A 144,179-nucleotide genomic window follows, 5' to 3' on the forward strand; every position below is an offset into this window, starting at 1 on the left:
ACAATGATACATTTCAGAGTTAATAAAAAAAAATATGAATAGTGGATTTTTACTAAACATGATATAGATAATGCCAGATAATTAATACAGCACAGCCAAATTCGCACATAAAAAATTGCCAGCATTGTATTGCTGTTCATGGCCCTCCGCCCTACTATGATGAAATGTTTGTAGGCTATATTGTGGAAGTAATCCAAGAAAACAAAAAGTTGTTAAATGCAAATAAATTTAATGTTCCCATAAAATCAACTTACAGAAACCAAACTGTAATCATAAGCTCGATCTGGAAATGCACTTTGATAATGTCTTATACGGTACCCAACATAAGGAATTGTAACTAACACCCAAGAATATAAAAAATATCAACTGAGCTAAAGAAATATGAGAAATATGATTTCTTTAGACTAATAATAACCTCAGGTGACTCACACAGTATAAAACTACCATGTTTTGTTGTACTGTAATCATCATGTTTGGCTCTCTTCTATTTCATTTGCTATCATAGAAAAGCATCACTAAAATGCTGAATTGCACAATAATAAAAACTTGCCAAAGATAGAAAACACAAACTATAGTTGGATGAATGTGGGGGGTGTGCATTTCTTGGGAGAATTGCATTAATGAAAACAAAAACTGCTCTCAGCCACCGACTGGTTCTCAATGTCGGCTCCGGGGATCACTAGCAAATTGACCTGTATGGTTCTGTAACTGAGAGTATACAAAAGGCTCCATTTGGATCCATTTGCACAGAGTTAAATAAACACTGAGGATTTTACAGTTGTAGTATAGATTGGGGTCCCAGAGATGAAGAATTTTGTCAAATGGGTGTCCGTGAGGTGATGTAGGCCTATATCAAACTGGAGGTCCTTGAAATAAAGACGGATGAGAATCACTGCTGTACTGTTCATTAGGAATGCTGTAGTGTGCATTAATGCTGTATGATACCCTACATTGTGAATGCAGTTCTTATCATGATAGCTTGCATATGTTTCAGTTTACAGGAAGCCACGGGTTAGTTTTAACCTGCCACACGTCAGGAGCCATGGGTTAGTTTTAACCTGCCACAGGTTGGTTTTAGTTGTAACCGGCCACTCATGTCGGGAGCGATGGTGTTGTCGGACTAATGCCTGTTAGTATGTCTAACAAACGCATACACCCCCTTGTGGTGCAGTGGTGAGTCTAGGTTCGATTCCCACAAGGGAATACATGTCATTAGGCTTTATGTTACAGAGAGCTAACTTATGCTTTGTGAAAAGGGTTGTTTAGGCTTTGCATTATGGGTTGTGAGTTACTACAAGGTTCAAATGTGTTTAGGCAGTAGCGTAGATATAGTTAAAGCAGCACTCTGTAAATTTCATTTTCTACCCCAGATGTAAACCAAGGTCCCCTACACTGCTGAAACTTTACCACTGAGCTAATAGAACCCGTCTGCTTGCTCTGGGGAGAAATATAATTTAGACCTTCAGGCAGTACTACTTGTCAGCCAATCGTGTCAAACCAAACACAGGATATAAATGTCTCAATTGAAGAGCGGGGATACCAAATTGGTAATATTGTATTAACATACTACCATACAGCTTGGTCAGAATAACATTGTATTCACATTTCTTTTTACATAGTACAGTTTAAGTTTAAGGTTCTGGGACGTACGTTCACCATGCAGTGTTCTGAAATCAGTTTGGGTTCTACTAATGCCATCACACATATTTCTTGTTCTAGTATGTCTGTGTGACAGCGTGTAGGAACAGTAAATATGTGTGTTCACAACAGCACCTGTTTAAACATAATTATTGCAGGAGCGTTATGGATAGATCTATCTGTCTCTCTGTCTGTCTATCTATCCATAACTCTCCTTTATGAGCTATCTGCAAAATGTTGGGCTCAACAGTGACATTAAAACAATGACGTACAGAATGTATACAATAAAAGTGTTAAAATATATTTGTGCCATCCACACCAAACATAATATAGCCATAAGTATATTGTTTAACTATGTATTCTTCTAACAGAAGTGGATGGCAGGGACCACACCACAACTGTGATGATGAGTGTGTGGATGCTATACCATAATTATCATTATAGGATAATTGTTATCATGCTTGGGGTGGATGGCCCCACTCCTTAAGGGTCCTTTTGGTTACATTTGTAGTTGTACACATTCAGAGTTAACTTAACCCTGAGGATTGTGAGACGCAGTCCCCCTTTTGAACCAGGAGTTCTAGGCTATATTTAAAAGTTTTCTCATGATGTATACTTTAAGTGCAACCCCCCCCCCCCCTCCCAAAATAAAAGAAAATAAAACAACAACAACAACAACCTCAGATCAGCAGTGTAAACACAAAAGTACAAAAAAAACAAAAAAAACATCTGTACTGAAATCCCTTCTTTTACTGTCCTTTGTTTAGTAGTCGTAGTGCTGCTGGGGTTCACAGAGAATTCTATTCAGGTCAAGGAAATTCAAAAGAATCTATTGCTTAATTTATACTCAGTTGAATGATGGTGTAGATTAGAATCTACACCATGACGTGACAAAGTTTAGGCAATCTACACTGTAGATTGCCTAAACTTTGTCACGTCGCAACATGTTGTTATCTTGTAGAACTGTCCTTTTAAGCAAGTGCCACCATTGTGCGATGAAGTATACATTAGGTTTACGATAACATTCTCAAGATACTGTTGAGCCATTTTAATGATTCTATCTGTGGTTTTTGACAACAGAAAGAACAAATAAAGAAGACAGGAGCGTTTAACCACTTAAACCCTATATACTTAGTTGACTGGAGTCCCCCTGGGCTCTATGGTAGGTGCCCCTTATGCATTTGCTCTACACTAAATATCTTTGCCGAAAATAGCTGATTGATAAGCTATTTTTGCTGAATGTTTGCAGCAGAATAAGGACGCTAGGGTTTAAGTGGTTACAGTCAATTCTCTTCTGAATTCTTCTACATTATCTCTCTGTCAGGTGTCCTGTTTGTTCCTCTGCGGTAAGCAGCTGCGTTAAGAAATGGCACAGTTTTTATCTTTGTCCTTGGCCCCGAGGCTGTGGGCCCTCCGCCGTCTCCTGATGCTGCCTCTCAAGCCCCAGTCTCTCTCAGCCTCCGTCTCTCCATCTTCTTCTCTCTCTGTCTCCTTGCGGTCCGGCGAGTCCTGGGGGTCCTGTCGTCTCAGCTGCGGGGGCAGTGGGATGGGCTGACCCAGGAAGAAGCCTTCCTCCTCAGAGTCCGACGAGGAGGAGCAGGTGGAGCAGCACTCGTCGTGTTTGTGGCGGGTCGGCTGCAGGGTGAGAGAGTCCCTGTCTCTAACTCTGTCCCTGTCTTTGTCTCTGTCCCCCCTCCAGCCCAGGGTATCCAGTCGGGGGCGTTCAGGGCGGTCAGATCGGTCAGGGCGGTCGGGGCGAGAGTGTTGGAAGCGCCTCTCGGTTCCCAGTTGGAGAGGGGAGTCCAACGACGCCATTCGACAGTGACTCCATGCTCGGTTCAAGTTACGCTGGTGGTAACACGATCCGTCTGTTGGTTTTTTTAAACATAAAATTGATTTTAATAGAAGATCAAAGACAAACAGACTTTAACACACAAGAATCACAAGTTTAATGTCCGTCTGTGAAACATCCATTTTAGTAGTCTTTTTGCTCTGTTGTCTGTTGGAACTGTGACGCAGAGAAAACACGGGCATAGAATACAGCTCCTAGCACAGAGGATATTTTGGAACGCAACAACATCATTTTCAGATTGGTCAGAATTAACTTTAGAATACATAAATTAATACGTGTCCGGCACACATTTCTGATGCTTGTATCATTTTGGCTTAAGTATCAGAGGCAGTCACTTGTATTGTTATTAAAATAAATAATAAATAATAATAATAAATATACAAAAATGAAAAAACGCTTACCCAGTAGATCCATCTGAGGTGGAATGCCTTTCTGAAGATGCAACCTGCGTCCAAAACCTTCCTCCGTCTCATCCTCATCAGCACCATCTTCCTCCCTGTCCTCACGCTCTTCCTCCTCCTCCTCTTCCTCCCCCTCTTCCTCATCCTCCTCGACAGAGTAGCTACAGCTGATTGGCTCTCTGAAACTGACCCTGGCCGTGCCGCTGCGGACCAGCGGGGGCGAGGGGCTCTGGGGTTCTGGCAGAGGAGGAGGAGGCTCGGGTGCGGGAGGCGAATCTCTGGGGATCAAGTCACGGATCTTGCAAGGCAGAGGAGGGGGTAGGTTGGGCGGGATGGCAGGGGGGAGGGGAGGGGAGTCGGACGGGACGGGACGGATGACCGGAGACACAGAGATCTTCTGGGGGGGAAACACTGGAGAGACAGAGAGAGAGAGGCAGACAGACAGAGAGACAAATCAACTTAGTTAACTGAAATAAAGATACATAAAAGGTAACAGTATTAGAAGGAACATAATATGTAGTTAGCCTCAATGTAAACAAACAAACCATGTGAATATGAATTAAGGGTGCAACTACTGATACATTTTTTGATTAATCAAATCATCATTTATTAATATCAACGAATCCATTATCAACGTGTTATTTTATACTTCATCAATAGTGAACAAATACATTGTGAGCTTGTACATCAGCCATGTTTCAAATTTTTGTAATTCTTTGAAAAGTTTCGCCTATAATGACATACCCAAAATAGATAGATTATTAATCCATTTTGGGCGGGAACCCATTTTGGTGTTAGCATTATGTTATGCTTTAGCTATTGAAAAATAGCAGATCTACAAGCTCATAGCGCGCCACCAAGTGGCGCGCTACGAGCTTGTAGTTCTGCTATTTTAGAAAAATCGAAGAAAGACTTGACATAGAAACATAGCTTTTTCAGAAAAGAAATTTTTAGAATCTGATCTCAGGTCAAAATGGGTTAATCAATTATTAAATGAACGATTATAGAATATTATTTCATAATTGATTAAATCGATTAGTTCCATTAACTGTGTTGTGTTTCTTGGGAGGATCTGTATTCTGTGGTACCTTGCATGACCTGACTGCTCCTCTCCACCCAGTTCCAACAGTCCCGGGCCGTGGAGGTCCCTCTGGAGTTCAGGCCGCTCAGAGGGTCTGCCATGTACTCCAGACTGCTGACCGGAGGCGGGACACCGCTGTCCCCTGGCACCGAGCTGTCACCGGGCCACGACGGCCCCAGGCCGTTCCCGCGGTGAATGTGGGGAAGGGGCTCGTACGAGCCTCTGGGGTACGGGTGAACGCTGAGCGAAGGGACGCCGTTTTGTACGCCGAGCGAAGAAGGGAGGTCATTCTGTACGCTGAGCGAAGGCAGGCCATTCTGTACACTGAGCGAAGAAGGGAGGCCATTTTGTACGCTGAGCGAAGAGCTGCCATTTTGAACTTGAGTGGAGCAGAGGACGCCTGGGAGATGAAATGCAATGTTGAATTGAAACCATGCTGTACATCATGAGCATGTTTTTACATGCATAATTGAGTAGAATACATGTTTATTCATCTAAATGTCCAAATCCTACTCAAACTCAGTGACAGAGTACTCAACTACAAGTAAATGTTGCTCAACTTCGTACTTGAGTTAAAGTACTCAAATACTTCTTTTTAATACTCAAGTATTCAAAATTCTGTATTTAAATTTTAAAAAACTTTCAGAAAGGCTCAAGTCTTCAGAATTTGTGAAAATAGCTGATCTAAAAGCTCACAACGAATCGTGATGCGTTGAGCTTGCAGCTTGTCACTATTTTTTAAATGGGCTTTCATCATTCATTTATAAATATATTTTTGTACGTGTGGGTCCTAGAGGTCGGTTCCTAGTAATGTATGAGTCAAAAGCACAATATTTGTCTTTGAAATGTAATGGAGTGAAAGTAAAAATAAATAAATTAACATTAATATAGTGTACTTTTTTTTACTGTCCACCACTGCACCTGAGAACCACAAGTATTTACCTCTACTCTCCATAGTCTGAATGCAGTCTTTGGCAGAATGTAATGGGAGGTTGGTGCCCTCCAGTGGCTGCTGTGGTGAACAGCGCTGTGCCTGCTGGGACTTCTCTGCTGTCTCACAGCGTCTGTGTTGAGGCGGTCGACTCTGGAGGGCGGAGTCACAGGAGTCCGAGTTATCGGGGTCCTCCCCCAGAGAACAGGCCCTGGAGCAGAAGATGAGACCCCCGCGAGGCAGGAAGGGTCTCCCCAGCAGGGGCAGTCGACAACGAGCGCAGCAGAAACACGACTCAGCGGCGTGCCAGTGTTGGCCCTCGTACGTCATCTGACCCTGGTCAATGCCTTAACAATAAAAACACACGCGTGTTCATTCACTGCACAAGTTGAAAAACGTGTATAATCTGTATATTAATACGTTATAACTGGTACATCTGGAGTGGTTGGAGGTGCTCTCCCTACTTTTCCATTCAGACCCTGATGCCAGGTAGGACACTAAGGACACTGTTTGACAACAAGCAGACATATTGGACACTAGATGCTAGATGCAAATATTTATTGTAGTTTGGACATTGTTGCAATTACCTCCCCCCATTGAGAGAGGGAGAAAACATAAAAAAAAGTTACAGATTGCATTTTAAAGTTGAATCACTTAAAGTTTCTTAAACCCTAGCCTAGAAACCAGACATGCCAGGCTACTTATATAATTAATAGCGCTGCATGCTTGTAGAGCTGCTATTCTCCCCTAACGCCTCTGAATAGGGACTCGGGGCTAAGTGGTTAGTTGATTAGACAATTTGATGTCCTACTTATGTGTTCCCCACAGGTGTCGCAGTATTCGGCGTAGAGCGACTCGTAGCAAGAGCAGCAGTACGGTCGACTCTCTCTCATGATGTAGCGCTGACCGCCCAGCGCTGCCTCGCACTCGAAGCAACAGAAGTGCTTCATGTGCCAGTGTCTGCCCTCTGCCTCTGTGCACTCGTCTGCAAGAATGATCTGCAACCAACACACAAGGGATGTCACTGCACAGTGCACACACATTCTCACACACACACAGCGGGAAGGTTTCAAGGGTTCACGCACACACAAACAGACATAAATACGCATCCATCAGATGCACACACACACACGCGCGCGCGCACGCACACGCACACACACAGACACACACACATGCTGGAAGGCTGTGTGTGAGTAAAAGGTCAGAGGTCCACAGCAAGATGCCGTAATGGACTGCAAGGTTACAAAGTTACAACAGGTAGAGACTAGAGGGAAATGACTGTGGCAGTGGCAACAGAACAAAGAACTGATCTGCCACAATGTATTAAAAAATCTTATACTATCTTATAATCAAAGACGTGCACGCGTCCCGAGCAAATAAATCAATATTTAACACCATATGACTTTTGCTAAAAATGTCTCTGGCCCCTTTTCCACCAAAAGAACTTCGGTTCAGAACCAGTGCCGTTCCGAACCTTGGTGCTTTTTGCGAACCGGCTGCATTTCCACCAGATTGAACCCCGGTTCATTTGGTAGCGCTATTATACCTAAACACGAAATGTTGAAAAGGAGAAGGATCCGTCATGCCCGCAGACGTGAGGGCGTTGCACAACACAAACCGATGTAAACAGTATCCACGAGGTTGTGATGTCAGGGTTACAAGTTATTATAACGCCCCGCAAGTCTCAGCTGGATTCTGGATCGCGATGCATCCGTATACGTTTGGATCGTTTCATGTTTGCGTTGGCAATTAATGTAAACGTATTTTTGTTCAAAGATGGTTGATCGCATCGAATATCTGTTGTGTCTGCGTCCTCCCAAGTTCCAACCCACTGACAAGTTCCAACCTACTGAAACACCCACTTAAATCGTCTAGGTTCACAAAGCGCTGCGTGCAATTACAAAGCTGAACCACCGTTTTGTGGTTCACATTGGGAACGAACGTTTATGGTTCGGAACCAACTCATTTTCAGTGGAAACACTCTGAACTGGTTCAATATTTGAAATAAGAAATAACCGAACCGGTTTAACCCCGGTGGAAAAGGGGCCTCTGTGTAACCGGACTTTGATGTGACTCTGTTGGACAGTCTGGGAGCTCCTCACCTCGTCACAGGCCTGGCAGCGAGGCTTCAGTCTCTCGGCGTGGTGACGGCCGCAGTAGATCTGTCCACTCTGGTAGAAGTAGATGAGGTCCACCAGCAGCTCGCTGCATGTGGCACACTGGAAACACTGCGGGTGCCAGCAGCTGCCGTGCCCCGCCCGACTGGCGAACACCGCAATGTCCCCACCGCATATCTGCCTGCCACACTGGAAAACATAGATGACATGTCACACCCTGCTTACTAAAGCTGGAAGATATAATGACCCTGTTTTGCTCAGTAGTTAAATTGTTTTATATAATGTATGTAATCTCGTCAGCATTGAAAATGAGGGAGAACCTCAATTGCTCTTTCGAGAATAAATAAAGGTTTCAATCAATCAATCAAAAGTTTCACTCATAATGTTCCATAATAATAAAAATATCTACAGTAGTTCCCCGACTCCCTGTGTTCCTTGGGAGCCCCTGAGCGATACCTGCACCTACTTGTATCATATCTGGCTTCTATCTCGTAAAAAGGAATTCCTCTTCTTGCTGGGTTTTTATCTAGTATTCTCTGTAGTATTTTCCATTGCAACTTGGCTCCACTGACTGTACCCTTTTTGTGTGAAAATGGGACATTTCACAATGGTACTTCTACTTTTGGTACTTTTATATGTTGATGCCAAGTTTCCATTAACTGTTAAAGTTTAAACTAACCATTGTAAATATGAATCAATATTGAACGACTCCATGGTCTATTTTTCACCTGAGAAATAGAGATCGTTTCCTAGAGTATTAGCTTTAACTTTAGCATTGTTTAGCACTTTCTTACACAGAGTTTTGGACAACCAGCTACATTTAGTGGTTCTCTGCAGTGGTAAAGCGAGTAGAGTACAGTGGAGTTGAGTCTGTCTATACCACACAGTCGAGTGTAAAAATGGTTTTAGACATGATTCTTCTAGGGACACGTTAATATCTGCTACAGTATGATGTCTTCATTCTGTAGTTTTGACTGCTGGCTACTTGTGTACACGACGTGGGTCCATTTGAGAACACATGGACGTCCCTATTCTGGGAGTGAACATTTGGTGAAAATAGCTGACAACATGACATAGGATGAGAGTCAGCTATGAGAATCATTTCATGTGGATGTGTTTTTGTCAGGGGTCATGGTAGTTTCGTGTATCCAGACTACTCAAAATTATTACAACGTTTTGCATATTACTGTATATTATTGTTTGACTTTAAATGTCTCAATGAATTGAATATACAGGACCTTAATGGAAAGTCCTGGGTTTATTTGGGATATCCTTTTAGCATTCTTTTGTATAAATCTGTTGCCTTTTTTTGGTTAATAATCAATAACAAAATCTATTCCACAATCTCTGAATGCTATAGAGTGGAACTACACCTCCCAAAAGCTGAGAAAAGATCCTGTCATCTGTTTGCCATTTCCGTTCATGAAAATATGTCAATAAAAAATATTTAATATTATATTCTGCTATGCAGCAAGCTATATATGCTTCGGACAATTACATTTACAGTTAGAAAAATGCGCATTTGTAGGGATTTCACCACTTGTATGACGGGAGATTTGAAAATTGCAGAAGGCAACAGTCTGGATCACAAGACTAGGTGTCAGGGGTCATGTGTTGATACCTGCTGGCAGATGGCTCCTGTCATGGTGACAGGAAACAGCCTGACAGTCCCTCTGCCCAGGTTCTCTCTCTTCCTCTGCTGGCTGAACACACGCAGCTCCTTCTTCTCCTCCTCGTCAAGGGAGTTACAGTACTGTGGCTGGAACACACACACACACACACACACACACACACACACACACACACGCAACACAGATGTGATACAATTGTTTTCTTGGTGATTCTATTGATTACCTTTTCAATTGATCGAATATTTGACTGTGTGTTTAAAAAAATGTTCAACTAACTGACGCAAAAACATTCTAATACATTATCTGTAATCGCCTAAATGGATTAACCCATTAATCCATTAGTCTGATTAAACCACACTTTTAGTGTATATTATATTATTATTTATAATATAATATAGTACAACAGTTCGATTAACTGTTGCACTCTTACTAGTTCATTATCAAGGTGCTGTCAAGTCATTATGCCAATTGGAGCCCCCGTGCTATTCCTCCAGCACAACACTCGCTGCTGACAGGTGTCGTCCCAGCCCATAGAATTATGTGCAGTGACAAATATCACCACCAGCTGCCAGGCTTCCCTCCCCCAAACATGTGCCAATTGTGTTCATATACTAGACGCTCAACAAAGCCAGATGCACCCGGCATCTATTTCTGACCACAGCAGCACACTTCTGTCTAACCTGGTTGGCTTGCCACTGTGTCTCGCCGCATTGCAGAAGTTGAACTTGTCTATACTTTGCCACGCTTTTTGCTGGATCCACCTCCTGCTGCTGTGGATAAGCGGTGGTTGCTCATCGCCCATTATGTTATGATATAGAGTATTTGGTTAAATTGAAAATGTGGGATTTTATACCAAAACACCTTATCTTGCTGTGCACAAATAGTAACAATTATGGTTATAAAAAGTTTTAGTCTGGCCCAGGCCGTAGCGTAACGGTCTGGGCACTGGACTGGTGATCCAGTCGCGGTGTGCCGCGGGTTCGACTCCCGGACCCGACACGGCCTTTACCGCATGTCATCCCCCCATCTCTCTCCCGTTTCCTGTCAGCCTACTTTCTATCCCTTAAAAAATCTATAAAAGGCGTAAGCCGCAAAAAAAATATCTTAAAAAAAAAAAAAGTTTTAGTCTCAGACAGGTACTTCTATACAGCTCACGCATAGAGTTCTTGCAATGGAGTTATGGCAAGTTGCGCCTGCCAATATGGCTGCAACCCTGACGTACAACCCAGTGGTCAATGCTGCTGCATAATTACATTTACATCTATCCTCGCTGTAGACACTGCATTGCACCTCGCAGATTTCTCAGAGTGCAGAAGTGTGGAATACTGCTGCCAGTGTGAATGATACGTAAGAGTTGCCTGTCCAGAGCAGTGCTGTTACCTCGCTGTCATGGGCTGGTAGCTGGTGCAGCAGCTGTTTGATGCGGTTCCTCTCTCCTGGACTGTTGACGTACGGAACCCTGTCCTCTGGAATACAACTGAAGTACTGATAAACCTGCAAGAAGACACAAGCACCTTCACAAAGAGATACCGAACCAGAGCCCGACCTATACCGTATACAGGTTCAGTTGATATATCAGATGTTTACGCCTAATACCTTTTTGATGACATCGGTCACAGCCAATGTGTCCCTGCAAGCTCACAATGTATTGCATTGCTTCACAGTGTGAGCTTGTAGATCTGCTATTATTCTTTTTTCCTTTTCAATGGAGCTTCTACGTCTTTCTGATTGATTTCAACGTTTTTCACTTTGTTTCTTTTACTTTTACTTACATCTCCACTACTACTCAAAGGTAAATATTGTACTTTTACTCCACTACAATTATTTGAAAACTTTTGAGTTACTAGTTACTTTGTAGATTTTGATTATTATTACAAAACATTTTGCCAATTTGAAAATAGCCGATCTACAAGCTCACAATGATTTTACTTAAGTAACAAAAATGGGAGTACTTTTTCCACCACTGTGACAGTAGCATGGAAACAAGACAATTCTGACACAGAAAAAAGAATCCCTGGAGAGATTGGTCTGGCACTCGTTTGAATTATATTTCACTGCCCCCAGAGTTGTGTCACTTCACTGACTGTACATATACTGTTTTTTTCTTACTGCTTTTTATTATTGGTACCTTACTGGGTGCTACTACTAACACATTATCATTGCTTTTGTACTGCATTGGAGTGATGCCAACAGATTAATTTCGTTGTACATGTGTGTAACAGTGTTCAATGACTAAAATGACTGAATAAAATCCATCCATCCATCCATCCATCCATGGATGACCAATCAGAGCCTATTATTCAAAGTGAGACTTTTTTGCTGTGATGTTGGAATGTGTTTGTGACCTCCCCTTAAAAATAAATTACAATACACCGAAGTTCCAGACTATGTGATATTAGTCTGGTCATGCCAGGCTACTGTGACAGTGCATGTGTGTTAAACTGTGTGTGTGTGTGTGTGTGTGTGTGTGTGTGTGTGTGTGTGTGTGTGTGTGTGCGTGCTGCATGCATGGTTGTTGTGACCTGTTCGGGTTTGAGGCCCGGCGGGACCCAGGCGTACTCCTCGGAGGCGCAGCCCGAGTCGTCGTCGGAGATGGAGTGTCTCTGGAAGTCAGAAACCAGCTTTGTCATCATCCTCTCCAGCTGGCCGGGCACCACCCGCACCGCATGCTCCTCGCGCACGCACTTACAGTGAACGCAGATCTTCCTGTCAAGACATGACAACACAGAGTTGAGGTTCACACAACAGGAGGGATGCAGGCGTCGCAGATGCAACATGGGAAGTATTCATAATGAATTTCATATCGATTCATCTGTCAGTTCTTTTCCAGATTATTTGATTAATGTATGTGATTAACCACTTATGGCCAATGTCAAAAATATCCTATCAGCAAGCTCACAATGAGCCGTGTCTTATCACGTTGTAGACCTTGTAGATCTGCTATGTTTTTAAATTTTACATTTCTTTTTGTTTAATTTTATTTGAGCCTATAATGCCTGAAGAAGGTCAGTAGACCGAAAGCTTGCAAATTAAATACTTTGATTGTGCGCAGATCTGAGTGTGCAGAGCTTCCCTTTATTTTTCTCATTATCCCTTTGTGACTCCAGCACCTCACTTAAGTTTTTTCAGCAGATGAGCGGTGGTTCTTTTTACATTTTTGTCTGATTTGAGCCTACAATGACAATACCCAAAATAGGCACACTAGGATTAATCTATTCTAGACCATAACATTTTGGTAAAATAAGGTCATAGTACAAAATGGTGGTAAATACTCTTCACTCCTTATCTGACTATAAACTAATTGGCCTTGTGGTTAAAAAAATATGACAGCTGGCTGAATCAGCGGGTGACAACCAAGCGCTCACACACATCAACTGGGTATGAAACCATAAACATCTGCTTTCCAATCCTTCTCTTTCTCTCAACTCCTAACTCTCTCCACTGTTTACTTTCTAACAAAGCAGGAACAGTACATCTACGACAAGATTATAAATACGGTTCGCTCATCCGTAAAGTTCAACCCTGAGAGGACTTACTTTAACAAAACACCATGGCAGTTAAAGTAAACCAGCTCGTTGAGTAAACACACACACACACACACACACACAATGACCGTGCATCAGAGACATGATGTCAGCCAAAAGACATTCTGGAGTTTGACTCAACTTGACTCTCCGAAGCCACAAATGACGAACACACAACAACCAGGTGTCTTTCAGAGAGAATAAACAACGCACGCGCGCGCGCACGCACGCACGCACGCACGCACGCACGCACGCACGCACGCACGCACGCACGCACGCACGCACGCACGCACGCACGCACGCACGCACGCACGCACACGCACACGCACACGCACACGCACACGCACACGCACACACACACGCACACACACACACACACACACACACACACACACACACACACACACACACACACACACACACACACACACACACACACACACACACACACACACACACACACACACACACACACACACACACACACATCACAAAAAGCTTGTTCCAGCCTACATTGTGATTTATAATCAGTTTCACACCTGGTGTCTTGTACCAAAAATAGAGAATCAACAAGCTCACAACGTGTTATAATGCAACATTTTGTGAGCTTGTAGATCTGCAATTTTTGGTATAAAAGCCGCTATTTATGTTATCTGTTGACCTTCATGGATATCGCCGTGGATTGCAGATTCCAGGTCCGTTTCCAGCCGATTTAAACAACCATGAGTGCCACTGCCATCGCTCTGTGACACCCGGCCAGCAGGAAATGAGGTCACAGACGTTAACTTAAGCCCTCGTCATCCGTTCAGTTAAAACAAGGCGAGGGGAACATTATAATCTTCCTCTGAGCTCTGAGAAAATTGTCCTCGCCACGTTCAACCTGGGAGGGGGTGTGTGAAGCTGACAGGGTCACAGAGAGGCTTCGCGTACAGAAGTGGTCCTCGATGTGGGATTCGGGGACCCCGAGGGATCCTTGAGTTGGTTCCAGGGGGTCCCCAGCCAAGGGATTGATCGGTTAGGAATATAATGGACACTTTAACTCTGACGGATTAACAAATTAACAATGAAGATTTTACATTGTAGATTGGGGTCCCAAAGAAAGATGGTATGAAATGTGGGTCAGTGGCCTGCCCTGCGCTAATGCATAATTATCAAACTGGGGGTCCTTGAAATGATAAATGGTGTGATCAATGTCACATCATTGGGAATGTGTGTACGTCTTTGGGGTCATGTGATGTAACAGCCTGCCAGCTGGGACTTCTGGCTCAAGTTCAGAGGACACATAAACCGCTCTGTGGCAGCGACAACCCTCCCCCTAAACCAACACACACACACACACACACACACACACACACACACACACACACACACACACACACACACACATTTTGCACATTTTGTGCACGTGAGAATTCGCGTTTGCAAGTATCTCTGTGCACGTGTCGACGTGCGAGTAATGCTCCTCTCCTGTCGGGAGGGGGGCATAACTTGCTACAAATGTGTGTGCGCGTACATGTGCCCTGCTCTTCTGGTGGCTCTCACAGCTGAGGCTCCTTAAATGGTCATGTAGGCTCTGAACAAATGTAAACAATAGTAAACACACTAAGTCAGCTCAGCGCAGAATCACTGTCCACAATCTGACCCCAGCGGCGTGTCGCGGCTGAGGCCCTGGATGACCCAGAGGTGTTAAGTCTCTCACATGCAGTCTGATGCAGACCAGATGATGTTACTGCACTGTTGGACAAAGTGCTTGAGTGAAATTATAGATATAATACTATAAATATAATACTTGAGTATGCAAAAGCACGTGACAAATTACAAAGTAAATTTTATTTTTAATATCAACACATTGCAAATTCCCCCAAAATTCAAAGATTATCCAGAAGATTTACAAAAATATCAATAATACACACAAGCTCACAACACGTTGTGAGTTTGTACTTTGTCAGGTGCAGTCTGGGTTGAAGCCTGGACATTTTAGGTATTGTGCTGCAGATCTTATATCTGGATTCATTAACGATAGTGACTAACACAAACTATCAGCAATTATCACCATGGTAACAAGGTGGAAGCTGTTTCTTTTTTCTTTTTCATCGGACCACTAATCCACATGATGCCTAGTCTGAACTCAGCAGCCAGTCAGTGCAGGCAGGCTGGTGTTGATATGTTTGGGTATAAACACAGGGACTATACTGTCTGTAGATAATCCTCATCATAAAGCAGTGACACCGGCCCCTTCCCTGCCAGCCAAAACTTTTAGTCAGTAATGGACAGTAACCAAGTACCTGGTACCTTTACTCAAATACCAAACTTGTTGAGTAAAATTGTGATGTGATTTGTTTTAAATTTGAGCACTTTTAATTTAATTTGCTACTGTGATTATTTCGACGCCAATACTTTTGTACTTTTACTCAAGTACCATTTTCAGTACAGTACAGTTACAAAACTACGAGTACTTCTTCCACCAGTGCACCATTGGTTTTAATCCTGAACAGTGCACACAGTTGGAGAAAATGAGGTCACTTGAGGACTAGTATAGCAGTTCTTATAGAAGACAGCCACAATTCATACAGGGCCCTATCATGTGACCTGATTCATATCAACATTCATAACAACATTATACATATATACATTAAAATATGTAATACAGTGAGTTGATTGAGTTTCGGTATAATGTATAATATGTACGATATATGGCCAAAGCTGTGTGAATACTGAATAGGCAATGATATTATGTACACTACAGTATCGATGCCGGTATGGTCCTTTCACAGTAGAATCCCACAGTGTTAATCTATTTGTAATTAATGGTTAGTACAGTGTTTACTGAGTATGTTCATTTTGGGCAGAGAGACCTCAGTATGTACGCAGCCATTCACATTGGTCTAAGAGTAATAAGATAGGCCCAGGCCGTAGCGTAACGGTCTGGGCACCGGACTGGTGATCCAGTCGCGGTGTGCCGCGGGTTCGACTCCCGGACCCGACACGGCCTTTACCGCATGTCATCCCCCCATCTCTCTCCCGTTTCCTGTCAGCCTACTTTCTATCCCTTAAAAAATCAATAAAGGCGTAAGCCGCAAAAGAATATCTTAAAAAAAAAAAAAAAAAGAGTAATAAGATAATCCTCTTGGTGAAACGTGTGATGAACTCTGACTTCAGATGATACTCCTCTCTGTTGAATGGATCTGGCTCTGTGAAACAGATGGACCAGAAACTAATTAGTTCCTGAGTGATCACTGCAGGGACACCGCACTAATAGGGACGCTGATATCGGCACACTTTTGAAGTGCGGCTGCCGAGGACCCTGGGGTCACAAGTAACTCAATTCTTTCTGGGCCGGGCGGTGGGAGAACCATCTGTCTCCCTCCTAAAGCTCCAACCCCGTCTGATAGGCAGCAGACTAAAGACGGATCACTTCCTTATCAGTGAACCACAACAGCTGATCTTCTTTTCTCCAGCAGCGGAGGTGTGTGATCTGATGGTTACCATATAAATATATATATTTTTGACCTGTTTTCATCAGGATGGGGGACAATTATTTTATCTATTAGCAGTAACCACACCTACTGACTGCTCCTTTCAACAGAGGAGAACAAAACAATATCTTCAAACGAGTCTTCATATATTAACTGTGATGAAAACCAGGACAATTTGGTGCTGAATGTTGAAAAACAGGACATTTTTGTGTTTTGTGGATATTTGTCAGGACTTGGGACACTTGAAACAAGTACAATCTTGGCCAAACCGTGACGTCAGCCATCTGGTATTTGTACTGGACTCTGGGCTGTGGAACAGTGACCTGGCTCCTGGACACTGGGCTGTGGAACAGTGACCTGGCTCCTGGACACTGGGCTGTGGAACAGTGACCTGGCTCCTGGACACTGGGCTGTGGAACAGTGACCTGGCTCCTGGACACTGGGCTGTGGAACAGTGACCTGGCTCGCATACATCTAGAATGCTAAGTCATGCAACCATATCACACCTATCTTAGCTGCTCAAGAAGTGACCTTAACCCATTCTGACCTGAGATCAGATTCTAAAAATGTCTATTACATCCTGACAGTTTAATTATTAACCCATTCTGACCTGAGATCAGATTCTAAAAGTGTCTTCGATTTTTCAAAAATAGCAGACCTACAAGCTCGTATCGCGCCACTCGGTGGCGCGATATGAGCTTGTAGATCTGCTATTTTTAAATAGCTAAAGCATAACATGATGCTGACACCAAAATGGGTGCCCGGTCAGAATGGGTTAAGATAGGACCAAACGGGCCCCATCATCATCCATTTGTACACTCTCGTCTCCAGAGGATTTTACTGTGCACTCATACTCTGGAATGTGGCTCAGTAGGACAGCATGTGTGTGTGAGGTAAAATGTGACTCACATGGTTTATATTACAAGCAAACCGAACCTCCAAGCTTTAGTATCATACTAAATCTTGACCAAAGACAGGATTAGGGTCCTTTGGTTGGATCAAAGAATGCCTGTTGTTTGATTCTCTCCATCATTCAACCACATCCATCATATATATATTGGTTTAAGTAGTGTACACAGAATTCTCAGCCCAAAGCAAGGCGCCTGACTATAAAAACGCCACCTTTAACTTAAACAATGTTCAGCTTTGGTGTGTGGGACAAGACTACAGTGTAGGAGTAATCACTTCATTCCTTACTCTGGGCATGGACTAATGGATCACTGGTGATAGTGCCTGGAATGCCTTGACATGGTAGATGACCTCAAGAGGCGCCCTGCTCATGGCTACAGTAGAATAGAATCAGTTCCCGGGAAGACATGGACGTCCGTCCCACATCAAAGCAGGAAAAGAACCTGGATGTCATCTAAGAATGCTAGTACAAATAGCACGTGAAAAGGGTTGGGTGACGATACGAATATATCGTCAATCGCGAATATACGAATCCAATCGCCGAATATTTTTATTAGGCGATTTCTCGGGACGATTAGCCCAATTAACCTGTAAAGTGTGAGCAACATGTGAATCAATTTGGCCCAGCAAAGTAGTAACAGCGGCCGGGTGGAAATCACCTCCTCCGTTATAATGTATGCTCCCACAGTCCCCGCACTCAGCAGCATCGGGCACCGGGGCACGGCACTTACGGCAGCCGCCAGCCAAAGTAAAGGCTGGGAGCCTGGGAGCTGAGGAAGGCTGTAGCCTACATGTTGTTTAAGCTCCGGAGTCCAGACCCATGCAGTTTAATAATATACAGTCACAACAGAATGCACACTGCTGTCTCGTGTCTCATCACAATCCCAATGCCTCACCCGTGAAGTCGGGGGGGGGGGGGGGGGGGAAATAAAAAAACTGTCTACTAGTGTTAGTGTATAGGCTCGGGGATCATAATAGCGCTTAGCTTAGCATTAGCTTAGCGTGTAGCCCCTACTGGTGCTGCAACCCAACCCACTGATTGAACTTCATATCCGCCTGTAATCTAAGTTATTTTTTATTGACAACGTGAACGAACACCGACACCAGCGCTGCAAAAATAGACAGATCTACAAGCTCTCAACGCGTAGCGAACGGCACTGCAAAAGCAGGCAGGACGCGATGCCTTGAGAGCTTGTAGATAAGCAGCAGCCAGGCCGCAGCAGCTTGTGGGCTCCGCTCCGACCCTCCGACTGACCGGTGCGGGGAGGCAAGGGAGCAAGTTACCCTGGCTGCGCAGCTGCGCTGCAGAAACAGACTGATCTACAAGCTCTCAACGCCTAGCGAACGGAGCTGCAAAAACAGGCAGGACGCGGCGCCCTGAGAGCTTGTAGATCTGGCTTTTTTGCGACCTGCAGTGAGCTGTTCTCACTTTACTTTTATGACACGAATACATCGTTAATCGGCGAATATTTGTCAGTAGATGGGCGGTTGAAAAAAATTGGCATATCGCCCAACCTATCACTCTACAGAGTTCTCCCACTGTTCACAGACGAGGTCAGGGAGAGAATGAGGCTGGTAGGGCACTGTGTCAGGCACCCAGAACTGGTGGCGACTGGCAAGCGAACTGACACTGTGGGAGCCAACCCAGGGCACAACTAGGAATGGAAAGAGGCAGACCACCTACGTAGACACACTGTGGCGCGACAGCGCCTCAGCGACACTAGCAACACTGCAGTGCTCCGGACTCTAACGTTGGATAGGAGGGAGTAAATGTCGGCTAGTCGGCACTCTCACGTCACACTGTGTGTTAATATTATTGTCTTCGGCTGGAATTAAAAACGAAATAAATGATTAAAGAATAATTACTGATATTAACATCAAATGTTACTGGTCTTTGCAAAGAAAATATTCGCACATCCACTTCAATGAATGTTTGCTCATGATTGCTTCATCAATCATCAAATGTGCAGCTGCAATCCTACAGTGCCTCTACAAATACAAAATAATCTACATTGTGGCCTTAATCTACGCAAGGGCAGAAAACACATAATGAAATGGAAATAACCAGCGGAGGGAGGCGGGGAAAGTGACAGAGGGGCGTGGCCTATTACTGCTATAAAGGCTAATCTTATTACAACAAAGGAGCGGATTACATGACCAAGAGACCCAGCTGGGTCCGAAAGAGAGAGAGGGGAGAAAGTTAAGGCTGATTAAAGCTCTTCAGAATGGAATCTACTGAAGAGCAGGCCTTTGAACAATGAACACAGGCCTTTTACTTGTATCGGAAGTATATTTATACATTGTGGTATGGAGCGGCCATAGCTGAATGGTTAGAGAGTCCGTTCCATTCCAGGCCTGAGCAATGTGTCCGAGTGTCAAGCTAATATAAGACACTTTAACAGCCTAACTGCTCACCGAGCACTACCACCAATGGTAGCTCACTGCTCCTGGGATGGGTAAAATGCAAAGGACAAAGTTCACGTGTGTGAAGATAATAAGATATACAGTGGCAAAACTTCATTCACCACTGCTGAAGAGGTATTTCAGCAAAACGGGCAGACGACGTACTATAACAGCACAGAGGGCAGGGGCTGCTACAAGATAACCCATAAATTATCTGAAACCCAATAGAGCGTCGCAGTCCCTCCCCTTTCAGAACAACGTGTGGCCCAGGAAATGAATCTCAATGCATTTTTCCCATAGACATTTCTAAATGTATTTATTTAAAGACCTTTTAAGCGTCGTACGAAGCCAACTCTTGTCGTGACAAATCATGACAACACACACAATATTTTGGACCAAACAAATAATTACAAAGAAGAAAAACAACAAAAAAGTGTTAAAACCTGCCGTTTTTTTCTACTTTCTAATTCTTTGTTTGGCCCGAAAATTTTAGTTTGTTGTCATGATTTGTCACGACAAGAGTTGGCTCTGTACGACGCTTAAAAGGTCTTTAAATAAATACGTTTTGAAAAGCCTATGGGAAAAACGCATTGAGATTCATTTCCTGGGCCACTCGTTGTTCTGAAAGGGGGAGGGACTGCGACACTCTATACACACAACGGCACACTGGAGACTCACACCTCTCTAGAGAACAGTGGAATTCCCCTCGTGTCCATAAGAGTGTGTTCCAGCTGACTGCTAAGACAGTGGTTCTCAAAGTGTGGTCTGGGGAGCGCCAAGGGTCCTTGAGGGGGTTCCAGTGGGTCTCCAGCAAAATGAGGAACAGTTTAATTTCCATGAAATTTCACAGTCTAAAAATAAGCAAGAATTAATTGTCAGGTTTCACCCTTCCCTCTCATGGAGGTCCCTGGAACACAATCTTTTCAAATGGGGGTCAGCTGCCTAACATGTACGTACCGTGTTGGAGGTCCTTGGGGAAGTGAGTGTAATACAAATACAAAATCAAGATTTGTGTCCCGGCAACAGCAGTAATGTGCAATGTCAGGAAATAACCTGCATGTCTGTCACCTCAAAAGGCCTACGCCGCCTACGCTATGTCATCCTTCATTCAGCATGGTATAGGACAGCGGTTCTTAAACATTATCATGTCAAAGACCCCCAAAGATTTCAGAAGATTTGTCAAGAATTGTCAGATGTAAAAAATAAAAAATAAACGTAAAAAAAAATCTACAGACTCATGAGCTTGTATTAGCTTACTATTTTTGAATAGCTGAAAAACACATTTAGCTGGAGACCCCCGGAAGCCCCTCAAGGAGGCCCTGTACAGGACTTTGAGGACTCTGTTCATCCATGTGTGTATGTGTGTGTGTGTGTGTGTGTGTGTGTGTGTGTGTGTGTGTGTGCGTGCGTGCGTGCGTGCGTGCGTGCTTGCAAGTGTGCAAGTGTGCAATGTGCATGTGCATCACTGCACACCGTCATTTAGACCGGGCCATACTATAAATCCCAGCATGGATAATGATAATCCGTCTGCTCTATAGTGCTCCTGTTTTCACTGCCCACATAAAGACAAGTAAAACAAAACGGCAGTGCTGTTATCAGGGTTTAATGTCATGCTGTGACCTTGTTCCTATTAACACACACAGTTGCTCAGCGTTAATACCATGTGCGTGCAGCGCACTGATTGTTTGTTTTGTGTCATTTGTAAAATTGTATATATATATATATATATATATATATGTTCAACATGAGCGCAGTCAGTACACAGTTAATATGATTTATAATGCACCAATGCACTGTCCTTTAAACTCCACACATGTACTGTATGTCTCCATACAGTACACTACTACAACACCACTGATGTTGACATAACAATGAAAAGATAAAAACAACCAACATTACACAGTCAAACTATCATAATTAACTCATAGAGTGTACAAATGAAACAAAATGGACCCAAACTCTATTTGGTTTCATTTGTACTGGAGGCGACATGCAAAATCCTAAACCGCTTGTGCTTATACGTTATATCTATGTCCTAAACTGTTACTTTTCAGGATTCCATCTCAAAAGCATTAAAAGTAGCAAATCTGGCCCAGGCCGTAGCGTAACGGTCTGGGCACCGGACTGGTAATCCAGTCGCAGTGTGCCGCGGGTTCGACTCCCGGACCCGACACGGCCTTTACTGCATGTCATCCCCCATCTCTCTCCCGTTTCCTGTCAGCCTACTGTCTGTCCCTTCAAAAATCAATAAAAGGCGTAAGCCGCAAAAAAATATCTTATAAAAAAAAAAAAAAAAGTAGCAAATCTACAAGCTCAAAACATGCCACTTCACACCAAGTTTCGAGCATGTAGATCTACTGCTTTTGATGCATTTGTGTGACACACACTGTATGTAGTATGATCGTGAGGCGTTAATTTAGGAAAAGATACACAAAACATTAGAATATGGAGAGGACAGCAACGAAATGCCATCTAAATTCGAAAGAGTATTCTGAAAAAATATATGTTGCTATATATAGCTCAAATCTAAAATGGCACATACACTTTGCCAGTTTTAATGGCTTAAAGTAAAACAAAGAAAATGCTTACTTGAGTACAGTTTTTGGCTACTCTACGCACCTGTGATTAGCTGTATTGTATGGTTTAGTGGTGATGACATCACATACCTCCAGCCGTGCATTCTGAATCCAGGACACTGCTCCCCACAGCGCATGCAGGGCTGCCCCCGGTCCGGGTCATCCTCCTCCTGCTGCCAAACAAAACACAACACGCCTTCAATGACACGACACAACCTGCAACACTTTACTACACATCGTGAATCATCATAACGATTCAGTCAGCATGAATCACAATAACGACAATACTGTAGATAGCGCTTTTACAGTGTTTACAGCACAGCGTCCGAGAAATTTCAGCAGCATCTTTCGGTAACTTGTCCCCGGTCAGTCAGAAGCAGAGTGGGCTTAGAGTGGAGTGAAGCTGTGCAGCCATGAATGCTTTCAGTCCATGTCCAAAGATTATTCTATTGTGAGTTGTGACACAATTTATGGATTTATGGATAATGTGCAGCATAAGAAAATCCCACCCACCCAACAGCCATATGTGCTTGAACTAGCAGACATAGCAAAGCATCACAGCTTGGCTGCATAGCATCTACATTCCTGTATAGACAAGTCTTTACATCTGAGACAACTTATGAATCATGATCTCAATTGTGTAACTCATTGATTAAGCACGGTGGGAGACCCTGACTCCACCTGTGGTCAGTTTTAATTCTTTAAAATTGGTTCCCCAATCTGGGAACCATTTTGGGAAAACATTTCTTTTTAGTGTATATATTTGGAAGAAATAGCTAAACTATGAGCTCACAGCGTCTCGTTCCGACGTGATGTGAGCTTATAGATCTGCTATTTCTGTTGAGGAGATGTGGTGTACAAGGAAACAAGAGCAGACCAAGAACAGAGCCAACTCAGGTCTACTTCACTAAGTATCGAGCTTGAGGAACCAAGCTCGATGGCGCCACTTCTCCACTGAACTTCAATGAACGCGGCACTTTAGGGCCCAAGTGTCTTAGGCTATCGATATTGCATGTTATATGGGACTGTACCATGACATTCTAGTGGAGATTATCATACAAATAATTGTGATTAAAGATTTGATTGGGTTTTTGCCATTGAAGATGAACATTGGAATATATACCAGGGTTTTTTGCCCCCATGTAAAAAATAGGAAAGTGGTTAAAAGAGCATGAACAGCCCAGGCCGTAGCGTAACGGTCTGGGCACCGGACTGGTGATCCAGTCGCGGTGTGCCGCGGGTTCGACTCCCGGACCCGACACGGCCTTTACCGCATGTCATCCCCCCATCTCTCTCCCGTTTCCTGTCAGCCTACTTTCTATCCCTTAAAAAATCAATAAAGGCGTAAGCCGCAAAAAAATATCTTAAAAAAAAAAAAAAAAAGAGCATGAACAACAGCTCGCAGTCACAATGCTAGAAACGTTATTAAACCAACGTTTCGGCAAGCAAGTTTCTAGACCAACAAAATGGTAATAATGATGACGATCAGGCGATTATTATTGTTTTTTGCACACAAATTAAGGATATCCCTATTCCACCCCTCTAATACAAAGTCCAGTTGTGTATTAGACCCAGTAAAGCCTACAGCAGGTGACCGGCTCTTTTCTCAGCCACAGGGCAGGATTTTGCTCTGTTATGCTGGTGTTTTTTCAAGCTGAACAATCAGACTGATGGTGAAGAAAGAAAAAATGTACAAATTGTGCTGAGCAGAATTCCTGACGTGGCCAACAGCTACTGAATGGATCAGTACTAAATCAACCCCTTCTGTCTCACTGTTGCTCCAGGTCCTGAAGCCTGTGTGTGTGTGTGTGTGTGTGTGTGTGCGCGCGCAGGTATGCACTATGCAGGCGAACATTGGGCCCAGAATGGTGCCGCTATAGGGTTGAAGTAGTTAAAGATGAGAGGAAGGAAACAGACACAGGAAGTGTACTGCTGCACCCTTTCCCTTCCCATGTAATCGCCCCGTCTCCACTTTCCTTTCCTCTGAAGTTGACATTCTGCCTGTGCGAGCCAAATGACTACAGTAGAACAGATTATGCTTCTGCAAATTGATTTTTTTAGGCAGACGTTTTTGTTTTGTTAAAACTTGGCAGCATCGTAAAGTATAATGTCTCACTCCCTCAACGTGATCGCAAGGTTTAAATAAAGGTTAATCGAATTGAAAGCTTTCTTTTTCAAACAAAGGGAAAAAAGGCTGATTTATGAAGAGTGAATACCACATAAATAAGGCTATTGTCCTTCTAGCAGCTGACTAGGGTTTGAATCAAATGCGGGAAGAAGTACACAATAATCACTTTGAATTAAGTAAAAGTAGAAATAGCACAGCGTAAAAATAATGTGTTACAAGTTAAAGGCCTGCATTCGTAAGCTTACTCAAGTACAAAAGCATCAAAATATACTTTTTGAAGTGGCAAAAGTAAAAGTATTATGCAGAATGTCCATTTCAAAATCACATATTAGTTATTGAACTAAAATTATTGATCATTTAATTCATACGGCTATTCAAAAATGAGAGTGTCCACCCTGAGATTGGAAGGTTGGGATTAAAATTCCCTGGCCCAGCTGGCCTGGTTATACCAAAGCATGCAAACAAGCAAAGACAAAAAAAATAGGTCCCAATGCCTCCCAGCATGAAGGGTTGGATTTGGGGGTAAGTCCTTGTAACATACTATAGCGCCATGTCCAGGCCGAGGGGATGTACTTATACATCAAGCCGGTTGAAGCCGCCTCAAGCTACAGAAACAGGAGATAGGCTTCCATGTGGCCTTTGAGCCACATGGTTCGGGAACTGTTGGTTCCCAAGGATACTTAGATTGGCTATTTTGGAGAATTTAGAACATGTTTTATTAATAATTTGATCATCTGAAAAGGAAGATAGTACTGAAAAATGTACACATACTCAAGTAAAGTAAAGGTACCTTGAAATTGTAAGTACAGTACTACAAGTAATTGTACTTTACACCACTGTTCAAATCTAACCGGAGGCACTTTTTGAATGTCAACCTCTCTCTCTATCTCTCTCTCACACCTTTCCTGTCTCTCTCAATAAAGCATGAAATACCAAAAGGGGGGAGCACTCATTATTGAAACAGAAGCAGTGCCTTTGGTTATGAAAACATCTCACTTGTGTGATAAAGGAAATGGTTGAACGACATAAAGCCATCTCAATGTCTATATATCCTGTGGCTGGGCCTTTATTGTGTCTCTAAGCCGACAGCAAACACGCACAGAGGCTACTGTCTCCTGTTACCACTGACAAGCTGTCAGTGGTGGGAGAAGTACTCCCATTTGTTGCTTAAAATCGCTATACCACATTGTAGAAATACTCTGTTACAAGTAGAAGTGCTGTATTAAGCATTTAACAGTTAAAGTACAAACGTCTTGGCATCAACTACGTATTTAATGTACAAAAAGTAAAAGTACTCATATGCCCATCGCACAACACATCGTATCAACACGTTGTGATTGTGAGCCTGTAGATTGGATATTTTATATAATATAATAGCTAAATAACAAGCAGAGTATTTGTAAAAAGTAAAAAAGTAATAGTAAAAGTACGTCAAAGTTATACTTAAGCACAGTACTTGAGTACTTTTCTGAATTCTAATTCAAAAATTGCAAAAGCAGCAGATCAAAATGTGTGAAAATGTGCATCTGCTACCTTTGATGCTTCTGTGTAACGCTGTAGTATGTATTACACAAGTAGGGCGTTAATTTACGAATAAACGTAAAAGTTTAAATATGTAGATAAGAGGTTTCTGCCTGACAGCGACAAAACGTACTTAATTACTTTGCAACTTAGCTGCTTTGTCTAGTGTATCTGATGTGGTCCTCTGGCAGGAACAAGGAGAGTGCAGACACACAGCCAAGAACAACATCAAGCTACACTTTCTGTGCCTAGCCAAGCACAACCTCTGCTTTCTCTCGGCCACATGCTGACAGAAACATACACACACACACACACACGCGCAAACCAATGATGAAGTGAGGAAGTGTGATATGATACCTGTACACACCTGCAGCGTTCTGTTTTGATCTGCTTTCAACCGCTTGTGTAGCAGCTCATAAAATCGTTGCATTTACGTCTGTGTTGCATTACAATTTTTCCGGACGTTTCCGGACCACTTAGACTCACAGCGTTGCTTCTACCTGAAACAATGTTTCTCAAACAATGGGTTGGGACCCATTTTTGGGTCGTGCAACCATTTGTATGGGTCGCAAAGATTTGTTTTCAATTAAAGTATTATTTCAAAAGGGAGGGACACCAAGACACCTTGCCAGGGCCAGGAATGGAACCTGGGACTTTCTGTTTCCCAAGTGGGCTCTCTTTCCATTCAGCTATGGCCTCCCCCAAATTGTGGTGTATTGGATTTTGGAATTTATATAATCTGCTATTTTCACTATTTCTGAAATATGGCTCACAAGGTTCATTCTTAAAACATACCAAAACTATCTTTCGGGTCTCAAGTGAAACATTTTGGGAACCCCTGATCTAAATTCACTCTTTAGAACTAGCCTACTTTCCCACCAGCTCAAAAGCCTTGCTGCAATTAGAGAATAGCTGTGTTTGTTTTGCTTATCAGTCTATTATTTGATATGCTGATGAAAGGGCTCAGGATGGATAAGTACTGGGACGATTGTGTTGACCTTTCTTGACGTGACACACATTATAAATGTTGATAAATGAAGGTCATTATTAATAATAATATGTACTGCAGTAGTAGACCTACAGTATAAACCAGGATGAGCATTCTACGATAATCTCTAGCTTAAACCATAAATGGACATTTCTAATCCAGTTGGTTTCAAATCACAATTTATTTCTAGTGCATGTAGGCAACATTTCAATTATGTCTCTAAGCTTTTTTGATGAAAGCATTAACTGGTTAGTCCAGAATAACAGTTTACATCATGCTCATTTTATTGCAGTAGCTGTTGCTGAGCCATTTTTGTAAAGAAAATGCCACATGCACTCACGTTTCGGCAAGCAGGTCGCCTTCTTCAAGGTATCATACCCTGAAGAAGGCGACCCGCTTGCCGAAACGTTGGTTTAATGAAGTTTCTAGCATCGTGACTACGAGCTGTGCAGCCTCTTTTCTTAAGTCAAGGGGATCCTTGATATGAAAAACTTTGAGCACCACTGATATAGCAACATACGTTAATCAGAAAACTGTCAGGATTTAGAACACATTTGTAGAATCAGCTTCAGGTCTTAATGGATTAGAGCAGCAATTCCCAGCGGCCAACCGGCCATGAACCTGTATGAATGGAAGCATCACCAAAATAAAGGTTTGATGTGAAATAATCGCAATGCATTTTCGCTTCCTTTATTCGCGTTGCTCCTGGTGTGTTTAGAGAGTCAAACAATAGTTTCTGGGTGACTGGACCGTTCTGTTTTTAATTACCTTCGGCTGTCAGAATGACATGAATACTAACTCTGGCAGACAGAGGGGAAACCTACAGTACCCACAATTAATTTATGTAACAACAGTCACTGTGTATATTCATTATTCACTAAAGTTAGTAACACTGAAAGTATTGGTTTTACCACTTAGCATCCATATTCTGAGGCAAACATTCAGTAAAAGTAGCCAATCTACAAGCTCACAACGTGTTGCCTTGTGAGATATTGTGAGCTTGCAGATATGCTATTTTCGGCAAAGAGATTTGGTGTGGAGGGAAAAAGGGAGCTGACCTAGTATACAGTAGCTGTAGACCGAGCCTTGGGTGACCTCGGTCAACTACTTTAGTGAAATAGCCAACCTACAAGCTCATAACATTCCGCATTTCCGCTATTTTTTAAAGAAATTCAAGAATTTAAAACAATTACAATTACGATTTAGCACAGTATTAAGATCAACACATGCAAACCTGTTTCACCCTCAACTTCAACTTCTACTAGACTGTCTATTTAACTTTTCATAGCATGTTATGTAGACAGCACTAGAATTGCATTGTTTGTAGTCATAGCCCTTTATAGTATATATGTATAGCATAGTATATTATGTATTCCACTGTTATGTTCTCAGCTTACGCATGTTTCATGATAACTACTTTTTATGTATGTGATGTATTGCCATGCTTCTTGTTCTTGCTTAATGTAAATCGCTCTGGATTAAGAGCATCTGCTAAATGCCTAAATTGTAAATTGTTTATTAGTCAACACAGGACCAAGAGTTCATGAAATATCAGTCACCTCTGGAAAATCCTGAGTACTACTACTAACTAACAAGATAAAGAGGAATTAGTAGGATTTTAATCTCTCTTTGCCGTCTATGTAAATGCAGATGCTGTGCACTGCGCACACATGCTATAGCCTCTGTAATGATCCCTGTGACAAGACTTGTGCAACATGGCGCACTGGATGCTAACGGAGCCTTGAAAAGACAGTGATTGATGCAGGGAAAGCCTTAGGTGCTTAGGCAGAGTAGACGCAGTCATGTTGTAAGTCATGTTGGAGGATTAGAGGGGCAGTCAGGTTACCTGAAACGTTTTGTCACAACAAGCTACAAAGACACAACAACCACTAATTTAATGACATAAGCACACTGGCAGAAAGTATATTTGCAATTTTTAGGTAACTTTACTCACTTACTAATACTTCTACTCCAATTCATCAGAGAAGCAAATATTTTACTTTTTACTCCACCACATTTATTTGACAGCTTTTGTTACAAGTTCCTTTGTAGTTCTGGATTATTACAATTTACAATTTAGGCATTTAGCAGACGCTCTTAAACCAGAGCGACTTACATTAAGCAGGAACAAAAAGCATGGGAATACATCACAAAAAAGCATTTATCATGAAACATGCGTAAGCTAAGAAAGTAACAGTGGAATATCTATATTATGAGACTATACATATAAACTATATATCTATACTACTATGCTATACATATGTACTATGGCGTGCTATGACTATATACAATGCAATTATAGTGCTGTCTACATAACATGCTATAAGTCTATCAAATGCTATCTAAGTCTACCGAAATGCTATCTAAGGGGGTAGGATAAGTGCTATGGGCCATGATGGAGTCTGAAAAGGTGGGTTTTCAGACTATGGCGGAAGATTGGGAGTGATGCTGCAGTTCTGACTGCAATGGGAAGTGCATTCCACAGTTTTGGAGCCAGAAGGGAGAAGAGTTTGGGACGTGTGGAGCGTTGTCCCGGCGTTTTTAGTGAGGGTACTTCCAGCTTCCCTGCGTTGGCTGATCTGAGTGCGCGGGAGGGTTTGTAGGGTTCAATCATACTTGCAAGATATGGGGGAGCCATACCTTTGGTTGCTTTGAATGCCAGCATCAGAGTTTTGTATTCTGTGCGGGCAGCGACCGGGAGCCAGTGGAGGGAGCGGAGCAGGGGGGAGACATGTGAGAATTTTGGCTGGTTGAAGACCAAGCGAGCTGCGGCATTTTGGATCAGCTGGAGAGGCTTAAGTGCACATGCTGGTAGGCCAGTAAGGAGGGAGTTACAATAGTCGAGTTTTGACAAGACTGTTGTCTGGATTAGGAGCTGGGCTGATTCCTGGGTGAGGAACGGTCTATTACAAAACATACATGAACCAATTAACGTTTGTTGTCTAATTGGAAATATCTTATCTACAAGCTCACAAAGCATTGCATTTCGAGCTTGTAGATGTGATGTTTTTTTAATAAGACCAATTTAAAATGTATTTGATGCCAGTACTTTTGTACTTTCATTCAAGTAAAATTTTGAATGCAGGACTTTTACTTTTATTTCTACTTTTCTACTGTTTATGCTACTTTTTACTGAAGTAAAATACACCTTCCTTCTTCCATAAGCAATATAATTATGTTAGGAGGTTTTATTACATGTGAATACACTGGCTAATCTGCATTGCATTCAATAAAAAGGCAAAATAAACTCGAAAACCTCAAAATTCATTTGGGGTAAAACAAGATTTGGAAGCATGGAGATGATTCAATCTGTGAACCTATCCAGAGAGACACAAAAACTTGTCAAGCTGGTTCTAATTAGCACTACATGATTACAGGGCAGAGAGAGATAGTTAGCTCCATGCCATCACTGTGGTACACAAGAACATTAAGACATGGAGACGTTTCACACGCATTCCTCAGCTTGTCTTCTACCCTGTCCTTTTTCTTAATATACAGAGGAGGTGATGGCGAAGCTGAGAGGATCTCAGGAAACAGACGACACTGTCAACGTTTAGAACCTGAACTTCATTTGGCACTTCCCCGAAAACGTTCTTCCTTGGCATCAAGGAGCTCTCCCATTCGTCAAGCGAGCCTGCATGAGAGCCTCGCAGGTTTCATGTGTTTTCCTTTCAGCTTTGACACAAAAGATAATGCGTCAGGTCTGTGGCCCAACAATGAGGTTACTCTATTGTGTTGTCAGTGAAGGATGCAGTTGGGAGGGGTGCTGGGAGTGGGAAGTGCTGGCTCTCAAAACTCTGCTCGGGGAAAGTAAACAGCTACTCTAGTTCACACTGGTGCACAGGAACGCTCTCATAGTGGAAACATACTTACAAGAAGATTCTGCTGTTTTCACAATGAGAGCATAAAGGTTGTAATCAGATCACAGATCCTTTCTTGGTAACTATGCCACCGTGTAAACAAGAGCCTGACAGGTATAGACAAACTAATACTAGTAAAATACCTTATTTTATCCTTTTTGTTTCTGGGATCATCCAGCGACTATACTTAAACTAATACTAGACGATATTATTATAATTAATAACTGTTTTGGGAAACGTCGAACACATTTGTGGTGGCTGGAACGGTGGAACCAGTTCCTTTGAGGCCTTTTTTGAGCAAAGTTCTTTGTCAACAAAATAAATCCTTTTTCACACTTGAACAACCACTTGAACCATAGTGTTCCTATTTTGGGCCGAACATTCTGCAAAAATATCAGTAGAGCTTGTAGAGCTGCCATTTGTAGAGAAAGGCCAATGGCTGGGGGAACCCAGCGAACTAAGCATATTAAGATTAAAAGCAATCATAAAATACCTCAACCCAATCAAGATGGGGTTGAGGTTACTTAGTAAGAACATAATTAGAGTTTTGCTCTAAAAGCACAATGACTTGTGGTGGTTACTGGTTACGGCTGACTTTTAAACGTTAAACATTAACAAGAAAGGTCAGGGGTTGGAGCCTGTGGCATGCTCGGTAGATTACACACACGCACAAACACATGCGCGCGCGCACACACACACACACACACACACACACACACACACACACACTAGACAAGATCGAACACAACCAGCAGGTCAACAAGCATCTCCAAGTTCTACTTCTTATTTGCTTTTTTTAGATTCTGCCTCTCTTCATTTAAACTCCATTGTACAATGGTGGTTGCAGACAAGAAAATGATCTTCAAGCGAACATTAGATTTGAAGATCAAGTCTCGTCTGCAAGTGACAGTAGAGAAACACTATGACTATGTATACTGTATAGTGTATGTATAGTATATCTAGATCATGGTCCAGACTGCCCTGTACTGCGCCACCCCAAGCAGCCATGCTGCTGGGTTGCTCTGACAATATAGGCTATAGCATCACAATTCTGAGCATGTCAAAATAGGTGATGATCATTCAACTTGTAGATCGATTAAATAGATTTGGTGTAGGGGGACTCTGGTCAACAAAGTGCAAAATGAAATATATTAATACAAAACACAAATTATACAGTATAAGGTTTAAGTTGTTAATTAAGTAATAATTATTTATAAGTAAATAATGATTCTGTGTAGCCCTATGACAAGTATTAGGGCTACACTAAGTATTAGTGTACTTACACATTATGAGATTGATTGCATGCATTTTATTGGAGGGGCTGCTTTGCTAGTTTGACACACGCGCACACACACACACAAGCACACACACACACACACACACACACACACACACACACACACACACACACACACACACACACACACACACACACACACACACTCTCTCTCTCTCTCTCTCTCTCTCTAAGAGACAGATGTTTCATGTTTACACATACACTACAGTACAGTCATATGAATTTGCACAGACAGCATATGGCCATTGCAAACTTTGAACTTTCCAGTGGGAGCATAGCCCGTCTCATTCAGACATACTGTACACTACAGTAATATGGTAGGCCTAAATATAAAACTGTAACTTGTTCATAATTATGGCAAGCCTTAGTTTGTCCTAAATTAATCCAAGTTCCAATACCTGCTCAGGTAAATTCCTGTGACGTAGTTAAGCACACCCCTCCTAACCCACGGCGCCCTAAATGAGTCAGGAAACAAAGAATGTAGGTCTTTTCTAAACGATATAAGAAACCACATAACAGCGTAAAGAAAACGAATAACAACGCTAGCCGTTCCACTATTGTAAAATATAACCCACCGCAGGTAAAGGTGAAACTTTAGTCCCACTTCGTTCTGTTTGTTCGACGTGAATAATAATATAATAAGTCGATCCACGGCCTCAACTTCGAACATTCGTGTTACAAATGATTTCTGCTATTCATATCATACATCACAATGTAGTCTCACACGGCGATTTATGAAGCCCCCCAAAATGTATAATCCTACTTACCGAGCGGTTCGACCGTCGCTTTTTAGATCCACGGGAGAACATGGTTGTCGGTCTCGGTTCGTGTTGTTGAGAAGAAACCCGATCCGTTTTGCAGGACATTCAAGAAGATCAACCTTTTTGATCTGAAGAGAAGTTTTCACGCCTACACGCAGACGCACTTCAGCTTCATGGTGTCTTCAGGTTGATAATGTAATGTCCCCCCAACAACAACTTCACGTCTCCATGGACCTCTTACGCAGAATACGCACCAGCACAGCACAGCAGACTATGTGAAAGTTTTATAGTGCGTAACGCATACGTAACCACACGTCACCTCCCCCAGGCCCCCTGGCTGTATACTGTACTAGTAGTGTGACTGACTTACATCAAGTGTTTTTTACTCTCTGAGAGAGTGCAGATGTAACTTTATTTAACTCCGAGTGTCCAAATATTAATGACCCCCATTACGGGTCCAATTTGGTTACATGTCATATTCTCTCAAAGTTACCATATGGATGAATTTATATTGTGTTCACTAAATGTCACTTTCCTAGTTTTCATGATCTAAGCTCAGTAGTGGAACGTAACTATAAAGTTAGGCTACATACTCAATACTCAAGTACAATTTTGAGGTAGTAGTTTTTTATATAACATTTTTGATAGCCTTAGCCTTTATACTAGCCTATACTGCATCTCAGACTGAGGTAATTATTGTACTTTTTATTCCACTACAATTATGTGACAGCTTTAGTGTATAATTAAAATATTTCGACTTAATATTAATAAGAAAACACGCATTAACTGATGAATGATGATGTAGCTGGCAATATTATGAACATATAAAGCATTAATACAATTCAATCATATGATTTTTAAATGGGCCATTCTCTTTACCATCCTCTTTACCTGACAACTGGGTAGAATGAACTACAAATAGTGATGATATGCTGCCATCTAGTGGCATTACTGCAGAAGGCAACTCAAGCCACTAAAAACCACAGTTCCCAGATCAGTTACAGTACCGTGTGCAAAACAAATGATTAGTTAACAGAAATATAAACTACACAGATTTTGTTCCTTATAGTAATAATGGATTTTTATTTTCCAAAACACTGTTGCTTCAAAACGTCAAAGGCACAAATCACAAACTCACGAAAAGCACGTTAGGAATACAACACTGAGGCCACATCTTTACTGAACATAAACAGTACTATGGGCGGAAGAAAAAACATGAATAATGTCTTACAATGGTGACATATGCACAAATCCAAAGTGTGGTGAATTAACTTCCCTTTTCTCATAAAAAAAAGAACAAAGAATGAAAGTGCAGAAACTGACTAAGCTTTTCTATTGAGCGATGCATGATGTTTTCTTTTTGCTGAAAATATTCTGTGCCTTGAACATTTAGCTACAAATTCAAATAATATACATGTAATGAACGCATGACCTGAGTAAAAACAAATGGAAACCTGTAGATGATAATTCAATAAGATCAATCAGTCTGGTAGTTAATGGATGCTATAGTCTGAACTCGGATGAGTCATGGCAATGAAATTTGATCCATAATGTTAGACCACTTCAAATGCTTATGTCTCTAGATGCAACATGGAAATGGAAATGCAAATGGACTAAGAATAAGATAACTATAAGTTATGGTTAGTTGTTTCATCAATTCATTGTATCATCAGATGACAAGACACTTTATCAGATGACATTACAGTACTTTGTAAAATACATTTATGGAATTGTATTAATCTATGGAAGTGTTGCAGCCTTGTACACAATACACATTATTGCTCTGTGAGCAGTTAACTAAAAAACATCCCTAATTCATAATGTTATTACAATATATAATGGAGGCGCACATTTCATTAAGTGTTACTGTGAACTGACTAGAACTTTCCATAGGTTAATGTACAAGTTATTGGACTGGACTGTGTGGGGGCATTCAGAGGAACAGTGCTGTTGCCTTGGATGGCAGTGAGTCAGAATGGCAGAAGCACTCAAAAACAAAAATGGGAAAAGTACAGTTACAAATAATTCATTAAGCAGTAAGCACCAGCTCATGTGTAAATTCATTGTTTCTTAAGATCTAAACTCAGACAACATATTCCCTCTATCAGCGGACGTGTTGAGTATGACACACAGCCAATGCATTTACTACAGGCCATTAGAACAGAACACACGTGTGTTGTGCACTTACGCAACACGACAAACTGCGTCAAAGTACTGAGCAAAGCTTATTTACAACTTTCCCTTTTTAACCACTTAAACCCCATAATGGGTTGACCGGAGTCCCCCAGTACTCTACTCTATACTCTATACTACGACTTTTTCTTGATCTACAGTAAATATCTTAACCCAAAATAGCCAAACTACAAGCTCTGAATTTGTGGCGACGCAACACGTTCTGAGCGTGTAGATCGGCTATTTTCCCCGAACGTTCGCCTCCAGAATATGGACGGCGACGCTAGGGTTCAAGTGGTTTTAATGGACCAAACATTTAGTGATCAGTGGTGCACTGAGGTTGGAGGAGAGGTTTATGAGAGCTTCTCTCTTCATCATCAGAGTCACGTAGTAGAACTGTCTCCTCCACATCTCAGCATTCTCTCTGTCTCTCTGACATGAACCTTACGACAAACCTCTCCTCTACTGGGAACCATATCATCGGTTAATTCATCATCTGTTCATTCTACTCTTTTCGCCTTCCACTCTACTTTGCCGTTGTCTCTGTTGACTCTCGCGTGAACTTCTTTCTTTCATTCTTTGTGTTTTCCTTACAAGGATACAAGTATCCCTGCTTGTTTAAACTCTGTCATCTGTAAAGAAACAAAACAAATATTGTTATATAGCACTGTATATGTATAGTACAAGAGCTATATAAGGCAAGGTTTTGGCATGGCACATTAAAAAACATCAATCTGAAAGATCCTTTACAATGCTGAAGAACAACATGGGGGAGACCATGGCAGACCCTGTTGCAATACATTAAGGCAGGGGTTCCCAAACTTTTTTGGACCAGGTACCCCTTTTGGGGTAGATATTTTTCCAGGTACCCCCTCATCCTCGCAACACAGATAACAATATATTTACAACCACAAGCAGTGTTTCCTGCAGGAAAAAGCTTTGGCATGGTACTGGGCGCAGGCCGCAGGGGGGCCTTCTTGCGTAGAACATTTTGATTAATTAATTAGATTCAATAATCAATTAATAAGATTAATAAATTAAGATTAATTTGTATTATTCCTCTTGTATTGCTATTGGAGACACTGGGGGGACACTGGGCAGGCACTGGGGAGGCACTGGGGAGACACTGGGGAGGCACTCGGGAGGCACTCGGGGGGCCACTGGGGAGGCACTGGGGAGGCACTGGGGAGGCACTCGGGAGGTACTCAGGGGGGCACTGGGGAGGCACTGGGGAGGCACTCAGGGGGACACTGGGGAGGCACTCAGGGGGACACTGGGGAGGCACTCAGGGGGACACTGGGGAGGCACTGGGGAGGCACTCAGGGGGACACTGGGGAGGCACTGGGGAGACACTGGGGAGCATGGGGAGGCACTCAGGGGGACACTGGGGAGGCACTGAGGGGACACTGGGGAGGCACTGGGGAGCATGGGGAGGCACTCAGGGGGACACTGGGGAGGCACTCAGGGGGACACTGGGGAGGCACTCGGCTGGGCACTGGGGAGGCACTCAGGGGGACACTGGGGAGGCACTGGGAAGGCACTGAGGGGACACTGGGGAGGCACTGGGAAGGCACTGAGGGGACACTGGGGAGGCACTGGGGAGACACTGGGCAGGCACTCAGGGGGACACTGGGGAGGTACTGGGGAGGCACTGGGGGGACACTGGGGAGGCACTGGGGAGGCACTCAGGGGGACACTGGGGAGGCACTGGGGAAGCACTGAGGGGACACTGGGCAGGCACTGGGAAGGCACTGGGGAGAAACTGCAGCCACTGGGGAGACATTGGGGAGGCACTGGGGAGACACTGGGGAGGCACTCAGGGGGACACTGGGGAGGCACTGGGCAGACACTGGGCAGACACTGCAGGGCAGACACTGGGGTGGCACTTGGGGAGGTACTGGACATTTCATATCACACACACACCATGATTCACTAGCCCCTCAAAAAAAAAAAAAAAAAAAAAAAAAAACGTTTTTTTTTTTTTTTTTTTTGAGGGGGCTTGGGGTACCCCCTGGCTATGCGTCGCGTACCCCTAGGGGTCCGCGGACCCCACTTTGGGAACCGCTGCATTAAGGAGTATTATGAAAGATTATACCGCTCTGAAACTAAGTTTATTTCTAAACCCAAACTACCGGTAATAGAGACAGAAAGTTGGGGGCAGGTTTGACCCTAGAGGAAATATCTGAGGCTATAATGAATATGAACTAAAGACAAGAGCTACAGTATGAAGTTGCTAGAGCATGTGTACATACATTAATGTTGAAATGGTTATCTTCAATATTGTATGTATTTCGGAGGTCAAAGATATAGTGGACAAAAACACATTTCCCTGTATTTGATTGGTTTTTAAGCCCAAACCAGACCAATTGCAACTCCTTGCAACAAAACAGTTTTAAGGTCAACCACACCAATCCAACTCTTTGCAACTGCCATTAGGGATGATGGTTGCAAGGAGTTGCATGGAGAATCATTGATGTAGTTTGGGCTTTAGATTATAGTTTTATTCTGTTTAGAAAAACGTCTAGTGGACAGCTGTCAAAAATGATCACATGTGCTGGAAGTTGGAACACTAAAGCAATGCATCTGGTCTGTCCAATGTGATTGTGATTGTGATATTTTATGATTATATTATGTTACTTTTGTTCAACTTCTGACCGAAGTCTGTTCACACTTCACGGACAGACAGAGAGCCTTAAAAGCAGACCTATTAGTCCACTGACACTGGGCAATCGACTGAAAAATACTGTATGTCGCCCAGCCCTAACTGAAACCAATAACCATCAATAAATCTATTTAATGAATATGTGGAGATCTTCTCACCAGTGGAAGCAGCAGTGTGCTGCCTGGTTGCTTTTACTGTCAGGAAGATGGTGTACGTATCATAGGCGAACAGGACACCAGCAATCAGACCAAACACCTGAAGGACAACAAGGTCAAACAGTTCAGAAGAGTGAGTTTAGTCTCTTTCAACCTTGTGTCCCTATTTTGTGGATGTCATTAGGTGAAAAGTTTCCCTTTTTTCTATTTTCTGGTGTGGAAAAACAGCCTGTAGATAGCCTGTAGATCTGCAATTTTTTATTATTTCTCAAAATGTTGAATCAGGGACCCCAGGGTGAGAGTGGTTAATGAAGAAGGAACAATGTCATGAATCATGATGACAGCTCAGTGTCTCTCAGTACTGGAGGGGTGTGTCTTACAGTATGTTATACATAACTCATAGTTATTGTGTAAACCTCAGTGATTGTGTACAAAACTCAAGTTAAAAAAATCCAGTGACATTGTTTTACACACACACACACACACACACACACACACACACACACACACACACACACACACACACACACACACACACACACACACACACACACACACACACACACACACACACACACACACACACACACACACACACACACACACACACACTGTGGCATGCGCCTGAACCGCTAGGCCAGCGGGCACCCCTGTTTTTAGATTTTTCTTTTGCAAGGCCGCTTGCAATACATGGCCCACATGTTGGGAAACGCTGTCTTGCAATATGTTATACATTACTTGTGGTCGTTGTGTAAACCTCAGTGATTGCGTAAAAGTAAATGAATAGTTAGCAGAAAGTCAAGAACTGGTATAACTGACAGATGGAAACCTTTATGCATTTCTGGGGGTTTCTCAGTCAAACTGAATTCAAACAGATGTTGTAACTGACCCCGCCTGCGATGCGGGCGCCATCCCCTGATCCACCAATCACACAGATGAGAGAGGTGATGAGGTACAGCGCACAGCCAATGGCAGCACGGATGAGATCCTGTCAGGAGAAGAAAACAAAAGTAATAATAAACGTTTGTGTCAACTCAATTGTGTGTGTGTGTGTGTGTGTGTGTGTGTGTGTGTGTGTGTGTGTGTGTGTGTGTGTGTGTGTGTGTGTGTGTGTGTGTGTGTGTGACTGTGTGTGTGTGTGTGTGTGTGTGTGTGTGTGTGTGTGTGTGTGGGGGGGGGGGGGGGTCATGCATTGGTGCACATACAGCACTTTCAGTTCTACTTTAGGCAAGGTTATGCTTAGTTGCATTTCCTTTTGACAACATTGTGGTGTTTTATAAAACAAAACTTAAGGCGGTTTCTATATTTGATAATAGAGAAACAGGAAACTAAAGGCAGAGAGAGAGAGGGCATGTGTGTGCCAGATGTGCCACCATCTCGTCATCCAACGGCGCGGCCAAAACAAATTAGTTCTTTCTAACAGGAAAGAGTTTAAATGAGACATTTTTTTGAAGCGTAGTTTAGCCTCAACTATTGATTTATTTTATTGATTTAAAAAAATAGCCAAGATCAGTTGATGTTTGCTATTTTAACATATCAAAAGAAAAAATCTGTTCATTATTGATTAGTATTACTTTTCATCATTGATTATATCGATTAATTGCTGCTTCATCTTCATACTCACACTCCACATCCAGTTGACCACCAGAAACGCCTTGTCCAACTCCATCATGAAGACGGCAAAAAAGATCATGGACCATCTCGCAGATGGCCACGGCGGTGTAGCCTCCTGAATGAGAGGCCCCATAACAGATGAGAATGATGAGACTCAGGATCTGAGAGAAGAGAAGAGAAGAGAAGAGAAGAGAAGAGAAGAGAAGAGAAGAGAAGAGAAGAGAAGAGAAGAGAAGAGAAGAGAAGAGAAGAGAAGAGAAGAGAAGAGAAGAGAAGAGAAGAGAAGAGAAGAGAAGAGAAGAGAAGAGAAGAGAAGAGAAGAGAAGAGAAGAGAAGAAGAGAAGAGAAGAGAAGAGAAGATATTACATTTGGACCTTGAGCTGTTATTGTCTCCACCAGGCCGAAGGCATGTGGGGAGAGTATGTTTTGCACTCCGTCCGTCCGTTTGTGTGTCCGTTTGTGTGTCCGTCCGTGTGTGTGTCCGTGAACAGCTAATCTCGGCCACCGTTAACCCGGTCGATGCCATATTTTGCACACACACTCCCTGGATGCCAACCATGAACCTCTGCCCCAAACTTTCCAGAACGGCCTGTTATAGCGCCACCAGGAGGCCGCTTTGTGCAAAACAAGTTTTTCCATGCCATATTTTGCACACACACTCCCTGGATGCCAACCATGAACCTCTGCCCCAAACTTTCCAGAACGGCCTGTTATAGCGCCACCAGGAGGCCGCTTTGTGCAAAACAAGTTTTTGCACAGTACACCTACAGATTTTGTCCAAACATCACGCAAATTGGTACACAGTCTCTCTAGAGCCATTCAACGAAACGGGTCTTTCAGATTTATCAGACTCCATCCTGATTGGTTAAGATTGGCTTCCAAAGTTCACAGGAGTGCTCAGTTTCAAACAAAATGCTGCAAATCATGAACACATCGCGTGATTTCCGTGAAATTGTGCACCCACATTCCCACTAGGCCGAGGACGAAATGCCACATGAACAATTTCAACTCAGCCTCAAGGTGGCGCTATAACTGGCCGAAAAGTGTTTTTACCTCTAACTGCACGGATCTGTGGATAACCTGGTGGAGACCTGTGCCCGGAAGGGCACTTTTTCTAGTTATTACTGCAGTCCCGCCCCGATGATGGCCCAGGAAATAATTCCCCGTTCATTTTCCCCATAGACCAGTGCTCTTGTCACGTGCTGGTGTGTGGCGAGAACCTGAACGCAGGACAGCCAAGCACATACGTACCTGGCTGGCTGTACGTGTGTTCAAAACCCATTATTGACACAATTCTCATCAAGGACTAACTGGGGAACAAAGAATGATATATACACATGAGGGGTTATTAGATACAGCTGGGGCAAATACAGACATAGGACCAGGACTACTAGACAGGGAACGACATGTAGAAATATAAGACCTAGAGTCCTAGACGCTACAAATAATGAGACAAAAGTCTAAGACTGTAACCACTAACTATGATTGTTTACGAGAGGGTGGGGAGTCATTGTAAACCTGAATTGCAATTGTTTGTCTCCAATGATCTTAATAGCCTGGTTGACTACCTGGGTGAGCTTGTTCCTGTCTCTAATTGAGAGGTTCCCATACCAGGAGACGATATTAAAAGTGAAACACTCTCAGTGAGTGACCTATAGACCATGGTAAGGGTGTGTTGTATACTAGCATTAAAACGTTTCAGTTTCCTGAGAAGATAGAGCCGCTGCCTTGTCTTTTTATACAGAAAATGCTATATGCATTGGTCTCTCATTTCGTCAAATCAAACTGTACATTGCAGCCAGGTCAGGTTAATGAAAACATCTGTAATGTGAAGGTCCCATGCAGATGTTTACATATGCAAATGAAGGTCTGGCAGGCAGCAGAAAATGAACCCTGACTTGATTCCCTGTACTACAGAGCACAGAAATTGACCCAGTGTTCACCTCATTACTATTCATTTTGTTGAAGCCTCCACAAACCGGCCCCACGCCAAACATTGTTTGGTTTACTCTGGCCAGTGACCAATTCAACATCTCGTCTCACAACAGCTCAACCATTTATGTCTTCTATTTAATTATTATTTGGATTGTGTTCTCTTGTGACAGGGTTCCACTGCAGCCATCGGGCGTCCGTCAGCGTCACGTCATCGTCAACACAGGGAATGTTCACTTTTTAAATGAAGGGTGCTACTGCAACACCCTCAGTGGAGCCCAGACTTTAGTGACTGCATTCCTTTAATCCTGCTTATTGAATATTTAGGATAGACGTTGACTATTGTAGGTATGTTGTTTACAAATGCTATGCTCAAGAGCATCTGTTAAATGTGGTTCTCAAGGTGAGGTATGGTACCCCCAGCAGGTCCTTGAGGGGGTTCCAGGGCGTGCAAACTAGTTAACTTAACCCTATTTCATATTTCAGATATTCCAAAGCCGATCTAAAGTCTCACAACGCGTCACAATCTGACCGCTGTGAGCTTGTATGCTATCTTGGAAATGGTTTTCCAACATTCCACATTTTTAACAACACAAATCTTCTATTTTGGGGGGCTCCCTGGCACAAAACCACTGTCATAAATGTCTGAATTGTTGTCATTGTAATGCCATAGGTACATACTTTCTGCACAAAACGTACACAGTAAACACATAAAATCACAATAGCTCCAGCCAAGCAGAGATGGAATGGAATTACAGTTCAGTCCATCAGCTGAACCCAACACATGATGCTTTCAACTTAGATTTACTGCGTTTTTTCCATCAAGACCACATTTTTTCCATAAGAGGTAAAGAGTAAGCGGGCATTCTCCTCGGTTCATTCCGCCAAAAAGCTGGCAGTGTGTAGGAATCATAAACTTAAACGGCCCTCGGCCAAAAGACCAGAATCAGCCGGACTACGTGACTTCAATCCTTCTATTGTTGCTGCAGACAAGCTCTGTGGGTAGAAGAACTCCAAATACTGTGTAGTACACACAGAATATTTTGTGGTACACACAGCTGTAGCTAGACAATACTGTCACACAGCCCCTCTGAACACAACCTCCATACAATTATTGTTACAACCATTTAATATGTGCAGCAATAATGTTTTTGTTAAAGTGAACAAACAAAACTGTTTTAAATGTGGGTATCACACTATACAATGATTTACTATGGCCATTATGTCTTTCTAATTTGGTTAAATTTTGTTATAAATATATAAATATAACACCTGAATTTCTCCTTGGAGGCTCAATAAAGATCTATGTATTTAAAAACAGTTGGTACGACTAGTTGTTACACAACACTATTAGTATAAAATGTATTAATGAGTGGAACATTAACCCTTTCAGCTGATTCAACTGCTGTGGTTTTCTCTTCCTTGTGCAACATATACAGGACTGGTATTGCATTACATCCTACAGACAATATCAGACTCTGATTCTGATATGCATCTAAAGACACAGGGCTCACAAATTTGGGTTTATTTATTATTAGATGTGTGAGACATGTTTGCTTTAAAACCCATTTTGGGCGGGAACCCCTTTTGGTGTTTTAAGCATTATGTTGTACTTTAGCTGTTGAAAAATAGCAGATCTACAAGCTCATAGCGCGGCACCGAGTGCCGCACTACGAGCTTGTAGGTCTTCTATTTTTGAAAAATCGTGAAAATGTGGCCCGTTTTTAACTCAAATCCTTGCTTCTGTCGGGTCCCTTGAACAACATATTTTCAGATGGGGCTCGGCGGGCAATTACATATCTTTTTGGGGGTCCTTGACATGAAAATGTTTGAGAACGACTGACATACATGGGTATTTCAGAAAACTGTCAAGATTTGGAAGGAATTTGTAGAATCGTCCTCAGGTCTAAATGGGTAAACATGGGAAGATGTAAAACCTAATTTATCCCTCGTCGTACGACGGTGTATAAATTAGGCACGAGTCACAGACACTGTGGTCCATTCTACATGAAGCATGCGTGAGGTAACAGCCGCCCACTACCCAACTATCTGTTTCTCCCCTTTCCCCCCCACGCCATGTCACAAACCACCTCACACACACACATGCGCACACGCACACACGCCTCAGTGTTTGGTGTGTTCCAGAGACTGGCACAGGCTGCCTCTGTGCAGAGAGGTGGGTGGGGGGCGGGGGTCTCGGCCAGGAGCCTACACAAAAGAGGCTCTATTCTGGCTTCAGTCTTCTGCTTGTGTGAGGGCAACGGTTCACACAGAGAAACACAGAACAGTCCTTCACAACAAGAAAAGGAGCGAGGCGTTCAACACGTTTATGTCACAACACAGACACAGCGACAGATCTGTATCGGCCAGTTCAGCCATCTATACACACAAGTATATAATCAGTTTCTCTTTTAAACCGACTACTATGGGGAAATAGTGAATAGCCAGCTAATTATAGACAAATATGAGAGCAGAGCCAGAGACTGCCAGAGAGAGAGCCTGTCTGTGGTACAGAGAAAGACCAAATACGAATGGAACTAGGGGAAGTCCCGTTATTTTTTTAAGTCTTGGGCTGGGCCTCCAACATCAGCCATATATGCTCAACATTTTCCATATTACTCATAGCCTTACCGCTTCTCCCACTGTAACACTGGAATACAGAAGAAAGTTAAAGGAAATATTGGCTTCCATACTACCACAACTATGGGACTTCAGCTCACTGTGTGTATGAGTCACCCAGGTCTATCATCCCTTTTGGGCAGAGCTTAATGTATAACAAAGGAGGATTTGCATTAACTGGGTGTGACTGGGCGCTGTACCGGTGAAAACACGGACAAGACGCTTCATACCGCTCTCAGGTCATTACAAGGAGGATCAAAAAGGAAGGAGAAAAAAAGCTCATACCGGTACCTGATTTGCAAACATATGGAAACTTTACAGTGTAAACATGCTGATGGTATAAAGTATAAACAGTAGCCCCCAGCTCTCAGCTGCTCGGTTTGTGTTCTGTGCGCTTTGATAAAGGCTCTTACAAAAGAGGTGACTAGTTATGGTCGTGAAATGTCCACTTGAACCCCAGCATGCCTATTCTGGGTAGCAATAGCAACGTGTGAGCTTGGGTATTTTTGGCAAAGAGATTTGGTGTAGACTGGAAAAAGCTGTCCAAGTACAGTTCCAACTCAGAGAAATCATATAAGGAACAAAAAGAAGAAAACAACAAAACAACATGGCTATTATATCAGCCATAGCAAGGAGAGATTAGGTTTCCCTTTTCCTGTCACACACACATGCACACACACACACACACACACACACACACACACACAGTCACTCACACACACACACACACACACACACACACACACACACACACACACACACACACACACACACACACACACACACACACACACACACACACACACACACACACACACACACACACACACACACACACGCGCGCACGCACGCACACACACCTCTACATGCAATTAGCAAGCTATTTGGGACATCCAGCACCAGATATGATGTTTTCCTTCATAGCTTTCACCAGACCCCACAGAGAGCCACATGTGAAAGTGTTCTGCATGTCCAAGAATGCAGAGACGCCACAGAGACAGCGGAGTGTGAAAGTGTTCTGTCCAAGAATGCAGAGACCTATGTGTGCTGACTGAGACATCCGTGCATTCTTTGTCTCAGGGACGGAATCGCACATGTTGTCTGGAACTTCCATCTCAGCTGAGCTGACTCAACACAGTGTTACAAGTTTTCAACAAGCAGAGTGCTTTTCTTAAATTCTTATTCTTAGAAATGAGAGCTTAATCAGGACTTTTTTTTATCAGGACTTTGATAACACTGTGGCGCAAAGAGATATTCCTACTCAGTGCAGTAGCATGTTGCTACAACTTACAGTGCAACTTTTATTTTGGAACTTCAGTTGGGAACATGAGGTCAGAACTCAGAACGACTGCTGTATTTAGACAACACTGTGAAGGGAAATGCAAACAAGGAGAACCACGTCAAAGCCAGGGTCAGAGAAAAGATAAATAGTGCTCTGCATGCAGGAAGTAGACACTAGACCTTACAAGGAAGTGGAAACTACTTAATAATAATAATAATAATAATAATATAGCACTTTGTCTTGATGACCAAGGCACTTTACATAGGGGGAAACTACCATCAGTGACGATTGAGATGGTGCTTACACAGTGATGTAAACAACAGGTTGTGGTCTCCCTACACATCAATGCTGTGATGCCACTACTGCTGGACTATAGTACTATACTGTAGCTGAGATATTCATTCATCTTAACAACAACCAGAACTGCAAACTGTAATGTGGAAAAATGCTTTATTTTATGGCATAGGGCAAGTGGTCCTCAAAGAGGGGTGCAGGGAGGGACCCCCAGGGTTCCGTGTGGAGGTTCCAATAGAGCCTTGCATAGGGTCAGTGGTCCTCAAAGAGGGGTGCGGGGACCCCCAGGGTTCCATGTGGAGGTTCCAATAGAGCCTTACAGGCTTGTAACTCTGAACGTTATGGTGGTCCTTCAAATGAAAAGGTTTGAGAACCACTTGCCGTAGGCTATATTTTGCTGCAAACAATGCATTTTCTTTGTCCTGGTATTAGTTTGGCTATAGGCTAACAAATCCTGTGTTTACTGCTAATATTTAGCCTAAGACAAAGATTAATAAAGCTTAAGTCGAAAAGGAGACAGCTGCCACTAGGTCAGATACTGCTCTCCCTGCAAGTTAAACCATGTGACCTTTCATCTGCCATTTTTAACAGCCGGCATCTGGCACTTTGGTGCCAAATGAGAAAACAGTGGAGTACAAGTGACAGGTGGAAGGGCCTTAGCCCCGCTGTCGTGACCCCAACCTAAAGTCACACATGTGGCCCTCATTCCAGTGCCCAGGAAAAGATCAATATTTGATTGGATTACCTTATTCGTCCCGCTGGTGGAAATGTTTTCAGCTTCATGGCTGCTAATCTTAGATGGTCATGATGAGCGCTCAGTGGAAGCAGTTAGGGGTTAAGTGCCTTGCTCAGTGCTGAGAGTTGAACCGGTGACCTTCTCATTACCAGACAGCCAAGTCTCTACCCACTAAGCTACAGCAGCAATAAACAAATTCTAGCAGTATATAGACTTCAAGTTCTTATCTACATTAGCCTTACGTAGCCAGCCTTCATCTACCTTTGCAATGCATATCCACGCAGTGAAATTTGTTTCGCTACGCAAGGTTATATCTATATCTATCTATATATATGAAAACATAAATGTTCCTGTTGCAGTGTTTACTTTGTGAATTTCAGTAGCCAGTAGACAGGAAATAAACTTGGACCTAATCTCTTCAATTGAGAAGGTCTATATAGCACAGGTTCACAAAGTGGGGTCTGGGGACCCCCATGGGTCATTGAGGAGGTTCCATGGGGTCCCCAGCAAGACGAGGAACTGTTTAAAGTTAAAAATTTAAGTCATATTTCAATAATATACTGTAGATCGCTGTTCAAAAATAGGTTTTGAGCTAGATCTATCTTGACATCTTGACAAATCTAGACACATTGTGGGTCTCTGGCACAAGATGTTTTCAGATGGCGATCCATGGCCAAAAACATAGTTTTACTTTTGTTTTCGATACGAAAGCTAAGTCAGACTTGATCAAATACATCTATGATAGTCTTGATCAAAGGCTAGTCTTGACTACCAAAATAGGCTATATAATAATACGAACACACCAGGCTATAGGCTATAGACTAGATTTCTATTCTACTTTAATATAATATACTATAATATAATATATCTACTTAATGCATAGTATTACATAACAGAATAGAACAGAACACCGTGCAATACACTATAATGGTCATTTATTACACATTTATTACACAAATTACAAAGGGACAAGAAACACACCTTTTTGTCAGCTGTATCAGGTTTAAATTATCTCTTCATACATTCAGTCAGTGTCCATCACAGTCAACACTAACAGATCGATAGCCACTGATTAGGCTAGTAGTAGCCTAACCTAGATTGAACCCACGTCACTGTAGCCTGTAGCCTACTGACCAAGGCTGTAGTCTATGCAATAGTGGAACACTAGTGTCTGCAACACACCCCTCATTGTTATGCTATTTACAGTGAGTTTTAAACCTCATATGATGCATGTGGATTGAACAGCTGCACCTCGATGTCGGTTGCTATAAGTGCAAGTGCGTAAAGTTTATACACTTACTATTTCTGACGCGAGGATAAACCCCTTTTGAGTTTTCACGTAAAGTTTCAGCTTTTCCAGGACGCTGGCACCGGTGCTGGCCGTCGTGTCAGCCATGATCCAAACGAGTTATTCCAAACGAATTTTGTATTAATTTGATGTAAATATGAAACTTAAAAATCTGCAGCGGTGGTGCGACTCCAGGCGCGCGTTACATAAAAACACCCGACGTGCCTTCTTCAGCAGAAATGACCGAAGAAGAAGTATAGCGGTTGTAAAAGTAAAGTTTCTTTGGGAAACAGTATGACTGGATGATCTGGATCTGGTCAGGTTGGTTGCAGTTCGGTAATAGTTCACTCGATCCGTCCCCCTCTGCTCTCCTTGGTAAAGAAACTAATGTGACACATGGGCGTTGGCTTGCACTTTTCTCCAGGGTGTTGCTTTGCTGCTACTGTTGGCAGTATAGTAGGCGAGCCTATACTGGCTGCCGTAGTACCACGGTGTCGCTCGCACATAGAACAGATCTACACAAAGGTTTTTGATTTCAAGGATCCCCATGCAAAGAACTTTGATATTATTATTTGTATTATCTATTTTAAATGTATAATAATAATAATAATAATAATAATAATAATAATAATAATAATAATAATAATAATAATAATTAGCCTATTATTATTATTATTATTGTGATTTAATCTCTGGATCTGGGACCCCCAATATGCATCATAAAATCATCAGTTTGTATACAAATAGAACCAAATGGACTTGGTTCATTTTATTTTTGATATTTTCCATAGCAACAGCAAAAACATTTCTCCTGACAACAAGCCCCGCCCAGCATGGCTGTCTGTAACCATGGCAACCACTTGCAAAAGAACATGCATAAATTCTCTGCAGCGCGTACTGTGGTAGAGGTAGCTAGCCTACCAATAGTCTACCCTGGAATTTAAGAATGAAAAAATTACTGTTCCACGTATACTACACTGTCTATGTTCTTTACAGTAATCAGACACTACATTATAACATTTAGTAGGCATATATATATAAAAAAAATTGTGACATTTTCAGATCCGCGGAGTGCAGCAAATCAGGCTGGAACCCAAAGCTAGGATAAATGGGCATTCTAAGCATTCCAGTTAAGGGCTCTATTCAAACAGTGTTTGCCGTTAATTATATTGACCTTTTCCACAATTCAAGCAACAACAAATGGCTTCAGGTTTATTTCCTGTTGAGTGTTTGTGAACCTAACCCTAAAAGAAGCTGTTCCCTAGCAACGCATTTCATTTTCCACGTGCCATGGTTAGATTTGTATTTGTGAATAACTTAAATGCTGTGGTTATCTTATTACTGAAACCAATCCGAATAGGTGCATATACTGGCAGTAAATAGATGATACTATTGAAATATTAGCTAACTACAACTCTGCTCTCTGTTTTTTGCCATACGTTTATCAGTTCAAAATGAAAACGTTACCTGCACAGATCATCATATTATTATTGTAGCGCCTATAATCCCTATATTAGGTGCTACATGGGTGCTGACGGTTGAGGATGAAGTTTAGACGTGTGCTGAAACAAAGAACTGAGGTCCAGAATGTTCGTTGAGTGGCTATTAAATTATATTTATTTACTGTCAAGAATCCTATACTTTGTCTCTGATATCATAGAGGTTGAAATACCACATGATCCAAGAATTTGGTTACTGGGTGACGTTACATATTGATCAACACAAATTTCAACAAAGCATACTTTGTGTTACTCGCCAGTACAGCTGCGAAGAAAATCATCTTGGTTAATTGGAAATCTGAAAAATCACCTTCTCAGAGACACTGGCTGAATGAGCTTTCATCATACTGTACCCCTGAAAAGATACTGTACAATGTAAGAAGAAGGCCTGCTACTTTTGAAAAGATATGGGGCAGGTTCTTTGAGGTTCTACCTTCAATATCTCCTCTGGGTTGATTTAGTTTTAGTTTTTTATTTATATTGTTATTTTCATGTATTTATCCGAGTTGTTGCTGTCAAGAGGTGTTGTGTACAATACAGAGTAATGAGAGCTGTGTAGTTTTCCTTTCTGGGGTTGGGGTGGGGGGTGGGTTGTTTTTACTGTTTTTTTGTCTTGTCTTGTTTAAAAAAAACAAAAAAACAATCATGATTCTGTAACTCATTGTTATAAATATCTGCATTATCAATAAATAAATATTAAAAAAAAAAAGAATCCTATACTTTGAACGCAAATAACATAAGTAACAAACAGTCAACGTGGTGAATGAAACAGTCCCTGCATGTCTGCACAGTCAGAAAACAGTTTGCCTCCTATCAGCAACACCTGCAATTCATTAGGGACAGGGTTAAGTACCCTCCCTGTAACTATGGCAACCTAGGCCTTGATTGATAAGGCACTGCCCTGTAGTGCCATCACGGAGATGATAAGGAGGCTCAAATGGCTCTTACAATTAGTATTATTTGCAAATAACTTAATATGTTATATGCAGGGCCAGAATGGATTTGTAAATCTAGTCCCAATGACTTTTTTGTGCTATCTTTTTAGCCTTATGTCTCACTGTAGCCTATACCTTGTGCTGTTTACATTTCTGATTCAACCAACCAACCAACCAACCAACCAACCAACCAACCAATCAATAAATCAATCAATCAATCAATCAATCAATGTTAAATAATAATAATAATAACTAGAAAAAGTGCCCTTCCGGGCACAGGTCTCCACCAGGTTATCCACAGATCCGTGCAGTTAGAGGTAAAAACACTTTTCGGCCAGTTATAGCGCCACCTTGAGGCTGAGTTGAAATTGTTCATGTGGCATTTCGTCCTGGGCCTAGTGGGAATGTGGGTGCACAATTTCACGGAAATCACGCGATGTGTTCATGATTTGCAGCATTTTGTTTGAAACTGAGCACTCCTGTGAACTTTGGAAGCCAATCTTAACCAATCAGGATGGAGTCTGATAAATCTGAAAGACCCGTTTCGTTGAATGGCTCTAGAGAGACTGTGTACCAATTTGCGTGATGTTTGGACAAAATCTGTAGGTGTACTGTGCAAAAACTTGTTTTGCACAAAGCGGCCTCCTGGTGGCGCTATAACAGGCCGTTCTGGAAAGTTTGGGGCAGAGGTTCATCGTTGGCATCCAGGGAGTGTGTGTGCAAAATATGGCATCGACCGGGTTAACGGTGGCCGAGATTAGCTGTTCACGGACACACGGACGGACGGACGGACGGACACACGGACGGACGGACGGAGTGCAAAACATACTCTCCCCACATGCCTTCGGCCTGGTGGAGACAATAATTATTATTATTATTATTATTATTATTATTATTATTATTATTATTATTATTATTATTATTATTATTATTATTCCCAAATAAGCCTTGTGGTAGAGGGCCTATTCATTGGAACATTTAGTCATTGAGTTGCACTGCCCTCTCCTGGAAAAGAAAGAGCAAAACAGATGGTTTGTAACATCTATCAGCTCAACAAACAGGCATATAAGGAAAAGAGCACATTTAACTGTCAACAGAATAATTTAAAGTTTATTTCATTTTTGTTTCACATGGATTCCATATAATAAGAATACAGCAGAATTCTGGAGTCTTGGACATTGCTTTTTCCTCTGACTTATCAATCAATATCATAAATACTAATATGTATACATCATACACAATAAACACAGCACTATCCAAAGGTGTAGAGAGGATCACAAGACATCATTCACCACTAACAACAGATTATACTTTTATTAGAGCATATTTATAGAGCTACAGTCAGAGAGATTGGAGAAAAAGGACAGAGAGAGAGAGAGTGTGAGTGTGAGTGTGAGTGTGTGTGTGTGTGTGTGTGTGTGTGTGTGTGTGTGTGTGTGTGTGTGTGTGTGTGTGTGTGTGTGTGTGTGTGTGTGTGTGTGTGTGTGTGTGTGTGTGTGTGTGTGTGTGTAAGAGAGAGAGAGAGAAATGTAGAGAAAAAGTGGTTAGAGGAAAGAAAGCGAGGTGCCTCTATACTGTCTGATTCAAAGGACCCTGATTGAAAAAGAACAAATGCCTCCAGAACTGTGTAGAAAATCCAACATGGGATGAAACAAAGAAATCTCTCAATTTGATGATGAGCGCTGTGGTTTGTGGAAGCAACAACACTGCCAAATCAAGGCGCGTCTCTTAAAACCAATAGGCAAAACACTTCCTTCTCATATCCAAACAGAGGATTGGCAGTAGGAGGTTAAAGTACAATTATCTCGGAAAGGAGTATTTATTGCAGCACTCACCGTGTGTGCTTTGTTTCAGAATATAGCAGAGCTGCTCCTTGGTAAACCTAGTGTTCACGTAACTCCGAAGATCATACAAATGGAACCCCATTTCGTACGCTCTTCAGAGTTAAATTAACATATTGTACTGTGTGTGTGCTGTTCTGTAACCATAATTATGAGTCAATCACACTGTGGAATTTCTATATGTTCTAACACTGTACTATTCTAAACCTCTCCTATGAGTTCCTGTCTGCTTTAGGATAAAGTTATACTTCGTCGTACAACGGAGTACACATTAAGCATAAGAAGTAAGCTGCATGCATAAGGATCCCTTGCCTTCAGAGAATAGGAATGGGAGAGTGCAGGAGCAATTATATAATACGGAGAGATCTTGTTCAGACTGCCTCAGAATATTACTTGGTTCCTATAACTCGAGCAAGGTCTTTAAAACATAGTAGCATTCTCTTTGTTCTCGCCGTAAACTACAATACATGTTAGTGTGAATATGTGTCCCCATAATGGCCGCGCGATAGAAATGTTAGTTAAAAAACTATATGACTCTCATATGTCTTGATTACTTTCTGGACCAACGAAAAGGCGATTCAGACAGGACATTTAGGTTTGTCGACAAAATCTGTCCAATGCTGATGTCTATATTGTCTACACTACATGAATCCAAACAAATAAATAAACAAACAAACACACACACACACACACACTGCTAAACATCTGTTTCACATCCCCAACTCACAACATCACACTAAAGCAGTTTGGGACAGCATCGTATCAGCACATAATCAGTTGCTAACATGCTTTATAATTGTCATTATTAAGCCTAATTTATTCTCCGTCATATGACAGTGTCGTGTGAAGAAGCATAAATCAGGCATTACTCAACACATCTTTGCTTTTTACATGACCATTTTCAAAACTTATTTTTATTTTATTTTATTATTTTCTGAATAATATGAGAGCTAAACCTTTTTCTTGACAGTGATATTTTGATGGAAAAATATATATAAAAACAAACAAAAACAAAATGGAAACAAAACCTACTCAGAATGACACACAGCTAACATGATTATCACACCTTAACCACTCTCTAAGCACACTCACTCTCAAGTCATAACTCACTATTATTTTTTTGTGCCCTCTCTGGTTGTAACATTTGCGTCACAATATAAAGAACCTCATGCCCCTTAAACCCAATTCATATACCTTTCGGCTATTTCGGGCATGTGACACCGCACAACAGAGCATAAATCAGGCATTAAACCCTCAGTAACTTTGATGAATTAAAAAACAAAATACACAATGAGAAAATTAAACAAAAAGATGTCCATCTCTTCTGAAAGAAATCAACAAAAACAACATTGTGGAATAAATCAATAAATTGAATTGAATATTAGAAAAGGAAAAAAGGGCTAGACTATGTGAGCTCCTAAACAGAACCAGTCGATGCAATTGAATAACTCTGTGCTCAACATATGTTGTATAACAACTAATATGGAGTGCACAATTATTCAACTGTGTACTTATAGTAATAATAATAATATTATATCAGCATGTTGATATTTACACAGCACAGACAAATACATTCTCCCAAGTTAAATATTACTACAATGTTCTTTTTTTTACCCTCCATAAATTTCCTTATGAGATTTATCTCATCAATGATTTATCAATGAATGTTTTGGTATTGTATTCAAGTTTTTATCATATAACCAAACAGACAATCCTCTGTTGTCTTCTACAGTTAAATACAACACGTGAATAAACAGCATGTCACAGCAAAGATCCAAGCCCCCCCACCCAACCCTCTCCCACAGCTGCGTGACCCCCACCGGCCCACCCCACACCCCAAGACCCCAATTTACCCCTCCCCTCCCCACCCTTCCTCCCTCGTCTTGTCAACTTACAGATACACAAACAAACAGAGGAGTGCAGAACTGTCGGTGGTGTTCAGGAACCGAAGGTCACCCTGGGTAGAGATAAAGGGGAGAGATTAAAGAGGGGACAAACTATCAGATATAGACAGTAACAACAGATATTTTACAGATATTTAATCAGAGACACATAGTTCCCACAGATTACAATCACCCAAGGAGAGTTTGAAAACATTACTAATGACAAAAAACACCCATATCTGCTGGGCGATGTGCAAACACAGCAGCAAGATTTGTGAGCTGCTGTGATAGGAAAAGGGCATCAAATGTAACACAACCACTTTAAAGACTACTAATCATTGTGTGTATTCCTGCAGTGTCTGCATCAAGTGACCTCGGTACATAGAAATTGATTTATTGGATTTTCTATTGTTTAGATTTATCTTCTTTGTTTACTGATGATCCTAGATTACTATTTCTATGCATTTGACATGTTTGATCATGTTTTTACTTGCTTACTGTAAATCGCTCTGGATTAAGAGCGTATATTAAATGCCAAAATTGTATAAATGTAAATTAAAGAAACACTGTACATACAAACAATGAACTTTAAACACTCAGCCATGTGTCAACTGGTGTGAGGATGAATAGATAATGACAAAATAGTGCCCTAAATTGTACTGCTTGTAAGGCTAGGTCATATATGGATTTTTTTAAATATTATGATAAAAGAAACTATAAATGCACCAAATCCATGTAACTCGAGAACCGTTTGACGCACCGACTTCAAATTCGACACATGCGTTCCACTCCACCACAGGGGGTGTAGTGACGGTGTCGAGTCGGTCACCATAACCTACCCAAAAAGGCCTCTGCCCGCCCTTAGCCCAGTGTCCATATGGAGCTGGCCTGTTCTGACTTAAATTTCTTTGCCTTTATTGATAGATAGTATTTCGACAGGAAATGGGGAGAGAGATGGGGAGGAAGACACACGGCTGTCGGGATCGGGACTTGAACCCGCGACACGCCGCCAGGCCGGACCACCAGCCGAGGTGCCCGGACCACTCGACCGCAGCCCAGGCCTGTTCTGACATATATATGGGCATAAAAGGGACACAGACATAATATCTGGGTGGGGCATGCATTATAAAGGGACACAGAGAGACAGATACATCCCCATATACAGTATGGGCATAAAAAGGACACAGACAGAAGGGTACTCTGACACGGCTACAGCGGGTATTGCATAGCCGGGTGGGGCATGGACTTCCATCATTATCGACTCGGTGCTCTACAGCCGGGCACCGCTCTAGTAACACAAATAGACAATCTACAGGCTCACACAATGCGTCATGGTGCAAAATGTAGTGAGCTGGTAGATTTGACATATTCGCTTTGAAATTAACACAAAAATGTATATTGTTGTCACAATTCAATATTGTGAAAAATATTATGGTAAAATTATTTTGTCTGTATCACAGAGCCGTAGCTGCAAGGACACAAGCAGACTGTGATCAACATAAATAAAGCATTGACTCTATCACAGTGGTTCGTAAACATTTACATGTTAAGGACCCCCACATTGATATGGATTAGGCTGCGAACACCCTTCTGAAAGGATTGCCAGAGATGAGCCAGAGATCCCCATAATGCTGCGTTCACACGAGCAGAAGCAAAAGATGCAAAGCTGCAAAGATCACAGTATTATTTGTCGCGTTGCTTTCTAAAATCTGTTGCTCACATGGTCGTGACGTCAATAAGTAAAATAGTGTTAAAGTGGTTAAAATAATTGCTATATTCCAACTTTGAGAACCACTGCTCTATCCAGTCCACATCATTGACACCCACCGTCTTGCAGCTGCGATCTGACTGGTCAGGTCTCTGGACCGGCTCACATCTGATTGGCGAAGGACGTGGGCTGCTGTTCAAAGCCCTGACTATAATCTCCGCCCTGCTGCTCGTTGTAGCCACCCTGTTGCTGGCCGTATTCGGGCTGGTAGCCGCCTTGGGAGCCGGCGTACGGGTCCTGCTGCTGGCCGTAAGACTGCTCCTGGGCGTAGGCGTCGGGTGCTGGCTGCTTCTCCCCGCTCGACGGCACGTACGTGCCACCGAACAGAGCCAGCCAGCCGGTCTCCTTGAACACAAACCACATGTTTCCTGCCCAGAGGATGAGGTTGCAGAAGCCGAATGCCTGTGAACCCACCACAACACATGGAGACATCAGTTTTATCTGTGGAGTAGTCTACAAAGAATACACCATTCACCAATATCCCGATATCCCATAATCGAACTGTTGACACATTTACTGTTTTAAGTTTTTTGTTTTAGTTAACCTTGGTGCAGATGCACAACCTGTATCACCTGTGTGTACCCGCTACATCAAGTCAATCAACAACACATTTGTGTGAAAATGGAAGAGCTAGAATGACTGGAATTTATCACCAGTCTGAAGAGTTTGGTCCAAGAGTTAATTTGACAAACATACCACAGAGGTGTTGAGACCGGAGACCTTGGGGTCGTAGAGCTCACGACAGCGGTTCTCGGGCTCTTCACAGGCACTGATCAGCCTGATGACCGTCTCCGGGTCGGTGGCCGTCTTCACGTCGGACAGGCCCTTGGCCCAGGCACACGAGGACACCAGCCACATGAAGGTGAACACCGCAGTCACAACAAAGTCCTGAGGATGAGGACGGGTGACAGTCAACATGATCAGCCTTCATATTTATTATTATTATTTTCTCCTTGCCATAATTATGCAATACGGTGGATACTGCTGAAAGGCTTCTTCTTATTTTTGTTGTATTATTTATCGTGTCTTTTCTTTTTTATTATTGCTTTTGTCATTGTTGTTGTAGCACATTACTCTGTGGACCTCATGTCCCAGCTCCGTATCCAGACAACAGTCATGTCAAAACTTGACTATTGTAACGCCCTCCTTACTGATCTACCGGCATGCGCACTTAAGCCTCTCCAAATGATCAAAAATGCCGCAGCTCGCTTGGTCTTCAACCAGCCAAAATTCTCACATGTCTCCCCCCTTCTCCGCTCCCTCCATTGGCTCTCGGTCGCTTCCCGCACAGAATACAAAACTCTGATGATGGCATTCAAAGCAACCAAAGGTATGGCTCCCCCATATCTTGTAAGTCTGATTGAACCCTACAAACCCTTCCGTTCAGATCAGCCAACCCAACGCAGGGAAGATGGAAGTACCTTCACTAAAAACTCCCTTCTGGCTCCAAAACTATGGAATGCACTTCCCATTACAATCAGAACTGCAGCCTCACTCCCAATCTTCCGCCATAGCACTTGCCCTAGCCCCGACGACCTTACAGGCGTATGCAAAGGCTCAATTTATGTAACTTAGATAGCATTTTATGTAGACTTAGATAGCATTTTATGGAGACTATTCCACTGTTACGTTCTTAGCTTATGTATGATTCATGAAAACTACTTTTTATGTATATGATGTATTGCCATGCTTTTTGTTCTTGCTTAATGTAAATCGCTCTGGATTAAGAGCGTCTGCTAAATGCCTAAATTGTAATTGAAAATTGTAATCTCCATGTATGGCTATCCAGGGTTTGATGATGTCAGTGTCGTGATCTTCATATATGGAGACAGACAAATATGGAGCTATGGAGACGGCCATATATGGAGCGTGTCACGAGACGTGACGGATGGATGGACAGACTGATAAATAATCTAATCTCCCAATACAACAGTGGTCCCCAGGTTGATTCTTAAGCCAAGGTGGTGGTCCCTGGTTCACACTGGTTTTGAAAGTGAGGCCTGGGGACCCCCAGGGGTCCTTGAGAGGATTCCAGGGGGTCCTGCTATTCAAAAATAGCAGGCTCACAAGGCGTTGCATCACGGCGCCTCTGATATTCTTTGAACAATTGCAAATCCAACACTTTTGGATTGTTTTGAACGTTTTGTAACACAAATCTTCTATTATGGCCTGGGCACAAAATCCTATCACAATAAGGGGTCCTTAACAAAATGTTTGAGAGCCATGTGATCTAGGGAACATACTATAAACGGTGAGGATCAAAGTATCATGTAAAGTACTTTGTAAATGTAAATGTGACACTCAAACTCACGATCTGAGGACCCTTCTGGTTTTCGCGGTATTTCTCCAGTACAAAACAGTATACAGCAAGAGATGCCATGGAATACAGGAAGGAGAAGACACCGATGGTGACGAAGAACTCGGCTGAAGAGGAGTAATCTCCGACCAGGAACAGACGCTCAGGGTTCCCTGTCTTACAGGTGGGGGCGTCGAAATAAACCTGATGGAGCCTAAAGACAAACCAGACAGACAACAGTGGTGGGAAGAAGTAGTCAGATATTTGGAAAAGTAGCAGTAGTGCCACAATATAAAAATACTATTTCAAGTAAAAGGCCTGGATTCCAAATTTTACTTGAGTAAAAGTACACACATATTGCCATCAAAATAATAGTAAAAATAAAACCCTCTGAGGTGTAGTGGAGTAGAAGTAAAGTAATAAAGAAGTAAATTAAGGCATTTCTCATACTAACTAGTACAAATGTATTACATTATCATGTATGCATCAATTAGATCAAGGCACTGCAGGTGCGTGGACACACCCAGCTCAGTCTAATTAGTTTTACTCAGGCAAATGTGTCAGCCATCACCTACATCTCCTTTGTTATTTTATTACTTATTGTTTTTATATTTTGTTTCTTCTTTGTTCTGCAGTAATGTTTGTCATTTCAAAAAAGCACTTTGTAGCCTAGTTTAAAAAAGCATGTGCCTACATCTATCAAGCATATCAATATGCCCATCATCCAATCCAGTGCACAAATAATACATATATAAAAACGACCCATTCAGCTTCTATACACATTATTGTAATGTATTTGAATAATGTGATGCATAGATTGCATACTGACCTGAAGGGGTATTCAAACTCTACTTCTATTCCCAGGTCGCTCTCCGAGCGGTTCTTACACTCCACACTCATCTTGAACATGCCGGAGTAACTGCCACATGTTGAGAAGGCGAAGATGGCGAAGATCTGCAGAATGAAGAGAAGTAATTATAGAACAGGAGAGAGAGGAGTAACGGATAAGACAACAGGAGGAAGAGGAGCAATGAACAAGAGAACAGGAGGAAAAGGGAGTATAGTATAGTAATGAAGCTCGCATTCTGAGGGTCTAGAAAAAGAAAAAGTTAACATTTGGCCAGAATAATAGGGATGCTGTACTGTACATGCATATATTACATAACTTGTAATGGGCCTGGTCTACAAGATATGCTACACCTCGGGTACACACCCATGTACCTGTAATTCATAAACGTTAAAGATGGAGTCCCACGATTTTTGTACATTTTCCAGTTTTTCATGTGTTTATGAGGTGACAGTACTTCATTAGACCCCTTGGTGTGGTTGTTATGTGCAATGATGTCTTCCCTTTGTATTTAGGATTTTCTTCCTGGAGGCTGAAACCGTGGCCAATGAAAAAAACAGAGATACAGTATAGTGACATCACAATATCAACAGCTGTGGATGTGGTTTCCGTTTAGGTGGATCACCACCCATCAGTCACCACCCACCACCAGGCAAACCAGGCATACTTAACAAGTAAGACGCGCAAACGCGGGAAGCGAACGCAGCTCGTAAATTGCAATAACAACAATTAGAATAAATTACGTACTTTTTTTTTCTTTTTAGTTAGTACATTTTTTAAGTTTTCTACTGTGTGTGTGTGTGTGCGCTACAGCTGCGCCCTCTGGTGGCGGGCGGGTGGTGTCACAGCGGGACAGACAGACACACAGACACACAGACAGACAGACAGACATGATCTGCAGGGTCTCATAGTTAGTGCTCATTGCGTTTGCAATCACTGCGTTCGCAATTAATCGGTGGGGGTGTCCACATAAAAATTTCATTTTAACAAATAGCCTACTGTACATATAATAGTAATACTTGATGATCATGTTTAAGGGTGGAAATAGGCCCAGGCCGTAGCGTAACGGTCTGGGCACCGGACTGGTGATCCAGTCGCGGTGTGCCGCGGGTTCGACTCCCGGACCCGACACGGCCTTTACCGCATGTCATCCCCCCATCTCTCTCCCGTTTCCTGTCAGCCTACTTTCTATCCCTTAAAAAATCAATAAAGGCGTAAGCCGCAAAAAAATATCTTAAAAAAAAAAAGAAAAAGGGTGGAAATAAATCACGGCACTCTATCTTTAACAAAGTCCACAATCACAATACCAGAGGGAGCTCCACAGATCACATTCAACCCAGATTCGGCTCAAACAAGGAGTCAAACCAACAGTCGAAAAGGAATGTGAATCCCTACCCTCCTTCAAAACCGCTCTCAAAGAGGGCCCCGGTAAAAGAAAGTCACAGATGTCGTCAAAACTAAAATAATGGATGATACAGTATATAACCTAACTGATATCTGTCTTTATTAATTATTATACAGTCAGACAGGCACATGCAGTAGCTTTGCACTAAAAAGACAGCATGGTGAATGTATCAATCTTCAAAGATTGTATAGTAATGATGTCGCATGGAGTAAGTTAATGCTCTGTCGTACGAGCTCACATTGCATTTAAATGAGTATCCGGCTAACAATGCTGACCAAGCCACACAGGGAAAATCAATACAGCAATCAGCAATTCACCGGGTTGCCATAGTTACAACAAGTATATTAAAACAGTGGTTCTAAGGGGCACGGTGGCACAGTCGGTAGTGCTGTCGCCTCACAGCTAGAAGGTCCCTCCGGACCTAGTTCAGGCAGGTGAAGGAGGTCCGGAGGGACTGAAACGTTGCATTAAAAATCACACCCGTGTGAACTGAGTGTTGCAACTCCCCCCCCCCCCCCCCTCCTCCCTCTCCCTCTCTCTCTCTCTCTCTCTCTCATTAGTAGGCAACAGTGCAGCACTATCCCTCTCTCTGTTTCTGGCACAACAGGGCCCCTACTCGTACTAATAGTCACACTGGTGCTCACACTAGTCACATAGGTGCATGGGTGGGTTAACTTCACATAGGCGCATAGGCACGGACATTGCTGTTCCTTGGAGTGGTTGCACCACTCAAAAAGATTAATACTCTTGTACTGAGCAAATATACAGTGTGCGGGTGCATTCTATTCCTTTCATTGATGTCCACTGGCCTACGTACCTGTGTAGACGCCTGACTTCTAGGTGTGCGAAAGTTGTTTCCTACAGCTGATACCTAAATATATTATATTATAATATAATATATTCAAAAATATTTAATAAAATAATCTAGAATTTCTATTTCTTAATTTAATATTTGTGAACAACAAATCTTGTATGAGGGTCTCTGGCACAACACCTTGTCAGATGGGGGTCCATATCTAATAAATTAAGGGTCCGTGGCAACAGTTGCAAAAATGCTAATAAACAGCTTAAATTTGAGAAATGTGAAGAATCCTCACTCCCTGCATATGCGAATGATCAATACCTATATGTGCATTGAGAAAACCACTGAGGAGATAAATGGAGACTTCAGTTTGTTTAATAGTAGGATTATTATTATGATGCAATCCTCCCTTATCTTCTGTGCTTACTATACCTACGGCCAGGTACACAGACAGACGAGTGCAAAGATAAACTCACCCACTCACATATGGAGCAGATTAGTCAAGAAGCCATACTATTTTTAACCACACCCTTCCGTCGCCAGAACGCCAGATCCGATTGGATAGAAGATCTGGCTATTAATCTGACTGAGGTGCCATCTGTCACTAAATGCTACTATTGTTAAAGCCAGTTACACCGACACACACAGTCACACAGTCACACACACACACACACACACACACACACACACACACACACACACACACACACACACACACACACACACACACACACACACACACACACACACACACACACACACACACACACACACACACACACACACACACACACACACATATATGGTCCATAGCTATGCTACTTTCGTCTTCCTGCACTAGCATGAAATGCAGACCAGCCTCTCGACTGTAGCGGGAAAAAAAAGAACGTTTTCTCTACGGTTTGTGGTTTTGCGGTGGACGCACTCTGAGGATTCTTTCCCCCATCGGAATAAAAATACTTTTAGTTAGGCTCCTCCACTACGCCCTCTACCGATATTGCCAAGAGAAAACCCCATAGACAAGATTTTTCCTTCCGGTAAAAAATAATCCCTTTCTGGCCAAAAAGTGCATTTTATATACGCGTGGTGGAGGGCTCAGAGTGCGCCCACCACGGAAAGTAGGCTTTATAATGACACAAACCATCGCTATTTTTGAGGGGTGCTAGCCCCTCCTATATACAGGTTTAATGTTTGTTTTTAGTTCAATGTTTGTTTTAAAAACACCATTGACAATGAAGAGGGATTTCATGTTTGTATTTAGTTCAATGTTTGTTTTAAAAAATCCATTGACAATGAATGGAAAACGTACGTCATCTTGTCCAACACAAACACAAACGACATTAACAATAAAGAGAATTTTGGATAGAATAGGATTCTTTCCCCCATCGGAATAAAAATACTTTTAGTTAGGCTCCTCCACTACGCCCTCTACCGATATTGCCAAGAGAAAACCCCATAGACAAGACTTTTCCTTCCGGTAAAAAATAATCCCTTTCTGGCCAAAAAGTGCATTTTATATACGCGTGGTGGAGGGCTCAGAGTGCGCCCACCACGGAAAGTAGGCTTTATAATGACACAAACCATCGCTATTTTTGAGGGGTGCTAGCCCCTCCTATATACAGGTTTAATGTTTGTTTTTAGTTCAATGTTTGTTTTAAAAACACCATTGACAATGAAGAGGGATTTCATGTTTGTATTTAGTTCAATGTTTGTTTTAAAAAATCCATTGACAATGAATGGAAAACGTACGTCATCTTGTCCAACACAAACACAAACGACATTAACAATAAAGAGAATTTTATGTTTGTTTTGTCATCGTTTGTTTTCCATCATGTATTACATCACCTATTCAACATGAGTTAGACTTTAATATATTAGCGCCCCTCACTTTTTATTTTCTCTACAGGTGAGAGGTTGGTCTGCATTTCATGCGAGTGCAGGAAGTCAAGAGTAGCGTAGCTCTAATGCAAAGGCATTAGAGCTATGGACCAGAGCTAAGTATGTACTATGTACATTGTACACAGTAAAATCCTCAGTTAAATTGATATTGTAACCAAATAGGGTTACATTTGAGCAGCACTCTTAAGAGTCCCTCTCACGTGCACACGTCATGTCACTTCCTCTTGTAGTAGTGGCTGACACAGATATGGACACATTAACGCAGACAGTAATCTTCTTGTTAATGAACGTCGGGGCGCTTTGACTGGACTGGACCATAGACAGTCTCCATGGTAACTAACAACAACAATAATGTGTTCTCCACACGAGCAAGAAATGGGATTTAACAGCAGGAGGTGAAAGAAAACCCACACCTCCCACTCTGTCTCTTGGTTTCACTGGAAAATGGAAATGAACAGTGATGGAAGAAGCACCTAACTTTGTACTTAGGTAAAAGTACCAATACCACAAGGTAGAAATACTGTTACAAGTACAATGTCCTGGCTGTAGTATACAACATGTATACAATAGTAGGCAAAGTAGGCTCATCATAATGAGCACAGTGAGCTTGTACAACCTGCCTCAAACCCTAACCGCAAGCACGGAGCAGTGCATGTTCGACCGCATGTCCGACCGTTGTTTCCACATATCGGACCTTTGGTGTGTCGGATGAACCACACGCAGAACCGAGTCGGATCTGCGTGTGAATCCGCATTTTAGAATAGCTGAAGTATCACATAGGGCATGTATGTTTAGTAATAATAATCTAAAGCTGTCAAATAATTGTAGTGAAAATGAACCTTAAAGGTATACTTTGGTACAGTACGGTACTACAGTACTTTCCACCACTGCAATTAATTAACAGGTTTTAATAACCTATAGATGAGGGTGGATGTGTTGAAGAGGGTGTGATGAAGAGGGTGGGTGTGATGAAGGGGGTGGTGTTAACTCAACTTAACTGGGCTGTGTGTGAAGGGGGAGGATGTTACTGCTGAGCAGCACAGAATATTACAAATAATATGAAATAAGATGTCTTCCACAGTGTAGCTCTCTAAAGCAGAGCAAGAATTAAATCCTGCAGCAAGTTACAGAATTACATAAATTGAGATTAATTGCATTTTAATATGCTTCTGGTGCAGAAACACTGCCCATTGAAATGACCTTTTTCACAGCAGCCATATCGACATGAAAAGTGTAAACAAACAGATGACCAATGATACTAATTAAAGACTTTTTAAATCTGCTCTGATGAAGGCTGAGCCAGTCTTGCATCTTTTATTTTGGAGTGCCGCTTTTTCCACTTTGCTGGTTTAAGTTATATTTAAAGCTGAGCACCCACTGCCATAACCAAGGGCAGTTTCCAGAGGAAGCACACCTGCTTTTCTTTCTTCACCGATACTAAGTAAGTGGTATCCACGGTCCAATTCAATAGCCTTTACATAGCAAACCTTTGCAATTGATCACTATAGGCCCTTCTTGGAATGTGTCTGTGGGCCAGCTAATATCAGACACTCAGAGCTCACATGCAGAAACTCAGTAAGGGAAGGTTTGTCATACACAGACAGTATATAACATTATACAAGCAATATTGATATTTCATCGTGATGTGGCTCCTTAATATACGATATATTGATCTGTTCTAGTAACTTGCCATAATTCCACTGCAAGAAATAAGCCTGAGTTGTATATGCATCAGTGTGCAAGCTTTTTCTTGTTATTCCTTAAACTTTTCTTTCGTCGCTCAGCACCTGCTCAAACTTGGGTTGGGGATGTGCATGTCGTTCATGCTGTTTTTTCTTGAGTTATATAGTGCCCAAAGCCCTATACTACTGGCACTACTGGTTACTGACGGTTAGGAGGTTGTTCAGACGTGTGTAGAAGAACTAAAGTCCAAACCGTTCCCATTCAGTTGGTATTAAATAATATTTATTCAAAGTCCAAAGCCTATACTTCAGTCTAGAAATTAAATACAATGAAATAAACAAACTGCCATTAACGCATACAGAGACCATCAGCCTAACAAACACAATTTAAAACAGTGTGCCTCTGCCTGTCAGCAACACCTGTGCTCAATCAGGGACTAGGTTTAAATACCCTGGGTAACCATGGCAACTTTGGCCTCGCCCATGCCCTGCTGTGATGTCATCAATATATATACACCATTTAAATCAGTAGACATCTTATGGCTCTTACAAGTTGTATATGTACCTGAGTTATATAAGAACCAAGAGACCAATGAACAGCAGTGGCCAATTCAGTATCCAGTATGTAGTATGCTTTCCAGTGAGCCAATTAACATGCACAATAGCAGTACCATTACTCTGTTTTACCAGAATACCTGTGTTCTGGTAACACCAGTGTTTACCCTGCTATTTCATGAAGGGTTTCACTATCGCCTAAAGTTGTTTGTCCCATTCAGGGATGATCTTAATGATAGCCTCTTTAGCATAAACAGTAATCTTTTATTTTAGCCTCTTTAGCATAAACAGTAATCTTTTATTTTTTCACATAAAACTGTGACATAAATCAATTCAAATAATAAAGCTGGACAAACTAAAATATGTTTTAAAAATATATTTCTGTCAACTTTTGTCAAATCATGTCTCTGCACACACAATCATGAGCAGATCCTCCTCAAACAGATACGCAGCTTCCCCCAAACCCCCACATTTACAGAAACATTTTATGGCGTGCTGTGCTGCATGACTTGGTGTGGTGTGATTTAGCACTGAACAAACTTCTTATTAAGCTCTATATTATATACTATACAATAGTGAAAACGATGATGGTAATCATATAGCTCATAACACTATCTGTATACTTATAGATCCGCAATGTTTGCGGTATACATGTCCAAACTATAGGAATGCCAGGTTGAAACTGTCTTAAAAACATCCCTGACATCAGTTTGACGTGTGGATGTAACATAATGTTTTCAGTGCATCATAGGTGGTTTAAAATATTTTAACAGCTTCATTATGTAAGTGCTGTTTCAGAGTTGGGTGTGGTACTGCAGACTGGCTGTTTACAGAAATAGGATGGATGGATCTTTTACACCCATACAACCTGAACTTTGAACATTCAGTGGAATTTCTGTGTGTTCTGAAGCCTTTTGAGCTGCAATGAAAACAGGCAAACAGGCCTCAACAGTGACATCTGCTGGCAAAGTGTAATGTCATACTGTATGTATGGGATTTGTGGACTCTTACATCACAGTCTACAGGAAAATCAGAGCACTTGTTTGAGCTAGAAAACCCCAGACCACAGAAAATCTACTGAATATTAAAAGTTCAGGTTTCTTAGGTGCAATTGAGCTCAGAAAAGCTTTTTTTATGTCACAATCCCTTTAAGTAAAAGTATCAATGACTCAATGTAGAAATACTCCATTACAAGTAGAGTAAAAGTACAAAAGTATTCGTATCAACAACTTAATATGTAGTTAAAAGTACCAAAAGTAGAATGCACTCATTATGCAGAATTTCATACGTTTTCATTTCATACGTTTTCAAATGTATAAAATGTATACAAATCTTTTGAAAATAGCAGATCCACAAGCTACAGTAGCTGTAATTGGCTATTTTATATTGCCTATTTTCAAATGGCCGAAATGTATATAGGGCTGAAGTGGATAATGCATGTTTTGTAATAATAATCCAAATCTACAAAGTTTACTAAAGTTTACAAACATACAGAAACTTGGAATTACTCCAGTAAAGTAAAAAATACCTCAAATTTGTACTGTACTTGAGTAAATGTACTCAGTTACTTTACACCACTGACGGACAGACGGATGGACACACGCAGAGGTGGAGGAGGGGAAGAGGCTGAGAGAAGACTGCCAGGTGCCATGGTAACGCTCCTGGCAGCATCCACATGGAGGGTGGTGGAGGAGGTTTCTACTAAGGCTGGCCAATTCACCCAACATATATCCAAACTAGGGATTGTCCCGATCACATTTGTTTGGTCAAAATCCGATTCACGATCAATTGATTTTGAGTAGTATCTGCCGATACAGATTTCTTCCCAATCCGATATACAGTATATATTTTTATAGAACACATTTATGCCATATCACAATAGTACAATATTCAAAATCACAGACGATATCCAGTCTAATCTCATGATATGGATATAATAGTGATACTAGGGATGTCCCGAATCCCGATCACGTTTTTTTGCTCCCAATCTGATTGGCGGGACAACCCTAATCAAACCGATATTTAGAACCAATAACCGACTTAATCTTCCTCAATCAAATAATCAAGAAGCAGGTTTTTTTCCACACAAAAGTCGACTAAATGTATTCTTCTGATTAAACTCATAATCCTGTATTATTCTTTGTTGTAAAATGATGATGGACAGAAATAGCGGAAATAGCTGATCTACAAGGTCATAATGTGTTGCATTGCGATGTGTTGTGAGCTTGTAGATATTTTCACAATTCTTTTTTTTATCACTTGCCTAAAAAGACTGGTCTATAAAATAACACATTTAACTTGTGTTTTCTAGTTGAAAATCAGCTCTTTTCTAGTAAATCTGTTTTTCTTGAAAGTCTTAGCATTAGTGTAATCACACCTCCTTCACTACTTACCCCTGCTATATCTTTGGTGGGGTGCCCCAGGGCCAGGGGTCAATACTAGACGCCCTAATATTTCCATCTACACCAAATCTCATCGCCGATTTACAATCTCACAACATATTGTACATAGATCTGCTATTTTTGCTAAAAGTTCACTGTAGATTACAGATGCAAGGGATCGTGTGTTTAAAGTTAAACCCATACAAAGACACATGATCCACCTCTGCAAGGCTCTCTTTCATACACACAATCACGTACAATACACCCTTGCAGATGCACAGGCATGCTCACTATTCACACCCTCATGTGGCAAATTACTGCAGTACACAATACAATGAAGGAATGTGCTTCAACCAGTTAATAAACTGAGAAATAAACACAATCTTTCCTGCCTGCGTTTCTCCGTTGTAGAGACCCTCAGTAAGAGCCACAGAGAGACTATAATGTTGCTTCATCATTCAACTGAAGGACTGCAGGCAGGTCTAATATTAAACACATACAGTACTGTCGCTTAATTTGGCATAAATCATTGTAAAAAAGGCCTGTGTTTCATGTTCAGCTGTTTAAAATTTGTTGGCTAAACAGCTGTGCGTGGAATATAGGTGAGAGAGTACAGCAGTTATTTTAACCACATCTTTTACCACCTTATCTTCACAATTCTGAGAGAAAATAGCTGTTCTACAAGCTCACAACAGAGCGAGTTCCTAGATTTTCGCCAAAGAGCTTTGGGGCTATATCTTGCGCCACCCCTTAACCCGCATCCCTAAACTTATTTGCCATGTTTTACTATTTTATAAAACCTTTTAAAATGGTAAATGAGACTACTCTATTTAGTCCATTGATGAATTGATGTGTGCTAATTAAATTAAAACAATCACCACAAAACGATGTGCATCTCGATTATTTGATGAATGTAAAAAGTAATTGATAGAATAATCGGTAAGAAAATAAGTGATAGTCACAGCCCTACATAGCCTGAGCTAACGCTAGACATTTCTGGCCTAGATGGGAGGGTCGCGGCTCAGAAAAACGCGCACCCTGATTGGATCTCATCGATCTGTCCGTCACCCCCGGCCCCTCCTCTCCCCCCTAGTGCAGCGCTATGTCACATCATTTGGAGCGACGCCCACCCGAAAGGGTTGACTCCCACTTTTAGACCAGAGCGGCCAATGCGTTCCTCCAGGCTTTCAATTTTTGCACCAACAAAGTGAAAGCCTGGTACCGAGGCTACAGCCCTACATAATATGACGATGTAGTTTACAGAAGCATCTACTGTATGCCTTGCTTTTCTTTTTCTTTTTTCTCCATTGCTCTGTAAAGCACTTTGAGCTGCATTTCATGTCATGAAAGGTGCTATACAAATAAAGTTTTATTATTATTATTATTATAATAAGAACAGACACAGGAGAGCCCAGGACAACAGGACAACGTCACCCACTAAACTTCAATACAAATACAATGTTATTTTAACCAATCTGTATGGTAAAGTATGTTAATACAATATACCAAGTACATCAGTGGTTGGATGGAGGTGGTCTCCATACATTTAGTAGGGTACGCCTCCTGGTTGGCAAGTAAAGTAGCCCGGCCTGAAGCTCATAACTGCAACATCTCCCCTGGTCTATCTATCTATAATGTAAGGATCCAGATGCTTTCCTATAAATTAAGCTTTAACTCATACTGCTTTCCATTGTGTTGTCATGGAATAAACATATGAGAGGTTCATTATATTTCATTGATTGGGACAGTTGTGTTTGGTTCATTTAAATGCCACTATTTTCATCATCAAATTTCAGCATTGGCTGTACTATATGCCAGTATTACTACACAGTTTGTTCTAGTAAAATTTACTTATGTGAGTGCTTAAAATAAAAATAATGAAGATATTGTTATCTAAATAATAAATATATGACCTTTGTTGAATCAGGGAATCCATAAGCGGAATCGATAAAGTCCTAACAATACCCATCCCAACCACCAGGAAGAGCAGTGCAGCTTTAAGTGCTGCTTCTCTATTCATGACGTCGAGACACACAGATGATTCATGCAGGCCTCAGCCTCCTGAGCGTGGCTGTTGATTGGCCGGTGGGCTCATCACATGACCCAGAGATACAGTGATGAGACGCTGGAACACACACGCACGCACGCGCACGCACACACACACACACACACACACACACACACACACACACACACACACACACACTCACACACACACACACACACACACACACACACACCCTCACACACAGCACACACGCACACACACACACACACACACACACACACACACACACACACACACACACACACACACACACACACACACACACAGCTCCAGGGGGCGACTACACTGTGAGTCAGAGTACAGCTTGCCTTGCATACCTCTGACACACTCGCTGGGGGGAATTTAAATGACGTAACAGTGATTCTCAAACGTTTTCATGTCAACGGCCGCCAAATTGATATGTATTTTGGATCTGAACATCATCATCATGAATATGCTGTTTGTGGAAGGCGGAAAATATGCCTTGACCTTAAAATGTGCGTGCGTGCGTGTGTGTGTGTGTGTGTGTGTGTGTGTGTGTGTGTGTGTGTGTGTGTGTGTGTGTGTGTGTGTGTGTGTGTGTGGACAGTAATACAATCAATTCAGACATACATTTACAGACAAGTATGATTTTCATATTCAATAGAATGTTTCAGTATTCAAACACAGTGGCATTTCTGGCAGCTGTAACTGTCATAATTCACTTTAGTTCAATTAGCAAATTTACACCAGATAGGCAGTGCTCTTGCGCCATCATCTGGTGAAAGAAGATTATGCAGGATAAAATCAGAGTTGTGCCTCAAAGAGGGATTTGTGACCGATAAATCATAACCTTCATCATAATCATAACCGGGCGGCGGTGGCTCAGGGGTAGAATGGCTGGATGGTATTACCGTAAGGTTGCCAGTTCGAACCCGGGCTCCCCCAGAGTTAGTGTCGAAGTGTCCTTGAGCAAGACACTGAACCCCAAATTGCTCCTGATGTGCTGGTTGGTGCCTTGCATGGTTTCCGCCGCCATCAGTGTATGAATGTGTGTGTAAATGGGTGAGCGCCTTGGATAAAGGCGCTATATAAATGCACCATTTACCATTTTTACCATTTTAACCTTTCTCATCAATTAGCCACACCCCCTGCCTTCTTCACAAAGAAATACACCCATTCAAGAATCCCACTAAAATCACTTAATATAAGTCTGTTGGTCATTCTGTCAGGAAGGTGGCTCTGTATATCATTTATGATATTTAGTTATATTTGATACAGTCAAAAATAACTGAAATTTCAACTTTGGATAAATTAGTACTTTTCTGGCATCAGTTTTGGTAACCATGTGGCTGGACTTATTTATGGAAAAACATTTCTAATATTTATCCACTGGTTCTCCAAGTCGGGTCCGGGGACCACTAGGAGTCGAAGTGGATCCTTGTGGATCTCTAACTCTGGATCTGGATTCAACAGTGCAGATCGGGGTCTAGTCTTAGAGATTAAAACATTGGGCGGGTTCGGAAATACCGCATCAGAGCGCACTTGCCTATATTGCATTACACAGTGCGCTCAGTGCGCTATTTACGAATGTGCCCATCATTTCTTTAATCAAATGGGAGTCTGTGGCCTAATCTGTATATCAAACTGGGATCCTTAAAGTATTAATTTTGCTGCATTAATCTATCAAATAAAATCAATGTGATTTTTGTTTTAATGGGGAAGATGTATTGATGTCCCGGTGGGCGTGTCTTTGACGTCAGACAGGATGTTACTCTACACAGTATATAATTAATAACACATCTGGTGGTTGATCTCAGACCACACACAGCTGCTGGTGACCGCTGGTGACCGCCAGCCAGCCAGCCAGAACTACGGCTGCCTGTCTGGTGTCACCAGCGTTTTAAAGCCTCACAACCTAGCTCCGTGACCTCTGTGTGACAGAAGGACAAACATGTGATAGGAATGGACACCACTATCATTGTTCATCGTAAGAAACGATACATTTAAAAAAGAAAATCATTAGCCTACAGTGAACAGTATTCCACTATTGCATTCTACAGCACTGGTTTTCAACATTGGGTCTGAGGACCACCAGGGGTCATTGAGGGGTCCCCAACTAAATTTGTCAATAGCATCAAAAATCTGTTTAACCACTTCAAACCTATGTACATTGGCTATTTACATTTGTAATATTTTTGAAACATTTTAACAACAGAAATCCTGTATGTATAGGTCTCTGGCACAAAATATTGTCGGACAGGGGTCCGCGAACAAATCCATGTTCCTTTGGGGGTCCTTGATATGAAAACGTTTGAGGACCACTGCCAAATGCATATTAAACTGGGGTCCTCGAAATTCAAAAGGTTGAGAATCACTGACCACCGGCACTGACCTAGGTGTCAGTGCCTTAGGTCCTATACTAAGACACTGGACAGGTCTATCTGCTAAGCCCAATGAAATCAATCAGCATAGCAAACAGCACATAATACAAGATATGAAATGGACAGACTTACCCATTGTAGAATCTTTATGAACCCCAAAGGTTGCTTGATTATTGTGAACTGCCCTTGAGCCACCAGCTGTCAAAATAAAAGGTATAGCACTCAGTATTGGATTAAAAAAACAACACTGTGGTTTTCTCAAACTGGGGCCCATGGACCGACAAGGGTCCTTGGGGGTGGAGTGCGGTCACTGCGGTGGGGGGTTCCAGTGGGTACCCAGCAAAATTAGTTAACGATAACTTAACATACATATCTTGAAATATACAAATATTTTTGAATAATTAACACAAATGTATTTTCATGCAGGGGGGTCTCTGGCACAAATATTTTCAGAAGGGAGGGGGAAGAATAAGAACCACTGTGATAACAGATCAAATAGGTTGGTGCAATCATGCAAGGGTGTGTTGTGCACGTGGGTGGACACTCCCAAAATAATGTATCAGCTCTAATTAAAGGCACTGTTCTGCTGTCAACCTGCAGCTTGTTTATCTACCTTGAGTCAGCAAAGGTGCTTCAACACAGTCTTTCATGAGCTGAGAGTTCGTGCCACACCACACACACACACACACACACACACACACACACACACACACACACACACACACACACACACACACACAGAGACATACATGTCTATAATTCAACACAATGCACACACCCGCAGTTTTTATTGAAGCGCGACATGGTGCATGCAATGATGACAGGTGTGTGTGGGGGGAGACTGGAGAGAGACAGAGAGAGAGAGAGAGCAGCTCTTGACAGTATTACAATTAGACAAAGCTGCTTATCCTGCTGTTTTCTCTACTATGTCCTGTTTGAACGCTTTGCTCTCTGTAGTATTGTATGATAGTGTATGTTATTATGATATATTACAGTATATTATAATAGCCTACATTATATTTTATAGCGGCATAGCCTATAGCAGCCGAGAACCTCGCGTGCGTAAGGTCCATTATAACCCGCAAAATGAGCCAGAATGCGCAGGTGAATGCGACACGGTGTGTCCCCCTGCGCGTCAACAAACTAACGCAATAATACGCTCGGCTATACTAATGTATTCTCCATCGTACGATGGACACTTAGTTTAGTTTGGAGATCTGTTATTGTCGGAAAGCGACTCGCCCGTCAATACGAATTCTGTTTTATCCTGAGGCTCCTCTTATTCTGTGTTGTTTCTCTCGTGTTTGTGTTTCACAAACATTCCCCAATGACGCACAAGGATAACCGTGCCAAAATATAACGTGCCCTCTATATATTCTCATTGCCCTTTAAATGGAAATCCCCTTAAATGCATCAGAAGCCAGTGGAAGTGTTCTGAATCTCATCCATACACACTGTCCCTGCACGAGTGCACGCAGCAGGCCTACTGCGGGCAACTGAGAACACCAAAAGGCCCCCAAATGAATGCAAAAATAATAATGTCTTCTCCTGCATGTCGACTTAGCACCGAGCTCAGCTGGAATACCAGCGACCCAAGTCAAAACAGCTGAATCATTTTTATATCGCACCAAATCACACCCTCCATCAGATTTGATGTCACCGCTGCAGCAGCCTTCCACAGCCCGCATGTACACATTTTTCTACCCTGGTAGCTGCATCACATCGACTGCACCAAAAAGCCCAAATAGCAAAGCGCTCAGTCACGAATTTTACGCATTACTCTGGTTTGACGAATAGCCGATCTATAAGTGCATGTTGTGCACCACAGACTGTATTTGAAATGTAAAGGTCGGTGGAATTATTTTCTTATATAGACCAGCTACTACTACATTTTGCAAAGCAATCTGCATCAACTATCTAATAGATATATGAATTATGACATGCAAAGAAGACGGTATTGAAACGTGATTATCTTGCAGAACCTTACCTGGTTTACAACATCCATCTTGGCCGCTTACTGGTCGATAAGAGGATCAGAGTAGCGGTGGGAGGGCAGTGTCTCGTCCGGAACAGCCACGCCGGGGAGACCGTCACCAGCGCGTAACAGCCTATGTGTGCCGTCACGTCACGATGCTCGTTGAGGGCATGTGATGCGTCGGCACGCTAGTGACGTGACTGGGCAGTGGTGGAAACAAAGTAACTACATTTACTCAAGTGCTGTAGGTATTTTGAGTGCATTTTTTCAATAGCCCACGTTAGTTTATACTTTACACAACACCTATATATATATATATATAGGTATAGGCTACTCCATTAGTAGGCTACCATTACATCGATCTCCACATGCTCCACTATAATTATTTTAAAACTGTAGATATACCGGTAGTTATATAATATATTTAATATACAAAAGTGAAATGAGACCATATATCTGCATAATGAGTAGGCTAGGCTACTTTTACTTTTGGTATACTTTATTGCAATGCAAAAACATTTGCACTTTCACTCAAGTACATATACATTTCTGAATACAGGCCTTTATAGTTGTAACAGAGTATATTTCTACGGTATATTGTGATATTCCTAATGCTAGGTAAAATATCAGAGTACTTCTCCCACCACTGGTGATTGGACAGGGAGTGGAGATGGGGATGAGCCATCTGACCAATCACAAGGCAGGTTTATTCTAGGGAACTGTGTGAGATTGCCTGGGGTTGCAGCCCTAATACGGAAACAACATGCATGGTGACTGTTTGTTACGCATGATTAGACTGCAGCTGATATAGAGCACTGGATCTCAACCTTTTGCATTTCGAGGACCCTCAGTTTGACGTGTGTGTTTTTTATTTAGTTATTATTATATTGTATTATATATTTCTTTAAATCTCTGGCACCCCAATTTATAAGCTTGTACCTGTCTAAGACAAGACCCTACCCCTAATATAACTGGTATTACTGTCTATTGCATCTTTATTATTATTATCATTATTATTATTGCGACTGTAGGTCGCTGATTACTATGAAAACCTGCAAAACCTGTCCGTCGGTCCGCCAGGTAAGGTTACACCACCAAATATGGCCGTCAGCCCTTTACGTCTCATGATACATCATGCCACCATAATATGGCTATATTATAGCCAAACATGGAGAAGACTGGCTCATCACACTGCATATATGGAACCGGCCAGGCCTCATCAAACCCTGTGTATACTCAAGACACTTGAGACACTGCCACCTTTAGATTTCCATATATGGAGCTGACCTGTTCTGACATTCCATATGTTAATCTGACCTCATCAAACCCTGTACACTCAAGATACGCTCCATATATGGCCAGTACAGAATTAATTCCATATGTTGGAATCTGGATCTGACCCCCCATGCCAAAGCCAGCCCAGCAGCTTGCCGTCACCCAGGCGGATGCGTGCATGTGCAAGGTCACGTCTGGTCTTTGCATGGTTATTATTATGGACCCCTAAGCCCGTTCCATTACTCTCTCAGAGTTACAGACCCTTAAGGGTCCATTTGAACCTGGTGGTGCCTGGACCTGACATCAAGAAACGTAAAGTAACGTATGAGATTACGTCATAAAGTGAGTTTGCTTAACCAGTGGCATCCTTAGCAGCGTGTGGTGAGCTTCTAATCTAGATCATCCAGCTTCTCTGAAAAAGTAAAAACAAAATACATTTTAGAGATATATTTGTCAGGACTATGTCAGGACTTGAAACTGGGACAATCTCGTCCAAAGCTGTACGTCTCATCAAATTTGCAAATGAGGCAACTACTGTAGCCCACAGCCTGTTATTTGTCCCCTTGACAGCACTGCTTTCAAATCTGCAACAAAGTATAGTAGTTTCAAAAGTGCCCATTGGGTACAGGTCAGGTTGTGGCCTCCTGGTGGCGCTATAATAGGGAAATAGTGAAAAGGGTGCCATTTGTTCTTATGCCTTTGATGGCAATTGGATGATTTGAGGCATTTTGTTCCAAAAATGATTTTTGCAAAAATCCACCTGTTGGTGGCGCTATAACAGGACAATGTTAAAAGGGTGGGATATATTCCTCAGCCTAGTAGTAGGAAAGTGAGTGAAAGATTTCACGTAAATTGCACGCTGCATTCATGATTTGAGGCTTTTTGTTCAAAACGGGCCAATCCTGCAAATTTTGAAAGCCAATGTTATATGAAATATCGGACAGATCCGTCTTGAGCACATGACTATAGCGATACTGTGAAACAATTTGTGGGATGTTTGGACAAAATATGGAGGAGTAATATCCAAAAATGTGTTTTACAAATATCGGCCTCCTGGTGGCGCTATAACAGGCCGTTCTGGAAAATTTGGGGCAGAGGTTCATCGTTGGCATCCAGGGAGTGTGTGTGTAAAGTTTGGCATCGACCGGGTTAACGGTGCCGGAGATTAGCTGGTAATGGACACACACACACACACACACACACACACACACACACACACACACACACACACACACACACACACACACACACACACACACACACACACACACACACACACACACACACACACACACACACACAGTGCAAAACACTCTCTCCGCATGCCTTCGGTCTGGTGGAGACAAAGACGAATTCTTTAAAGTTGAAAACCTGAAAGAGATCAGTGAGGATGGAAACATCACTAAACAGCCTGTTCACACGGAGCAGTAGAAATTGAGTTGTTTCCTTTCCTTGATGAATTCTGTCTCAGCACCAAGAAAGGGGGGATGTGCGCTAAACTGCTCTTGAATGAAAAACCAGATGTTTCTCATCTGCCGTAATGTTGAAAACCAGATGTTTCTCTCTCATCTGCCATGCAACTAATGGCCAGTTATGTAATTCACACTTTACATATGCTTTTCTTCTCCAAGAATCTAATGCATCAGCATATTTGACATGAAAAACAACAGTGACCGTTCCCTTTTTTATGTACAAATCTGAGCAAAAAACAACAACATACTTGCAGAGTAGATAATAATAACCTACCTTATAGACAGGTTAAGAGTCACAACAATACATTATAATGGGCTGTATTCCTTGTGAATACATTACATGCATGTTGCATTCTAAATTGGACACTTTCTACAAAATGTGGGACCCTTATTTGAATCATATTGGCGGGGGCTTGTCTGCCCCTTTGGGTGTGGGGGGGGTGGTCGCCCGGGCAGGGGTCTCGATGCGTTGCGTCGGGGCCGCTTCTTGGGGCGGTGGCCCTGCCGCCTGGAGGGGTGGCGGTTGCCGCCTTTGAGTGGAGCATGCATGGGTCTGCTCTTGTAATGATTTGGTGCCTATGATAACTGTTGTCTGCCTTTTTAATATATGTATTAATGTACTGTATATATTAAATCATTTTATTTATAATAGTGTTGTGCCTGAGCTGTTTTTCTTTTCTTTTGTTTGTTATTATGTTCTTGTTGTGTAATGTCTTTAAAAACCAATAAATATACTTTATAAAAATAAAAAAAGAGTCACAACAATTATCTTTTATTTATTTATTGATGATGATTTTCAACTTGAAAATGTTTAGTATTCAAATATGTTCAATATAAAACTGGTAATGCTAATGTAGCTTTTTTTTGGGTCATACACTCCTCCTGAAATGATAATCATAAATATTCAAGGTCTGAATGTCTTATAGAATGAATGTGCTCTATTTTCATACAAATATTACAAATGTGAAAGTAGTTGTTAACTTGTTAGAGTACAGTAGAAAACAAGGAGGAAAATCATAAAACCTAAGTTTCATAAATAACGCTAAAATTAAATAAAAAGAAAATGACATATGATTTTAAATGAATTATTGCAGAACAATGCAGTCACGTCAGAGACCGTTTTGAGCCCTGCAACAGAAGGTCCTATGGACTTCAAGCTCACACAGTGTTCATTTAACTTTACTTTAATAGTATAACATTCGTACACTCTCAGAGTTACAAAAGGATAAATTAACAGCTGCTTGCGTTCACAAACCAAGCCTTAACAACCTCGTGGGATCATTGCTCTGAGACGGTCCCAGTAGGACAGAAATGGGAATGATGTGAAAGAGATCTATCTCTATTTCCACATCACTACACTACTCTTCCTCCCAGTTAGCATGAGATAGATCCTCTCTCCAAACCATGTGTTTTTGTGCCAGTAGAAGCCCTTAGCACATAAATAAAACACAACCTTTGTTCAGACGTTCAACCTTCAGACTCACACAGTTCTTTGAGTTCCTCGTTTGGTTTCAGTAAGAAACCACACAGTTTATTTCATCCCCCAGGTCTTCCTCAAAGCGTCTCATGGATTGGCTAGCACCGCGCACAATCAGGTCGGTGGCAGCCGCCTCCATCTCATCCAGGGTCAGGTGACAGGCCTCGGCGATCTCCCGCTTGGCAAAGTTCACAAACTTTGGGTCTCTGGCGTAAACACTCAGCCCCTCTGATATTAGGATCTGAATGGAGGAGGATGAGACATGAGACATGGAAGGTTTTCCTTGCTTTTCATACAATACATACATTTTGATTTCTCACAGTCACACACATCTCGGGCAGAGAAAGAATGTTAAAGCTGCAATCAGTAGGTTTCATATATCTTAACCAGGATTTGAACCGGCAAGACAGAATCCCTACTTGACCAGGGAGATATTGGGCTTATGAGCTACAGGAGCAGATCTACAACTTGCAGATCTGGTCTGCGCCCAGAATACGGACGCTTAAAGAAATACATGTTCACATCTCACTCACCGACTCCACCAGACTGTCAGCGCTGCCTTTGTCCACAAAGCCCTGGCTGACAGGAGGCATCCTCATGCTGCTGTAGGTTCGGCCCTGACCACTGGGGTACCAGCCCCCTGGCCGAGTGGCCCCCGCAGGCATGCTGGCGGAGCCGTCGCCCCACAGGGTCTGCTGGGCGCCGGTAGTCTCATCCACCAGGATCATGGGGGTGTAGATGAGCTTCCCTCTGTGTGCCGACGGGTTGCCGATGCCTCCTCCTACGTTTCGTGGAGTGGCTCTGGATGATCCCGCCGTGTTGGCCCACGAGATGGATGACAAAGCAGAGGACACACTGCTGCGTCTGGAGTCCAAGCTGTGCTGGGTCTGATGATGACACAAATACGGTAGCAATACAAACCATGGTGACAAGGGGTGTACATATACATTATTCTCTTATTCTATTGATTACTTTTTCGATTCATCGAATGATCTTGCAGTGTGAACCTTTTCAATGAATCAATGTGAAAAGATTGTTAATTGATCATTTGTGTTATAAGCGACAAAAATAATCCATTAGTTTACCAATTTAAGCCCTATATATTTTGTTGTAAAACAGTGTCGTACAAAAATTGCGAGCATGTAGATATTCCATTTTTTATAAGAAAGAAAGAAAGAAAGAAAGAAAGAAAGAAAAAAAGACTGATTGATTGATATGTCGAGCATCACTGCCAGATATCTAGACTGAAAGTGTCCCACTTAATTCAATTGGAAGAGACATGTAGTTTGCCACATCTCTGAAAAACTGTTCTTTCATTTGACAGTTGTATTATTAGTAGTTGCAAGTTTCAAATCCCACCGTAGACTGTATTTCAATAAGAGATCCTATGCTACCTAGGTGAACTATGCATAGTTGTGTGTGTGTGTGTGTGTGTGTGTGTGTGTGTGTGTGTGTGTGTGTGTGTGTGTGTGTGTGTGTGTTTTAAACCTGTAGTGCGGGTGTCCCCCGGTACTGGGGGACTGGGGTAGGAACATCGAGGCTGCTCTGCTGCCTCAAACACTGGAGGTTAAATGACGGCCTTCGACCTAAAAAGAATCACACAGGTTTCATTATGAAAACCAAAACCTCTATCATGCTTCACCGCATTCTTTTAAACAAGTCTTACCTAAAGGAATGTTAGGAAGCATGCGTCTCCGGATAAAACCAGAGTCACCGATTTCACTTCCGTTGTAACCGCTTCCATTGTAGCCGTTTCCGTTGTAGCTGTTTCCATTGTAGCTGTTTCCGTTGTAGCCATTTCCGTTTCCGTTGCCGTTGATAGACATGCTGCCGTTCAAGCTGTAGTCGTCACTGTTGTATCCGTTTGCAGCGTAGGAGGACACACTTCCTCCGTTCATGTCGGTGCCGTTATAAGCTGTGCCGTTATAAGCTGTGCCGTTATAAGCTGTGCCGCTGTAAGCTGTGCCGTTGGAAGCTGTGCCATTGGAAGCTGTGCCGTTATAACCGTTTCCACTGACGCTCTCCACAGCGACAGGTGGAACAGATGAAACTTCTGCATATCTAGGAAGTCCAACAAGACAAGCCTTTTAGCTAACCAGAAAATTATGATTACAATGGCATTTTGGATTTATAAATCATACTTATGGCAAACGAGCGACCATGTAATTGTTGTAGAAATGCTCTGTATGTCTGTTTGTCTGTCTGTCTGCAGCGCGCTCGCACACACACACACACACACACACACACACACACACACACACACACACACACACACACACACACACACACACACACACACACACACACACACACACACACACACCTTGTTTCTCACCTGTTGTCTGTCTGCACTGTGCTGGTGACGTCCACTTGACTGTAGTAATACTGCTGCGTTGCAGCAGACACAGGTGCAGTTTCCTGCACCTGTGTCATTGCAGCGTATACAGGTGTAGCCGGTGTGAACACAACTTCTACAACTGGAGCCGGTTCAACAACTGGAGCCGGAACTGGAGCCGGTACAAAAACTGGAGCCGGTTCAACAACTGGAGCCGGTACAAAAACTGGAGCCGGTTCAACAACTGGAGCTGGTACAGAAACTGGAGCCGGTTCAACAACTGGAGCCGGTACAAAAACTGGAGCCAGTTCAACAACTGGAGCCAGTTCAACAACTGGAGCCAGTTCAACAACTGGAGCCGGTACAAAAACTGGAGCCAGTTCAACAACTGGAGCCAGTTCAACAACTGGAGCCAGTTCAACAACTGGAGCTGGTTCAACAACTGGAGCCGGTACAGCAACTGGAGCCGGTTCCGCAGGAACTTCTGCAGTCACCGCCTCTTCTTGGCCTTCAGCAGCCTCCTCGTCTTGGGGTATAAAGGCTATCATCTCGCTGAGCATGCAATGCATCCTGGGAAACGGGATGCAAAGTTAAGCCAACAGTCTGAGTTATACGTGAGGATGTTGTGCACTGAAAATGTCAGATCTATAAGCTCATAACGTGTCACAGACGTGGGTGTTGCATACAAAAAAATAGCAGATGTACAAGCTCACAACGCTTTATGCTGCTTGCATGTTGTTTTCTTGTAGATCTGTTATATTAGAACATTTTGGATTCTGTTTTTGATTTATACGTGAATGCGTTATGAGGTTATATATGTCATTGTGCTATTTTCAGTGTGTGACACGATACCGGGCCCCCAGAACCGGGAGTGATGTTTGAAGAAAGACTGAACTAGTGGCCAAATCTGGTAATGCAAGCTTAGGTGCTTATAGGACACTACTGCAGTGCGCATGCTTCTATATGGCCTGAACTTGCTTTATTGGCACTTATGGGCCAAACCCGTAAGGAGAGTGTACTTATGGGCCAAACCCGTAAGGAGAGTGTACTTATGGGCCAAACCCGTAAGGAGAGTGTACTTATGGGCCAAACCCATAAGGAGAGTGTACTTATGGGCCAAACCCGTAAGGAGAGTGTACTTATGGGCCAAACCCGTAAGGAGAGTGTACTTATGGGCCAAACCCGTAAGGAGAGTGTACTTATGGGCCAAACCCGTAAGGAGAGTGTACTTATGGGCCAAACCCATAAGGAGAGTGTACTTATGGGCCAAACTCATAAGGAGAGTGTACTTATGGGCCAAACCCGTAAGGAGAGTGTACTTATGGGCCAAACCCATAAGGAGAGTGTACTTATGGGCCAAACCCGTAAGGAGAGTGTACTTCCAGGGGAACATACACTGGGTGAGCAACTTTCATTGAAATGAAAAACAAATCATTAAGCTTACAAATATGTTGCATTAGCAGCATATCAGCTAGCTTGAAAATCAGTTGTTGTTAGCAAGTATACTGTCATGTGGTGGAGTATACATTATGATGGATTATGTGATGCAAAAATATTAATAAATAATCATGACAGCAAACTCAAAGATCCACATAACAATAATATAGCTGCAAGCAGGAACAACAGGGGCCTACCAATATAAAATATGCCATATGCAATATGCAAAATGATATATGCAATAAGCGCAATAAGCCATAGCAATAGAATAATGCCATAGCAAATATAATAAACTAGAAAATAATGGTAAATAGCGTAGCGCGGCACTCGGTGCCGCGCTACGCTATTTACCAGCTTGTAGATCTGCTATGCTCATTATCTGAGGCCAAGCGGATACATCTTGTTTTAAAGTTATAATTGAGTACCTTTGTTGTTTCGATTTTCTGTAAAAACAAATACAAATTAAATAAAATGACAGTATAAAAACATGTTTACACGATCATCATTAAAGCCATTATTCAATTGACAAAATGTTAGAACCTCTGCCTAGGTGGGCTTGGGTTATGTTATCGGCCCATTGGTCTGTTAGCAGGACATGGAAAGGAAAGGAAAGGTACTATGTTTACCCAGCGTAACTGGACTAAGCTCAAGAACTTGTTTACAGCCAGGCCCTGCTCATAGAACATTTCATGGTAGAGGTTCAATGCCTTGTCCAAGGGCACTTCAGCGGTGGTCATTTTAACATGCCGGTCCGGGGATACGAACAAGCGACCTTCCGATATCAAGACCGCTCCGCAAACCGTTCGGCCACCGCTGCCACCGCTGCCTACGTCATATTCATGCTCCCAAGTGGACCAACACTTTTGATTATTGGGACCCTATGACCTTTGTGTTAGTGTAGTGGTTCTCTGTGTGGGGTACGGGGACCCCAGTGTTCCATGGGGGGAGTTCCAGGTGGTCCCAGCTAAATGACTGATAGTTAATAACCGAATGGTCCCTTACTTAGGGCTCTGCAACTCTGACCCAAATGCAAATTAATTTGGGGATTCTTGACATTAAAAAAGTTTGAGTATAAATCAGCCAGTGGGCCTGGGCCGTGGCACAAACGGTACCGGCACTTTGGCTGGTAGTCCAGTCTGGCAGTGTGCCGCGGGTTCGACTCCCGATCCCGACGGCCTTTACTGCACGTGTCACCCCCCCCCTCCCCCCATATCTCTCCCCATTTCCTGTCAGCCTACTGTCTGTCCCTCCATAAAAAAGATAAAATTGGCCCAGGCCGTAGCGTAACGGTCTGGGCACCGGACTGGTGATCCAGTCGCGGTGTGCCGCGGGTTCGACTCCCGGACCCGACACGGCCTTTACCGCATGTCATCCCCCCATCTCTCTCCCGTTTCCTGTCAGCCTACTGTCTGTCCCTTAAAAAATCAATAAAAGGCGTAAGCCGCAAAAAAAAAAAAAAAAAAAAAAAAAAAAAATTAAGGCGAAAGCCACAAAAAACATAAAGAAATTAAATAAAACTAGAAAAAGTGCCCTACTGGGCACAGGTCTCCACCAGGATGAGCAGATGTGAAGAATTCCAGGCAAAGGTTTTTCCTTGGCCTCTAGGGAGTTGGCATAGAAAGTTATCCACAGATCCGTGCAGTTAGAGGTAAAAACACTTTTGGGCCAGTTATAGCGCCACCTTGAGGCTGAGTTGAAATTGTTCATGTGGCATTTCGTCCTCGGCCTAGTGGGAATGTGGGTGCACAATTTCACGGAAATCTCGCGATGTGTTCATGATTTGCAGCATTTTGTTTGAAACTGAGCACTCCTTTTTTTTTTTTAAGATATTTTTTTTTTGCGGCTTACGCCTTTTATTGATTTTTGAAGGGACAGACAGTAGGCTGACAGGAAACGGGAGAGAGATGGGGGATGACATGCAGTAAAGGCCGTGTCGGGTCCGGGAGTCGAACCCGCGGCACACTGCGACTGGATTACCAGTCCGGTGCCCAGACCGTTACGCTACGGCCTGGGCCAAACTGAGCACTCCTGTGAACTTTGGAAGCCAATCTTAACCAATCAGGATGGAGTCTGAGAAATCTGAAAGAGCGGTTTGGTTGAATGGCTCTAGAGAGACTGTGTACCAATTTGCGTGATGTTTGGACAAAATCTGTAGGTGTACTGTGCAAAAACTTGTTTTGCACAAAGCGGCCTCCTGGTGGCGCTATAACAGGCCGTTCTGGAAAGTTTGGGGCAGAGGTTCATGGTTGGCATCCAGGGAGTGTGTGTGCAAAATTTGGCATCGACCGGGTTAACGGTGGCTGAGATTAGCTGGTCACGGACGGACACACGGACACACGGACGGACGGACGGAGTGCAAAACATACTCTCCCCATGCCTTCGGCTGGTGGAGACAATAAATCAGCCAGTGGGTGGACTGATGTGATAAAATAAACAGACCTGCTGGGAGGGACGGGCTCGCACATGACAGGCTGTTCCGTAACGATTCCGATGGCTGACAGCTGAAACTCTGGCCTCTGCTCCACTGGAAGACCCGTCACCTGCAATTATAGTTTTCAATGTTTGCAATTAGTTTTTATTTTAATATTGTTTTGACTTCAGTGGATTTAAGTTTAGTTTACTTTATTAAGGCTACGTTTCAGTTTTGTTTTTTATTAGTTTTAGAGTTTGTTTTAGTTTATTGTAATATCGGATAATCAGGAAGAGATTCAGAATGCTCAGATCGGCTATCTTTGTTATTTTAAGAGTAATATCCGATAGTCTACTGACAAAGCATATCATATGATTCAAAATGTCTTTAGTTAGTTTTGTAAATGCACAATACAGTGTCAGTCAGTCATCGTTTTAACTAAAATGTAATTTTTTTTCCAATTCTAGTTTGAGTTATTTTGTTTTAATTCACTATAATAATTCTGCGCACCTGCATGGTCACCACGCCGTCGTTGACCGGCTGGGTCTCGGCTTCGCTGAAGAAAGCATTGGCCATCTCTTCCAGCGTCTCCGCGGTGGGCAGGGGCGTGCTGGCGGGGCTGGGCATCACCGAGGCGCCCGCCTCCATGAAGAACACCTCGCCGTCTGTTGTTTCTCGAGGAGTTGCGGCCTCCTCGTCCTCCATGTCGAACTCCATCGCCATACGCATCTCCGGAGCCAGGTCCTGTAGCGTTCGCAGCCCTTGCTGAGGGAATAGATCAGATCATAAACAAACGGGCATTTCCAGGCAGAATGTCTTTGGACGTGTTCACAATGCAACCTGTGGATATTTATTTTATAAGATAATATATATTTCTAATAGTCATTAACAATATCAACCCTGTTTTTCCGAGAAATAAGGTTAATGAATAATACTGGTTAAAAAAAGGGGGGCAAAATCATTGCCTGCATTATCGATCGATAGATAGATAGATAGATAGATAGATAGATAGATAGATAGATAGATAGATAGATAGATAGATAGATAGATAGATAGATAGATAGATAGATAGATAGATAGATAGATAGATAGATAGATAGATAGATAGATAGATAGATAGATAGATAGATAGATAGATAGATAGATAGAATAGATACTTTATTTGTCCTCGTGGAAATTTGTTTTGTGCCAAGCAGTCATCAGGATACAAAAAAAAAACACATACACAATACATTGACAATACTTGAAGTTAGTTACTCTTGCACCAACCAGCAAACCATTCCACTTTTCTTCGATAGCTTATCTCATAATCCTCAATCAAACCAACAATAAGGCGCTCCCTTTTGTTCTCCACCCAATGCAACCTTTTCCCTTATGTTTTCTTTGCTATTCGGTTCGGTTCTGTGAGTTAGTTTGTGTTCAGTCCTTTGAGTGAGTTAAGCCTTGGTTACCTTTGGTTTCTGCTAATTACAGATCCCAAGTTATTATATTTCTATTTTATATCATATATTGTATATTCCTTATTCATATTTTCTCCTCCTATGTTAAAACCGGCTTCATTCATTCCCGTAGGGGTGTGTTTTATTTGGTGTATCCAATTATTGTTTTCTCTTGTTTTTGTTAGTTTAGGTATGTAGGTTAGTAAATTGTATTTAGTTTGTGGGGGTTCCTTTAGTTGTAGTAAGTTTGCTTGATGTAAACCTGAAGCCTGCAATGCATTTTGAAGAAGTTTGAATGATAAATGATAAAAACCATTATTATGTTATTTCCCCCTGCCCTAGACAGGGGGCCGTAACATAATTTGCCAACGACAACACATTTCTCATCTGCTAATTTAACAATACAGAGTCTGAGTCACTCCGACAGTCGTTTGTGTACAGCGTGAACAATACCGGGGAAATCACGCTCACATGATGTTGTGATGATTCAGTCTATACACTTGCGCGCTCGCGCACACGCACACGCACACGCACACGCACACGCACACGCACACACACACACAGTGACCTGGGAACAAGATAAATACTTTACCTGGAGAGAAGCTGCCCTATCCTTCTTCTTGCTCTTCCTTTCCCTCTCCTTACGCTTACGGTACTTTTTAAAGTAGTCCTGGATCAGGAAGCTGGCATAGAACTTTCCACAAGTGACCTCATCCCCTGAAGAGAACAAACATTTATATGTAAAATGAAAACCCATTGTTTTATTTGTGATATGGATAAAGCTGGCAAATGGGGATTATGTGCTTAGCTACACCAATTCCAACATAAACTTAACCATCTCTAGCCTAAAGCCTAAACACGGACGCTTTTAACCATATACACAAACATAACAATGAAAATGGTAAATGGTGTATTTATATAGCGCCTTTATCCAAGGTCCTTTACATAGATGGCGCATTCACCCATTCACACACGCATTCATACACCGATGGAGGAGGAAACCATGCAAGGCACCAACCTGCACATCGGGAGCAACTAGGGGTTCAGCGTTTGGCTCAAGGACACTTCCACACTAACTCTGGGGGAGCCCAGGATCGAACCCAAGCAGCCACTCTACCACCTGAGACACTGCCTCCGTGTTTAACGTAATAACTATAACATTAACAACCTTTTCTCCACTCGGAGAGTGCACAATGCATTGTGGGTATTGTCCTTGTGGTCCAGAGGCCATTGCATACAGCAGCTATTCCCAACCTTAGAGTATATATTAATAGAGACGGCACCCGGAGGAAACCCTGAGGCGAAATGGACATAGTGGCCGAATTTGTCATTGCAGCTCGAGCCCGTTGACTATCATTGCGCACGTTCATGTTATTGGGCCCATGACACGTGAACGAATGTTTTATACGTGAACGCGCACAAACGGCGGAATGATAGTCAACGACCAGCGCGTTCATGTTATTGGGGTAATCCATCCTAGAATGCACTCTGTTCCTATACCCGGAAGGAGGAGTGAAATCGCCTCATGCGCTTTTGAGCAACTTAATGCAAGTGGATGGGAGGAGGAATCCGGTGCCGTCTCTATTAATACATACTCTAAGTTCCCAACCTGTGGGCCGTGGCAGTACTGTGGTTTACCTCTAGGGGGTGGAATGATTTCATCGATGAGCTTTGGCTTTGTGCGCTTCCATAGTTTTTTAATGATCAGCTTCAGCTCCTCGTTCTGCTGATCAATGGGACCTAAAGGGACAGATCAATACACATGATCAAAGGGTTTTATGTTTACAGCACAGCCATTCTGTTACAGTGCATAGGATGTGAAATTGCCCTGTGCACGTGTGTATAATGTGTAAGAGGCAGAACCTTCTGTCTTAATCTTCAGTGAGGTGCGCACGAGAGCAAATAGAGTGGCACTGAAGGTGACAGTCCCATCAGGGTGCAGAGGTACATTCATGGAAACCAGTCTCTGAGGAGAGAGACACAGAGAGAGAGAGAGAGAGAGAGAGAGAGAGAGACACAGAGAGAGAGAGGGAGAGAGAGGGAGAGAGAGAGAGAGAGAGAGAGAGAGAGAGAGAGAGAGAGAGGAGTGAGTGAGTGCGTAGGTAGAAGAGGAGGTAGAATAGGAGGCCACTAATTGGATTGTTGACACAAACCAGGGTGGATGGGGTATAAATTCTACTGACCGCTTGAATTTATCTACCATTCACTTGCTAGCATTAGTCTATGACATACTGAACACATCATATCATCATACCGTATATACAGTGTGTATAAACTGTATACACAATGTATATATGTATATGAGCTCTGTGTACCTTGCAGGCCACACGGTGAGGGCACAGCTTTCCAAAACCGAGAGGAGGCTGAATCCTGCGCAGCATGGTCACCACATCAATGTGTTTTATTCGACCTCTGGAAGCAGACAGAGACAGATCATGGACTGTACAGCTGTGGAAGGCAGAGACCGTATGGCTCTTCATAATTAATATCTAGTCTAAATGTAATAATAATAATAATAAGTGCTACATTAAGCAAATGCAAAACATAAAAAATAATAATCATCACACCACTAAAACATAGAAGAAGCTGACACAAAATGTACTGGTTCCTGGGAGTTTTTAGTTACAAAAAGCGTGCGTGTGTGTGTGTGTGTTTGGTTGCTATGGTAAATCCTGGTCGATAGGGTCTAACAGACGGTTGGAAAGGCAAAATAGCTGGTTGCTATGATAAAACACTGAATAGAGGATGGAAGATATACTGCATGTCTTAAATGGGACTTATATTTTGTCGTGCAAAAATTGTTGATCTACAAGCTCTTGTAGATCGGCTATTGGTATAAATTAAAGCATCCACATATCACATGGGGAATAAAAGTATTGCCCTGCAAGAAAATATTAGGATTGTGAAATTAAAATGTTTTAATAATTTTGTCAGGACTTACAACAATTACAATTACACCTCCTATCAAGCCACCTCCAATCAGGTCACCTCCACCCGTATAAAAGCCCATCCAACCCACAGTTCTCCCTCTGTTCTCACTTTCGTCATGACCCATCGTGGGTCATCATCGTTTCTGTTCATTATTTGTTTCATTGCATTCTTCTTTTCGTTAATAAATGTTAAATTTGTTTATTTGGTGGTGTGGTTCTTGATTGTGAATTTACTTTGTTTACCTCTGTAAGCCGACGGCAGCCATTACAGTATCCATCTGTTTCAGCTGGGTAACCTGGGTATGGTACTTTTTACCTAATATATTCTTGTAGCATTACAGTTGCAGACTTTGATGACAGGCCTTTGCTGCCTCATAAACGTGACGGGGGACATAACAAACTTTATGCAACGGACTGAGGTGTTTTATAGCAGACCTACAAGCTCGTAGAGCTTGTAGGTCTGCTATTTTTCAATAGCTTTCAATTTTTCAACACCAAAAGGGGTTCCCACCCAAAATGGGTTAAGTCTTACGTGGCCTCAGGGTCGTAGTCCGACCAGACTCGCTTAAACTCATCCAGGTGGTGGGTTCCCAACACGGTCCAATCTCTGGTCAAGTACTCAAAGTTATCCATGATGACAGCAATGAACAAGTTGATGATCTGGAGAGACAAACAGGACTTTCATTTTGCCAGGACTTAATTTGAACTTAATACAATAGCAGATACAATATCTGATATATGTTTTATGATGTGGCTCTGCAAGAGGCTGACTGGATGCTGTCTAAGACAGACAGACAGACAGACAGACAGACAGACAGACAGACAGACAGACAGACAGACAGACAGACAGACAGACAGACAGACAGACAGACAGACAGACAGACAGACAGACAGACAGACAGACAGACAGACAGACAGACAGACAGACAGAGGATTCTTTGTTGTTTAGTAGGATTTCTGTAGCAATAGAAAATGGAAAATGGATTTTCTTCTCACCAGGTAGGCACAGAGCATGAAGAAGCTGATGAAGTAAATGTATGCCAGGTTGCTGCCACAGCTGTACTCTTCTCCAGGCTCTGTGTCGGCCTGGGGGTCACAGCGTTTCCCTGGCAATGCTGCCAGCATGATCTCCTGCCACTGCTCTCCTGTAGCACACCTGGAAGGAAGAGGAAAATGCGACAAAACCATTTTATCATCATGGCAGCCATTTTTCTCTAATGTCACACTTATCATCATCACCTGCCTTCCATTATCATTCGGCCCTGTCACAATCACCACAGTATAAATACACCTGCGAGCTGTCACTTACCTATTCTTACTGCCTACGTGGTCTTGAACAATCACCCCATCCACCCCTACCACCTCCATCTCCTCATTCTCCCCCTTCCTACTCTATTCTCCAGCTCTTCCAGGAACCCGGGACAGTATCAGGAGCAGAGACGATCGCTCTCTGAGCGACCATCGACGGCATCCGCTTCTGAGACTACAGTCTCACCCAACCTGGGTTCCCCATTCAATAAAAAACGTTAAACTTTGAGCAGGTGTGGTCTCTTACTGTAATATAATGAATGTAGATATATATATACGTAGATAGACAGTGAGTGCATTGGTTGGTGGGTCGACTCGTACATCAATGTCACTGCCAGCCAGGGGAACCTGGCCATTTTCTCTATTTGACGAGCATAACAAACCACTTGGAAGTCGGATGACAATTCAACAAGTTATGATGATTGTAATTGTGGTGAGACCTCCTGCTGCAAGTCAATATTACTGCTACATCATCATGCACCATCGCTCAGATGAACAGCAGCGGCTAAGGATGTCCCGAATCCGATCACGTTTTGTTTTTTTGTATCTGCCGATACAGATTTTTCCCGTTCCGAAATTTATATTTTTATTTTATTATGCCATCAGAATAGAACAGTATGCGAAATCACAGAAAATATCCAGTCTAATATCATGATATGAATATAATATTGATATAGGGATGTCCCAATCACGTTTATATGCCCCGGATCCAATTCGATCATTTAAAAATGACGTGATCGGCCCCGATTTCCGATCACGTGCTCGGATCAGGACAACCCTAGCAGCGGCCAATGCGGCATCGACATGGGAAGCCCGAGTTTGACGTAAGAGCAAAATTGCGGCCGTTTGAAAACTTGCGGAGGCTCAGGTTCTTGTTCTGCCTTTCACACCTGAAGAGCACCAGGCAAGCCATGAAGAAGGTCTGGAAGTTACAGTTCCTGTTGATGTCGGTGCTTTCGTCTACGGCCACCTTTCCGAACGTCTGCAAGGAGAAAGAACACACCACTTTGAATATGAAAACACAGGTGAGGTCGGTTGACTGTGTCACAGGGAGCTCTCTCCCTGGGAGAGTCTCCCATCCCTGCAGGACATAAACATGGATTTCTGTGCTGCTTGATGGCAGAACACAGCACTCTTCTTTAAAACAGATCTGGAATGCATCCTTCTAGTTACAGTATGGTCGTGCACTGTAGCACTAGCTTGCTGTTCTTTTTCTTTTTTTTTATATATATTTTTTATCCCACGATTTTGTAACCCATTTTTCACCCCTGTGTCAATCACCAGTGATCCTGGGCTCTACACACCCTCCACCAACCTAGTCCCCATATATGGGGGACAAGGGGAGAGCAACGGACTTGAACTCATGCTTCCTTCATGCCTGAGTGTGCAAGTTGCTCCTTTACACCTGACAGGGGGGAGTTTCCCTGGTTGGACGTAGCGCGTGGAAGGAACACGTTATTCCAACCAGTTCCTTTCCCCTCCATCAGGCACCCCGGCTGGCCAGGGGGAGGCAGTTTAGTGACCAGGATTACTGCATGTTTTTTGTGAGGGTACCTACCCTAGGGGACACGGGGAGAACATGCAAACTCCACACAGAAAGGCCCTTTCGCCAACCCCGCCTTCGGGTATGGGCACTGATGACGCGGAGGAGGAAACACGCCACCAGTGCCCACAGCGTCCCGAGCGGGACTAGCTTGCTGTTCTACTAGCGGACTCAGAACTCAGACAGATGTACACGGTTCAGTCAAAATGGTTTTGCCCCTGAATGCGCAGTCACCCGTGACCCAGTAAACAAGAAACAAAAATAATTATGAAGGACAAACAACCATCCTAGAAACAGACTTGCAACAAACTAGTATTTCAACTGTATAACTTTGCATGATGCATCACACAAAGTCATATTCATTGCATACACTGCACAGGATACTCACCTGCATGCCAATCACAGCATAGATGAAAAAGATCATGGCAATCAGCAGGCCGACATAAGGCAAGGCCTAGGAGAAACCAAAATAAATATTGTGGTTAAAATAAGACCTTCAGCTGCCTGTTTAACCGTTTCTCACTGAAAGTGGAACCAAACCCCAAATGCAGATGTGTGTTGCCAGGTGAGGTGACACTAACTGAGTAGCTGTTGAGGCCTCACTCACATATACAAATCATGTGTCTTGTGTCTGTCCTGGGGGAGAGCGGTGAAGAAACAGCTTCAATTCATTTTCTATGGAAGTCACATAGTTTGAAGAGAGAGCCTTGTCTTATGGCTGCGTTCTCTTCACCCCCAGCAGATGTCTTTTTCAGTACATTGCTTTTCACCAGGCTTCACACACTGGGGTTTGGTTATCCTTTAAAGCTGCTATAAGCAATAATATGTCAACATTTTAATGACCCTTTTAGCCAGCAATGGGTAAAACGCTCCCAAAAAAATGTAGTCTCTGTGATACATCTAGGGGCCACAATCTGTATTCAAAGATTTTCCTGGAAGCTTTGTCATTGGTCGATTTGCCTGTCTACTTCCTGATTGGTTAGTCATTTCGACAGTTTTCTTTTTTTCGACTAATGACAAAGTTTCTAGCAACATCTTTGAATGCAGATTGTGGCCCCTAGATGTGTCAAAGAGACTACATTTTTTAGGAGCGTTTGACTCATTGCTGGCTGTCAGAATACCAAGAAAAACCAAAAAAGTCATAAACATGTTGACATATTATTGCTTATACTGTAGCAGCTTTAAGTATACAGTATGAAACTAATAATTTCTTCCAGAATACAGTACTGACCTGGAGGGACTTGAGAAAAGTCCAGAGTAGCGTTCGAATGCCCTCCCCTTTGCTGAGCAATTTGACCAATCTCAAGACTCGGAACAAGCGAAAGAATGTGATGGACACTTTGCCGCTTTCTTTACCTCCACCCTGGGTAGAAAAACAATAGTACTCATGTGGGAGCCATGGAGTTTAAACAGGCCGGCCTCCTGCCAGTAGCAATGGCAATCATATGTTTGAGCTATAGGTTATAAGCGGTAAGACACTAGAGGGGGCTATTTGAAAAGAGATGACAGACAGTGAATGATGTGAATCATAGCTTGGACTCATTTCTTCCTTTCTTAATCTTTCTTTTACAGATCTGCTGTTTGGAGGATAATGTTGTGAGATAGCAAATATTATTGTACAGTATATTATGTGCGTGCGTGTGTGTGTGTGTGTGTGTGTGTGTGTGTGTGTGTGTGTGTGTGTGTGTGTGTGTGTGTGTGTGTGTGTGTGTGTGAGATGTGTCCCTGAGTCTGTGCATGCATGTGTGTGTGTCTCTTTTACCTCAGGATGGCCCCCGCCTCCCTACATCAATAGTCCAAAGATTCCAGAGCAACCAGTGACAGCATGTAAGATGAGGGTTGAAAACAGACTATAGTTAAGATAAAACATGAACATTTATTTGTAAAACTAAATCTGCATTAAGTAATAATAATGAATGCTATTGGTTATTATTTTTATCTTTTTGCAGACATACAGGCGTAACTACTGCTGACTAAATGTGTACAGTACAAATATAATATATGTATATAAATACATCTACAGCAACCTGTGTGATGACTGCTGTCACCATGACAACTAAAACCACAATGTCACAAACTCACGCTGAGTTCGGAAACTGCAATATCCAACACACTGCCCACCACGATCAAAGCGTCGAACGAATTCCAAGCATCAATGAAGTAGTGCTGTGAATAGATCACCAATCATTAATCTATCATTAGCATAATAACATTCAGCAACTAGAAAAAGTGCCCTTCCGGGCACAGGTCTCCACCAGGTTATCCACAGATCCGTGCAGTTAGAGGTAAAAACACTTTTTGGCCAGTTATAGCGCCACCTTGAGGCTGAGTTGAAATTGTTCATGTGGCATTTCGTCCTCGGCCTAGTGGGAATGTGGGTGCACAATTTCACGGAAATCACGCGATGTGTTCATGATTTGCAGCATTTTGTTTGAAACTGAGCACTCCTGTGAACTTTGGAAGCCAATCTTAACCAATCAGGATGGAGTCTGATAAATCTGAAAGACCCGTTTCGTTGAATGGCTCTAGAGAGACTGTGTACCAATTTGCGTGATGTTTGGACAAAATCTGTAGGTGTACTGTGCAAAAACTTGTTTTGCACAAAGCGGCCTCCTGGTGGCGCTATAACAGGCCGTTCTGGAAAGTTTGGGGCAGAGGTTCATGGTTGGCATCCAGGGAGTGTGTGTGCAAAATATGGCATCGAAAAAGTTGTTTTGCACAAAGCGGCCTCCTGGTGGCGCTATAACAGGCCGTTCTGGAAAGTTTGGGGCAGAGGTTCATGGTTGGCATCCAGGGAGTGTGTGTGCAAAATATGGCATCGACCGGGTTAACGGTGGCCGAGATTAGCTGTTCACGGACACACACACGGACACACGGACACACACGCGGACGGACGGAGTGCAAAACATACTCTCCCCACATGCCTTCGGCCTGGTGGAGACAATTACAAGGTGAAAGGAGTTCTGAAGCCTCAGTCAGTGATCATCATAGTACTAACCTCACACTCAGACCCAAAGTGAGTCTTATTAATGTGGTCAAATAGATCTATGAACGTTTCAGCTCTGGCAGTAGAAACGACTGATACTGTATTGTTGTCTCCACCAGGCCGAAGGCATGTGGGGAGAGTATGTTTTGCACTCCGTCCGTCCGTGTGTGTGTCCGTGTGTGTGTCCGTGAACAGCTAATCTCGGCCACCGTTAACCCGGTCGATGCCATATTTTGCACACACACTCCCTGGATGCCAACCATGAACCTCTGCCCCAAACTTTCCAGAACGGCCTGTTATAGCGCCACCAGGAGGCCGCTTTGTGCAAAACAAGTTTTTCAATGCCATATTTTGCACACACACTCCCTGGATGCCAACCATGAACCTCTGCCCCAAACTTTCCAGAACGGCCTGTTATAGCGCCACCAGGAGGCCGCTTTGTGCAAAACACGTTTTTGCACAGTACACCTACAGATTTTGTCCAAACATCACGCAAATTGGTACACAGTCTCTCTAGAGCCATTCAACGAAACGGGTCTTTCAGATTTATCAGACTCCATCCTGATTGGTTAAGATTGGCTTCCAAAGTTCACAGGAGTGCTCAGTTTCAAACAAAATGCTGCAAATCATGAACACATCGCGTGATTTCCGTGAAATTGTGCACCCACATTCCCACTAGGCCGAGGACGAAATGCCACATGAACAATTTCAACTCAGCCTCAAGGTGGCGCTATAACTGGCCGAAAAGTGTTTTTACCTCTAACTGCACGGATCTGTGGATAACCTGGTGGAGACCTGTGCCCGGAAGGGCACTTTTTCTAGTTTTGTTATATTTTTCAGCTCACATGTGCTCGCAGTGCCATCAGTTTGATGATCATCTCCACTGTAAACACGAAGGTGAAGATCAGGTTGAGCGTGTCCATGACGGAGGTGAACATCTTAGACTGTTCATAATGCTGAAGGAACAAACATGAAACGGAACAATGTTAAAGGGGCTGTTAGTGATATTTTATTGTAAAGTAACCAAGTGTGAAATGCAATATCTAATACAGTGGTTCCCAACCATTTCTGAAAAGTTAACCTTGAACCTGAACCACTTGAAAATTTGGAAAGCGTTCACGTTCATGGCCCACCCATCTGACCACTTTGATGGGTGGGCCACAGGCTTTTTCAGAGCTTCAATCAATCAATCAATCGATTGTGTTCAGGCTCGGATCAATAAACCAACGTAGTGTAATGTTATTAGTATCACTAGGAAAACCCATTTTTCTCAAGGATTTAAAGATACAAGTCAGTGTTTTGATAAAAAAATAATTGCCGACTTGCAATACCCTTGCAGCCCATCAATGGGCCCAGGCCCACAGGTTGGGAATCACTGAGTAATATATTTACAGTATATGTTATTATTATTATATTATTATATGGTATATGTTACCTGCACAGCCAGGGTGAGCGTGTTGCCCAGAATGAGTACAAACATCAGGTATTCAAACTGGCTGGAGTTGATAATCTTCCAGAACTTGAGCTGGGACGGGTTTTTGGGAATATAAATCTTTATAGGCTGAGCTTTCAGCGCGTAGTACACACATTGACGCTGGATTAGGATAGAAGAGAAACAAATAATTGGAGTTGGATTATATGGAGTAATGGAAATCTACAGTACCATTGTTGAAGATGAAGTGCAGCAAGGAATGCCAAAACCTATAACAATTTGATAATTGGGTGTGCCAAAGTTTTTAACTCAATACATATAACTTTTTATGGTGATATTTACGGTGATCAGTTATATATTTTGATTTTGAGGTAAAGAAATAATTAATTAAAATTTAAAAAGTAATTAAAATCACTTTTGGGAGCAAAGAAATGTTTTAAAAAGCCAGTATGCATATACAGTTCTATAACTGACTGTTATTTTATCTTGCACGTGTTGGAATAGCGTGGATGAGTGTGCATGGGCCTGCAGCAGTTATAATAAAGAGCCTTTATTTAGAGGACAGAGAGAACACGAAAAACCATCACTATACGCCTTCCTCCTATAGCCTTCCGCCTGTTCTGGACTGTAGAACTTTCTGAGTCAGTATAGCATCTATTCTATACTGTACCTCAGAGCTGCAATGTAACTATCTATCTGTCAAGACTGTTCCCATCCTTTACACTGAATTTCACTTCAATACAGCAGCTGGTTTATGTCCCCAGAGGTGGAAAAATACTATACTTTCCCCCCGAATTCCCACTATAAACCAAATTCCTTCGCCACAATAAATAGTAATACTAATCTACAAGCTGCATGTTGCATTCTTTTGCTGAATGTTCGATGTTCGATCAACATGAGCCATCACCTATCCTAACTTACAGTTGTGCCCGGATTTTCATGTGCCTGACCATAGAAGTAGAACTTCTCCTTAGTTTTTCTCTTTCTTTAGCTTTTCACAAATAATGACATTTTGATGATGTAAATAAAACGTCACTGTATAAACATCTTTCAAGATTTAGCCAAAAAAACCAACTAACTTGATTCTTGTTGAGTTCACAGTTTTTGAACTCCACCTCGCCTTGCTCTCTGAATGTGATGATGACAAAACCCACAAAGATATTCATCATGAAGAAGGCGATGATGATGATGTAGATGATGAAGAATATGGATATTTCCACTCTGTAGTTGTAAATTGGGCCTCTGTCTACGGCGTTGGCATCAACAGCTCTGTAAAGAAGCCTGTATACACACACACACACAAACAAAATGGTTTTAGTTTTTATTAGGGCGCAACTAACAATTTGGGATGATACATATCAACTTGACATGAAAACATCGGAGAAGCACTGAGAAACTCACTGTGGCCAGCCTTCAAACGTCGACACGGTGAACAGAGCCAGCATCCCCTGCAGAACGTTGTCAAAGTTGAAGTCATTGTTCTGCCAGATCCTCTCTCTCACCATGGGATGGTTCATGTCCCCGTCTTTGTAAACCACGTAGGTCCCCCTGAGGTTCAAACACAGACAAAATCAGAGAGAGAAGCACGAGGCTGGCAGGGCACTGTGTCAGGCACCCGGTACTAGTGGCCCCTTACAAGCAAACGGACACTATCGGAGCCAACCCAGGGCAAAGCCAGGAAAGGCAAGAAGCACACCACCTACGTAGCTGACAACACTGTAGAGCTCAAGACCCTGATGCTAGATAGGAGAGTGAGGAGGGCAGTGATTCAGGACAGTCCTGAGGTGTTATTGGTTAGCCCACACGCATATACAGGGGTTCAACACATTAAGGTTCAATGTTGAAGTTTTTGTACAAGGTTGTTACATCTTGTTCACAAGTACATAAGAATGAAACATATTTTTGTTCGGCTTCCTTCAGAGTTCAGACAATGTATCAGTAAAAAGAAAAAGAAAGAGAGAAAAAACAGAGAAAAAGAAAGTCTGTAGATTTATACTAATAGAATAATACAAAATACATCAGCGACATTGTATGTACAATGTATATACCTTTAAGCTTGGCATATTAACCATCAGCAGTAGCTGTCGTAGCAGTACCTTCTACAGTTTAGTTTAGGTAGCAACAGTCAAGATATTAAGTTGCAAAAAAGACAGGAGTGTGTGTGTGTGTGTGTGTGTGTGTGTGTGTGTGTGTGTGTGTGTGTGTGTGTGTGTGTGTGTGTGTGTGTTCTTACACATTGTCACGAGACGAATGTCTCGTGACATCCGTCACAAGACAATGTAGAAGAGAAAGTATAGAGAGAAAGTTAACTTACTTGCACTCAACTGGAGTGTGTTTCGCTTCATCTGTGCAAGAAAAAAATCTTCCCTGTAACATAAAATATCAATGAGTCACCAGACCTGTATCACATAATCATTTTGAGCAGGGTTGGATTTGCTGGGGGAATGTGGGGGGCCATGCCACTGCTTTTGATATCCCACGGCCTCTGGTCATTTATTTTGATCTGATAATATAACACTTAAAATGTTTAATTTTAAATTAATGTTAACCACATTAACCATGGCGTTCCTTTGTTTTTCATCTCTAAAAAAAATCATCAAACTCAAAAATGAAGATTAAAAGACAAAAAGTATTGAAGATCTACAACACGTCAAATCACAAGATGCTATGAGTGTGTAGATCAGTTGTCTTCGCTGTTTGGCGAAGAAAATGTCTCTCTCCAACCTTGATTATATACTATTATCTGATATCCATATACAGTATGTTTAATAAAGTCCAGTCAAACCTTGAAGAGCTGCACACCGATGCAGGCGAACATGAACTGCAGCAGCGACGTGACGACCAGGATGTTACCGATGGTTTTGATTGCCACGAACACACACTGCACCACATTCTGACAACACACAACGAAACACATGGTTTTACATAAATCCACATTTATGTTCCCTAACACAGTGGTTCTCGAGGTGGGGTCCGGGGATCCCCAGGGGTCCTTGAGGGGGATCCATGGGGTCCCCAGCTTAATTATTGATGATAGTTAGGAAGCAAATGGACCCTTACACTGGTCTGTAACTCTGAGAAGGGGGTTTTGAGGGGTCCTTAACATTTAACAGTTTGAGAACCACTGCCATAACAAATGTTGTCAACCTATGAGACGAGAGAAACAAACAAACAAACAAAGCTTACCTTGAGGCCCTTGGCTCGGTTGATGGCCCTCAGGGGTCTCAGTACTCGCAGCACTCGGAGGATCTTTACCACAGAGATGGCACTTGAGCTGAGAGCAACAATGTGTATCATTCAGAATAATGAAGTCAAATAACATAAGACCACCAATAAAACTCTGAGACGAGAAAGAATGGAAAAGTGAAGCAGAATGTTGTAATAAATGAAACCGTGAATAAACTCCCTTTATTGAACACTAGAGAGTGCTATCAGCAAAATCATATCTGCTCTTCATACTTCATCATACAAATGTCAGTATGTCACACAAAAATAGCATGGCACTGAAAGCTTGCTAAATAAATACATTGATTGTGCGCAGATCTTGCGTGCGGAGCTTCCCTTTGTGGCTCCAGCACCTCACTTACGTTTTTTCAGCGGATGAGCGGTGGTTCTTTTTACATTTTTTGTCACAATCTGATCTGAGAGCTGAGAGCTCACAACATATCTCATTGTGACGTGTTGTGAGCTTGTAGATGCTGCTGTTTTTGCTATTTCTGAAACATTTTGAAAGTGAGGGGAAAACCACTCATTTTCAACATTGAACTGTCATTATTATACCTGGCTTGGAGATACCTTGGACAAAGACATACTATGTGTACATCTTCGTGATCACTGATCACATGACCTCACGTTCTAGACCTCCAGTTCTAGGCTACACAGAAGGGGGCGACTTTTCTATTATTTCCACACAACAACTCTAAGGTATGTTAATGACATAGTTCTATATTGAAAATGAGTGGATTTCCCCTTTAACTTTGTCTGTGAATAATTATATTTATTTGACCAATGAGAAGTATTGACGGCTCTGCATTTTAGGCAATCAAGTACGGGTGTAGACTCACAGTCTTAAGAAACAGTGTAGCACTCACAGAAGACATTTTAGCGTATTTAATTTACCGCAGCAGCAGTTACGTTTTGGCAGGTTACTCACTGGAGGAAGAAGGATGCAAGAGAAACGCTGACGACCAGCAGGTCCAGCAGATTGAAAGCGTTCCTGCAGAAGGCGCCGGAGTGCAGAAACGCTCCATAAACCGTCATCTGTAGGATGAAGAAACAAATTCAATTCAATGATTTATCTAAAACAGTGATTCTCAAAAAAACCTTTTATTTTATAGATACCAGATTGGTATGCATTAAGCCACGGACCCCCATAACTCTGTATACATTTTGTACTTTGTACTTTTGTACGTCTTGCAATTAAAGACATGTTGGGTCCATTTGGTTCCTAACTATCAATCATATAGCTGGGGACCCCCTGGAACCCTGATCCCTGGGGGTCAGGACCTTACCTTAACCCATTCTGACCTGAGATCAGATTCTAAAAATGTCTATTACATCATGACAGTTTCATTATTAAGAACAACTGATCGAAAATATGTTTTCGGTTTCATTTGTTCATTTTGTGTTTACTACTGAATTATACTCGGTATTGACTTCATTTAGCACTGATGGAGTCATGTCCGTATTTTATTAGGGCTGCAACATCCATCAATTATTCTGTCATTATTCAATAAATACATAGTTATAATATATGATCATTTCGAAAATTGGGAAAAGGGAGCCGACCAAATATAGAGCCCTGAGGACCCCGGTCAAAGTGTTATGTACAAACGTGTGATCAAACATAACCTTTCATTTTCTAATATGAAACAAAGACAAACATGTATAGTTTTGATGAATTGAACAATGTGGACCCTGTTGTAAACAAGTGTAATGCTTAATTGGGTCGTCCACTCACAGTTGACAGTCTTTGTATTGAGTTTGTGCTTAAAATGTACTGTAAATTCTACAAACTGTTAATAAATATTTCAATCAATCAATCAATCAATTGATTGGATTAATCATCTGTTAACTGATTAGGCTATTGGAAGTGTTTCAGCCCTGACTTGGATGAGGTGAGATGCTGCTGACCTTCAGTACGATCTCCACTGTAAACACTGAGGTGAACACATAGTCAGCATAACCCAGCACCTGAGGACAACACACAGGAACATCATCTCATATGGTATCCACATAATCAAGTCAAGCTGTTATTATCAAATTATGTCAAATGAAGCCCTCAGCCGATTTTGTTTTCCAGTTGAGGTTAAAAACTCAAAACATGGCAGGCGCCACAAGGCTTCTGTGGAGCGGTGCCCTATAGCAGTGGTTCCCAAACGTTTTCATGTCAAGGACCCCCAAATTGACACTAATTATCCTGTGGACCCCAATTTGAAAAGATGTGCCAGGGACCCCCATAAGAGAAGATTTGTATGGCTCTAGCAGTGATTCTCAACCTGATTAATTTCAAGGACCCCCCAGGTTGACATGCATCAGGCTACGGACCCCCATTTAATGGCATATCTATCTCTGGGACCCCCAATTTATATTGTAAAAGCAATGTTTGTACACTCTGAGTTACAGACCCATAAGGGTCCATTTGGTTTCAAACTATCATTTAGCTGGGGACCCCCTGGAACTCCCTCGAGGACGCCTGGGGGTCCCCGGACCCAACTTTGGCCCAATAGGCCAGGTGTAGGCAATCAATGCTGCAGGCTGCAGCTAATCAAATGAGTAATGGATGTGTTTAAGTGTGTGACACACTGTTAGTGTTGACATTACTACTGTCTATGCTTGCACATTGGCACATCCATAGCTCTGGACACAGCTATATAACACACCCATTATTGATTTGATTAGCTGTAGCAGCGGTTGCTCACTAGCCATGTTGTCATGTCATGTTTTTTACTTTAGTTGCAACATACTCTAACTGATCTACATTAACAACGTATTGTAAGAAACACATACGATGAAGTATGAGGCTTAAGTACTGTATGAGCAGGCTGAGATGAAGTACTGAACGCAAAGAGAACAACTTGGATACGATGGAGATGATTCTTACAATGTTCCTGAAGGAGTGAGATTTGATGGGATCCTCGGCGGCCAAAGAGACACTGCTGCAGATGATGAAGATGAGAATTAAGTTGGTGAAGTAGGGGTGATGGATGAGGTTGTGACACGCCACGCGCAGACTGTCGAAAGACAAGCAGAAAGATCAGCATACAATCTATTACCTATTACGAAACAATCAATAATTTCACTCAACCTCGGGTAGAAGTATAAATTAATGGCCTATTTCTTTGCTTAGACATATGACAGTGTCACGCAGAAGCAGTGCAGAAGTAGCAAAAATAGCCTATATATCTACAAGCTCACAATACATCGCGATGAGCTTGTAGATCGGATCTGGTTTCACCATCACCCTCACAATAGAATGATAGGCATCAGCTTAAATAAATAAACATTCAGAATTTGCAATTACCAGTTTTTCTTCCCAAGAAGGAAGAATGAGCTTCCATCAGGAATGGGGTCAATTTTCTCCTTGGGTGCTGAGAAATCAGGTTTCATTGGAGCGATCCCTACATAAAAAAAGGACCAACAGTTTAGATATAATAGCAATACAAAGTATGTAAAACATTATTATAACTATTATATTGTGGGAAGGAGGATGACTAAGTTAAGCAGTCACACCTGTCCTGAGTCAAACTAGAACTAGTGGAGAGATCGCCTCTCCTGTGTAAAATAATATTATTGTACACAGGAGAGGCGATCTCTCCACTGTCCGGACAGAGGCTATCTCCTGAGTGTTTGTGGAGATAACTGATTTATCCTGTTGTGCCTTGATCAAGTCCATGCACAACAGGTGCGCAGCCACACCCAGCTCTGAGTACAGTTCTAGTTTGACTCAGGCCAGGTGTGACTGCTTAACTCAGTCATCCTCCTTCCCACATATTATATAAATTATAATTATATCAATAATTAGAGAGGAGGTATAGCTGTTATAGAGAGATACTCTTTGTATCTTTGGATCACAGCCGTGCTGATATACAATATAACAGCAGAACCTCAATGTGGAGAGGGAGGAGAAGATGGCAGCCTCCACGCATCCTGTTCTGCAAGTAACAACAAATGGTGCAGGACCAGTTTGTATAACGATTGTCGCCAGACTCGCCACCCAAGTCCCGCCACCCTTACAACAAGGCGGCACAAGAGATGCTCCGCTCCATCCCGGAGGACTTGTCCACAAGTGCATGGCTGGCGGCATCCTGGAAGCAGGAGTGGGAGTCTGCTGCTCCCTCCCATATCCATCGCTACATCTGGGACCAGGGTGTTGGCGTTGAAGGAGAGGACCTACCACGCCAGCAATGGACCCTACTGAACCGGAGTCGGCTGCTTCAATTCAGCTGCTTCAAATCAGCTACGAAGAAGTAAGGCTTCACAGACAGTGCAACATGCAAGTGCAGCGAGCCTGAGCAGTCTGCCGAACACATACTTAACACCTGCCCCCTGTACAGACCAGCTTCTGAGGCCGGCCTACTCCAATTTGGACCAGAAAAAAGGGCGTCGCTACACGATACAGAGTTGGACATTTGAGGATGATACACGAAAGATGAAGACGAAGAATGTGGGACAACAGTTTATCAGTCTGCCCCGAGCGAGTGTGTGAATAACAGGCTAAATGTTTAGGCATCTAACTAGCGGAGTAATATCTCTAGACAGATTCAGATCTCTGTGAATGATTAAAATTCCTTTTTTAGGGATGGGTTCCCTGATTGCTAGCCCTTGCTAGTGTAATACGTTGACAGGAAACGTTTCCAGTGGTGTTATACTGTGTACCAGCACTCATGAAATGCCTGCAACTAAGACTGATGAAGATGAAATGTGGTTACTTAGTTACCACAGTGGCCACATTTCATCTTGTGTTTTAAATGAATGCCCTATGTACTTAATCATTCTGTACGACTTTGCAAAAAGTGGCCGATTGAGATCACACTCACCCTCCAGTCCCTCAATGGCCCCCATCATCATCTCATCCCCGTCATCTTCTTCGTTCTGCACACAGTAAACACAGAGAGGACAATATGCTGTAAAATCCAATGGAACCAAATGGGCCCATTTGGTTCCATTAGGTAGACTCATAAGGGTCCATTTAGCTCCAGAGTTCCAGACCTGTAAGGGTCCATTTGGACCACTGGTGGTCCCTGTGCCAGAAATTGAGAACCAGTGATGTAGATAACAATGCTTGTGAGGTTATTAAACATAGAACATCAAAAGAACAACCGCACCCACAAGTTGAATATCTCTCTCTCTTTTATTTCTTTTAATTTTTTTTCTTTAAGAAAATGAAAACTGAAGAGACGTTCAACAGTGTGCTTGTTTTTTGATGTTCTATATTACTAGGAATCTGCACCCGACAGAGGTCAATGACATCCTTTTTTAGATGAGCACGCCAAGCCTTAGTTTGAAGTTACTAAACATCCCATACCTCTTCGCCTTCACCCTCCTTCTCCTCATCTTCATCCCACTCCTCTTCCTCATCCTTCTTCTCTCTGCGAAGACAAGCGCAGGGTAGAGCAGATTTGTTGTATTGTAAAGAAAGCTAATATATTCGTCTTTGCTCTTATAGGACATTGTACAATAACAGGATGGATCTTAGTTCATCGTTGCTTCACTTACTCCACTTTCTTCTTTGATCCTCCGCCTGCTAAGTTATCCACAGCAATGGCCAAGAAGACGTTAAGCAGGATGTCTGAACACCACGTTAAGGAAGGAACTGCACTACTTAAGAACAGGTGGACAACAGCGGCCATGCTTTTAGCAACAATTGAACATATAGAAAGGAATACCAGCACTCACTTTGATCCAGTTAGGATTTCTTGTTAAATACAGGTTCACCCCTAGCAGCAGAACATACGGATGTTTCGGCCCACAGGCCTTCCTCAGCGTGAAACACATTGAGGCGAACCGTGCACCCGATACCTACTGTGAACTACTTGCCTGAGTGCTTGCTTCTCTCTATTTTAATGTAACGAGACCGGTGCCCGGCTGTAGAGCACCGAGTCAGTAACGACGGAAGTTGGAGATCCATGCACCACCCGGCTATACAATACCCGTTGTACCCGTGTCAGAGTATCCGTTCCACCCATCTGTCTGTGTCCCTTTTATGCCCATATATGGAGATTTCTGTATCTGTCTCTCTGTGTCATTTTATTCCTATACCTGTATATGGAGTTATGTATCAGGCATGCCCAAATATAAAGCCCAAATATAAATCATGTGGATCTCAGATCTCATGTGGCCAGCCTGTGACACCAGTCGCTTATGACATATCTATCTATGATGTATCTGGTTTCAGCCCAATCAGAGCCCCATTGACTTCCATTATGAAATTAAAGTCAAATATTTCCAAAAGTAAAAAAAACAGTGAAAAATAACTGAGTGTACTTCTGTTTAGAGTTGTCCCGATCCGATCATGTGATCGGAACACGTCATTTTCAAATGATCGGAATCGGATCAGGAGCAAAAAAATGTGATAGGCACTTCCCTAGTATCAATATTATATCCATATCCTGATATAGACCAGCTCAGTGGCCTTGTGGTTAGAGTGTCCGCCCTGAGACTTGGAGGTCGGGGTTCGATCCCTGGCCGGGTCATACCAAAGACTCTAAAAATGGGACCCAGTGCCTCCCTACTTGACACTCAGCATCAAGGGTTGGATTGGGGGTAAGTCCCTGCGACATACTAGCGTCATGTCCAGGGGCTGTACTTGTACATCAAGCTGCCTCACGCTACAGAAACAGGAGATAGGCTCCTGCCCTATGGGCCTCATGGCTCTGCAAGGCTACTTACTATCCTGATATTAGACTGGCTATTGTTTGTGATTTCGGATATTGTACTATTGTGATATGGCATAAACGTGAAAAATCGGTATCGGCAGATACTCAAAATCAAATGATCCGAATCGTATTGGGAGCAGAAACATGTGATGGGGACCTCCCTACTTCTGTGGTCTACTGGCAGGGCACACAAGAAATTCCTTCTGGTCTAGCGGTTTGTGCAATTAGACCCATACAGACAGACCTACTTGATGTTCAGCAATAAGAAACTCACCAAAACACTGACGGTACTTTGATATGTCACTGACCAGAGAAAGGATACAGTTACCAACAACGAAGAGGATGACAAAGTACATAGACACAACCATGTTAGGAAAGATTGGCCCTCCATACGCCATGATACCATCATACATCACCGCATTCCAATCCTCTCCTGTCAGGATCTGGACAGACAGACAGACAGACAGACTTATATAAATAATACATACAGTAATACAGTAATGAATGGTACTATTAACATGGTGAGTGTAACTCACCTGGAAGCAGGTGAGCAGAGCCTGAGGGAAGGAATCAAACGTGCTCCTCTTCATCTGAGTGTCATCAAAGTTGAATTTGCCTCCAAACAGCTGCATGCCCAGCAGGGCGAAGATGATGAGAAACAGGAAGAGCAGCAGCAGCAGGGAAAGGATGGCCTTCATAGAGTTCAGCAGGGAGTTGACCAGGTCAGACAAGGCCGCCCAGTGCCTGCAAAATGACAGGGAGTTTGAGTGGTTGCTATGAGAACTGTGTAGGAGTTCTGGCTCAAACTTGATGAGGCAAGAGAGGAGAGGTCTTGTTTTGGAGGTTAGAGAGATCCATGTACATCCTAGTCATCCAGGTGCTGGAAAAACGGCAGATCAACAATAGAAAATAATAAAGTCTGCACATTGGTTCTGACTGAGCTAGAGGAGCTAAAGACTCATACATAGTCTGGATTTTAGGTGGTTAAGTGACCACCGAAATACAACATGACGTCACCACCGCCACCGCTCCAGCCCTTCTCTCTGTTTTTGCTCACCACCGTTCAACGTTATTTTCGTATATTTCGTTATTTCGAAGTTCTTGTTAGGGATGTCCGATATAAAAAAAAATGGCCGATATCCGATACAGATACTGATATTGTTCAACTCCTAATTTCTGATACTGATATCAACCGATATACAGTATGTGGGCTTTTTCACCAAAAGTCAACTAATTGTCAGGTAACAACATCACGTTGGCCTATTTGACAGTGCAGAATCAACATCAACGAGTGCCAGCGGACACAGACGCACACACACCTGCCCTCTGCTGTGCTCTAATTTGTCATCAGTGACTGAAGTCTGACTCATTTCTCTCCAAAAGCCCTTGAATATATGGAATATGATTAAGGATTACTGTGATTATGGTAGGCACACATTTCATATCACACACACACACACACACACACACACACACACACACACACACACACACACACACACACACACACACACACACACACACACACACACACACACACACACACACCATACAATAATATAATTACTCCTGTAACTTATTAAAAACAAACAAACAGACATTGTGAGGGTGATAATATCGGCCCTAGTTCTTGTTTTGGAGGTTACCGTGTCATCTTGAATATCCTGAGCAGACGGATGCAACGCAGCACAGAGATGCCGATGGGCGGGATGAACTGCATCTCCACCAGCATTGTCTCCAGGATGCCGCCGCACACCACGAAACAGTCAAAGCGGTTGAACAGAGCCATGAAGTAGATCTGCAGGCCGAACGCGTACATCTTCATGGACATCTCCAGTGTGAACAGCAGCAACAGGATCTTGTTGGCTCGCTCTGACGGACAGAGAATGACATGCGGGGGGGAGTCAGTGGGACATTGTTTATCCACTTTTTAAAGGTTTATTTGTGAATTTATTCGTACTTCTCTTTTTGCACGTACATATGGGAAATGTATCCTCCGCATTTAACCCATCCTAAGTAAGCAGTGGACAAGTGCCCTTAACACATGCAGCACGCTTTCAACCTGGCATCCTCTTTGGTCGTTATAGGCAAATATTATATTATATAGGCAACAATTATTTCCTTTTTTCCTCACAGAAACAATTTTTGAATACAATTTGAAACAATATGTCTTAACCCTCCACATCAAGGCCACGCCCACTTATCAGAGAAAGCGGTTTCTGACGAAGACACACTAACACACCAGGGGAGTTGAACTGTGTGTGTGTGTGTGTGTGTGTGTGTGTGTGTGTGTGTGTGTGTGTGTGTGTGTGTGTGTGTGTGTGTGTGTCACACAATTGTTTGTCATGAGTACATCCACAAAGAACCGCAATGAAGCAATTTTTATTTGGGAGGAGGTAGACCCTTCAGCACGATTAAAGGCATTAACCTGTATGAATGAGGCATGAACTATTGCTGATAGTCTGTAAAATTCTCGCGGCAAGTAAGAGGAAATGTGTACCATCCTTACCTTGCATCTCTGTGAGCCACTTGGGTTGTCCGTAGTGTTCTGAGGCGCTGGCTACAGTGTTGAGGAACACCAGCAGAAGAACCAGCCAGTAGAAGTTATTGGTCTTGACGGCAACGCGACAGTTTTTCCTAAAGGCGTGATTCAGCTGACACAACTGGTCACTGATGTCAGAGAAAGAGAAATGATTGGTGAATAGCTTTTATTTGGGGCATCTTTTATTCAGAAGTTATTCTCTCATTATTATAAAGTAGTCATAGATGTTATTATACTTACCAGAAACTATTGGCCAGCATCTTAGCCCTAAAGAGAAGAAGAGGAAATGAGAATGATGAAATTAAACCATCGACAAACTAAATCACATACCTATAATGTAAAGCAAAAACCTGGACATTTTTCCGTTCTCTTACACGAGTGAAGCACAGAATCCGCTGTCATCTTCCAGATACGCAATATCATCGTCAGAGTCCGATTCTGTTAAACAACATAGAAGAGTCATGAATAGCACAATCCTCAGTGTTCTTTTATCTGTGAGACACTTGTGGATTTAGGTACTTTTTGTGTTCAGTGTTAACATATTAAACCTAGGAAAGCATCTGTGTCATTTTAAAGCTATAAATACTTTGGCAATTCAAAAATCGTGAAAGTTTGTGCAAATCTTTGAATATAATATACTGTGTATATATTTTTATAGCAAATCTTTGCTCCCGGGGGTCCCTGGAACGAAATATTTTGAGATGGGGCTCAGCGGCCAAATACATATAATTTTGGAGGTCCTTGTCTCCTTGACATGAAAAGGTTTGAGCAGCACTGATTAAAACAACATATGTTTATCAGAAAACTGTTAGGATTTAAAGGCATTTGTATAGAATCGGCCTCAGGTCTGAGTCTTAATGTGTTAATTTCCCTGTGTGGAGGCACCACAGAAGCAGTGAGAGTGGTCTTACCTGGTCCTCCATCCTCACTGTGTTTGTACCAGCCAAACTTCTTCATCATCTTCTTCTTGGCGATGGCAGCACCTTCGGAGAAGAAGAGGATTACATCACCATACATCACCCTGATGACAGTTCGAAAACGATTACAAATGTTTGTCGACTACCTTTTTTCACTGACGAAAATTGAAAACTAAGCTATGATGACAAAAACGAAACAATATAATAAATATAAATAATATTAATATTAGGGAGGGAATTCAGAATTTCATTCAAAAGTATATACACAAGCTGGGATTCTGTTGCAAATGGTTGCAAGTTTAAAATCTTCTGAATGGCGAATCTTTGAATCTTTGATAGTGAATCTTTGATCTGAACCCAGCGTGCATGTGTGTGTGTGTGTGTGTGTGTGTGTGTGTGTGTGTGCATGTGCATATGTACGAGTGCGTGAGTCATGGTGTTGTACTGACGTTTGTTGCCCTCTTCATCGACAATCTCTGCCTCGATGAGCCAGTCCATGTAGCCGATCATGTCTTCCTCCATCTGCCTGCTCTCCTGAGCCTGCTGAAGTTCACCACGTGCTACAGCCTTCTCTCTTTCCTTGGAGAACTCACTGCACACATACACACATGCATGCATGCACGCACACATACACTCATACAAACACACACACAATCATACAAACACAAATATGAGCAGACAGACATAGTCTGTGGTCTCTCTCTCACACAATGGAGAGAGGGTATACTGAACTACAATACTGTAAAGATGCCAGTGCATCTACAGTAGTGTGCTTTATTGGGTCGTCCACTCACAGTTAACAGTCTTTGTATTGAGTTGTGCTTGAATTGTACTGTAATTCTGCAAACTGTTAATAAATATTTCAATCAATCAATCAATCCGGTGTGCGGTCTGTTTCAAATAAATGTATTGACGTTGTCAATCAGTAGATGACCTAGCCTGTCTCAGTGGAACGGAGAACACCTCCAACCACTGAAGATGTGCAAATTATATTGTATCATCATACTCTATGATACAGAGTATTAAAGTCATCATTTATTATATAAGTCCTGGATTGTATCTTTAACACCGATCACCTTCTCATTGCTTACCCGCTCAACACACCCAATACAAGGTTGATAATGAAAAATGATCCAAAGATGACCAGGGAGACAAAGTAAATCCAGGGAATCTCAAAGCCAATGGCATCGTTCATCTGTTGAGAGAGAGAGGAGAGAGAGAGAGAGAGAGAGAGAGAGCAGATTAGTGACGATGAGGAGAAAGAGACAGAAGTGTACATGCAGTGGCACCTTTTCCACCGGCGTTGAACCGGTTCAGTTCTTTTTTTCCCGCCTAATATTGAACCAGCTCAGAGTGTTTCCACTGGAAATGAATTGGTTCAGAACCCTAAAAGTTGGTTCGGAACTGGAACCAAAAATGGCTGCCAGTTCTGTGAAAGAACCAAGGTTCCAACAATCTAGAACGGAATCAGTTCTAGAACCAAAGTTCTTTTGGTGGAAAAGGGGCCAGTGAGGATGAGGAAGCACTCAGGAACGTGACTCTGTACCCAGTAGAGGACATCCGTCCAGCCCTCCATGGTGATGCACTGGAAAACTGTCAACATGGCGAAGAAGATATTGTCGAAGTTGGTGATGCCTCCATTAGGCCCCTCCCACCTGCCCCTGCACTCTGTGCTGTTCATGTCGCATAAGCGGCCGTTGCCGGCGAATGCACACGGTGTCGCATCGTCATCCACCATCAGCTCTACAACAACCAAACGCAAAGGACAGAAGATCAGGTTTTGCGTCCAATCAGAAATTAGAGAGTTTCAGAGTAGACACTAATCTCTCACTACAACGTTTATCATTCAGTGTCTGTAAGTTATGATGTTTAGAAAGGTCTGAGCATTAGAAGCCTGGGTGCCTGGACCGCTAGGCTGGCCCGGGACAAAACCGCTGAATGTGAAAAAAGGAAATGTTATTCCAGGTTGTACTGCCCTAGGCTGTAATGGTCATGGATGTGTATACTGCTGTGAAATACAAACACACTGTGTTAAGATTAATTAGAGGTGAGAGGTGCTAGTTGTGGGAAGAAAAAAGTAAAATCATGAAAAATTAAACCTTCTACTATAGGATTAACATACACAGGAAAGGACCCGGAGTGTGCGGTCCTTTCCTATGCATGTGAATCCTGGGAGTTTCATTCTTTGTGTGTTCAAACTGAGTTTGAAGAGCAGAGACCTGTGCCTGAGTAGTAGCAGGTCTTGTGCATCCTGCCGATGAAGAGCTCCAGGCCGATGATAGCGTAGATGATGATGACGAACATCACCAGCATACCGATGTGCAGCAGAGGAACCATGGCTTTCATGATGGAGTTCAACACAATCTGCAGACCTGGAGCCACATGCAGTTTCCATTAGCCCACATAAGTAGTACTGTACATGCTAACATGTAGGGCTGCAATTATCGACAGTTTTCTTGTTTTTCATATTTTCATATTTTTGTATACATCAATGAATCAACGCAAAATTATTCTAATAGCTTTAGTCACCTGAATCGAACAGAGCCAGCCCTGTTTTATCTTCGTCGACCAAACAATATTATGTAAAATAGCCAAAATAATTGCTGAACTACAAGGTCAAAACGCGGTGATGCGCTCTGAGCTTGCAGATCGGCAATTTTTGCAATTTGTGAAAATCGATTATTGTACGATTAAATCAATTAGCTTGTTTAACTGCTGCACCCCTGCACCCCCGCACGCCCGCACGCACGCCCGCCCGCCCGCCCGCCCGCCCGCACGCACGCACGCACGCACGCACGCACGCACGCACGCACGCACGCACGCACGCACGCACGCACGCACGCACGCACGCACGCACGCACGCACGCACGCACGCACGCACGCACGCACGCACGCACGCACGCACGCACGCACGCACGCACGCACGCACGCACGCACGCACGCACGCACGCACGCACGCACGCACGCACGCACGCACACACACACACACACACACACACACACACACACACACACACACACACACACACACACACACACACACACACACACACACACGGTACACATTGTGAACTTACTTGGTACTCCAGAGACCAGTCGGAGTGGTCTCAACACTCTGAAGGCTCTGAGAGCTTTGACGTCCAAACCTCCAGGTTTTCCTGCAGCGTGGTGAGCCTCCCCTGGTTTATGATCTGTCATCCCTTCTGCTATCACACTGAACAACCTGCAGACGCACATACACACACACACACACACACACACACACACACACACACACACACTGAACTACCTGGACACACACAAATAACAACTCTACAACTCTAACATTATATCTGTTCAAAACCTCCTGTGATATCTTTTAAAATCAGGCTTGAGACTATTCTCTCAGACAATTGTTTAGTTTGTGTGTGTGCACTGTGCACATGTAAATGTACAGTATAATATAGTATATCTGAAAGTATTTACGTAAAGTAGTTATTTCTGAAAGTATTTATATTGAAACCCCTTCAGTGCAATGCTCCAGGGGCAGGGAATAACTAACAGGGAATGCAATGCTGCAGAACAGATCCGTTATACCGCCCTAAACAATTATCTGAGTCAGAGAACTGAGATAACACTACTAGATATCATATTGTACTGTAGCTGTAAAAAAAAAATATATATATATATATACCCAACAATGACGATGACGAAATCGAGCAGATTCCATCCACTGCGTATGTAGGCACTGGGATGCATGACCAGGCCATAGGCCAGAATCTTTGTGAAGGTCTCAATGGTGAAGATGACCAGGAACACATACTCCACTTGTTCCTATATACACACAACATGGGCGCAGAGCGAAGACAGAATTGAAAACATGTAGTTGCACCATATCATCACTGCTGGGCTTCTCTTCATTGGTTACATGTACATTTTCATTTAAAGTTATTTGAATATGTTATTAGGCGTTGTATGGACAAGGTTCTGAATATATTAAGACACAGTTCCTTTATTAGGGCCTCAGATCAGGGCTATTGAAAATCCCATGTAACAACCATACCAGAATGTTCTATATCTAACTATGTAATAGGTTATTACATAGTAACATAAAAGCATGTTCTAAAAGTATGGAATAACCATAGAGATGAAACCATATTCTATGTGTATGGGAGTTTATTTAATTTTTTTAAGTCCCTGTTTTTGCTTTTTCTAAGTTTTATTTACTCTGTATAGGCAGACATTGTAAGCATTTCCAACCACACAGAAATGACCAGTATTAGCTGCACAGTGCTGATCTCTGTGGCTTTGTGACCTCTTGACCCACTGCCTGGTTAACACAGTTTAAGCCGGTCACCAGATCCCGTTCTAGCAACCTTTGTCCTAATACTAATCACTGCCACCACTGTCAATAGTTCTTTAGCACAAGTTGGCACAGACACGCACAGCATGGACAAAGCTCATGAGGAGTGCATCCATAAGGAATTGCATAGTCAATATTTAGTCACCTGATTTGTTTCCGGTCAGTTTATGAAAGTAGATAAATGAGGCATGTTGCTATATGAAATCAATAACAAAAATGATAAGGTTTAAAACTTTCCTTTTTGCTTACAGAGCTGACTCTGGCTTGCCTGGGACTAGCCATATGCGGCTATGGCTTAGAAACTGCTGTGGATCTTCCCATGACTCTTCTATGGATGTGAACCCCCTGTAACCACCAATCCACCGATTGATGGTTTCCATGGACTATTATAACTGATATTGTTATTATAGTACGGTCTACTGGTCTAGGCCTATTGTTGTTGTTGCATCTCTGTGACCCCCCCCCCCCCCCCTCCTCCCCCCCCTCTCTCTCTCTCTGGTGGTTAAATAAACCTGACTACCTTGACAAGTGGGGTGTGAATTATGTTAGACTTCAGAGTCCAATCCAATAAAGGGATCCGCTCCTTAAGCAACGGAGGGACTCATCCCACAATGCATCTAGGGGTGGGGGTGCAGTAAAATGACCGCTCAAGGTTAATCGCTTTTAGTGAGTAAAATATAATAATACTTGCATGGTTTATGGTTTACTTTGATATATGGTGAAGAGAAGGAAGTCACAGGTTTGCTCCAATGGTGTTTTCTTTTATTTAAAACACCATACGTTACTTATGGTGTTCCTTCTCTTCACTGTATTTACCTTAGTCCTTCTCTTCACTGTATTTACCTTAGTCCAGCACCAGCCAGGAACTGGATGTGCGCAAGCCACCTGCTTTTTAAATTACTTTGGTATATGCTCAGGTATACATAATTATCAGATAATTTCAGAGAGTGAGTGAGTGAGTGAGTGAGTGAGTGAGTGAGTGAGTGCGTGCGTGCGTGCATGCATGCGTGAGTAATGTATGCAGAAAGGTCTTTCTCCATTAGTAATTATTGTTCATCACTTTAATGTTGCAGCTGGAAACTTAACCTAAATCTGCAAAGTAACTTGTCTGTAAAATAATTGTACAATAGTGGAGTAAAAAACTAAAATGTCTGACTCTGAATAAGTACATAAAGATTGTACTTACTCTAAGTACAGTATTTGAGTAAACTGCCTCTGTTGCATTAAAATATGACAGTCTGTCCTTGCTGTGTAGTTACAGAATCAGTCAATTACTTAAGTCCATTTCATATCAAGTGGTATTTGATTACTAACATAGATTGTGTTTAATGTAATACAGCAACAAATCCATATAGGTGACTGTTCTACATGTTTCATTTTTAAACCTTTCTAACTTGTATGCTCAGCACAAGCCAAGAGCAACTCACCAGGTTGTGATTGACCCGGTTGGAGTCGTCATCGGGGTACGGTTTGGTAACGCCCATGGCCACGCAGTTGGCAAAGATGGCGAGTAGAATAAATATATCAAAAGGCTTGCAGGGCTGCGGTTAAAGATTATACACAGTAGGCTAGTTGGTACACATCTCTACTATACTGACAGACAGACACGACATGAATGGCAAGGAGGAGGTTCAACGTGTAACAAACATCCTGGAGACAGGAACTGAACCTGCATAAGAATTAAAACTTTCAAGATTTTCCAAAGATGTTCCAAAATAGTAGATGTACAACCTAGCAGCGCAGCACAAAGTGACTGTGAGCTTGTATGTCTGCTATTTTTGAATAGCCAACGCTAAAATATAAAACTACACAGATGCATTCCCGGTATGCTGACATACAGAAATGTGCATAATAGTAGCAATAATAATAATAATAATAAGGTTCCCACTCTTTAGGGTGCAGGGGACACAGTACACACATAAAACACATAAAACAGAGAAGGATATTTCCATTCCACCAGGTACAGTGCTGCCAAGCGGATGGGGTTGCTAAGTGTGAGGCAGCAGAGAGCTCGGGGGGCTCTGAGGGCAGACTTGTTGGCCTGCATGGCCTTCTTGCCGCCCCCTCCTCTCCTCTTGACAGAGCTGGTTGAGCCCATGGTGTCCGACTTCCCGGCATCGCCCCCCTCGACGCCATCTGCCAACAAACAAACAGGGTTGCACAACAATCATTTAGTTTTTGTTTCAACCACTTGAACCCCAGCATTTTTTTTTTACTTTTTGTGTTGATTTGTTGAGATATGATTATTTAAAAAATACAAGAATTCAAACGTGCTTCTTGAATATTAAGTAATAATCGCTAATACAATAATAATCAACAGATGCAGCCATTGAAAATCACATTATTAATTATAAAAACATAAGAATTTATAATTTATAATTGCTTGTGTTTTTATGCATGAAAGACTGAATGCAAAGAGGTCATAGAAAACGTTTGAAATCCATTGAAGTTGTAATCATTATAGTCATTGTCAGATATGCTGTTCAAAGTTTAAAAAGATAACAATATACAGTACTAAAACTAAATCTAGGGAAACACATGGTGACCTAGACCTTGACTAAACTAAATCTAGGGAAACACATGGTGACCTAGACCTTGACTAAACTAAATCTAGGGAAACACTGCATGGTGACCTAGACCTTGACTAAACTAAATCTAGGGAAACACATGGTGACCTAGACCTTGGGGGTGCTGTGATGGCATGGCCTGCATGGGGTGAGTCTTATAGAAGCCCTGCTGTGTTGATGCTAAACAAGTCATGATGAATCTATACTGTATTCAACACCAAGAGGGAAAGGATTTGACCATGTGGCTACAATTCTCTCTCACACACACACACACACACACACACACACACACACACACACACACACACACACACACACACACACACACACACACACACACACACACACACACACACACACACACACACACACACACACAGTTAAGAGAGCAGGCAGGTATCATGTTCGTAAGGCTTCAGAAGATATAGGCCCAGGTGTGACCTACTTCTTTATTCAGAGCAGTGTGGCACTGTCCCCAAGCAGGACACCTGTTGTGTTGATCACACATGAAGCCTGATGGGGGAGTAGGCTATTTGTTTATGATTGCAGACAGGTAAAATTAGAGATGAATAGCCAAATTGATAAAGGCCCATAAAATAATGTGCAATGACATAATAGTCTATTATGGACTGGAGGGCCCAATTAAGTGCGAATAGATTTGGTATGGATTTAGTTTTACTGTTGAAGTTGAAATGTGTTTGACACATTACCTTCACTGAATGTCCACACAACTCATATTTCAGAAAAATAAATATTAAAACATATTCTATTGATGCTAATTGTGATCACTATTTGTAAATAGCCTACTGAACATTATTCCCCAGAGCATAATCTACTTCACAGTAGGCTACAGCTAATGCTGATATATGAGCAAACGCTTAATGTTTCCTAATAAGAAGGTGGTTCCTTCTCAATTCCTGCTCAATTGTCTTATATCACGTATAGGCCTACCTTTCTTTATTGGGTCCATGTCCGTAGTTGATTTAGGTCAAGTGTAACCTAGATATCACGTCAAAAAACAAAGTCCTCAGGGTAGTTGTGATAGGGCACGGACCATAAATATGAACCCGTCAATAAAGTAATGTCTAATAAATGAAAGAGCATCAACAGTTAGTCGTTTCATCTATATGAAGCCCGTCCGTCCCGATCGGACGATCGGTCCATTCCGCTGTCGTTAAATCCAATTAAACTATTTGCAAATTCTTCCACGTGCAGATGAAAACGGGAAAAGACTTTAGCCCAAACATGGCTATACTAATACTAATAACCACGTCGAATATAAAAGTAACGTCGTTCGCATAGGCCTAATGTAGGCTATACGTATCTGCGATGGTCAGTCTTGGGGATTAAACTAATTGAGCCGTTTAAAAGGATGATAGGTGAAATCTCAGGGGAGGGTGGAGGTAGCCTATACAGATATAGGGCCGGAGGAAAAAAAAACTCTGGTCGGTCACGTTTTGTGAGACGGTGAAAGCTAAAATAAATAAATCGTCCTATAAGAGATTGACCTAATTGGCAATGCTCCTAGAAATTATTTTTCAACTAGCTAGTGAGGGTTGCAACTTGCAATTGATTTCAGCACTTAGGACAGCGACTGCTGTGACCTCCATACCATGCAGGACCACTGTAACGACGAGAGGGGGCGCACCTCTCCCGTAAATGGCAGGAGACCATAGAGCAGCTACAGTATGTGCATATTATGCACTTTTAGACATAAACAGGTATTGTTCCTCGGAAGGACATTCAGGTGTCATAACAGTATGAATGAAACAAGAGAGGAAAAAGTCAAGAACCAAACCAAGATAAATACAAATAAACCAAACCATATAGTTCACATATGTACAGTAGGCCTATAATTCAGCCTATAATAATTCAGCCACAACAAGTACATGTACTTGTTGTGGCTGCTTGGATAAGAAAATGTACTTTTACATTTGCCATATTCATTTTCATAGTAGACCTAAGTGCAAACAGAGAGAATATATTAAAAAAGTGCTTTGCTGCAATAAGGTGGCTGAGAGTTCATAGGAATATGAATAGCATCAGATACTACAAAAGGTCAAGGAATGCTGACCTTCCATGATTGCTTCCAGGGTTCATGAGCATATTCCTCCATGTTTGTTTACTGACAACACTGAGTGTGTGAGTGACATCATGGTTGCTGCAGCATAGAGTTATAAAGTCCTGCAGCAACGTGTGTCACTGTAAAGTGTAAACTTTGTGTTAAAAATAAAAAGTTAGTTTTTCAACAACTGAACAACTTCTTTGCAGTAAACTGATATCATATTTTGCAGCCAGGATTTTGACCACTCTACAGCACTGATATGATATCCACTTATTAAACATAGTGGCACAATATAAGTCTACAATTATTGCATTTGACTACAACATGCTACCTCCCCCTCAGATAATGGAAAACAACAAAATATGTTGCAATACAGACAACATACATTTACATAACCATATCACCAGGGGACTATGTTCCAATGCAAGCACTGTGTAAATGCACTTAACAAATCAATGTTTGGCGTGCCAGAATCTTCTTCAATTAAACTGAAGTCATTGTTTCTGGAGCCAAGGAAGAATGATTAATAGTGCTCAGCTTCAATCTGTAATGTTAAAAGCCCCAACCCAAGCCAGAAGTCTTGATGTATGACATCAGCCTACTATGAGTCATGACCATAAAGGACTTTTGTTTCAAACGGATTTAGAAAAACGTGTCCCTCCATTTATCTTCAGTAGACTTACTACTACACATATGTTATATATTTTATTTTTATTTTTCCATATTATTTTGGAAAATAACCTCTTCCAGGAAGAGGCCGGAGGAGACTAAAACGTCAAAAAGAATTACTAAAAATAAATGAATACAGTAAATATAGTAGCCTACTTAGTTAGGGTCCAGTACATTATACTATGAAATCATATTGATGACATAAGGGAACTCCATATATGGGCATTAAATGGGCAGCAGGGGACAGGGTTCAACCAAATTCCCACTCGGCACTGCATCTTGGGTCATCTGTGATGCACAAGCCAAGCTTGACAAGTCTTTTAATTATTGTTGTTTGTTTAGAGCACTTTACAGACATTATTACCATGCACACTTGAGTGTGAGTGTGATTTTTTTGTTTGTGCTATCAGCACCCTCTGATGGGCAGAGTTGTGAAGTGTGGACACGTTGGTGTCTCTTGAGACTTCCTGACTCATTGAAACTCTTGTCACACTGTGCGCAGCTGAAAGGTTGTTCCCCAGTATGAAGGTGCTGGTGTGTCTTCAGGTTACTCGACAGACTGAAACTCTTGTCACAATGTTTACAGCCGAAAGGTTTTTCACCAGTGTGTTGACGTTGGTGTGCCTTCAAGTTGCTTGACGCGCCAAAACGCTTGTCACAATGTTTACAGCCGAAAGGTCTTTCACCAGTGTGTTGACGCTGGTGTTCCTTCAAGTTGCTTGACGTGCCAAAACTCTTTCCACACTGTTTACAGTCGAAAGGTCTTTCTCCTGTGTGGATACGCTGGTGTGTCCTCAGGTTCCCTGACTCACTGAAACTCTTGTCACAATGTTTACACTGGAAAGGTCTTTCTCCTGTGTGGATACGCTGGTGTGTCTTCAAGTTGCTTGACGCGCCAAAACTCTTGTCACAATGTTTACAGCGGAAAGGTCTTTCACCAGTGTGTTGACGTTGGTGTGCCTTGAAGTTGCTTGACGCGCCAAAACTCTTGCCGCAATGTTTGCATTGGAAAGGCTTTTCTCCGGTGTGGCAACGCCGGTGAGTCTTCAGGTTACTTAACACATTGAAACTCTTGTCACAGTGTTGACAGTGGAAAGGTTTTTCTCCAGTGTGGATGTTCTGGTGTGTCTTCAGGTGACTTCGCTGACTGAAACACTTGTCACACTGTTTGCAGTGGAATGTTTTTTCTCCAGTGTGGAGACACTGGTGTCTGTTAAGAGTGCTTAAATGACTGAAAGTGAAACTCCTGTCCCACTGTTTACATTTGTGAGTTTTCTTTACTTCTCCTTTCTGAGTTTTGGCAGACTGTTGATCATTGGATCTTGGTTTGCCTTCTGCGTCTTCTCCTTGGTTCAGGCTGGTTACAGAGCTGATTACTTGCTGGAAGGCTGCCGAGGTGATCTGTCCATTTCTTTGCATTTGGAAGTAGAGGTCTTTGTGGCTCCTCTTCATGTGTTTATCGAGGAAGATCCGAGATGTGAATGTGAAAGCATATGGACACTCAGAACAGGAGAAAACCGGAGTCTCTGAAGATTGGGACATTAGGAATGGAGATGTAAGTGGAAAGGACTGAACCAGAAAGGAATTTTTGTTGAGCTGGAAGATGTTACTCTAACTACATTTTCACATTTTATATATTATTACAAGCTGAACGTGTGACTCTGGTCTGACATCACTCACAACACAAATGTTACATTGCATTCTAAACTATGCTGATTTGCGCAGGCATTCAACGTCAGCAACCTGTTGTCAGGGGTACTGTCAACAAACACCTGCCCGGAGATGTGAACTGATCATACTTCCTTGCCCCTGAAGTGGCGAGCTGCCGCGTTTTGGACTAACTTGGGCGTGACAGGCTTAAGTTAAAGTGCATTACAGTAGTCGAGTCGGATGAGATAAAAGCATGGATAAGACGTTCAAAATAAAAAATGTTTACAGCAGACTAGACTTTGGCTAACAGCCTCAGCTGATAAAAGTTGGAACAGAGTTAATATGTTTAAACTTAAACTTAAAATGACCACCGGTTTTAAAAATGGCTGTAGAGGGCCCAGATCCAGAGAGGAGGTGTCACAGGCGCGCAATTTGGAATGCCACCAACATTCCAGGATTCCACCAACGTTCCAGGATCCAGGACCCGCCTTACCATGTGTCTGATTGGCTCCCGGGCAGGCATAGTTTTACTGAGGTTATGTATAGTTTTACTGATGTTAGATTATAGAGTTAGGTTTAGGGTTAGGGTTCCCCTTCATTGTCAATGGCATTTTTAAAACAAACATGTTACATGGCACACAAGTTTATGGACAAAAAGCTGTATAGTCTATAGGAGGGGCTAGCACCCCTCAAAAATAGACACTATGATGTAAAATTCTCCATTCATTGTCAATTGGAATTTAATGTTTGTGACGGAAATCTACACTAATAGCTGAATATAGGAGGGGGCAGAGGGCCCCTCAAAAATCAAACCCGGAGGGAGGAGGTACATGGAAAAAAGGATGAGGCCAAGAATGTTGACCCCTCTATCACACAGTGTTATAGAGGGGTCAATTAATACAGTTGCACTTGCAACCACTATATTAATGGCAAGCCATTAAAAAAATATGAACTATCCCTTTAATACTCTATGAGGTGGGGGGCGCGACGTCATCATTGTGCGCAAAGGCAAAGAGAAACGAGTGTGTGCTTTCGGTCTTGGATGAACCGTGTTATATGGTGTTTACAATTGTTATTCACGGTGTGTTCGTTTGGTAATTCGTTGAGCAAGGTAACATGTTAACCTTTTACACTTCGGCACATCAGTTCATGAAGATATTCTATCACGTGATCGTGATTATACTAATGCACAGAGGGAGATAGCTGCGGAGTAGTAGTGAATAGTAGCTGGTGTGGAACATCCGGGGTGTTTGTCCTGTGCGACGCTCTTCAATGTGTTGAAAAAAGTATTGTATTTTATCTATAGCAACAGACTGATGAAGGCAATCATTTAGTGCACCAGATATTACAATGTTGTGCGGTGTTAGCTGCAAGTATGCAGCCCCATATTGCGGGTTAGCTTGCAAGCAATTTAGCATGCGTATCATACTCATAGCCATTATAGGGCTACAAGCAACTTAGTAGCCCTGGCTAGCAACTTAGATGCTATAAATGGCTGCTAAGTGCTAACATACAACAATGCATAGAATATGACATGTACAGGCTATGGCTGTTTTAAATGATGCAAAACAATATAGTGTTAAGACTACCCAGGCCAATCCAGAGACTCCAGAACCATGATGCATTGACATAAAAAGATAATGACAATATTAGCCGCAATATGCAACACTAGGTTTTTGTTGAAAATTGCATTTCCGATCTGCTTGTAAACGACGTTAAACTCACCAACACCAACATTGCAGCTGTGTAGGGAAAGCTTAAATTATCCTCTTTCAAACGGCAACACGTTTGTTTCATAAAAATCCACTGTAGACATGTTATGAGCTACTTTGTACTTTCTGTCGAGAAGAAATTCTGTGCAGGTGATTCTTTTTCTATTTCTAACTATTGGAGTTTGGAAGCGCCCGTCGAAGTCGAACAGTCCTGCATGCGTATTGCGTACCACCTGTTTCGAATTTGCACATAATGCAGGAGGCAGCAACACGTTTTTATTAACGGGTCGTGCGGGTCGTGCTTACCAACTCCAACACTAGTTTTGTGCTGAGTAGCAGTTCTTGTGGTTGAGAGAAAGACATCTAAATAATGCAGTTATAATCAAAATTATGTTTTTGCAGTATGAACGAGTTTATAAGGTCATACTGTACCCCTCAGCTAACACACAAAAAATATCATGGCACGGAATTTCTTGACAGAAAGTAGCTCATAAGTCATAACATGTCTACTACGTTGGAATTTTATGAAACAAATGTTATGATGAATTTAACATGGTGAACCCTATTGTAAACAGTGTAATGCTTTATGGTGTCGTCCACAGTTAACAGTTTTGTATTGAGTTGTGCTTGAAATGTACTGTAATTCTCTAAACTGTTAATAAATACATCAATCAATCAATCAAAACCACCAGACAAGTGGTGGCAAATATTGACTTTTGGTAGAAAGTATGTCAGCAAAACTAGCCACATAGCATGTATGTAACCAAACCAGTTTACTGCCAAAATGTCCAGATTCACTGCTGAATTTGGCGGTTGAAAATGACTGACTTTGTTGTCCTGCTGTTTGCATCTTGTCTAATGTTTATCTTTTCTGCAGGATGCCTCTGCCTCCAGCGTTGTTGGCTCGCTTGGCCAAGAGAGGAATTGTGAAGCCGACAGATCAAGGTAGCCATGTGTAAGAATGTGTAATTATGACTTGCTGTGTCAAGACTGGCAGCCCAAACCAAATATTTGGCCTATCCAGATTGGTTTGAAGCTGAACAAGTCTGAAGAACAGCAAGAAAACACAATGGAAGATTTTTGCTTATCATATTTGAGCCACATTTCTAGGTGGTTTGAAATACGATTCAAAACTGATGTCAAGCTGTGTCTGGGGGCGCCCTCTGGCCAAGTGGTCCAGGCGCATGCCACATATAGGCTTTGGCTCGACAGCGTGTCGCGTGTTCGAGTCCCGTTCATGACGACCTTTGCTGCGTGTTTCTCCCCTTCTCTCTCTCCCTCTTTCCTGTCTATCTTCACTTGATTACTATCAATAAAGGCAAAAGCTTAAAACAAATCTTTAAAAAAAAAGAGTTGTGTCTGGGCTGTGGTCTTCGGACACTGAAGCCTATCATATTTCATCGTAAAACAGTGTCGCTCACTGAAAATAACAGATCTACAAGCTGACAACTTGTTGCGATGCTGCACATTTAGCTTGTTGATCTGCTATTTTCGGCAATTTACACCATCGTCCGATATAATGTAAATTATACACAGCAACCAATGCAGATAGGTTGACGATGTCTGAATACACAAATCCGACATGATCACTTGCAAATAACATTGTGGACAATGAGTTAGTTCTAAAGATAACATTTGAGAAATCCGGTTCACCTGCGCTCTGACAAAGCCTTAACGTGTTAGGCTATCATGTAAACATAACATTTACCTTACATTTGATGATTTTGTGCTCATCCATCTAGATGGTGATGAGGAGATCATTGCAGAGGACTATGATGATAACAATGTTGATTATGAGGCCACCAGATTAGAAAGTTTACCACTAAACTGGTACAAAGTATTTGACCCTGTTTGGTAAGTGATGGCTGTATAATCCTTTTATCTGATTATCACCACAATACACTTGTATTATCTTTGCACACAAGAATGACTTGGATGAAAAGAATGTTGCCAATTATTTTAATTTGTTTTTATTTTAAGAGCCCAATTTAAATGTAGTTGGTCGAGTTAGTTTTCAAGGCACATTTAGAGTTTACATTTTTTTTTTCTTGAAATTACTAGTTTAAATTTTGGTTTATTCCATTTTAGTTTCATGGTTGATTTTTGCATTGGGTATAAGCATTTCTCATGTATGATTAAATAATTAAAGTCTGACTGACTTTCCTTTGTGTAAATAGCTGACATTGACCATTTTAAACATGTAACTCTATTTGAAGGAATGTGTTTGATCACATCTGTTGGTGACATAAAACACATGTTATAAGACTGCAAATTGAGGGGACACCCAGCTCCATATAGAAACAGCTTGACAAAGAAAAAGTTGGTGAGGTTAATAAATCATCTATATGGAGCTGAATGTTCTGTTGTTTGCTATTTTCTTGATCGGTATTCACAACAAAACCAGCAACTCTTTTACTGCTGTACCTTCATGACTGCAAATTACAATCCACAGTGGCCTCCCTTACTACTGGAATGTGGAAACAGATTTGGTGGCCTGGCTGTCCCCAACCGACCCAACTTCTGTCATAACAAAACCTGCCAAGAAGCTGAGGGGTACAGTATGACCTTATAAACTCATTCATACTGCAAAAACATCATTTTGATTATAACTGCATTATTTAGATGTCTTTCTCTCAACCACAAGAACTGCTACTCATCACAAAACTAGTCATTGCTTGAAAGTGTTTAAAAAGTTGTGAAATGTTTCAACTTTCCAGTATTGGCAATGCAATATTTTAAACATTTGAGGAATTTTATTAGAGTAAGAGTGACATTTTTGTTCCAGTATTGGCAATGCAATATTTTAAACATTTGAGGAATTGTCACAATTAGGACAATTAGCCCAGAATATGGACGCTGGGGTTCATGTGATTAACCCATTTAGCTATTGAAAAATAGCAGATCTACAAGCTCATAGCGTGCCATCGAGTGGCGCGCTACGAACTTGTAGTTCCGCTATTTTTGAATCGTGAAAATATTTATTTCAGAAAACTGGAGAATTTAGAATAATTGTTTTAAATGTTGAGGTCATGTTGGTTCCTACCAGTGGAGGGAGCAGAGGACAGAGTCGAGCGGCCGTTTGAGAAGCCAGATGTCAGAGACAGAGAGCGGGAGAATAAAGAGAGGGAACGGGAGCAGAGAGAACGACTAGTAGACAGAGATGACGGCAGAGACAGAAGGAAGCAGAGGAGAGAGGACATCGCTCCCTACGGCAAGAATAAGCGAGGAGGTATCAGTTATATCCATGTTCTGCTGAACAGCATGTTTTCAATTACTGTGATTATTGTATTTTTCATTTATTTATTTTTTCATTTCAACCTTTATTTAGTTCTCGGAGAACACACTGAGGGCTGGGACCCTCTTTTTCAGTGGTGCCTTGATTACAACACATCACAATGTACGGGGGGGGGGGGGGGGGGGGACAAAACATAACATAAAACAAGAAAACAAAACATAGATAAATAGAGTTAAATTACTGGTAGTAATAAGGGAACATTGCATAGTGCTCAATTAAAACAGGTACAGTTGATATTTACCAGCGTTGATATGTCAAGTTGAAAGCGATATAGAGAAGGAAGAGAGCTGTATTTTAGTGAAGTCTGTAAGGTGTTCAAAGTGTGTGGGGCAGCGCACTTGAAGGCAGATTTTCCAGATGTAGTGGAGGCATGTATGGTCTCAAGCATCAAATATTCTTGAGAGCGTGTAACATACCTGGAATTGTTATCTGTTTCAGGAAGGAAAGATGATGAGATGGACCCAATGGATCCTAGTGCTTATTCTGATGCTCCAAGGTAATGAGGAAGCTAGCTGACCTCACCTTTTATTCTTTAAAAAAAAACTATTTAAGCCCTATTTTCATAAATAAAAAATGTCTAATGGTGATGATATGCCAGGGGAAAATTGGTTAAACCTAAACGCAAAGTATAGATCGCTAAACCACAGCTTGCATTATAATTTATTAATCACTTGACACAAACCTTTTGACCAGTTGCCATGCTGTATGAATACCATCCTTTCTTGGTTATAGGGGCACGTGGTCCACGGGCTTGCCCAAGCGTAACGAGGCCAAGACGGGTGCAGACACCACAGCGGCAGGGCCTCTGTTCCAGCAGCGTCCGTATCCCAGCCCAGGTGCCGTCCTCAGAGCCAACGCAGCAAATAAACCACCGCCGGAGTGACCAGAACTCAAGAACCAACAGAACCATGACTCCTCTTTGTCACACAACCCCTCAATTTTGTCTGTTGTCTCCCTCACTGGACAGAGTTGTAACCATACACAATTCACATAGACGGACGCTACATAGGCCACTCGGGTCGTACATCATAGTGGCAGGGGAATCTGGCCATAAACCGACTATGAAAAATATGTCTGTTTATATACAAGTACCTGAGATTAAACATGTTTCGGTTTCATAATCATTCAAGTTAGATAAGGTGTTTTGAAATGAAAACTAATTTTTACTTTTAAGTATCCTATATCCTAACTGCATCTGTAACAAACCAAACCTCTTGAGAATGCATTGAGTTATGATTTTAGTTGTGGATGTGTACCTCCTGCTTCAATAGACATACATGCATAAGGAAACACGGCTTGGCCATGAACCAATCCTTTATCAACTTGTATATTCATCCCTACATGATAGCGACGCATCCAGTCTCTAATCTGGTGCTTTACATAACTGACATGGTCAACCAGTAAGTGTGTCCTACCTGACAAGGGTGGTAAACGTCTCAATGGAGAGTAGGGAGACCACCTCCGACCACTGCAGATGTACTAGTTGTATTAACATTCTTTATACAGATTGGTTAAAATGTTTTGTTTAACTGACTCAGATTGTAGCTTTGATGTGCATTCTGAAGTGGGTGTGCAGTGGGCTATATAGATATGCTGCACTGTAACTTTCTTCTTTACCCTGGATTTGAACCTGGTTTCCTGCATAAGTGCTGAAATCTTTTACCAGTGCGTTAAGAGCTAGCCGGCTTGCTCAGGGCATTTATTGAATCTCTTGACCATCAGGTCAACATTTGTCAGATCCTGTATCTGGGAGAGACATGACCTTGCTCGGAGATAAAATACCACCCCAATTGTATAAGTTACTAACATACAGAACAGATTGAAGAAAGTTACACAGTGCTGCTTTAATGTCTGGATACTCAACTGTAACACCAGTGAATCCATGTTTGTTTATTTTTAGTACAGTTGTAAATATGACCCCCTGTATCATGACCTTGAAGTGACCTCATTGTTACTTTTGACTTGAGGATGGATTTTGCTAATAAATTAGATTGTGTAAAATGTATTTAATGAAATTCATATTTATTTGCATTAGATGGTACATTGTATAAAAACACAGACAACTACTATTACACACTACAAAATTGCAATACCACAAAACAAAATATGAATTCCATTTTCTTTTTTTAATGGAGATGAATGCCGGTCAGTGGTCAACAGCTCCAACGTAATGACAAATATTGTCATAATCGAGGGTGAACACCTTCTCTTCATAGCGGTCTAGTACCATGGCTTTGCATCGGTCCCTGTCACGCTGCAGAATACGACCCACCTAAAACACAAATTCAAAACCTCATCTCTAGGACAGGAATTGAATGAAGAACATAGCCTTGACTAATATCACTCGATCGGTGTCTCATAGGTGGGTCTGAGGGCAGTTCAGTCCACCAGTGACATCATCGTTAGGTAGATTTCTTTTTAAACAATTTTAAAAAAGCATTTTTTTTATCGTGAAAACAATGGCTTCCATTTTGGCATTGCAACTTTTCAGGAATAGAAATCCTGCAGTTTCTATAGCTTGTATTCTAGGGATGTTGATTATATCGATATACGATATAATGAATTGCTGTTATGGGCGATAACCGATATAACCAATTTTCTTTGGCCAAAAAAGGCTTATAAACTCCAACTTGTTGACTGTTTTGAAAGCTTCCCCAGAAAGCAATTTGCAGCCTTCATCAAACAAAAGTCTTTTCAGGCTTTTTACATTTTTTTTTCTATTTTCTAAAATATCTGCTAAAACCGATACCATTACCGATATATCCTTTTAAGGCCAATATCGGCTGGTACCAATGTGTTTGCTGATTAATCTCCCATCACTATTGTATTCCCCATCGATGATGGGGACAGGTTTCTGAACTGCTCACAGCCCTCCTATGAGGCACAGAACAAGTAGGAAAACATTGTGGTATTTTATCATGATCATAGTGAGGACCAATTATATGAAGATAGATTTAAAAATGGTTTTGATTGATTGATTCAAATATTTATTAACAGTTTGCAGAATGGGTACATTTCATATGAAAGCACAACTCAATACAAAAAGTAAAAACTGTTACTTTGTCAATACACTGGTCAAACATTACAATTGTTTATAACAGGGTCCACCATTTTCAATTCATCGGAACATTTACAGGCGTATACAAATATACACTTCTATATAAGAAAAAAGAAGAAATTATCATTTAAGGAGGTAAAAAATAAATAAAATATACAGTAAGGGAAAAAAGGGGGTGGGGGGACTCGGATTTTACAGGGGCCAGTTTAGAAAAGATGCCCTTCGATCCGCCCCCTTCTCCAGAAGACTTGCAGGATTTTGCACAGACGCAGCAGAAGTTTGGGACAGTTTTTATACATGCACTTTGTATGAAGTGCCACTCGGTCCTGGAGCAGAGCTTGCCTTTGCTTTGCGGACAACCTCCCTGACCCTGACTTCCGTTGCAGCTCCGACATGTCGAACTGCACATCTGGTTCAGGGGGTTCTATGAGGTTGTTGCACTCTCCCAACTCCTGCTCTCTTGCGGGGTCGCTGTACGTCTGCTTCAGATGTTTGTCTATCTATGTCTTCCTGCAAGGAGGCCAGTTTTCCACTGCGCTTTTGCCCCAGCAAATCCTTGGTGAACTTGAAGGGGTTAGGGTTAGCAATGAAAGCATGCAGCACGTTTGCGTGCCCTCCTGCCGCCTTCCATGCCTCATGCCACTCAGCCCGGCGGATTGTCTCGTGACAATCCATATCTTTTCATATTCAATAATAATTAGGATATGCAATTTCTGTCACTAAAGAGATTTTGAGGAGACTGTCTGTCTGAAGCAATCACCTCAGAAGTATAGAGAAAGCCATTGTCTCAAAGTCCTTTGAAGCTTACTCTGTGAACCAAAAACACACAGTGAACAGAGACAGACAGCAGTCTGTAGAATCTCCTATGCCATATATTGATTTGAAGTTTCTCCGCCCTGTCTGTATTCACCTCTGTCGATGCAAAAGTACTGTATTTGTCTTGTAACTGTAAGCATTTCACTAGTCGTGACTGGCCGCTCAGGCGGTCATGTGACCCACGGAGTAGCTCTGCTATTTTGCCATTCTGGACTCTGTCTTTGATTGAATAAATGGTCCATCAGGACCATCACACTCCGAGGAAAACTCTCTCTGCCTGCGTTTTTCATCTGATGCTCTCAGAGGTTTTTCACTACTTTGCCTGGTAGTTTAGAGAACATTATTTTTCTCTAGTGGGTCAGTCAGTGTAGGAAAATACACGACATAGTGGTGCAAATTCCCGGTCCTGTTGGTTTGGAATACATTTTCCTAGCCACTGGAAAAGGACCAGCGGGCTTTTTGGACAATTCAGTCTGATTTTTCGGCGGAGAGCAGCAGGGCCCCGACGCTCGGGCGTCGGAGTGCCGGAGCGTTCGTCAGGACCATGCACCAGGTGAAGAGCACCCAGCTCGACTCAATTCAACTCGATAGCGGCGAGGTGGCCACAGACGGCAACCGCATGGCTTAATTCATTCTTCAATACAACGGATCTGCAAGTTCATATTGCGTCACGTCACGGTGTTTCGACCATGCTGCGCGACATTCATGTTTCTCTTTACATACATGATATGATATTGCATATTCATATCTTGTCTTTAAGGGATGGAGATGGGTTCTGTTCAGATGGACGAGAGTCGAGGACATTGGAAACAAAGCGACGTGCGGTGCGTACGGGTATTGCAACTTCATGCAGCCTGTTTGACCGGTTTGACCCAACATGCTGAAACTACACACCGAGGTGAGAGCGGGAGAGAGACAATGGAAGAGCAACATTTATAATAAGTTTTATTAATAACAGATGGAGAGATTCAACAGTCTCTATTTTGTTTTTTTTAAAAGTGTGTCTAATGTAAGTTTATTCAGCATCTAGTAGGCATATGTTGATGTTTATGTTTTGTTGAAATTAAATTAGTTAAAAAGTTGATTGAAAGAAATCTAGAGCCTATATGGGGAAATGTGGAAATCATTTTAGCTTTATTGAAATTAATTGATGTTGCTGTGTCAGTTCGGAGGAGATCCCGGTGCCCCTCTCATTACGCGTCAGTGGTAATTCGTCTTGGAATTAATAAAGCGAATTATTCTTTTTTTCGCGTAAAATTTTGTTTGAAATAATAGAGTCAACGGAGGTAGTTAGTTGCCACATTAGTGTTAATCAGTTAATCAGTGGCATGCAAAGAAACTTTACGGAACTTTAAATGGAAGGAGTGTCACTCTGTCAGGCAGTTAAATTGCAGTGCTGATATCGGATCAAGCCTTAAAGTGTATATAGTGTTAAAATATAAATAATTAATTGAGCATGTACTTATTTGAAAATTAATTTATTAGGAGACCATTTGTAGGCTTTGTGTACCATTTCGCGTCTAGTGGCTCCAATGAAGTTGGTCCGTCTTCATACATAAACCATCTTTGGTAGTATCACACACCTTGTGGGTTGGGTAATTAGCTGACTGAGACAGTGCAGATCAAAAAACCTACTGAATGATTTGAAGACAGAAAAAAAAATCTGTTAACTGAAATAATAACTAAATAAAAACTAGAAAGGGAAAAGAAAAACGATAACTAATTGAATCTGGAGGGCACAATTTGTTCAGAGGTGGAGAGCAGTGTCTGTCCTGTTGTCTTGTCACTGTTTGTTTAACTGTTTTTGTTTTCTTGTTTATCGCATTTATATACCTTTTTCATTTGTAACATAATTGATCTGTCACTGTTATTTTTTTGGTTTATTCTGCTTATCTGTCGATTATAAGTTATTTCAAAATACAAAATGCCTAAAAAACTGTATTTAAAAAGATAACTAAAACTATTGTTTTTGTGTGTTTACAAAACTAACTTAAATGAACTGAAAATTGGTTCCATGCGTACACTCTCAGAGTTACAGACCTGTAAGGGTCAATTTGGTTCCATGTGTACACTCTCAGGGTTATAGACCCGTAAGGGTCCATTTGGTTCCATGTGTACACTCTCAGGGTTATAGACCCGTAAGGGTCCATTTGGTTCCATGTGTACACTCTCAGAGTTACAGACCTGTAAGGGTCCATTAAGTAAGGTTCCATGTGTACACTGACCAGGGCTGCCCTAACCAGACTAGCCTTCACATTTTGTTTCACATCTTCCATATTGGATCTCTGTAGCCCAGGGGTGGTCACACTTTTTTGACTTGAGAGCTACTTTCAAAACGACCAGCTCAACAAGATCTACTGACGTGTTTGAGCTGACAGGCCCTTTTTTATGTCAATCAATCAAGTCACCTTAATTCAAGTGGCAGATGGCATGGTATTATATTTAAATTATAGATATTTTTAGAGCCATGTCATGTTATCTACCTGCACAGTCTTTGTAATCTACTGGTAGATCGCGAGACCCCTCACTTCACACGGGTGTGATTCTTTTCCCCATGCTACTCCAGGTGATTGGAAGATCAAGTGATTGGAAGATCAGGTGATTGGAAGATCCCAATAGCTGCCACTGATTGGTCCGCCCCAGGCCGGGATGGTACAAGCGTTTCCAGATGGAAGCTGTGTTGTGAACTTGTGAATCAATACCGCCCCCATCTGGCAGAGATCTGCCCCAGTTAGGGCCAGGACTTAATTTACAGGCCTGTTGAGAACTCTCACTGACATCAATATGACATCATCAATATTATATTATCAACAACTGAGATCCACAGGGAAGCGACCCTGTCTCATTGTTTCTTAGTTGTTGTTTTTTGACACTTTTTTGGTCATGGCTGCCAGTTCCCACTTAATGTTGTGAGGGAGTTCTGAGTGGTCCAGACCATACTGAATAACTGCTAGCTTGCACAGCATCTTCAGACTAGGATTCAAGTCTAGGATGTACAGGTCATCATTGTGCGTGTAGTCGCCTTTATTTCCTCCAAAGATGAAGATACGATCTCCCACAATGCAACAGCACATACCATAAATTGGACATAGGCCTTTCCCCTTGGGTTTAAGTTTCTTCTTCCAGGAGGTCTCTGGACTGAATTTCCACAGATCATTGGAGGCCATGTCTTGCCCATGCCCACCAAATATGAACAGCTCTCCATTGTAGGTAAAGACTGAAGAATGACAGCGTTTTGGAAGATGGCGCATTGAAGTCGCTTTCAGCCAGTGGTTGGTCTCTGTGTCAAACACTTCGATGATGGACCAACAAAATGAAAACATCTTTGTCCCGATGATGGTGGAAGAGTGACGGTGTAAATCATGTGGTGGAATTCCTTTGGTGTTAATTAAAGTCCAGACCATCGTGGTGGTGTTCAACTTGTACATGTCATTAGTGTAGCTATCCAGCTTGGTCCTTCCTCCATGGATAAACATGACTTTCTCCAAGGCACAGGCTGAGTGGTACATCCTCTCTTCTGGAACATTCCCAGAGATCCTGGGTTTTGACCATATAAGGGTGTCAACATCAAATGCATAAAGCACATTGCAGAAATGTTTTCCTCCTCCCCAGATGTAGACTGTGTCTTCTATCAACACAGCTGTGTGGCCGTAGCGCATGGAGGGAACCTCAAGGTGACTGTCTCCAGGAGTCACTGGAGGTAACTTCTTCCAGCATAAAGACACTGTGTTGAAGACATGCACATTCATTTGATCCATGGCCTTGTAGGTTCCTCCATCACAGTAGCCTCCAAAGGAATACAGTTTGTTCCTATCTGCTACAGCAGCATGATAGACTTGATTTGGTCCTCCTGCTTTGGAAACTGTCCAAGACAACATCTGTCAGTCTGTCTGTCTGTCCGTCCCAATAACTCGATCTCTCTCACCTCGACGTGAACTGCCAATTTCATCACAGCACATCATCTTATATATTCTAGTGTGAAATCACACGCAACACATACTGTTGCGAAGCACGCCTTAACGACGGACAAAACTCGGTCAGTGGCCAAAGACAGCCAAAGACAGTGACACGATGATGTCACTGGTGGATGGGTTTCTGAACTGCCCATGGCCCCCCTATGAGACACAGTAGAAAACAATCACACCTGTGTGAAGTGAGGGGCGTTCTTATCATCGTACATCATCATGACATAACGTCTATTTGCTCAGACACTATGATGTAAAATTCTCCATTCATTGTCAATGGGAATTTAATGTTTGTGCAGGATGAAAAGGGGTGCATACTTAATTTAGACTAGTCATTGGTTAGACATAAGGTTGGTGAGGGGTGCGTTAAGATGACCGGATTAAGGTTGGTGAGGGGTGTGTTAAGGGTTGGGAGAGGGTTACGGTTAGGTTTAGGCGTGCTGCCCCATGGGAGGACGATTTGTTCAGACATAAATTCTCCATTATTTTTCAATGGGAATTTAATGTTTGTGTAAGATGGAAATCTACACTAATAGCTGAATATAGGTGCCCGTCAACATTCTTGCTATTTTATCATGATTATTAGTGAGGACCATTTTTTTTAAATATAATTTTCTATCCCACGATTTTGTAACCCATTTTTCACCCCTGTGTCAATTATCTAATGTGACCCTCTCTACACGCCTTCCGCCAACCTGAGGAGAGCAACAGACTTGAACTCATGCTTCCTTCATGCATGAGTGTCCAAGTTGCTCCTTTGCACCTGCTGGGGGGGACGTAGCACGTGGAAGGAACACGTTATTCCAACCAGTTCCTTTCCCCTCCATCACCCGGAGGGACACGGGGAGAACATGCAAACTCCACACAGAAGGGCCCTTTCGCCAACCCTGCCTCATGGGCACTGATGACGCGCGGAGGAGAGAACATGCCGCCAGCACCCACAGCGTCCACAGCGGGAATCGAACCCAGGGCTGTGAGGCGACAGCACTACCAACTGTGCCACTGTGCCCCCCCCCAGTGAGGACCAATTGAAAAGTGGTGAAGTGGTCCTTTAATCTGTAACTTTTTACAGAGTTTTTATTCCATATGGCCCTTTTCAATCCTGCACCTGACTTATTTGTCAGGTACAGGATTGAAAAGGGCTGAAAAAAACTAAACCAAAACGAATAAGCGTTGCCATGGACAGTGCACACACACACACACACACACACACACACACACACACACACACACACACACACACACACACACGCACACGCACACACAAGCACAAGCACACACATGCATACACAGTGGAATGGCCCTGATTGCCCAGGTGTTTTGGTGCTGATCAGTGATCACTCAGCTATTTCACATACACTTTCACACAGTTTGGCCAACAGTAAGGACCTGTGCAGTGTGTGTCATTCCTGATATGTGAGTAACATTATTCGTGGGTGTTTTGTGATTATTTGTTTAGTTCATTCAGTAGTGTGCCATTGTTGTTTCTTTGTGCTATATTTATGTGAGTGTTCCAGAACATGCTTTCTTTCACAGTTTGAATGTGTGTAATGACTAAAAGTGAGTGCTGTTATTTGACATACATGTAGCTTAATTGCCTGCATTTTATTTGAAGAAAGTGAAGTAAACTCAAGTCTATTAGCAAGGTGGTGGTCCATTGTGTTTGTTCTGACCGACATTCAGGGGCGAGTGCTAATTCCTCCAACCAACATACAGTCCTTTCAGTAACCCTCAGCTACACAGCGATAAGGCAGGACTGAGAAAGAAGGCAATAAGCAATAAGAACAATACTCACAATAAGTCATAGAATAAGACTGGAAGACTGAACTTGAGAAAAAGATTACTGTAATTGTGACAGGGTCGGTTTAAATTGTGGGGGGGCAGGGTTCTTGAAGACTAATACACTGAGTTGGCGGTGCCCGGATTTGAACCCAAAAAGGCCAGAGCTCTACCTACCGAGCTAACAATTAGTTCAGTGTTTTTGAAAACAAGTATGTGTTCGCTGTCCATGTGTTCACGTACAAACTTCTCATTTCAGTTAATGGTTTATAGATTGTGTGTAGAACGTTTCACGCACATCTCTCAAAGATCCAGGCAGAAAATCAGGTATAAGCATTTTTCAACCTGCTCAAAATGGCGGAAAATCTGAGGGCGGAGCTTACTTGTCAAAGTGACAGATGTGTTCCCCATGAGTCAAGGAACATGTGGAAACAAGTGCCATGACTTTTAGCCAAAGGAGGCATGCATGAGTTATGCCTGTTCAAAGGTTTCATTTAAAAAAATTGCCATAGCGCCCCCTTTTGACCAATTGGAGTAAGACTGGTTTCAGTGCTATTTGGCATGACCCTCTACCATACTGTAAAGTTGCATAAGCATATGATGCTGCATGTATGTATTAGGGGCAGAAGAAGAATTTTCACAAAACAGCAATTTTTATTGGCTCATAAAAACTTCATTTTTCAAAAGTCAAAAGTCGGAGCACGAAAGTTGTTCGGCATGAGGAGACACATATGTGTATCAAAGTTCATTGCCATCGGTCAAACGGTTCATGAGCTATGCGTGTTTAAAGTTTGCATTTGGCCAATGGTCATGACATGGGCTTCGTATAGTCACCATTTGACATGGCCCTCTATACCATATTGCTACCGACTGCACGGTTCAAAGGGGACAATTAACGTCCCTTCAGGACTTACTTGGTCCTTTTAAAAAAAGACAAAAACAATAAGGGACCAACACTCGTGTGAAGTGAGGGGCGCTCTTATCATCATACATCATCATATCCGTGCAATTTTGCCAATCACTTTTGCCATCCTCACTTTTCTGTGAATTCTGTCCTCACTTTTTGATCAGCTATTAATGTAGATTTTCATCCTACACAAACATTAAATTCCCATTGACAATTTTACGTCAGTATCTGTGCAAAATGTTACGTCATGGTGATGTACGATGATAAGAGTGCCCCTGATCTTTTTTAGATTGTATTTGTTTTAACTTGATGTTTCAGATTTTGTTGATGTGAAATGTTCTTGCTATAAAAAATGGTATTATATAAAGAATGTACAAATACAGACTAATACAGTATTTGGCAACATGGCAAAGAGCGTGTTTGTGTAATATCACAGGGATGCAGTGTGGTAAAACTAAAATAACTAAATATATTGACAATTTTGTCAAATATCTAGACAAAAATGTTTTTTTTTCAGTTTTGGAGTTATTGGCATTATCTCTTCAAATGGGTCAATTTGTGGGTCCTTGACATGAAAACGTTTGGGAACCACTGGTTTACGCATTAATACAATGGACATTAAAACGTCTCTGTGAACGAGAACCAAGGTGAAGCTAAGCTCAGCTTAGATGCGCTGTGTATGTTTTTAGTGTGTGCATGGCCTTAAAAAACGCATGGTAGTGGAATTTATTCTTGTGCTTCCAAGCAAAGAAAAAAGTTGATTTAGATCCCTGATATAGGCTACCACTTGCAGATAAGGTTCATGAAAAATGATTAACTAATGCTTAACTAATACATTAGTTAAGCATTAGTTCATCATTATTTCATCACAATTCATCATGAATTCATGATGAATTCATCCATGATGATTCATGATGATGATGATTTATCATGAATCGTCATTAGTTAACCACGATTTGTAGATGATTTATAGATCAAACATTTTCCGCCCAAATCTATGCCCAGGATGAGTGCTCATAGGCAGGTAGGTCTCTCGGTCTCTCTGGAGGTCCTTCCTGGTTGTACCATGGGTCATTTTACTCAATTCTATGCCCACGATGAGTGCTCAAAGGTGGGTATAGGGGTCTGTCCGGAGCTCTCCCTGGTGCTTTATGGATCATTTTTGGACTCCCCCATTTTGCCCAAATCTATACCCAGGACGAGTGCTCATAGACAGGTAGGGTTAGTGAGCAGACTTGGTCTCTCTGGAGGTAAATTCTCTCAATTCTATGCCCACGATGAGTGCTCAAAGGTGGGTAGGGGTCTGTCCGGAGCTCTCCCTGGTGTTTTATGGATCATTTTTGGACTCATCCATTTTGCTTAAATCTGGATGAGTGCTCATAGGCGGGTATGGGTCTCTCCAGAGGTCTCCAGACCCCTACCCACCTTTGAGCACTCATCGTGGGCATAGAATTGAGAAAGATTACCTCCAGAGAGACCGAGTCTGCTGACTATAACAAAAAACATCGCATGGATGCACCTGGGACGTATCCTCAGTGATGTATCCTGAGGTCAACTGGGTTTCGGGTCTCGCAACATCATACCCCTCACTCAGGCGACCCAGCCGGGAGTGATCAAGTCCCGACTTACGTCCCAGTAGCTACCCTCAATCAGTCCCATTAGGGAAAAACCAGGGGCACACAATCCGTTGGAACTACTCCAGAACTACTCTACCAGGGCTGGGAGGTACACTTCTGGCACATGGAGGGACTAGGCTCTGTGGGTTGTCTCCTGTCCGGGCCCCTCCTACGTCTCACCAGGTCCACTCCTGCTCTCACCAGAGCGAGGACCTGTGCGTTGCACCAGAGTCCCAGCACCAGACAGTTCATTCAGGAGTGGTGGGCAATGGTTCCGCAGGGTCATGGTACTGCGGTTCCGCTTGCTGCTTGCATGGCCCTCCTAAAGGCCTCACCGAGGGTTGTTGGGCTTCCTCCTCACAGAGGACACAGGCTGGGGCGCTAACCCATACTGCTCACCCGGCTAAACCTACCCGCCTTTGAGCACTCATCGTGGGCATAGATTTGGGCAAAGAAATCTGATCTATAAATGAAATCATGAATGCCATGAATCATGATTAACTAACTACAGTTAATTCATGATGGATTCATCATGAATTAATGATGAATTGTGATGAAATAATGCTTAACTAATGCTTAACTAATGTATTAGTTAAGCATTAGTTAATTATTATTTCAAGTGCTACCGGCTACTGTGTATGCAGCTCATAACCCAAAATCTTGGAAATCCTAAAGTTTGAGTGCTTATATCTCCGGGTATGGACCAGTCAGTCCGGCAGCCGACAGGCTTCTTTTGTTTAAAGTGGGACATTTGGTATATATGTTTTATTGGCCTGGCCCTAAAGTATTGTCTATAAACTATACATACATTCATGAATACACTTGCTGACCGGCTGTCGCTATTGAGAAATTTGTTTTATAGGGGTTTATATGTGATCCTACTCTTTATGAAAAATGTTGGGGCATGTGATGTGAGCCGTTTCGACCGAAAATAAACGATAATTCTCAGTAGGTTACTTATTACGCCGATCTTATCTAGCCGATCGGACCTTAGTATTAGCATGTAGTCTGGAGCCTACTGGCTGCGATTGATGTTGATAACACATTAACCGATCTTATCGGTTTACTGGACATGCTGGGAGCCTACGGAAAATGACAAGCCTCCTCATACCTCACCTAAACTTAACCGCAAGCATGTCGAAGCGCAGTCCTAATATTAACGCATGTTCGCCAACCTCAATCCTGTCGTTTTGGTCTACTGCCTACTGAAAATGACAAGCCTCCTCATACCCTCACCTAAACATAACCGCAAGCATGTCGAAGCGCAGTCCTAATATTAACGCATGTTCGCCAACCTCAATCCTGTCGTTTTCCGGGTTCTCGTTTTATCAATCGGCAGAGCATGCCCATACTCGTCGAAAACAACCGTACTGATCCTAAGTGATCACTGCGGTCTTGTCGATTGGTAACAGTCGAAACGGGTGGTGAAGTTTGCTTTCGCCCAAGTTTTGCCCAAACTGCAAGTGCACATATGAGTGAGGAGTCTGCTATAAACACAACACGAGATATATAGCTAGATACCTATAAACACAACACGAGATCACAACACTGGTATGGGTATTCGGTATCGGCTAACAGAAATTGTCGTATCGGGATCGGAACGGGAACGAAAAAGGTGTTTCGGGACATCCCTAGTTGCCACCATTGGTGTGTGAATGTGGGATGTCAGGACGCTGGTGTTGACTTTTTGCTTCATCTCCCAATGTACTGTATGAATGAATGGACCATTGTAAAGCGCTTTGAGTAATCACTCTGTGCATAGAAAAGCGCTATAAAAATGCAATCATTAAATATTATTATTACTTGCGCAAGCAGAGCGCGCAAGTACTAGTTTCGCCCAGGACGATATTCAATGCGTATGCACCGTCCCAGCATATTCGATGCCTATGCAACGTCCCAGCATATGATGTCAGGGTATAACTGGTATAACTAGCTCTCAATGATGACGTAATAAAGATGTGGATTAAAGGACCCAATGCCAGAGTGTAATTGGTTTTCGATGGTGACGTAATGACGATATGTTTTAGTGTCGGGATGATTAAAGGTAATGCTCCTATGTATACATCATACATGTATGTAATCTGGAACCACTGCCGTATCAGGCACAATTAGTCATTACGTCATTTGCTGGGACGGTGCATACGCATCGAATATGCTGGGACGGTGCATACGCATCAAAAGTGGCGCAAAGTAACCACAGTATACCGCTAATCAACTTACAAATTACATATACATATACACAGAGGCTTTTAGTATTAATATCACTATAGTCCAAGATTAAGTACATTTAAAGCAATTGACAATTTTAAATAAATAAATAATTATACTGTATACGTGATAACATTTTATTTCAGTTTATATACCTTTTTTTTCATCGGATATCGATGATTTATTTTTCTTTGAGAAACTAGAAAGGGATCCAGAATAATCCTAAATCGATAAAACTGTATTTATTTTATACATAGAAACTTGTACCAAACTTCATAATACTACTTTTTTACATGCATAAAGTAGGTAGGTAGCAAATAGCTAAACCTAATAATTCAACATTTCAAACGTTCCTTCACAGAGAAGCTGAGATTTGACAGTTTGTAACGGTCGACAGTACTTGTGCGCTCTGCTTGCGCAGAGTAGGCCACTATAGTGTGCAACAAGCAAGTAGGCACTCGATAGAGTGCAGTTCTAGTTCTAGTTATTTTCAATCTGTCATAATGTAAACAGAATATTCGTATTCCTGTAAAGTAACAATGTAATTCCATGCCATATGAAAATGTTATTTACAGGTGTAGGAGCCAAAGTGTGCTTTAGCCTATATAGTCATTTTCACTTAGTTGGTGATGGGTGTGGGCACTGCATTGATGCTCCATTATTGGTGGGAGCGCCTCTGTGGGTGGCCACCAGACACTGTCTGGTGGCCACCCAACAAAATGTAATCCTGAGAGGCTGAGAGTGAGCTGGTAGACACCTATATTTGTGACCTGTCTGGCAGACAGGTCACAAATATAGGTGTCTACCAGCTCACTCTCAGGATGCTTGAACTTGGAGGCAGGGTGCGCTGGGAGTGATACATTTTGTTGACCGCAGTCCCACTTTATTGATAACTTTGGTTCATTCACAATTGGTTTGCTCATTGTTTGATTCTCATTACATTACATTACAGTTTGTTTTAGCTGCTGGCATTAGTAATTCAAAGGGAATTATTATCAGCCACTACATTGTCAACAAAATTTGTATCTGAAGCGTTGGCGTCGGAAGGTTACCTGGCTTCCCAATTTACAATTTAGGCATTTAGCAGACGCTCTTAATCCAGAGCGACTTACATTTAAGCAAGTATTGATTGATTGAAATATTTATTAACAGTTTAAAGAAATACAGTACATTTCAAGCACAAACTCATACAAAGACTGTTAACTGAGTGGACGACCCAATTAAGCCACCTTGTTCAATTCATCAAAACATTTAGAATAGACACTTCTATATAGTCAAAGAACAGAAAAGGAATTCATCATAAAGGAGGTAAAAAGGGAAAAGAAACATATACAGTGAGGGGGAAAAGGGGGGGGGATTCAGATTTTACGGAGGCCAGTTTTGAATTGCAGCCGTCCGTAGGTGCCCCTTGAGAGCGGTTTTGAAGGAGTCAAGGGATTCACATGTCTTAATGACTGTTGGTAGGGCGTTTCACATATTGGTGGCATAGGAGCGAAAATAATTTAGTCCCTTGTTTGTGCCGAATCTGGGTTGTACATGGTTCGTTGCACTTCCTCTGGTGTTGTGGGTGTGGACTTCGTTAACATTAAGGAAGTATCTAGACAGGTACATGGGTATCTTGGTGGTGTATCGAATCTTGTGGACCAGACCCATTGCAAGATGCTGTACTCTGTCGTCGACCCTAAGCCATTCCAGCCAAAATGAGTGAACAATAATACCAAAAACACATAAATAGATGACCTGAATGACCATAACAGGTCTGTAACTCTAGTGTTCAAATGGACCCTTACGGATCCATTTGAACACTCTCAGAGTTAATGGGGTCTTTGCAAATAAAACAGCGAAAAGTTCAGACAACTCACTTCGCCGTCTCAGAAAGTGAAGACAACTCACCCCAGTGAGATGTCTTCACTTTTGGTGAGTTGTCTGGACTTTCGGGTTGAGATGTCTTCACTTTCCGGGGTGAGTTCTCTCTGAGAACTCACTCCTTTCCGGGGTGAGTTCTCTCGGAGAACTCACCCCGGAAAGTGAAGACAACTCACCAAAAGTGAAGACAAAGCATTTTTATCCGAGCGCCCCGGCTACTTTTTTCAAACGGGGTTCGTTTGGGAAATCTGCACAGTTGCACACCGGGAGCGCACTCGCCTATTAGTCTGTATTGGCAGGGCGGTCAGCGTACCTATATCGAACACACCGAGTGCCACCCTCGTCCCGATCGATAGGGTCGCGTAGTTGAAAGCCAATGGCAAAATAACAGCTCGGATGCTTTTTATTAAACAACACGGGATGCAGCAATTCTAATCGCTGGAGCAGCAACTAACTAACACCTGTGGGACAAATTGTGAGTACTTTATATTTGAATTCCGAATGTTTATATATACGTAAAAGTTGTAAATGTAGCGAGCGCCAAAAACAGGGTGCAGTTAAGCCTTGACTCTCGTATCTCGTATGAACCATGGCTAGGGTTTGTCCTCTAGTCTAATGTGTTATTTGAACCTAGTCTTTTACTATAACCAAGGGCAAAAGTTATATTAATTTAACGTAGTGAATGTTTAGCTTATTGTATGGAATATCAGCTTCCACTTGTGTTTATCCGTTTTCGTTCACACAAATCACTGAACTCACATAATTGTTTATCTGCTTATCATTCAGGTGTAGATGTGGCTACTGTGTGAACATGGATGCTCCCATAGACAGAGTCTGCTGCAAGGACCATGACAGGGTTAGTATAATACAGCAGGATTACTGTCAGTCTGTAAACAACATACATATGCATTATGTTGGTACAATTCACTGTTTAGATTTAGATTTCAGTTCACAAAAAAAATATATAAAAAAAAGAAATAGAGCTTTTTATTTCCATTTCTGCTAAGCTATAATATAGCTTGCAGAAATGGAAATAAAAAGCATCTAAGCACATACAGTATGTGCTTAGATGATTTCTATTTCATTGAAAACCTATCATTTACTGCCTACATCACTGCTACATGATGCATACATGTTGAAGATAGGCAATAATACTAGTATTGCATGGGCAAAACAATCAACCCAGAACAATGTCAAATGGGATATGTGTATGTGCTGAACATTCAGTATTGCTGCTGAATATTATTTTGCTCTGTTATGCAGGTTATGTTAAAATGTGCAGAAGCAGAGCCTCCGTGCATATCACTGCACCCTGGCTTTCCTGGCTGTTGCCTCGATCAGTGGGTACAACAAATTACATTTGCAGTCGATAATCAGCAGTTTGGTCAACAAGAGAACCAAGAGGATTTCACTGAGGAGGAGTGAGTATACTTTAAATAAATATATTTCTGTAGCCATTGCTGTCAAATTCCTCTTGTCATCAGTGCTTGTCAAACCATTTAACTTCTATGATGTAATCAAAATGAAATGTCCAAATTCAAGATCTCTGTTGTCTTGCATTGCTCCTTTTCACTATCTGCATGAGTATTTCATTTTTGCATTCATGTCATTGATTCTTTATAGACGTTATCGACACACAGCCTACCGCTCCTTTGTCAGGTGGTGTTGGCTGTTATCTTGGAAGAGGCAATAGAAAAGTGGTCCCATCCTGTGCTGTCATCAGGATAAGAGCTGCCTACCCTTCTCCAAACCTACAGAGGATTCAGGCTGGCTCCACTGCAGATGCCATGAATTTATTTATATAGACAATTATGTTTTTACTCCTTTTCTCCCCACTTTGTTATTCCAACAAATTCCTCCCCACTTGGGAAAACTTGGGATTTAGAAGACATTTGTAGAATCTGGTCCTCAGGTCTCAATGGGTTATTTACTTACTGTTATGCCACCTAGTGGCCAATCCCTCGGGGGATTATGACACCTTTTCAGCAATCATCAACCCCTCCAATGATTACAATATAATATAACACATATCAGATACCAGTTACAAGGGAAGTGTAAGTGACATTGTTGTACCCTACTGTGTACCTGTAGCGTCGAACACAGTCTGCCACTAAGACCTGCAGATGATTGCACAGATGTGCTACACAATGAAATTCCTGTACTTCCTGTAGCAGCCACCACACGATGCACAACCATAGGGGTTACCCAGTTACCAACCAGCCAGTGTCCCCCAAGTGACCCCCAGCCAGTGAACCTG

The 144,179-nt window shown here is 42.2% G+C and overlaps 5 protein-coding genes across 7 annotated transcripts; 1 reads left to right on the forward strand and 4 right to left on the reverse strand.

Annotated features, from left to right (window-relative positions):
* Positions 1-2,865: 2,865 nt before the first annotated feature.
* Positions 2,866-33,341, reverse strand: prickle3 (prickle homolog 3). 2 transcript variants are annotated; one of them, XM_083768912.1, is made up of 11 exons: positions 33,101-33,341; positions 22,630-22,712; positions 12,174-12,357; positions 11,032-11,145; positions 9,642-9,779; positions 8,006-8,209; positions 6,715-6,901; positions 5,915-6,250; positions 4,980-5,372; positions 3,892-4,302; positions 2,866-3,506 (listed from the first exon to the last, which is right to left on the reverse strand). In XM_083768912.1, exons 1-11 carry the CDS (start codon positions 33,197-33,199, stop codon positions 2,998-3,000), a joined length of 2,658 nt encoding a protein of 885 aa, XP_083625038.1. In that variant the 5' UTR covers positions 33,200-33,341; the 3' UTR covers positions 2,866-2,997. The 2 variants fall into 2 exon arrangements, with proteins under 2 accessions (XP_083625038.1, XP_083625039.1); XM_083768913.1 differs by having other exon boundaries at positions 22,583-22,712.
* Positions 33,342-34,148: 807 nt separating this feature from the next.
* On the reverse strand, positions 34,149-48,305 carry plp2b (proteolipid protein 2b). Its single transcript, XM_083768959.1, is given in 6 exon segments — positions 34,149-35,898; positions 38,087-38,183; positions 38,973-39,071; positions 39,708-39,780; positions 39,782-39,858; positions 47,861-48,305. Coding segments are annotated over 6 exon segments (456 nt in total). The 5' UTR covers positions 47,957-48,305; the 3' UTR covers positions 34,149-35,884.
* Positions 48,306-53,994: 5,689 nt separating this feature from the next.
* sypb (synaptophysin b) lies at positions 53,995-74,057 on the reverse strand. The gene is made up of 7 exons (XM_083768952.1): positions 74,039-74,057; positions 72,184-72,249; positions 58,900-59,024; positions 58,086-58,284; positions 56,471-56,662; positions 55,834-56,176; positions 53,995-54,080 (listed from the first exon to the last, which is right to left on the reverse strand). The coding sequence occupies exons 1-6, from the start codon at positions 74,054-74,056 to the stop codon at positions 55,877-55,879; spliced, it is 900 nt and encodes a 299-aa protein (XP_083625078.1). The 5' UTR covers position 74,057; the 3' UTR covers positions 53,995-54,080; positions 55,834-55,876.
* A 4,227-nt stretch (positions 74,058-78,284) lies between these two features.
* On the reverse strand, positions 78,285-115,868 carry cacna1fa (calcium channel, voltage-dependent, L type, alpha 1F subunit a; the record flags this gene model as incomplete). The annotated part of the gene is made up of 46 exons (XM_083769823.1): positions 115,695-115,868; positions 115,177-115,281; positions 113,081-113,220; positions 112,485-112,630; positions 111,627-111,779; positions 110,954-111,150; positions 110,499-110,602; positions 109,857-109,999; positions 109,402-109,473; positions 108,865-108,928; positions 108,731-108,757; positions 108,458-108,618; positions 107,595-107,820; positions 106,485-106,692; positions 106,271-106,391; positions 104,789-104,861; positions 104,598-104,661; positions 104,110-104,164; positions 102,594-102,690; positions 102,174-102,303; positions 101,204-101,263; positions 100,224-100,330; positions 99,257-99,344; positions 98,856-98,963; positions 98,385-98,437; positions 97,472-97,618; positions 97,150-97,351; positions 96,074-96,232; positions 95,484-95,594; positions 93,735-93,818; positions 93,415-93,435; positions 92,884-93,015; positions 92,041-92,106; positions 91,000-91,091; positions 89,798-89,957; positions 89,334-89,461; positions 88,187-88,283; positions 87,735-87,837; positions 87,510-87,611; positions 86,464-86,588; positions 85,088-85,197; positions 80,586-81,155; positions 79,917-80,311; positions 79,739-79,836; positions 78,784-79,137; positions 78,285-78,491 (listed from the first exon to the last, which is right to left on the reverse strand). Exons 1-46 carry the CDS (start codon positions 115,845-115,847, stop codon positions 78,285-78,287), a joined length of 6,318 nt encoding a protein of 2,105 aa, XP_083625949.1. The 5' UTR covers positions 115,848-115,868.
* A 5,833-nt stretch (positions 115,869-121,701) lies between these two features.
* On the forward strand, positions 121,702-127,708 carry LOC310861494 (polyglutamine-binding protein 1-like). Of its 2 annotated transcripts, XR_014569489.1 has the most exons (8): positions 121,702-121,811; positions 123,290-123,357; positions 124,155-124,266; positions 124,865-124,965; positions 125,459-125,641; positions 126,146-126,203; positions 126,440-127,439; positions 127,507-127,708. XR_014569489.1 is itself a non-coding variant. In XM_083768956.1 (7 exons), exons 2-7 carry the CDS (start codon positions 123,291-123,293, stop codon positions 126,588-126,590), a joined length of 672 nt encoding a protein of 223 aa, XP_083625082.1. In that variant the 5' UTR covers positions 121,702-121,811; position 123,290; the 3' UTR covers positions 126,591-127,708. The 2 variants fall into 2 exon arrangements, 1 of the variants encoding a protein (XP_083625082.1); XM_083768956.1 differs by having other exon boundaries at positions 126,440-127,708.
* The last annotated feature ends 16,471 nt before the right edge of the window (positions 127,709-144,179 follow it).

Source organism: Protomyctophum parallelum, assembly GCF_964188405.1.
Source record: "Protomyctophum parallelum genome assembly, chromosome: 7".
Lineage (NCBI taxonomy): Eukaryota > Metazoa > Chordata > Actinopteri > Myctophiformes > Myctophidae > Protomyctophum > Protomyctophum parallelum.

Excerpts from the sequence above, each read along its gene's own strand:
- prickle3 (XM_083768912.1), bottom strand. The coding sequence starts at position 33,199 with ATGTCCTGCAAAACGGATCGGGTTTCTTCTCAACAACACGAACCGAGA. Across the intron at positions 9,780-11,031 it reads TACCAGCCCATGACAGCGAG|CCACAGTACTGTAACTCCCT; the intron begins GTAACAGCACTG and ends TGTGTGTTCCAG. Across the intron at positions 5,373-5,914 it reads TCAGACTATGGAGAGTAGAG|GCGTCCTCTGCTCCACTCAA; the intron begins GTAAATACTTGT and ends TTCATCTCCCAG.
- LOC310861494 (XM_083768956.1), top strand. The coding sequence starts at position 123,291 with ATGCCTCTGCCTCCAGCGTTGTTGGCTCGCTTGGCCAAGAGAGGAATT. Across the intron at positions 125,642-126,145 it reads CGGCAAGAATAAGCGAGGAG|GAAGGAAAGATGATGAGATG; the intron begins GTATCAGTTATA and ends TATCTGTTTCAG. Across the intron at positions 126,204-126,439 it reads GCTTATTCTGATGCTCCAAG|GGGCACGTGGTCCACGGGCT; the intron begins GTAATGAGGAAG and ends TCTTGGTTATAG.
- sypb (XM_083768952.1), bottom strand. Across the intron at positions 59,025-72,183 it reads TCATAAAGATTCTACAATGG|ATCTTCGCCATCTTCGCCTT; the intron begins GTAAGTCTGTCC and ends TTCATTCTGCAG. Across the intron at positions 58,285-58,899 it reads GAGTTTGAATACCCCTTCAG|GCTCCATCAGGTTTATTTCG; the intron begins GTCAGTATGCAA and ends GTTTGTCTTTAG.